At 41.9% G+C, this 144179-nt stretch overlaps 4 protein-coding genes across 4 annotated transcripts; 1 reads left to right on the forward strand and 3 right to left on the reverse strand.

Moving 5' to 3' along the window:
* Positions 1–10968: 10968 nt before the first annotated feature.
* Positions 10969–86367, forward strand: LOC124128414 (perlucin-like). Its single transcript, XM_048390185.1, has 5 exons — positions 10969–11073; positions 47682–47788; positions 51761–51846; positions 52548–52635; positions 86122–86367. The coding sequence occupies exons 2-5, from the start codon at positions 47725–47727 to the stop codon at positions 86343–86345; spliced, it is 462 nt and encodes a 153-aa protein (XP_048246142.1). The 5' UTR covers positions 10969–11073; positions 47682–47724; the 3' UTR covers positions 86346–86367.
* Positions 86368–113124: 26757 nt separating this feature from the next.
* Positions 113125–118231, reverse strand: LOC124123924 (beta-porphyranase A-like). The gene is made up of 3 exons (XM_046487128.2): positions 117992–118231; positions 115338–115482; positions 113125–114583 (listed from the first exon to the last, which is right to left on the reverse strand). Exons 1-3 carry the CDS (start codon positions 118229–118231, stop codon positions 113133–113135), a joined length of 1836 nt encoding a protein of 611 aa, XP_046343084.2. The 3' UTR covers positions 113125–113132.
* Positions 118232–122413: 4182 nt separating this feature from the next.
* On the reverse strand, positions 122414–125920 carry LOC124115217. Its single transcript, XM_046476129.2, has 3 exons — positions 125637–125920; positions 124142–124286; positions 122414–123892 (listed from the first exon to the last, which is right to left on the reverse strand). Exons 1-3 carry the CDS (start codon positions 125862–125864, stop codon positions 122433–122435), a joined length of 1833 nt encoding a protein of 610 aa, XP_046332085.1. The 5' UTR covers positions 125865–125920; the 3' UTR covers positions 122414–122432.
* Positions 125921–133513: 7593 nt separating this feature from the next.
* On the reverse strand, positions 133514–139069 carry LOC125377274. The gene is made up of 3 exons (XM_048390181.1): positions 138786–139069; positions 137108–137252; positions 133514–135004 (listed from the first exon to the last, which is right to left on the reverse strand). Exons 1-3 carry the CDS (start codon positions 139017–139019, stop codon positions 133545–133547), a joined length of 1839 nt encoding a protein of 612 aa, XP_048246138.1. The 5' UTR covers positions 139020–139069; the 3' UTR covers positions 133514–133544.
* Positions 139070–144179: the final 5110 nt, after the last annotated feature.

Here is a 144179-nt window from a genome sequence, read left to right on the forward strand (position 1 = left end):
AAATGTGTACTGTAATTTTAAATCAATGGTACAATCAAAAAATGCAGAATAGGAATATTTCTCTTGTCAATCGGGTGTCAGACAGGGCGAAAATCTATTGCCACTCCTGTTTTCAATATTTTTAAATGATCTTGAACCGTATGTAACAAAACAAAGGTGCGAATGGATTATATTTGATTGTATATCAGGGAATGACACCACAGTGTGGCTTCAAGTTTAAGTATTACTCTAAGCAGTCGACACAGTCCCTTTTGAGCGATGCCCCATCTGGATTGGATTGCACAAATCATGAGATTCCCTAATCGAGATTGCTTAAAATGGAAGCTAAATGTAAAATATCTGAAAAACAAACAAAAAAATCTTTCGAGGGGGGCCCAGCCAAATCAAACAAATCAATATTTTAGTTTGAAGGAAAGACACTGGAAATTGTTGATAATTATACATATTTATGTATAAATCTTCACAGAAATAGAAAATTTGTGTTTTTTATGAAATCACTGACAGCAAACGCGACAAAAGGAATGTACTGCCTAATGAAAAGAGCACGAAATGATTACCTACCATAAGATTGTTTATTGAAGGCGTTTGCCGTGATGGTAGTGCCAATCCTTGTTTACTCTTCCGATATATGGAGTTTTGAAAATGAGAGCATGCAATTGAAATTTAAAAAAAATAGTAACTGGTCTGAGGAATTACCAAAATTCTGAACTTTTCTTTTACTTCCCAACACTATCTACTTGCCAATTTCACAATTACTTACATCGAATCATCAATTGCCCATTTGAAAACGGCCGATGGCGGGGGTTACTGAGAGAAGACCGTGTCTGTACACTGAAATTCATCGGCTGTTGGAGACGAGTTTCGCAATCTTTTTGGGTGTAAAGCCCTTCTCCAACAACGACTTCTTTATATTCCAAAGAATTGTTATACCTGGCCAACTATGTGTAAACTGCGCAAGACGTTATCACCTAAACTATATCCTTTTTGAAACAGCTGTCCAGAATAATTGTACATTTGAACACATTATTACGTTAAAGTGTCTAAATAAATTATAAAGGCATGTTACCATCTTGATCTGAATTGAATATTATACGTTGTGTGTGTGTGTATATATATATATATATATATATATATATATATATATATATATATATATATACTCTTGTACCACCGTTGGTGTTTTTTCAGAGAAATAAAACTGATACTTACACTATATACCGCTTTAGAGGGAGGTGCAAGGATCGTCTGTAATGCTTAAATTTAAAAACTGGTCCGTAATAAGTATAAACAGACTCATTTATTGAAGAATATACCTACGGTCATTCTCACGCTAGTATTAAGTGAAGGTTATAGGCTCGGCACTTGCTGCCAGTTATAGTTTGATTTGAATTAAACATATTTTATTGCGAATAAATCAAATGGATTAGGCACAAGTATTACACACATGTACATACATGCACACATATTTGAAAATTAAATTATTTTATTCGTCGAAAATAGTATTGTTACCACTTAGAACGGTTTCTAATTTGGTGCTGAGCCCCTTTGTTCATAATACCTTCAAATTAACCTGAATAAATCATTATTCAGATTGCTACATCTATATCTACGTCTACTGTGAATAATATTAATTTCACGCTTTCCATAACTGAAATAATATTAAGATATAATAACATTTTGAAACATTTTTGTTTTAAGTTCAGCTATAGAAGTACTACTTTTAACATTTAATTTTGTGAATTCCACTTTTTCAATGAGTCGCTAATATAAGAAAGATTACAATAAAGGTTGCAAGATTCAAGGCCTCAGTAAGCTTTCAAACAGTTTTTTGGGTTGACATGTGGAAGTCATTTAAAAATTTGACGCATGAGTGACAAAAATGATGTCCAATGCAATTCCCTAATTTGACTGTACCATATGTTGCCGTGGTTTTTTTTCAGGTGAACAATCGACTTGTCTTTGCATGTGTTTGTGACGGGTTCACCGGTTGGGCAGGATAGACTCACCTTATTGCGAACACCTGTTATGATCACTATTTGATTCACAAACGCATGCTTATGATATAGTAGGAATCGTACGGTCAGTTTAGTGTATCCCAGGGAAAGCAGAATACAGAATGACATATCATCGGACGTCGTTTTTCTTTGTGAGGCTACGTTTGCGCGATCCGGACCAATATTGTATGTTTCGCATCAACATCATCCTACCGTTCTGTTGGTTCTCTGTTTTTTTACATTACGAACGCCCTGCAGAGGTTTGGTTGGTTGGTTGTTTTACGCCGCACTCAGCAATGTTCCAGCTTTATGACGGCGGTCTGAAAATAACCTGAGTCTGGACCAGACAATCCAGTGATTAATATCATGAGCATCGATCTACGCAATTGGGATCGATGACATGTATCAACCAAGTCAGCGAGCCTGACCACCCGATCCCGTCAGTTGCCTCTCACGACAAGCATAGTCGCCTTTTACGGCAAGCATGGGTTGCTGAAGACCTATTCTACCCCGGATCTTCTCGGGTCCCCCGCAGAGGGAACCAAATTATTAACGCTACATGTTTCTCAAGGAAAACGGAAAATTTGCAAAGTCGCATAAGTTACTGTAATTTGCTACGCTTAATTGTTTCTGTTTAGTATGCTAGAAACCTCTGATCGTTGGTTCGAATCATCCCAGATCCCCTATGATTCTATTTCTAGGTTTATCAGCACCATACCTGCATTCGTTGGATTCAACGAAGTGGTAAACCTCAAAGACATTTATCATTTAGGTCCTTCTTATAAAATCGAAATGAAAAAAAAGCATACATTTCCTTCAGAAGATATTAAGTTAAAACACACAGCTACAGGTTTTGCTTTCATACATTTTAGAAGTGTGGGGAAGGGATAAGGTGTTCACATACATGCCGAGGTAAGAGTCTGAAATGTTCTTACTAATAATAATGATCCGAGTCCATACAGTTTGCCAAATGTGTGTCATGCATAACCCGAAGGAATTGAAATTGGAACATAATTTGGGTACATTTCCATACCTTGTTACTGAAGAATAAATTATCTTTCATTAATATCAATGAACTTGGTAACAAGGTTTCTAGAGACTTCTTGGCGCGTTTATAAATGCAACTGACTTGTTACATATCCCACAACGCCCTTGTAGCAAATCTAGCAGCACATCGCAGGGCGGATCACAGAGATATAAGAGTAAGGCATGTCCCACAGCCAGAAATACAACTACTACAGTTAAAGATCGATAGTATCCTAAATGAAGCTGAGGGTATTATGTGCATCGGGGGAGCAAGGCCATGTGATTAATCATTAACATTTATAAAAGGTTGAGCAAATTTTATTCTTCAAAACATCGAACGTATTTTGGATAATTTCTTAGTGTCCACCAATTAATCAATTTTCATTAATTTTCATTCTTTTTCTCTCCAATGCGAATGTACAGACAAAAAAATGACAGTTCCGTGTTTGCAGTGTCAGAGTCTTTTTGGACGTTAACTTTGTACCTAGCATTGCTTCCAAATTCTTTCTCAGAGGGACAGCTGCATCCTAATTACCTAAGGACTTTATTATCTTTTGAGTTTGCAGCATTCAACACTTAAATGTCCTTAGTCACCAGAGTATTTTCACTCTTGTTTTATGCTCTCGAAAACCATCTGCTCTCGAAAAAGTGAAACAAATTACCTTGTTTTGACATCTTCAATAATTTAGCATTTCCTTGTTGCGTCGACATTCTACCTTTCCCCTGTAAGTGTTCTTGTAGGTCTGCAAAGAAAATTCGAGTACCGATTTAAAACAATATTGCGGAGTACACATCTAGTTTTATCATTTTAACATTAATCATCAGTGTTAGGTAATTTTTTTATTACAGAGGGGGGCACGGTAGGCCCAGTCGTCTAAGCCGCCGCGATTCGCTGTGCAGAGTTCCGTCCCTTGGGCACGCCAGAAACCTATGATTGTGGGTTCGAATCCCGCTTACGCCCCGATGATGTTTCTAGGTTTGTTAGCACCATACCCATGCTCGTGGGTTTCACCGAAATGGTAAACGTCTGAGACCTGCATCACTTCGGGCTTTACCCCCACATTAAGCTGACACGCCGTGATATAACTGGAATACTGTTAAAAGCGGTGTTAAACCCCAACTCACTCACTCACTCACTATTTGATACAGACAGCTTACAGGTAAGGAACACGGAGGCAGGTTTCATGTTCATCGCTACATTCTGCAATGTTCCGCTCCATGACAACGGCCTAGAAATAATCGAGTAACGATCAGGCAATCCAGTGATTGATCTTGGGAACAACGACCCAAATGTCTCTTTCAACCCACATAGCAACTATGATTTAACCAGGAATCCCGAAAATGGCTGCAAATAATATGGCGGAATATGATAAATAGGCGGTTCACACAAACCGTTTATTGATAGCGGTTTCTAAAGTAACTGCATTGAGTAATAAACTATCATAAACATCGATTATTTCAAGAATAATGGGAATAATGGGAATGTTACCCTCGTTTGTATCAGCACAGTAAATACCGTATGTTAGGAAAACATAACATGAAATTATGCTCGCCAAAAGCTTGTATAATACATTGATTATTCCTAAAATATTATTTACTACTCAATAGAAGTTTAAGAACACCCGATTCTTTCATATTACTATAGTTAATCTGTATTGGCATGTGAGATTAACTATAGTAATATGAAAGAATTGGGTGTTCTTTAACTTCTTTTGAGTTGTATATTTCTGACGCGGAAACACACCAAGTCATTTTAAGTCAAGACATCGAATTATCGATACCATATTTAATTGTGATATATCTTCTGATGGTGTACCCTGTCAGGAAATATTCAGGTATGTTAAAGTATACCTTTTGTAAAACAATAACACGAAACATATGTAGACGACCGTTATGTGCAGATAAAATCATATTATGCACTCACCATAATGGACACACTTTGATTCACCACTTCGAGACTTTACACATGTGCTTCCTGGCTGACACTCGGAAAAAGGAGCCTGTGACATGAAAGAATAATATGTTTCAATGGATAACCCTGACTTGTTATTTACTTGGATTGACCATTGTATTGGATGTAACAACCATACTCCGCTTGTAGCAACATAGATATTAAATCCAGTGTCAGATACATGTGGGGGCAGTGCTGAAAGAAGCCCAAGCAGGGGCCGCCTCCTACATTTGTGACATTAATACAAAACTTCAACGCTAAAATAAACCCAACTTTCTTGACTATTCGACGAAACAGCTTCATTTGGGTTCTAAAGACAAACTGTCTGTCTGTAAATAATCGAGTCTGGACCAGACAATCCAGCGATTAATATCATGAGCATCGATCCACGAAATTGTGATTGATGACATGCATCAACCAAGTCAACGATCCTGACCACCCGATCCCGTTAGTCGCCTCTTACGACAAGCATAGTCGCCTTTCACAGCAAGCATGGGTTCTGAAGACCTATTCTACCCCGGATCTACACGGGTGTTGTATGACTTGAGGTTGCCACCAGTAGGAAGAGCGTGATTAAACTCAATCCAAGGACAAAAACCCATGAGCATGGCTGTGGATCTGACAAACCCTGGAAACCCCGAAGGCCTTGTCTAAAGCTTATTTTCGGGGTCTACCATCGTAACATTGCTTTTACTAAAACCGAAGTAACACTCAATCCAAAGACATAGACCTACGAGCATGGCTGAGGTGCTGACAAACCCTGGAAACCCTGGAAACCCTGGAGGCCTTGTCTAAAGCTTATTTATGGGGTCTACCATCGTAACATTGCTTTTACTAAAACCGAAGTAACACTCAATCCAAAGACAAAGACCCACGAACATGGCTGTGATGCTGACAAACCCTGGAAACCCTGGAGGCCTTGTCTAAAGCTTATTTCTGGGGTCTACCATCGTAAAATTGCTTTTACTAAAACCGAAGTAACACTCAATCCAAGGACATAAACCCACGAGCAGGGTTGCGGTGCTGACAAACTCTGGAAACCCTGAAGGCCTTGTTGAAAGCTTATTTCCGGGGTCTACCATCGTAACATTGCTTTTACTAAAACCGAAGTAACACTCAATCCAAGGACATAGACCCACGAGCATGGCTGTGATGCTGACAAACCCCGGAAACATAATCAGGGGGTTCTAAGCAGCGGTCATAGGTTTTGAGGCACGGCTACTACCAGGTTGGCCAGATGCCCTCCAGTTTGGGGTTCAGATAATAATATCTAAAACATCCAGTTTGTCTAAGTTTAAAAGTGACAAATGTTTGGACTTACTAATGTTACTTTCTTCCGACACATCCAGTCTTCATCACTCTCTGACGTCTTTGGTTTACCAGCTGGCACATTACTTGATGCCATGCAGATCCTGCAAACCAGCGTCTTGGAATTGAATCCTACATGACTACAACTAGCAAGCTGCAAACATTTAGCGAAGCACAGTGAACTACCGTATGGCGCCAGTTCAGCAAGGGGGGCGTCACATAGCTCTTCCTGTGCACATTTCCTGAATACAGTCATATCCTTGAGCGCATCTGCCCTGTACATGACGACCCACGGCAAGGTAAGACAAGTACAAAACACGTGCCATATCATTCTTAACAGCTTGGATTTTTTTATACCAACACTGCTACTAGTACAATGTAAAATGTTTTGCTTCCTTAACCTTCTCGAAAATACACGTCTGTGTATTGGATGTACAATTCAGGAATGTTATTACGGGCTTTTACGAACCATACTGCTAAACAACGTTAAGAAAAAACACTCTTCTCGACTGTCCCCGATCAATGGAAAGGGGTTTTGCCTTTGCCAAAGGAACGCAGACAGTCAGTATTCAAGTTTTTTGAGCAGCCAAGCATCTTTATTGCATGAGATAGATTTTCTTATATTGAAGTGAAGCTCACATTTAATTCATATAAAAACACATCAATGTGCATATTAACTATATTATGGTGTTATCTTCTGACAATGAAAGTAGTCGTCGTGAGTATTATCAGTTCTGTTCCAGACTCTATCACATCACTGAAAGAGCAAGTAGATCATTAGTGTTCAGTCAATACAACGATAAAGCAAAAACATCGCTAAAATAGAGCATTAAAGTAAAGTACTTGAAATTGTATATTCCTTAAATGAATTAACAGTAGTTTTGAGCAGAAAGATCTCATTTTTGTAAATATAATCGCTGTGAAATATCAATTCTATTTGTGTGTCCTGCGTCATTAAATATGTTTAATCACAATTATAATGGATAAATCATGAGGTAAAATCATGCAAAAAATGTATCTCCTTTGAAAAAAGTAATGTATACAAGTAAGCTGGAAAGAGTGAGTGAGTGAGTGAGTTGGGTTTAACGCCACTTTTAACAGTATTCCAGTTATATAGCGGCGTGTCAGCTTAATGTGGGAGGAAAGCCCGAAGTGATGCAGGTCTCAGACGTTTACCACTTCGGTGAAACCCACGAACACAGGTATGGTGCTGACAAACCTAGAAACATAATCGGGGCGAAAAGCTGGAAAGAAACTTCAAAACCATATGCACAACAAACTTCCGCGTCAGTATTTCATGTTGCGTTGGTTGGTTGGTTGGTTGGTTTGTTGTTTAACGCCGCACTCAGCAATATTACAGCTATATGACGGCGGTCTGTATATAATCAAGTCTGGACCAGACAGTCCAGTGATTGACATTATGAGCATCGAATAACGCAATTGGGATCGATGACATGCTTCAGCCCAGTCAGCAGGCATGACCACCCGATCCCGTTAGTCGCCTTTTACGACAAGCATAGGTCATTTTGCGGAAAGTACAACATAAATAAATTTCGGAATTGACTTCTCCGACTCCATAATGGACACGCTAAGGGTTTTCTGATTGGACGGCTGTTTTTAGGGTCGTTCATGAGGGATCCTGAATATCCTAACCTATCATATACAACATAATGCTGTACCTAAAAGCCCTGAACTCCGCAAGAAAACAAGTCTGACTGTGCTGGTCCAAACCAAACCCACATTGAAAGAAACTACGTCTGTAAAAATGACCCAAAGATAGTCTGCAAGTTATGTATTTACCGTATTCGCTGTAATTAGCGCCCCGCTCTAATAAGCGCCCACAGCGATATTTGCTAATATATTGGCCAGTAAACAATCCTTATAGGCAGCCCTTCCGATTGATAAATGCACACAAGATTTATTCATGCGCGTATAATACGCACTCGTGTGTTATATGCACCCTTTATTATGGGCATTTAAATTCTGGCAAAAGGTGTATCTGTCGTATATAAACATTTCAAGCTGTCAGCGTAAACCACGAAATTTACAATCTTTCAACCGTTTTTTTTCACCAAACTAATGTTTTATATATCTGATTTTGAGAGCGCCAAAGGGCGCTTATTAGGTCAAAAACGGTAATAATAAATTATGTGATACATTGAAGGATTTAGCTTTCATAGGCCATATCACCGAATTCCGGAGTAATGTTATGCTTGTCGTAAGAGGCGTCTAACGGGATCGGGTGGTCAGGCTCGCTGACTTGGTTGATGCATGTCATCGATCCTAATTGCGCGGATCGATGCTCATGATATTAATCGCTGGATTGTCTTGTCCAGACTCGATTATTTACAAACCGCCGTCATATAGTTTGAATATTGCTGAGTGCGGCGTAAAACAACAAACCAACAAACCGGAGTGATGTACATGGTACGTCTATCTTCGCTTCTTTTCAAGCTTTTGTCAAAGGGTTTCGCACTGAAGGCTGCTCTCCTGAAGTGAGACATCTCTCACATATCGGCCTTACAATAGCAGACATTGTTACACATCAAATGTCAACAGAAGCCAAAGGGGGCTTTTAAAGATTTATAGACATAACAATAAAATAAATTTCAAACAATTTCCTGAATATTCCACTCTCATGTTTTCGCAACTCCTACTCTGCCCACACAACTCGCTCAAACACTCGTCATATATCTCACACTGCTTCAAACCTACTCCCACTTCCAACTGATAATCTATTAACTATTTGATCATAAGCATACACATAGTTTGGCTATATTCAAGCACAATGCAGACATGTTAAGGCACTAAGGAACTGAACAAGCTCCCTTGTGGCGAATACCTTAACACATGTACAGTTCAGGTATGTATACACAGGTTCACTTCTATTCAAAACCAAGTGTCACTTGTCTCGAACCAAAGTTCACCTCCAGATATAGGTCCCGTCAATCTCGCGAAGCGCTACATCCGTTACCAGCATTTCAGGTGACGTGCCTGTACTCTTGAACTAGTTCTGCTTTTCGAAATGCGCGACTGCCAAAGCTAACTTTGCTAGACAGGACCAAGTATTCTACCATGCTTGATTGTCTCCTCTATTGACAGTCGTGAAAGATGGCTTAATCCTGAATAATAATGATCGGTTATTTGTCATTCCTGCAAAGTTCCTGACTGACAAATGACAATCATGGAACCGTTCGTAAAGGAATGTGTTCTTTTCTTCACCGTTAAAATAACTTTGATTAGCAGTTGGGTAACTATCGTTCAGAAGTGTACTTATGTTCGCAGTGGACAGTTATTTTATCATAACGTAGGATGTGCTACTTGTTTCTGAGATATAGGACTATTCATGAAGATGCAACAACCAATAGTGAGTGAGTGAGTTGGGTTTAACGCCGCTTTTAACAGTATTCCATTTATATCAGCCAGCTTAATGTGGTAGGAAAGCCCGAAATGATGCAGGTCTCAGACGTTTACAACTTCGGTGAAACCCACGAGCACGGGTATGGTGCTGACAAACCTGGAAACAAAATCGGGGCGAACCGGGATTCGAACCCACAATCATAGGTTTCTGGCGTGCCCAAGGGACGCAACTCTGCACAGCGAATCGCGACGCCTGAGACGACTTGGCCACCCGTGCCCCCTCAACAACTAACAGGTAGGCCAAACGACCATAGTGTTCTGGTATCTGACAGCATGAACATGAGCTTGCCTTTTGACAGTTTGACTAGGCATTGGTTGGTTGGTTGGTTTGTTGTTTTACACCGCACTCAGCAATATTACAGCTATGTGACGGCGGCCTGTAAATAATCAAGTCCGGACCAGACAAGCCAGTGAGTGATATCATGAGCATCGATCCACTTCTTACGACAAGCATAGTCGCCTTTTACTGCAAGTCTGGGTTGCTGAAGACCTATTCAACCCCGGCATCTTCAGGATCGACTTTGAATTAGGGAAGATTTGGAGGATGAAATTAAGAAAATCCATGCTATGAATTTGTAAACGAGAAATGTGTTTAAGTCAATTGTATATATACATTTTTTAGTAATTATACTGCATAATAAGCAAGTCATGTGTTTGGAACTTAAAAATAAATATGCATTATATATAGTTAAGTAAGTAGTTTTAAAAAAACTTAAAAAAATAGTTACAATGAGTAAGTTATTTCTTTAAGATCTTTTTTATGACGGAAACAATAGTTTTATGCAATGTAGAAAGCATGTGCATAAATTGTATAATTTGAGAAGTTAGTTTGAATATTGGTGAGTGAGTGTGGTTTTACGCAGCCTTAAGCAATACTCGAGTAATATCACGGTGAGGGAGACCAATAATGGACTTCACACATTGTACCCACATAGGGAATCGAACCCTGGCCTTCGGCTTGACGAGCTAACGCATAAACCAGTAGGCTACCCGACCGCCCCAGTTTGAATATTAAATGAGAATAGACATAATAATGCAAATGTATTATTATTGTGCATTTTGGTAGGCTTTCACTGAGATTGTTTACAGACCGCCAAAATATAGTTTGAATATTGATGAGTGCGGCGTAAAACAACAAACCAACCAACCGGAGTGATGCAACTCCTACTCTGCCCACACAACTCGCTCAAACACTCGTCATATCTCTCACACTGCTTCAAACCTACTCCCACTTCCAACTGATAATCTATTAACTATTTGATCATAAGCATACACATAGTTTGGCTATATTCAAGCGCAATGCAGACATGTTAATGCACTAAGGAACTGAACAAGCTCCCTTCTGGCGAATACCTTAACACATGTACAGTTCAGGTATGTATACACAGGTTCACTTCTATTCAAAACCAAGTGTCACTTGTCTTGAACATGGTCCTAAGAGGCGACTGACGGGATCGGGTGGTCAGACTCGCTGACTTGGTTGATGCATGTCATCGTTTTCCATTTGCGTCGATCGATGTTCATGATGTCAGTCACTGGATTGTCTGGATTCAGCAATATTCCAGCTGCATGATAGAACGATGTCGTCCAATGTTAACCATTATTTCAGACAATCCGAGACGAAATCTTGAATATGTTATGCGCAGAGATTTGCATGTAATAACATTTAAATACAATTCAAGTTCAATCAACGATTCAAAAGATCTATATATGACATATCTTGAAGTGTTTTCACGTGTCGATCTCCAATCATGCTGAAACATATCTAGTCACTTTCTATGAAATAATCTTGATACAACCTTGATACAACCACACATAACCGAAACCGTGATAAAATAGCATATAATGAATATTTGATGCCCATGTTGTGTACCCATGATTGTCCAGATTAAGTAGCATTTTGTATGCTTTTCTAGGCAGGCGGTCTTCGTGCATTCTAAAATTTTAAACCAGTATTTTAAACAACGAATATATGCATTAATGTACATCGGATATCTTCCACATTCGCCATAAACCATACAGTTTGGAGTGTTTATTCCTGTCTTTAAAAACTTTTTACATGCATATAAATGTATTTTCGCTATGGTCCATAATTTTTAAAACCCTGAGTTCTGAGCCGTATAAAAGGATAGACTGTATTTGGCCATCAAATAGCTTAAAATAAAGTCTAAGTGGAACAGGTTCTAATTTAGATACAGTGGTAACCATGACCATTGCTTTCTTGGCCCTTACAGCTGAATTGTGGACATTTTTTTCTAAATTCAAAGTCTTAATAATAATAATAAAGTCCATTTCTTCAGCGCCATGTCCGTCTACGTAGTCGCTCATAGCGCCTCACACAGGGTCATAGACACATAGTCTTTAGTTTTGTCTTGAAAGTGTCCAGAGTTGGAGATTGCCTAATTTCCACTGGAAGGGAATTCCAGAGCACAAATGCAGTGTGAGCAAAAGTTCTGTTGCCGAATGCTTTGAGTGAGACCATAGGGACACTAAACTGGAGTTTATGTGCTGATCTGAGATCTCGTGCTGGCTGGTGTAGGGTAAGACGTTCACTCAGATAGGAAGGAGCTGTACTATAGTAGCACTGGTATGCAATGCACACGACTATGTGTTCAATCCTAGATCTTATTGGAAGCCAGTGTAATGATTTTAATAAAGGAGTGACATGTGCACGCTTATTTCGTCTACATATCAATCTGGCAGCAGCATTCTGCACACGTTGCAATTTGCTACACAGATCCTGTTTGATATTAATAAGCAGACTGTTAGCATAGTCCAACCTGGATAGGATAAGTGATCTCACGAGCTGATGTGCCGCATCGTATGTCAACATGGGTCTTATCTGACTGATATTTCGAATGTGGAAGTAGCAACTTTTGCAGATATTGTTTACTTGATGGTATTGGTCAGTGATGACTCCGAGGTCTTTAACAGTCAAAGAAAAGGGGATATCAACTCCATTAACAGTCAAGAATGATTCGGATATTGATGCAACAGATCGGCTACTCCCAGTGAGTATGACCTCGGTCTTATCAGGGTTGAGCTTCAGACGATTCTGTGTCATCCATGTCTGGATCGCAGATGTGCACATTCGCAATTCTGCTATCACCTGTGCTGAGTCACCATGTGTAAAGACTTTCATGAGCTGATTATCATCAGCATAACCATGACGACTAGTGTCAAAAGTGTCTGTAACTTTGCCTAACTGAGAAATATAAATCACAAACAACAGAGGTCCCAATACAGAACCCTGCATTGAATCTTCAGATGACAAGCCATCAATCGAAACAGCCTGCTTTCTTTTACACAAGTATGATGTAAACCAAGCAAGTGCAACATCTGTTATACCAAGATTAGACTCAAGACGACGTAGTAGCCTGCTATGGTCTATGGTGTCAAATGCCGCTGATAAGTCAAGGACAAGAAGTCCTACCTTGCCCTTATCAGCAGCTGCCATGACTCTCAGAAGACAAGTTTCTGTTGAGTGTGCTGGCCTGTAAGCCGATTGGAACTTATCATATAAGCCATACAGTTCCATATAATCTGTAAGCCTGACTTTCACAGCTTTTTCCAGGATTTTGGACATGAACGATAAATTACTCACAGGTCTATAGTTCAAGAGAAGGTTAGGGTCCAAAGTCTTCTTCTTCAAGAGTGGGCGAACTAGGGCCCTTCTATGTCGTTCGGGTACCTCTCCAGACTCCAGACTCCAGACTGAGGTTCACAATCCTAGTTATTATGGGAAGCAAGATATGCATGTAATCCAAAACGAATTTGGTAGGGACAGGATCAACTCCTCGACAGTATATTGGCTTTGAAGATTGGTTGATCTTTAATACCTCAGCTTCACAGTATCCTTCCTTAGTAAATAAAATACCCAGGTATTTATATTCATCTATATTATATATCATTATATTCAAGACTAACTGGGGTGTTTTTGTAAAACAAGTTTTCGGACTTGACCATCTCTCCAAAACACAAGTACATTTGTTTTATCTAGGTTTACTGTAAGTTTCCATTCGTCTGTTAACGTTTCTAAGATATTCAGCTGGTTTTCAAGCCCTACCACAGTATCTGATACAATTATAACATTATCAGCAAACAATAGCATGAATAACTCTCAAATATCTGGGTACAGCTGAACACCGTGTTTGACAATATCGTATGTCTGAAAATATGGTATGTTCACTTGTTAATGAAAAATGAGAACAGCATAGGACTTCATAAGCAACCTTGTTTCAAACCAAGAGGACAATCGAAAAAGACCCTTAACTGACCATCAAACCGTACACATGCTCTCACATTTGTGTACATACTTTTTAACATATGTAGCATTTTACCATTCATGCCTGTATTTTTCAAACAAAGCCATAATTTATGTCGATTAACAGGAGGATTGGAAATGAACGTAGACTGCCATGTTGTCTGACTGCAGATAGTGTTTGCTATGTAAACAATCACTGGGTGTGACCCTGTGGAGAGGTTCTCATTAGGGGGTTGTGATTTTCACAATTGCCCAAATTATCCTGCTGAGTATTGGTGCTAGGTGATCCCAAAGGTAATATTATATTATTGGAGGAAATTAGTTGTGAATTATTAATACCATGTATATAGGACCTCCTGGCTTATTAGCTCTTTCCATCTCTGTGGGTAATTCTGAATAATACAAGTCACTCAACCAGTTCATGTATTCTATGTAAACGAAGATAAGACTTGGTTAGAATCCGTATTTATCTGTGACAACTTCCAACTCGTGACATTTTAGTGAATTTGGCAAGTGGCCATGAATTTTAATATTCATATTATTCTAATCTCTGTCAAATTGTACATAAAATTGGGTTTTAAATCATAAATATTCAAAGGGACTACTCCCTACACCAATCAATATCTTAATGAATGGAGATCAATCTATTGTATGAATTACATATAAATCTCACTAAGTATATGTGTTACATTTCGCGTGCGTGAAAGATGGGATTAAGGGAAATATTTTCATAACAGTTTCTCATAACTGGTTAAGGAAATCGGAAATAGCTGAACCTGTAAAAAGAATCAAATCCGTAACGGATGTGACAGATCTCACAGGGTAACATTCAACAGGCTCATTACTTCATTAACGTCTTTCTTAACAGTCCCGAAGAACAGCCGAAATTTGAAGTGAACTACATTGGAAAATGAGAGAAGAAATTAATAGTCAATGTATTTTATTATAAAAATTTGTGTTCAGTACAACAGTTTATTTTAGTACTTGTCAAGATGAATCAATCCCTAACCTTTCCGTACTCTGTTATGACATATCTTATGTCAAAGTGGAAAAAAAACCGTAAACCAAAGATTTCCCACGGACTTGTTACATTTACTTATTGTTGATATACATGTGTTCAGATTATTTAGAATCTAATTTATCTAATTTTACCCCGCATGTCTTGGTGTTACACAGCCAGTGTCCCAACTCTCGTGTATCTACTTGAATGTTTCGCCCTCTCGATCTAACGTTCTAACATTTCAGGGCATAGCCATCCTCTTACATACAACAGATTCGCTCTTAACATATTGTCTTTCAGTTCCATAGCCTGTGCTGGCTTAACCTTGACTGTATTAGTCTTCGAATGTTACGTCTTGTACACACAAACAGGACCGTTTAGCCTATATAAGGAATGTAGCAGTCAGTGGATCTTCCAGTCAGCTGACCTATTGGTGGTAAAATCCGTTTTCCTTTAGCAAATAGGAGGATAGTTAGTAACAAAAGATATACGATATATAACGAATGTCTTTTCATAACTATCACAGTGGACTTGACACAGTTATTTGCGCACCGATTATATAACTCCTACCGACAAGGTGGGGTGGTTGTTCCAAGCGAAACTGACGACCCCGTCTGTTGTCTAATAAATGCTGTGCGGCGCCTTTGATCTTGCCTCCAACCATACACCTAATAGTAGTAAACGACGATCAGGATGACCTTGAAATAAACTCAATTCGGTCTTGTTGACAAGGAACCAAATCACCGGTCAAGCATCAGCCCTAAACATACAGAATCGACTTTCGTCAGTGAAGACAACCCTCTGCCAGTCACGTCGTTGCCAACGTGTATATCTTGTTAAAATATTTCGGCAGTATTATTTCCTTAGAACATTTAAGCATTTCAACAAGAAGATTATCTAGTCCAGGGGACTTTCCATTCTTCAGAGAATACATTGCAATATCAGTATAATGCTCATAATAACATTTATCTGTGTCTGTATCAGAACTGGTTAAGTTCTTCAACACATCAGCAGTTTGGAAGACATCTTTGAAATGAGTTAACCATTCGGTGGGATTAATTCTGCAAATGGTATATGTCTTTGAGTTAATATTTCGAATCTCTTTCTAAAATTTTGTTGGGTTACCGAGAGATTTGCATGATGTATCTTCTTTATGTTGTCGAACTTGAAATTTATACCTCCGACATGTTTGCTTATATTTATTCCAAACAGCATAATATTATTTTCTGGAATGTTCATTTCCATGTCGTCTGCACATTTAGCATTATATACATTCACCATTTAATATTATTCTATTGGGTGAATTGTGGATATTTGACACACATCTGTTCATTCAATCTGCTGATACTACCATTATTTTTACAAAGTCGTTTAAAGCTTTACCTTCATTTTCATTAACATCTAACAACAGACGATCTAATAACTTAGTGGATCGTAACTTATCTAAAAACCGAACACTGAAGTTATCATTCCAAATGTACTTTTCATAATATACATTACTGATTCCCCGCTGCTGGTCTTCTACGTCATCGCCATACTTACAACTGAGTTCCAGAAGGAAAATGATCAGAGTCTAATCTTTCACCAACATTCAACATAGATATGTCTCAAAATACATCATAGAGCAGATGAAGTAATCGTTAACTCTGCACAGCGAATCGCGGCGCCTGAGACGACTGAGCCACCCGTGCCCCCACGACACAATATGACAATCTGATACATCGGGTAATAAATCAGATAAAAACAGCTCCAGCTTGTCTATAGCACACGTTGATGACTTCTTATCATAATAAGTAGATCCTTGTGGAGGAATATATACACAAACTAGAACAATGTCAAAATCAATTTTAAGAATATTTTTGATAGCCTGAGACAAACAACATTATCTAAGTTGGTTTGCATAGCGGTGCAAAAACCATCGAGAGCTTGCTTAATACAGACACAAACACCACCGCAACATCGACCGTATTTAGTTATTTTTCATGGCAGGGGGGATAAAAACTTACATATCCAGGTAACCAACTATTTGGTACTTTGTTAGACAAAAACGTTTCAAATAGAAATACAATGCCAAATGCTTGTAAATGATTTAAAAAGTCAAGATCTGAAAGTTTGAAAGTCCATTTATGTTATAAGTTAATAGACGATGAAATGTGGATTCTTTTACGGTGTTGTGATTTTCACGACATGAGCTTGTGTTGTCAATTTCACCGGTGTCGCCTAGACATAGCTCCTGTGGAAAAAAGGCCTTGGACACTGTCCCTGCTGGTTGAGGTGCGGTCGGTTCGCCGTCCATCAATTCGACGACTCACACGTACGAACGGACGCCTTGAGGTCAATGATCGCGTCTCCGATGTGCTGGGTGCCTGCTCCGTCTCATGTTGGTTTCGTACTGTTTTCGGTTTTCCTTGCTTGAAATACCCTTTCAATCCTCTCCTCTCGAGTTCCTTCAGACGGTCACGTTGGCGAAAGGTGAGATCGTTGGAGACGCCATAACCGCCCTCCTTCAATACAGGCCTTGCTTTTAAAGTCTCGACTTTATCATCCGATGTTTCACTATTAAGGGTCGTGGTTTGCTCGGATTGTCACGCTGGATGCCTAGGCGGTGAGCACGGATAACGTCAGATTTCTCCCACGTTTTAGTCTTTACGCTGTCATTGAGAAGTGCTATTATCTTTTCTTTACATAATAAGGGTGTCTCCTCTGGCGATTCTGGCACACCGTAGAAAATAACGTTGTCATCTACGGCTGAACGCCTCCAGCCTATCCAGCTCAACGGCGACATTTGACATCTTGTTCTGTATCCTGTCCACCTTTTTTCAGTCAGCGCATGTATGTCGTCATACTTGATACTGTTTGTCTGTTGGGGAGTGTTCAAGTCCAACTGAGTAGTGGCTAGTAGACTTTCAATCCGTCCACACTTGGCTGATAGTGTCAAGCGTCCGACTTGACTGAACTTATTTGATTACTCAGGTCCGTTTTGACAGTACGAAGCTCAGATGTGACGGCGCGAATCTCTTCGAGGATAGTGTTTTAAACGTCTTCGAGAGTAGGTGGGCCGGGGTTAGCCTCTATATCGCCAGAGCAAAGTAGCAAATCTGATACAACACTGGCTGGCACAGGGTGTCCCACGAGCCAACATAAAACTGGTGCACGGGAAAAGTGGCCCGTCGTTGACACAAAGGACTTGTCAATACTGATGACGTCACGTACAGCAACAACTTGAAAATTATTTTCTGCCGCTATCAAATTGGTGAAATCTAGTTCATTTTCTAGAATATTGATAATGCCAAATGAGCACAGCACCTGGATCGTCAGTAGAAAAGAGCACATCAAACATCTGAGTGGTATAGCCGATCCTGATGTGTACGGTGAGTAAGTGACATTGTTGAGCTTGATTTGCCGGGTGCCCCTCGGGTGGGAGAACGACCCGATCCTGGCCCTGTACACCTCGATCGATACCATGCTTCGTTACTTCAGAATATGTACGTCACCAGGTTTCAAAATGAGTAGTTTCAGACTCAAATTCGCATATAATTTACACAAATACGAGGTATTATTGAGCTGTTCGAAAACTCACGTCCATGTTGATCAAGGGCACGTCACTCTTCCCCGGGTACCCACAGTACTACCCGGATCCGTGGTTAGTCACGTAATACATTGACTGATGATAAAAAAATATCTTAAACTCTATGGTGACACTACAAGTCACTAATGTTCTCATTTCTTTCTGACTATGCACCCATTCCTTCTGACTTTTATATATTTGAATTAAGATAAAACGTGATGCAGTAAACTTCAGTGTATGCATGACCAGATCGCGTTACACGTGTAAAAAATAAAAAAATAAAAAACTGTCCAGGAAGAGAAACAGATGTTTGCAAACATATTGATATGGACAAGAATTTAGACCAAGAATAGTATAGAAAAAATGACACTGGCTTCCAGTATGAAGTTGCTAACAAAAATATTTTTTAACGTGCGAGGTTGAAGACGTGTTTAGGTATGACCAGATAGCACGTCTCACCGCTAGTTGGGAAGCATAGTGACTTCCTCCTGGTAATAGAGGACTGCCCCATGTGTAAGAAAGTTCCTGCTGCATTTTCTGAGAGGCCAGCTCATGACTTCCGTCTGAACTAAACAAATCCTTTTGAAAGAAGACTCAAGACAAAACAAAATGTTTGATACAAATATATTTCTTATGTCTTATAAATTTCTGTTTGCGTAGAAATCCCCTCTTTCAGGATAGGACGTTCCTTGTCAGAGGTGTTTGCACCATACAATGGAAGGACATCCATTCATCAGACTCGTGGAAAGGTGTGGGGTCTCGGAGGAAATGAATCTCATCAAATAGCATGCACCACACTTCTGTATCTTCATGCATTAACCTTAAACAAAATGAAACCCCGAGTTTAAGATGAAGGTTAAATGGGGTTTAACGTCGCGTCCAAGATTATTGCACTTATATAGCGACGTTCATGCACGTGTGTGTGTGTGGCTGCTTGTACTAGTCCGGACTGATGCCGATTTATAGTGCTAGCCCACTCCGAGCCGACCAGTCCTTGTTTTAGCCCCTAAATGCCAGCGCCAGACAGAGTTACAACAAGGGTAACAACAAGTACCATCTTTTAACGTCTTTTGGTATGACCGGCTGGGATCGAAACCCGGACCTTCTGCTGTCCGGGCGGACGGTCTACCACTAGACCACGGAGGCAGTACCCCGAGTTTAAAGCGTTAAAGCGTCGTTGTTCAAAGTGATTCTCTGTAGTTGTCAACAGTTTATATATTGTGCATATATGTTTCAATAGTGACAGAAGTCAAAGTTAAATCTTACACTGAAACTCAGACTCTGACATGAGACTGATGTCTGTGACACAGTGGTTAGTGTACGTTTTACTTGATTACATGTACTCAGAAAAAGGTGTCATCATGTTTGATAAGATGTTGTGACCAAGTGCGTGTACCAGAGACAAAAACAGCTAATAATATACTGATATTGAACGAATACAATGGTAATGGGTTATCGACAGCCATTGTTATGTTCCTGGATGCAAAGACAATAGATGGATAGATGTTTTTTTGGGAAGAAATATGTAAATTTTGAAGGTTAGAGTGAAATTAGATAACTGATTTTGATAAATGAGATTAATGCATTCTTTGGTGTCATGGAACAAAATGCCATTCATTTCAAATAGTTTACAAATAGTGAAGAATGTGACAGGAAAAACATTATCGCTTAAGTAAAAGTCCTGCTGTCACTTTGTTCGTCAATTTCGTCGGTTCCTAAACTCAGTTCGATTGATACCATTCTACACATATTATTTATGCATGTTCCAAGAACGTAAGTTATAGTATGAGGGCTGAAGCTGATATTGAATCAAACCAGATATAAATAAATCACAAGGCACAAATAGCTGTTCAAACATACAAAACAAACAATCAGTATACACACTTACACCATTCAATCCATGTCACACATTACTTGTTTTCGTCTTCAGCAACCCATGCTTGCCGTAGAGGGCGACTATATTTGTCGTAATAGGCGCCTAACGGGCTCGGGAGGTCGGGCTCGTTGACTTGGTTGATGCATGTCATCGTATCCCAATCGATGGATCGTTGCTCATGATGTCAATCACTGGATTGTCTGGTCCAGACTCGATTATTTACAGACCGGCGTCATATAGCTGGTATATTGCTGAGTGCGGCGTTAAACAACAAACAAACATCCCTTGTTTTCAAACTGTGGTAGGTTATGCTGTGTAGGCTAGGGTCGACGTCGAAAAGTTATGTGTGATTGTCATCAGTCTGAAAAGCCATGGCATCTTGGTAATCCGATGGTGGTATCCTGACTGATATTTAAAGTAATTCGAGATAAACGTTTATCATGGGCTTAGCGGGTCTAAAAGCCTCCCTTATTGACGCAAACGCTTAGAGGTTAATCATGCATAGGTATTCGTAGCACAACCGCAATGTCTTCGTCTATTTCGATTGGACGTGTTATCATGTGTATTATATCTCCATTGCACACAATAATCTGAACATGATCCTAACATTATAGCTCTGTTTTGTGCATGTTCCATTGTCGCTGGTTATACAGACGTTTTACTTGATAATTGCCACCTTTGTGTTGTGTTTGTATGTTTCTAAACTGTCCTGCCAATTGTTTGTCAGTTTCGTTCCTTTTCTATGAAGCAGCCAAAAAGCCGTTTGAAAATGGTGGTTGTTCTAACTAAATAATTGTCGTACATTGCCATTAAATTTCATATGCATTACGTACCATTCCAGCCCATGAGGAATATGATTGTCTTTAGTGTGATTGTGTCAAATATTCTTTACAACCGTTCTATATTTCCTAGACCCTTGAAGTTCCGGGGTAGAACAGGTCTTCAGCAACCCATGCATGCTGTAAAAGGCGACTATGCTTGTAGTAAGAGGCTCACGAAGCTGGAATATTGAGTTCGGCGTTTAACAACAAACCAACCAACTGTTAGTCTGTCGCATCTAATATCTCCAATCTATCTCTTACCCTGATAGAAGTCTTGAATTTTTAAATAAAGGTTGTCAAATATACTGTCCATCTGCGCCAATAGTGAAATATAAATTACAAACCGATTGATAACAGAGCTAATCAATGTATTTGACACCCACCATTGCATATATCTCTGTACCTGTCCTTTCAAGTGTTCTATCACGAAGTGTAATCACACACACCACTGAGTGACTGAATTCTTGTTCACTCTGCAATTCAGTAGTAATTAAGAAAGTATTTTTTTATCTTTAAAACTAGTTGGTAATATATAGTTGTCAAGACATGTCTCTCTTTTGTGTACCATTTAAATGCATACTGGACATGAGTGTGTAAATATGGGCTGTCTCTTTTTGTAATGTAACGTGTGCTTATGCTTCATAATGGAGGAATTGTCGATGCCAGACTAATTATATAAACTGCCGGTAAAAAAGAATGTATAAACCTGAAATTATGATTTGACCAACAAATCACTATTTTATCAAAACGTTACTGGGCTAAAAGAGTCGCCGAATCACTGCAAACGTCTTGTCCAAAACACAACTATTATACCCGTTTCAAATCACCATAAAATAGACATTTCATATGTCAAAACATAAGCAAATAGGAAACACTGCGCCACACCAATGGTCCATCAAGCATTTAAACCTGAAAGATAAAGCTTGCAGCAGTTAACCTCTAGATTATAAAACGTACAGTCGTGAGAATAGCGTATAACGAAAGCTCATTTCAGTGTATATGAACAAGAAGATGAATTATAGACGTGGGAAAGTATGAGAGCCGCCAACCCATAAATAATTTCTTATTTAATGTAGATTTTCAACCATCATTATTTTGAAAGAAATCAAGTAAATTATGAACACTGTGGATTTACAAAAAGCAAAATGAAACATAAGTCATAAGTCATGTGTGTTGTGCTCCCGCAACATTTAGTGAAGCTTTCGAATAGTGTATGGTCGGACACAGAGGACATTTCTAAACACATCAGGGATAAGGGGCGGTCGGGTAGCCTAGTGGTTTGAGCGTTTGCTCGTTACGCCGAAGACCCGGGCTCGATTCCCGACATGGGTACAATGTGTGAAGCCAATTTCTGGTGTCCCCTGCCGTGATATTGCTGGGATATTGCTAAAAGCGGCGTTGAACCATGCTCACTCATTTACGGTTCAATTGTAATTGTACTGCTATTACGTTTTGTACTTACACTCTGGTGTGTACTACCACGGTAATTGCTCTGCATTAGTTTGTGTTGATTTGTAAACCTAGCTCATAATATGATGATACAATTGTTAATTGTATACTATTTCTTTGCTGTCTATTGGCTTGACACTCATTTTAGTTACGTTTTGATTTCTGGTTTAACTTATTGTTTCAATTTGCAAAGCGACACCTATAGGAAGTTTGGGGATAGAAATTTAACATAACACAAAATTGTATGTCAAAATATTTGGATTGTCATTTTATTGTTTTAGATTGTGTGAAGCCAACAATCACAATTGAGCAAAGTGTGGATGATTTTTACAAATATTACAAACTTGACATGTGCTCGGGTATACAGGTCTGTCGGTACAAAACGTGTCAAAATCAGGAATGTCAGCCTTCGCTCTACTGTGTGAGACACATGCAAACAATAGGACCGGATCCATTTATGTCGAGCAATATTTCTGCAGCTGCAGCTTTTGGTGTCTACATTTCACAACTTTTGAGATGATCCAGCATGTTCTTTCTACCAAGACTTCAAAGCGTGGTATATATTGTTTGATCAAGGTTACACGGCACAAGACCCCAGTAAAGCTATCAGAAAGTTTTATTGGAGACATGTGGAAGGCATTTGAAAATGAGACGCATCAGTGATAAGACTGATGTCCGATGTAATTTATTATTTTGACTAACACCATATGGTCCCGTATTGTTTTGTCAAGTGAACAGGAGGCACCGGTGGCGTCTAAGGCGCCGCGATTCGCTGTGCAGAGTTGCGTCCCTTGGGCACGCCAGAAACCCATGATTGTGGGTTCGAATCCCGGTTCGCCCCGATTATGTTTCTAGGTTTGTCAGCGCCATACCCGCGCTCGTGGGTTTCACCGAAGTGGTAAACGTCTGAGATCTGCATCACTTCGTGTTTTCCTCCAAAATTAAGCTGACACGCCGCGATGTAACCCGCCATGTGTGAAGTGAGTAAGCATGCCCTGTCCACCCTTAGTACCCGCCATGTGTGAAGTGAGTAAGCATGTCCTGTCCACCCTTAGTACCCGCCATACGTGAAGTTAGTAAGCATGCCCTGTCCACACTTAGTACCCGCCATGTGTGAAGTGAGTAAGGATGTCCTGTCCTCCCTTAGTACTCGTCATGTGTGAAGTGAGTGAGCATGTCCTCTACTCCCTTTGTACCCGCCATGTATGAATTGAGTGAGCATGTCCTCTACTTCCTTAGTACCCGTCATGTGTGAAGTGAGTGAGCATGTCCTCTACTCCCTTAGTACCCGTCATATGTGAAGTGAGTAAGCATGTCATGTCCAACACTTAGTACCCGCCATGTGTGAAGTGAGTAAGCATGTCCTGTTAGCCCTTAGTACCCGTCATGTGTGAAGTGAGTAAGCATGTCCTGTCCACCCTTAGTACCCGCCATGTTCGAAGTGAGTAAACATGTCCTGTCCACCCTTAGTACCCGTCATGTGTGAGTGAGTAAGTATGTCCTGTCCTCCCTTAGTACCCGCCATTTGTGAAGTGAGTAAGCATGTCCTGTCCACCTTAGTACCCGCCATGTGTGTGGTGAGAAAGCATGTCCTGTCTTCCCTTAGTGCTTGTCATGTGTGAAGAATGTAAGCATGCCCTCTCCAACCCTTAGTACCGTCATGTTTGAAGTGAGTAAGCATATGCTTGTCCTGTCCTCCCTTTGTACCCGCCATGTGTGAAGTGAGTGAGCATGTCCTGTCCACCCTTAGTACCCGTCATGTGTGAGGTGAGTAAGCATGTCCTGTCCAACCCTTAGTACCCGTCATATGTGAAGTGAGTAAGCATGTACTGTCTAACCCTTAGAACCCGCCATGTGTGAAGTGAGTAAGGATGTCCTGTCCACCCTTAGTACCCATCATGTGTGAAGTGAGTAAGCATGTCCTGTCCAACTCTTGGTACCCGTCATATGTGAAGCGAGTGAGCATGTCCTGTCCACCCTTAGTACCCGTCATATGTGAAGTAAGTAAGCATGTCCTGTCCACCCTTAGTACCCGCCATGTGTGAAGTGAGTAAGCATGCCCTGTCCACCTTAGTACCAGCCATGTGTGTGGTGAATAAGCATGTTCTGTCCTCCCTTAGTACCCGCCATGTGTGAAGTGAGTGCACATGTCCTGTCCACCCTTAGTACCCGCCATACGTGAAGTGAGTAAGCATGCCTTGTCCAACCCTTGGTACCCGTCATATGTGAAGTGAGTAAGCATGCCCTGTCCACACTTAGTACCCGTCATGTGTGAAGTGAGTAAGCATGTCCTGTCCTCCCTTAGTACCCGCCATGTGTGAAGTGATTGAGCCTGTCCTCTACTCCCTTAGTACCCGTCATGTGTAAAGTGAGTGAGCATGTCCTCTACTCCCTTAGTACCCGTCATGTGTGAAGTGAGTGAGCATGTCCTCTACTCCCTTAGTACCCGCCATGTGTGAAGTGAGTGAGCATGTCCTCTACTTCCTTAGTACCCGTCATGTGTGAAGTGAGTGAGCATGTCCTCTACTCCCTTAGTACCCGTCATATGTGAAGTGAGTAAGCATGTCATGTCCAACACTTAGTACCCGCCATGTGTGAAGTGAGTAAGCATGTCCTGTCAGCCCTTAGTACCCGTCATGTGTGAAGTGAGTAAGCATGTCCTGTCCACCCTTAGTACCGTCATGTTTGAAGTGAGTAAGCATATGCTTGTCCTGTCCTCCCTTTGTACCCGCCATGTGTGAAGTGAGTGAGCATGTCCTGTCCACCCTTAGTACCCGTCATGTGTGAGGTGAGTAAGCATGTCCTGTCCAACCCTTAGTACCCGTCATATGTGAAGTGAGTAAGCATGTACTGTCTAACCCTTAGAACCCGCCATGTGTGAAGTGAGTAAGGATGTCCTGTCCACCCTTAGTACCCATCATGTGTGAAGTGAGTAAGCATGTCCTGTCCAACTCTTGGTACCCGTCATATGTGAAGCGAGTGAGCATGTCCTGTCCACCCTTAGTACCCGTCATATGTGAAGTAAGTAAGCATGTCCTGTCCACCCTTAGTACCCGCCATGTGTGAAGTGAGTAAGCATGCCCTGTCCACCTTAGTACCAGCCATGTGTGTGGTGAATAAGCATGTTCTGTCCTCCCTTAGTACCCGCCATGTGTGAAGTGAGTGCACATGTCCTGTCCACCCTTAGTACCCGCCATACGTGAAGTGAGTAAGCATGCCTTGTCCAACCCTTGGTACCCGTCATATGTGAAGTGAGTAAGCATGCCCTGTCCACACTTAGTACCCGTCATGTGTGAAGTGAGTAAGCATGTCCTGTCCTCCCTTAGTACCCGCCATGTGTGAAGTGATTGAGCCTGTCCTCTACTCCCTTAGTACCCGTCATGTGTAAAGTGAGTGAGCATGTCCTCTACTCCCTTAGTACCCGTCATGTGTGAAGTGAGTGAGCATGTCCTCTACTCCCTTAGTACCCGCCATGTGTGAAGTGAGTGAGCATGTCCTCTACTTCCTTAGTACCCGTCATGTGTGAAGTGAGTGAGCATGTCCTCTACTCCCTTAGTACCCGTCATATGTGAAGTGAGTAAGCATGTCATGTCCAACACTTAGTACCCGCCATGTGTGAAGTGAGTAAGCATGTCCTGTCAGCCCTTAGTACCCGTCATGTGTGAAGTGAGTAAGCATGTCCTGTCCACCCTTAGTACCCGCCATGTTCGAAGTGAGTAAACATGTCCTGTCCACCCTTAGTACCCGTCATGTGTGAAGTGAGTAAGTATGTCCTGTCCTCCCTTAGTACCCGCCATGTGTGAAGTGAGTAAGCATGTCCTGTCCACCTTAGTACCCGCCATGTGTGTGGTGAGAAAGCATGTCCTGTCTTCCCTTAGTGCTTGTCATGTGTGAAGAATGTAAGCATGCCCTCTCCAACCCTTAGTACCCGTCATGTTTGAAGTGAGTAAGCATATGCTTGTCCTGTCCTCCCTTTGTACCCGCCATGTGTGAAGTGAGTGAGCATGTCCTGTCCACCCTTAGTACCCGTCATGTGTGAAGTAAGTAAATATGTCCTGTCCACCCTTAGTATCCGTCATATGTGAAGTGAGTAAGCATGTCCTGTCCACCCATAGAACCCGCCATGTGTGAAGTGAGTAAGCATGTCCTGTCCACCTTAGTACCCGCCATGTGTGTGGTGAGTAAGCATGTCCTGTCCTCCCTTAGTACTTGTCATGTGTGAAGTCAGTAAGTATGTCCTGTCAATCCTTAGTACTCCTCAGTTGTGTAGTGAGTAAGCATGCCCTGTCCAACCCTTAGTACCCGTCATGTGTGAAGTGAGTAACCATGTCCTGTCTAACCCTTGGTACCCCCCATACGTAAAGTGAGTAAGCATGTCCTGTCTTCCCTTAGTGCTTGTCATGTGTGAAGAATGTAAGCATGCCCTCTCCAACCCTTAGTACTCGTCATGTTTGAAGTGAGTAAGCATATGCTTGTCCTGTCCTCCCTTTGTACCCGCCATGTGTGAAGTCAGTAAGCATGTCCTGTCCACCCTCACTACCCGCCATGTGTGAAGTCAGTAACCATGTCCTGTCTAACCCTTGGTACCCCCCATACGTAAAGTGAGTAAGCATGTCCTGTCCTCCCTTAGTACTTGTCATGTGTGAAGTCAGTAAGTATGTCCTGTCAACCCTTAGTACCCGCCATGTGTGTAGTGTGTAAGCATGCCCTGTCCAACCCTTAGTACCCGTCATGTGTGAAGTGAGTAAGCATGTCCTGTCCACACTTAGTACCCGTCATGTGTGAAGTGAGTAAGCATGTCCTGTCCAACTCTTGGTACCCGTCATATGTGAAGTGAGTGAGCATGTCCTCTACTCCCTTAGTACCCGTCATATGTGAAGTGAGAAAGCATGTACTGTCTAACCCTTAGAACCCGCCATGTGTGAAGTGAGTAAGCATGTCCTGTCCACCCTTAGTACCCATCATGTGTGAAGTGAGTAAGCATGTCCTGTCCAACTCTTGGTACCCGTCATATGTGAAGTGAGTGAGCATGTCCTCTACTCCCTTAGTACCCGTCATGTGTGAAGTGAGTAAGCATGTCCTGTCCAACCCTTAGTACTCGTCATGTTTGAAGTGAATGAGGATGTCCTGTCCACCCTTAGTACCCGCCATGTGTGAAGTGAGTAAGCATGCCCTGTCCACCCTTAGTACCCATCATGTGTGAAGTGAGTAAGCATGTCCTGTCCAACTCTTGGTACCCGTCATATGTGAAGTGAGTGAGCATGTCCTCTACTCCCTTAGTACCCGTCATGTGTGAAGTGAGTAAGCATGTCCTGTCCAACCCTTAGTACTCGTCATGTTTGAAGTGAATGAGGATGTCCTGTCCACCCTTAGTACCCGCCATGTGTGAAGTGAGTAAGCATGTCCTGTCCACCCTTAGTACCCGTCATATGTGAAGTGAGTAAATATGTCCTGTCCACCCTTAGTACCCGTCATGAGTAAAGTGAGTGCACATGTCCTGTCCACCCTTAGTACCCGCCATACGTGAAGTGAGTAAGATTGCCCTGTCCAACCCTTGGTACCCGTCATATGTGAAGTGAGTAAGCATGCCCTGTCCACACTTAGTACCCGTCATGTGTGAAGTGAGTAAGCATGTCCTGTCCTCCCTTAGTACCCGCCATGTGTGAAGTGAGTAAGCATGTCCTGTCAGCCCTTAGTACCCGTCATGTGTGAAGTGAGTAAGCATGTCCTGTCCACCCTTAGTACCCGCCATGTTCGAAGTGAGTAAACATGTCCTGTCCACCCTTAGTACCCGTCATGTGTGAGTGAGTAAGTATGTCCTGTCCTCCCTTAGTACCCGCCATGTGTGAAGTGAGTAAGCATGTCCTGTCCACCTTAGTACCCGCCATGTGTGTGGTGAGAAAGCATGTCCTGTCTTCCCTTAGTGCTTGTCATGTGTGAAGAATGTAAGCATGCCCTCTCCAACCCTTAGTACCCGTCATGTTTGAAGTGAGTAAGCATATGCCTGTCCTGTCCTCCCTTTGTACCCGCCATGTGTGAAGTGAGTGAGCATATCCTGTCCACCCTTAGTACCCGTCATGTGTGAGGTGAGTAAGCATGTCCTGTCCAACCCTTAGTACCCGTCATATGTGAAGTGAGTAAGCATGTACTGTCTAACCCTTAGAACCCGCCATGTGTGAAGTGAGTAAGTATGTCCTGTCAACCCTTAGTACCCGCCATGTGTGTAGTGTGTAAGCATGCCCTGTCCAACCCTTAGTACCCGTCATGTGTGAAGTGAGTAAGCATGTCTTGTCCACACTTAGTACCCGTCATGTGTGAAGTGAGTAAGCATGTCCTGTCCACCCTCAGTACCCGTCATGTGTGAAGTGAGTAAGTATGTCCTTTCCATCCTTAGTACCCGTCATGTGTGAAGTGAGTAAGCATGTCCTGTCCAACCCTTAGTACCCGTCATGTGTGAAGTTAGTAAGCATGTCCTGTCCACCTTAGTACCCGCCATGTGTGTGGTGAGTAAGCATGTCCTGTCCTCCCTTAGTACTTGTCATGTGTGAAGTCAGTAAGTATGTCCTGTCAACCCTTAGTACCCGTCATGTGTGTAGTGTGTAAGCATGCCCTGTCCAACCCTTAGTACCCGTCATGTGTGAAGTGAGTAAGTAACTCCTGTCCACCCTTAGTACCCGTCATGTGTGAAGTGAGTAAGCATGTCTTGTCCATCCCTTAGTACCCGTCATGTGTGAGGTGAGTAAGCATGTCCTGTCCAACCCTTAGTACCCGTCATGTGTGAATTGAGTAAGCATGTACTGTATAACCCTTAGAACCCGCCATGTGTGAAGTGAGTAAGCATGTCCTGTCCACCCTTAGTACCCGTCATGTGTGAAGTCAGTAAGCATGTCCTGTCCACCCTCACTACCCGCCATATGTGAAGTAAGTAAGAATGTACTGTCCACCCTTAGTACCCGCCATGTGTGAAGTGAGTAAGCATGTCCTGTCCACCTTAGTACCCGCCATGTGTGTGGTGAATAAGCATGTTCTGTCCAACCCTTAGTACCCGTCATATGTGAAGTGAGAAAGCATGTACTGTCTAACCCTTAGAACCCGCCATGTGTGAAGTGAGTAAGCATGTCCTGTCCACCCTTAGTACCCATCATGTGTGAAGTGAGTAAGCATGTCCTGTCCAACTCTTGGTACCCGTCATATGTGAAGTGAGTGAGCATGTCCTCTACTCCCTTAGTACCGTGATGTGTGAAGTGAGTAAGCATGTCCTTTCCAACCCTTAGTACTCGTCATGTTTGAAGTGAATGAGGATGTCCTGTCCACCCTTAGTACCCGCCATGTGTGAAGTGAGTAAGCATGTCCTGTCCACCCTCAGTACCCGCCATGTGTGTAGTGTGTAAGCATGCCCTGTCCAACCCTTAGTACCCGTCATGTGTGAAGTGAGTAAGCATGTCCTGTCCACACTTAGTACCCGTCATGTGTGAAGTGAGTAAGCATGTCCTGTCCAACTCTTGGTACCCGTCATATGTGAAGTGAGTGAGCATGTCCTCTACTCCCTTAGTACCCGTCATATGTGAAGTGAGAAAGCATGTACTGTCTAACCCTTAGAACCCGCCATGTGTGAAGTGAGTAAGCATGTCCTGTCCACCCTTAGTACCCATCATGTGTGAAATGAGTAAGCATGTCCTGTCCAACTCTTGGTACCCGTCATATGTGAAGTGAGTGAGCATGTCCTCTACTCCCTTAGTACCGTGATGTGTGAAGTGAGTAAGCATGTCCTGTCCAACCCTTAGTACTCGTCATGTGTGAAGTGAATGAGGATGTCCTGTCCACCCTTAGTACCCGCCATGTGTGAAGTGAGTAAGCATGTCCTGTCCACCCTCAGTACCCGTCATGTGTGAAGTGAGTAAGTATGTCCTGTCCATCCTTAGTACCCGTCATGTGTGAAGTGAGTAAGCATGCCCTGTCCAACCCTTAGTACCCGTCATGTGTGAAGTTAGTAAGCATGTCCTGTCCACCTTAGTACCCGCCATGTGTGTGGTGAGTAAGCATGTCCTGTCCTCCCTTAGTACTTGTCATGTGTGAAGTCAGTAAGTATGTCCTGTCAACCCTTAGTACCCGTCATGTGTGTAGTGTGTAAGCATGCCCTGTCCAACCCTTAGTACCCGTCATGTGTGAAGTGAGTAAGCATGTCCTGTCCACCCTCAGTACCCGTCATGTGTGAAGTGAGTAAGCCTCTCCTCTCACACCCTTAGTACCGGTCATGTGTGAAGTGAGTAAGCATGCCCTGTCCAACTCTTGGTACCCGCCATGTGTGAAGTGAGTAAGCATGCCCTGTCCAACCCTCAGTACATGTCATATGTGAAGTGAGTAAGCATGTCCTGTCCACCCTTAGAACCCGCCATGTGTGAAGTGAATAAGCCTGTCCTCTCACACCCTTAGTACCCGTCATGTGCGAAGTGAGTAAGCATGTCCTGTCCACCCTCAGTACCTGTCATGTGTGAAGTGAGTAAGCATGTCCTGTCCAACCCTTAGTACCCGTCATGTGTGAAGTGAGTAAGTATGTCCTGTCCACCCTTAGTACCCGTCATGTGTGAAGTGAGTAAGCATGTCTTGTCCATCCCTTAGTACCCGTCATGTGTGAGGTGAGTAAGCATGTCCTGTCCACCTTAGTACCCATCATGTGTGAAGTGAGTAAGCATGTCCTGTCCATCCTTAGTACCCGTCATGTGTGAAGTGAGTAAGCATGTCCTGTCCATCCTTAGTACCCGTCATCTGTGAAGTGAGTAAGCATGTCCTGTCCACCCATAGAACCCGCCATGTGTGAAGTTAGTAAGCATGTCCTGTCCACCTTAGTACCCGCCATGTGTGTGGTGAGTAAGCATGTCCTGTCCTCCCTTAGTACTTGTCATGTGTGAAGTCAGTAAGTATGTCCTGTCAACCCTTAGTACCCGTCATGTGTGTAGTGTGTAAGCATGCCCTGTCCAACCCTTAGTACCCGTCATGTGTGAAGTGAGTAAGTATGTCCTGTCCATCCTTAGTACCCGTCATATGTGAAGTGAGTAAGCATGTCCTGTCCAACCCTTAGTACCCGTCATATGTGAATTGAGTAAGCATGTACTGTCTAACCCTTAGAACCCGCCATGTGTGAAGTGAGTAAGCATGTCCTGTCCACCCTTAGTACCCATCATGTGTGAAGTGAGTAAGCATGTCCTGTCCAACTCTTGGTACCCGTCATATGTGAAGCGAGTAAGCATGTCCTGTCCACCCTTAGTACCCGTCATGTGTGAAGTCAGTAAGCATGTCCTGTCCACCCTCACTACCCGCCATATGTGAAGTAAGTAAGCATGTCCTGTCCACCCTTAGTACCCGCCATGTGTGAAGTGAGTAAGCATGTCCTGTCCACCTTAGTACCCGCCATGTGTGTGGTGAATAAGCATGTTCTGTCCAACCCTTAGTACCCGTCATATGTGAAGTGAGAAAGCATGTACTGTCTAACCCTTAGAACCCGCCATGTGTGAAGTGAGTAAGCATGTCCTGTCCACCCTTAGTACCCATCATGTGTGAAGTGAGTAAGCATGTCCTGTCCAACTCTTGGTACCCGTCATATGTGAAGTGAGTGAGCATGTCCTCTACTCCCTTAGTACCCGTCATGTGTGAAGTGAGTAAGCATGTCCTGTCCAACCCTTAGTACTCGTCATGTTTGAAGTGAATGAGGATGTCCTGTCCACCCTTAGTACCCGCCATGTGTGAAGTGAGTAAGCATGTCCTGTCCACCCTCAGTACCCGTCATGTGTGAAGTGAGTAAGTATGTCCTGTCCATCCTTAGTACCCGTCATGTGTGAAGTGAGTAAGCATGCCCTGTCCAACCCTTAGTACCCGTCATGTGTGAAGTTAGTAAGCATGTCCTGTCCACCTTAGTACCCACCATGTGTGTGGTGAGTAAGCATGTCCTGTCCTCCCTTAGTACTTGTCATGTGTGAAGTCAGTAAGTATGTCCTGTCAACCCTTAGTACCCGTCATGTGTGTAGTGTGTAAGCATGCCCTGTCCAACCCTTAGTACCCGTCATGTGTGAAGTGAGTAAGCATGTCCTGTCCACCCTCAGTACCCGTCATGTTTGAAGTGAGTAAGCATGCCCTATCCAACTGTTGGTACCCGTCATGTGTGAAGTGAGTAAGTATGTGCTGTCCATCCTTAGTACCCGTCATGTGTGAAGTGAGTAAGCATGCCCTGTCCAACCCTTAGTACTTGTCATGTGTGAAGTGAGTAAGCATGTCCTGTCCATCTTTAGTACCCGCCATGTGTGAAGTGAATAAGCCTCTCCTCTCACACCCTTAGTACCGGTCATGTGTGAAGTGAGTAAGCATGCCCTGTCCAACTCTTGGTACCCGCCATGTGTGAAGTGAGTAAGCATGCCCTGTCCAACACTCAGTACTTGTCATGTGTGAAGTGAGTAAGCATGTCCTGTCCACCCTTAGAACCCGCCATGTGTGAAGTGAATAAGCCTGTCCTCTCACACCCTTAGTACCCGTCATGTGTGAAGTGAGTAAGCATGTCCTGTCCACCCTCAGTACCTGTCATGTGTGAAGTGAGTAAGCATGTCCTGTCCAACCCTTAGTACCCGTCATGTGTGAAGTGAGTAAGTATGTCCTGTCCACCCTTAGTACCCGTCATGTGTGAAGTGAGTCAGCATGTCTTGTCCATTCCTTTGTACCCGTCATGTGTGAGGTGAGGAAGCATGTCCTGTCCAACCCTTAGTACCCGTCATATGTGAATTGAGTAAGCATGTACTGTCTAACCCTTAGAACCCGCCATGTGTGAAGTGAGTAAGCATGTCCTGTCCACCCTTAGTACCCATCATGTGTGAAGTGAGTAAGCATGTCCTGTCCAACTCTTGGTACCCGTCATATGTGAAGCGAGTGAGCATGTCCTGTCCACCCTTAGTACCCGTCATGTGTGAAGTCAGTAAGCATGTCCTGTCCACCCTCACTACCCGCCATATGTGAAGTAAGTAAGCATGTCCTGTCCACCCTTAGTACCCGCCATGTGTGAAGTGAGTAAGCATGTCCTGTCCACCTTAGTACCCGCCATGTGTGTGGTGAATAAGCATGTTCTGTCCAACCCTTAGTACCCGTCATATGTGAAGTGAGAAAGCATGTACTGTCTAACCCTTAGAACCCGCCATGTGTGAAGTGAGTAAGCATGTCCTGTCCACCCTTAGTACCCATCATGTGTGAAGTGAGTAAGCATGTCCTGTCCAACTCTTGGTACCCGTCATATGTGAAGTGAACGAGGATGTCCTGTCCACCCTTAGTACTCGTCATGTGTGAAGTGAGTAAATATGTCCTGTCCACCCTTAGTACCCGTCATGAGTAAAGTGAGTGCACATGTCCTGTCCACCCTTAGTACCCGCCATACGTGAAGTGAGTAAGCATGCCCTGTCCAACCCTTGGTACCCGTCATATGTGAAGTGAGTAAGCATGCCCTGTCCAAACTTAGTACCCGTCATGTGTGAAGTGAGTAAGCATGTCCTGTCCTCCCTTAGTAACCGCCATGTGTGAAGTGAGTAAGCATGTCATGTCCAACACTTAGTACTCGTCATGTTTGAAGTGAGTGAGGATGTCCTGTCCACCCTTAGTACCCGTCATGTGTGAGTGAGTAAGTATGTCCTGTCCTCCCTTAGTACCCGCCATGTGTGAAGTGAGTAAGCATGTCCTGTCCACCTTAATACCCGCCATGTGTGTGGTGAGAAAGCATGTCCTGTCTTCCCTTAGTGCTTGTCATGTGTGAAGAATGTAAGCATGCCCTCTCCAACCCTTAGTACCCGTCATGTTTGAAGTGAGTAAGCATATGCTTGTCCTGTCCTCCCTTTGTACCCGCCATGTGTGAAGTGAGTGAGCATGTCCTGTCCACCCTTAGTACCCGTCATGTGTGAGGTGAGTAAGCATGTCCTGTCCAACCCTTAGTACCCGTCATATGTGAAGTGAGTAAGCATGTACTGTCTAACCCTTAGAACCCGCCATGTGTGAAGTGAGTAAGGATGTCCTGTCCACCCTTAGTACCCATCATGTGTGAAGTGAGTAAGCATGTCCTGTCCAACTCTTGGTACCCGTCATATGTGAAGCGAGTGAGCATGTCCTGTCCACCCTTAGTACCCGTCATGTGTGAAGTGAGTAAGCATGTCCTGTCCACCCTCACTACCCGCCATATGTGAAGTAAGTAAGCATGTCCTGTCCACCCTGAGTACCCGCCATGTGTGAAGTGAGTAAGCATGTCCTGTCCACCTTAGTACCCGCCATGTGTGTGGTGAATAAGCATGTTCTGTCCTCCCTTAGTACCCGCCATGTGTGAAGTGAGTGAGTATGTCCTCTACTCCCTTTGTACCCGTCATGTGTGAAGTGAGTAAGCATGTCCTGTCCAACCCTTAGTACTCGTCATGTTTGAAGTGAGTGAGGATGTCCTGTCCACCCTTAGTACCCGTCATATGTGAAGTGAGTAAGCATGCCCTGTCCACCCTTAGTACCCGCCATACGTGAAGTGAGTAAGCATGCCCTGTCCAACCCTTGGTACCCGTCATATGTGAAGTGAGTAAGCATGCCCTGTCCACACTTAGTACCCGTCATGTGTGAAGTGAGTAAGCATGTCCTGTCCTCCCTTAGTACCCGCCATGTGTGAAGTGATTGAGCCTGTCCTCTACTCCCTTAGTACCCGTCATGTGTAAAGTGAGTGAGCATGTCCTCTACTCCCTTAGTACCCGTCATGTGTGAAGTGAGTGAGCATGTCCTCTACTCCCTTAGTACCCGCCATGTGTGAAGTGAGTGAGCATGTCCTCTACTTCCTTAGTACCCGTCATGTGTGAAGTGAGTGAGCATGTCCTCTACTCCCTTAGTACCTGTCATATGTGAAGTGAGTAAGCATGTCATGTCCAACACTTAGTACCCGCCATGTGTGAAGTGAGTAAGCATGTCCTGTCCACCTTAATACCCGCCATGTGTGTGGTGAGAAAGCATGTCCTGTCTTCCCTTAGTGCTTGTCATGTGTGAAGAATGTAAGCATGCCCTCTCCAACCCTTAGTACCCGTCATGTTTGAAGTGAGTAAGCATATGCTTGTCCTGTCCTCCCTTTGTACCCGCCATGTGTGAAGTGAGTGAGCATGTCCTCTCCACCCTTAGTACCCGTCATGTGTGAGGTGAGTAAGCATGTCCTGTCCAACCCTTAGTACCCGTCATATGTGAAGTGAGTAAGCATGTACTGTCTAACCCTTAGAACCCGCCATGTGTGAAGTGAGTAAGGATGTCCTGTCCACCCTTAGTACCCATCATGTGTGAAGTGAGTAAGCATGTCCTGTCCAACTCTTGGTACCCGTCATATGTGAAGCGAGTAAGCATGTCCTGTCCACCTTAGTACCCACCATGTGTGTGGTGAGTAAGCATGTTCTGTCCTCCCTTAGTACTTGTCACGTGTGAAGTATGTAAGCATGCCCTGTGCAACCCTTAGTACCCGTCATGTTTGAAGTGAGTGAAGATGTCCTGTCCACCCTTAGTACTTGTCATGTGTGAAATCAGTTAGCATGTCCTGTCAATCCTTAGTACTCCTCAGCTGTGTAGTGAGTAAGCATGCCCTGTCCAACCCTTAGTACCCGTCACGTGTAAAGTGAGTAAGCATGTCCTGTCTAACTCTTGGTACCCCCCCTACGTGAAGTGAGTAAGCATGTCCTGTCCACCCTTAGTACCCGTCATGTGTGAAGTCAGTAAGCATGTCCTGTCCACCCTTAGTATCCGTCATATGTGAAGTGAGTAAGCATGTCCTGTCCACCCTTAGTACCCGCCATATGTGAAGTAAGTAAATATGTCCTGTCCACCCTTAGTATCCGTCATATGTGAAGTGAGTAAGCATGTCCTGTCCACCCATAGAACCCGCCATGTGTGAAGTGAGTAAGCATGTCCTGTCCACCCTCAGTACCCGCCATATGTGAAGTGAGTAAGCATTCCCTGTCCATCCTTAGTACCCGCCATGTGTGAAGTGAGTAAGCATGTCCTGTCCACCCATAGAACCCGCCATGTGTGAAGTGAGTAAGCATGTCCTGTCCACCCTCAGTACCCGCCATATGTGAAGTGAGTAAGCATTCCCTGTCCATCCTTAGTACCCGCCATGTGTGAAGTGAGTAAGCATGTCCTGTCCACCCATAGAACCCGCCATGTGTGAAGTGAGTAAGCATGTCCTGTCCACCTTAGTACCCACCATGTGTGTGGTGAGTAAGCATGTCCTGTCCTCCCTTAGTACTTGTCATGTGTGAAGTCAGTAAGTATGTCCTGTCAATCCTTAGTACTCCTCAGTTATGTAGTGAGTAAGCATGCCCTGTCCAACCCTTAGTACCCGTCATGTGTGAAGTGAGTAACCATGTCCTCTACTCCCTTAGTACCCGCCATGTGTGAAGTGAGTAAGCATGCCCTGTCCACCCTTAGTACCCGTCATGAGTAAAGTGAGTGCACATGTCCTGTCCTCCCTTAGTACCCGCCATACGTGAAGTGAGTAAGCATGCCCTGTCCAACCCTTGGTACCCGTCATATGTGAAGTGAGTAAGCATGCCCTGTCCACACTTAGTACCCGTCATGTGTGAAGTGAGTAAGCATGTCCTGTCCTCCCTTAGTACCCGCCATGTGTGAAGTGATTGAGCCTGTCCTCTACTCCCTTAGTACCCGTCATGTGTAAAGTGAGTGAGCATGTCCTCTACTCCCTTAGTACCCGTCATGTGTGAAGTGAGTGAGCATGTCCTCTACTCCCTTAGTACCCGCCATGTGTGAAGTGAGTAAGCATGTCCTCTACTTCCTTAGTACCCGTCATGTGTGAAGTGAGTGAGCATGTCCTCTACTCCCTTAGTACCTGTCATATGTGAAGTGAGTAAGCATGTCATGTCCAACACTTAGTACCCGCCATGTGTGAAGTGAGTAAGCATGTCCTGTGAGCCCTTAGTACCCGTCATGTGTGAAGTGAGTAAGCATGTCCTGTCCACCCTTAGTACCCGCTATGTTCGAAGTGAGTAAATATGTGCTGTCCACCCTTAGTACCCGTCATGTGTGAAGTCAGTAAGCATGTCCTGTCTTCCCTTAGTGCTTGTCATGTGTGAAGAATGTAAGCATGCCCTCTCCAACCCTTAGTACCCACCATGTTTGAAGTGAGTAAGCATATGCTTGTCCTGTCCTCCCTTTGTACCCGCCATGTGTGAAGTGAGTGAGCATGTCCTGTCCACCCTTAGTACCCGTCATATGTGAAGTGAGTAAGCATGTCCTGTCCAACCCTTAGTACCCGTCACGTGTAAAGTGAGTAAGCATGTCCTGTCTAACTCTTGGTACCCCCCCTACGTGAAGTGAGTAAGCATGTCCTGTCCACCCTTAGTACCCGTCATGTGTGAAGTCAGTAAGCATGTCCTGTCCACCCTCACTACCCGCCATATGTGAAGTAAGTAAATATGCCCTGTCCATCCTTAGTACCCGCCATGGGTGAAGTGAGTAAGCATGTCCTGTCCACCCATAGAACCCGCCATGTGTGAAGTGAGTAAGCATGTCCTGTCCACCTTAGTACCCGCCATGTGTGTGGTGAGTAAGCATGTCCTGTCCTCCCTTAGTACTTGTCATGTGTGAAGTCAGTAAGTATGTCCTGTCAATCCTTAGTACTCCTCAGTTATGTAGTGAGTAAGCATGCCCTGTCCAACCCTTAGTACCCGTCATGTGTGAAGTGAGTAACCATGTCCTCTACTCCCTTAGTACCCGTCATGTGTGAAGTGAGTGAGCATGTCCTCTACTCCCTTAGTACCCTTCATGTGTGAAGTGAGTAAGCATGACCGCTACTCCCTTAGTACCCGCCATGTGTGAAGTGAGTGAGCATGTCATGTTCAACACTTAGTACCCGCCATGTGTGAAGTGAGTAAGCATGTCCTGTCCACCTTAGTACCCGCCATGTGTGAAGTGAGTAAGCATGTCCTGTCCAACTCTTGGTACCCGTCATATGTGAAGTGAGTAAGCATGTACTGTCTAACCCTTAGAACCCGCCATGTGTGAAGTGAGTAAGCATGTCCTGTCCACCCTTAGTACCCATCATGTGTGAAGTGAGTAAGCATGTCCTGTCCAACTCTTGGTACCCGTCATATGTGAAGTGAGTGAGCATGTCCTCTACTCCCTTAGTACCCGTCATGTGTGAAGTGAGTGCACATGTCCTGTCCACCCTTAGTACCCGCCATACGTGAAGTGAGTAAGCTTGCCCTGTCCAACCCTTGGTACCCGTCATATGTGAAGTGAGTAAGCATGCCCTGTCCACACTTAGTACCCGTCATGAGTAAAGTGAGTGCACATGTCCTGTCCACCCTTAGTACCCGCCATACGTGAAGTGAGTAAGCTTGCCCTGTCCAACCCTTGGTACCCGTCATATGTGAAGTGAGTAAGCATGCCCTGTCCACACTTAGTACCCGTCATGTGTGAAGTGAGTAAGCATGTCCTGTCCTCCCTTAGTACCCGCCATGTGTGAAGTGATTGAGCCTGTCCTCTACTCCCTTAGTACCCGTCATGTGGGAAGTGAGTGAGCATGTCCTCTACTCCCTTAGTACCCGCCATGTGTGAAGTGAGTGAGCAAGTCCTCTACTTCCTAAGTACCCGTCATGTGTGAAGTAAGTGAGCATGTCCTCTACTCCCTTAGTACCCGTCATATGTGAAGTGAGTAAGCATATCATGTCCAACACTTAGTACCCGCCATGTGTGAAGTGAGTAAGCATGTCCTGTGAGCCCTTAGTACCCGTCATGTGTGAAGTGAGAAAGCATGTCATGTCCACCCTTAGTACCCGCCATGTTCGAATGAGTAAACATGTCCTGTCCACCCTTAGTACCCGTCATGTGTGAAGTGAGTAAGTATGTCCTGTCCTCCCTTAGTACCCGCCATGTGTGAAGTGAGTAAGCATGTCCTGTCCACCTTAGTACCCGCCATGTGTGTGGTGAGAAAGCATGTCCTGTCCTCCCTTAGTGCTTGCCATGTGTGAAGAATGTAAGCATGCCCTCTCCAACCCTTAGTACCGTCATGTTTGAAGTGAGCAAGCATATGTTTGTCCTGTCCTCCCTTTGTACCCGCCATGTGTGAAGTGAGTGAGCATGTCCTGTCCACCCTTAGTACCCGCCATCTGTGAAGTGAGTAAGCATGTCCTGTCCAACCCTTGGTACCCATCATATGTGAAGTGAGTAAGTATGTCCTGTCCACCCTTAGTACCCGTCATGTGTGAAGTGAGTGAGCATGTCCTGTCCACCTTAGTACCCGCCATGTGTGTGGTGAGAAAGCATGTCCTGTCCTCCCTTAGTACTTGTCATGTGTGGAGTATGTAAGCATGCCCTGTCCAACCCTTGGTACCCGTCATGAGTAAAGTGAGTGCACATGTCCTGTCCACCCTTAGTACCCGCCATACGTGAAGTGAGTAAGCATGTCCTGTCCTCCCTTAGTTCCCGTCATACGTGAAGTGAGTAAGCATGTCCTGTCCACCCTTAGTACCCGCCATACGTGATGTGAGTAAGCATGTCCTGTCCACCCTTAGTACCCGCCATACGTGAAGTGAGTAAGCATGCCCTGTCCAACCCTTGGTACCCATCATATGTGAAGTGAGTAAGTATGTCCTGTCCACCCTTAGTACCCGTCATGTGTGAAGTGAGTAAACATGTCCTGTCCAACCCTTGGTACCCATCATATGTGAAGTGAGTTAGCATGTCCTGTTCACCTTAGTACCCGCCATGTGTGTGGTGAGAAAGCATGTCCTGTCCTCCCTTAGTACTTGTCATGTGTGGAGTATGTAAGCATGCCCTGTCCAACCCTTAGTACCCGTCATGTTTGAAGTGAGTAAGCATGTCCTGTCCACCCTTAGTACCCGCCATGTGTGAAGTGAGTAAGCATGCCCTGTCCAACCCTTGGTACCCATCATATGTGAAGTGAGTAAGCATGCCCTGTCCACACTTAGTACCCGTCATGTGTGTAGTGAGTAAGCATGTCCTGTCCTCCCTTAGTACCCGCCATGTGTGAAGTGAGTGAGCATGTCCTCTACTCCCTTAGTACCCGTCATGTGTGAAGTGAGTAAGCATGTCGTGTCCAACCCTTAGTACCCGCCATGTGTGAAGTGAGTAAGCATGTCATGTCCAACACTTAGTACCCGCCATGTGTGAAGTGAGTAAGTATGTCCTGTCCTCCCTTAATACCCTTCGTATGTGAAGTGAGTGATACACCCATGATTACTAGTAATGTTACAAGATGGCATGATTATTTCTGGATATGAGTCCAAACTACAAAGTAATCTTTTTTCCATTTTGCTTTTTTTCAATATGCCCCATTTCCGCGGCCAAAAATTCAGCATCGATCGTTCAAAGAAATAAATACACTGCACCGAAGTGGTCAGTTACCTGTATTGTTTGTCATGGTAAAGGAAAATTGGAAAGTTGGGTTATTGTATAATCTACCATCTTTAAGGGACTTAAATGTTCCACAAATAGTGGGAAACGAACTTGCAATGAATACACAGATGTCATTCACCGTGGGGTAACAGATATATCTAATAGTGAGTGAGGGACTTAATGGGAAACGAACTTGAAATGAATACACAGATGTCATTCACCGTGGGGTAACAGATATATCTAATAGTGAGTGAGGGACTTAATGGGAAACGAACTTGAAATGAATACACATTCACCGTGGGGTTATAGATCCAAGTATATTTAATAACTTGTACGTGAGACATAACATGTTTAAAAACCCAATAAAAGTACAATAAGTTTACACTTAACATTTGAAGATGGCATTAACATGAAGCTATACCATACCTGACAATATGAACAACGAACAAAACATGTCGATTAGTGATGTTGGCTTCATTGTGTATCATTCAGTCACGCAATAGTTGTTCACTTCACTATGATCACCCGTTACACAAACACATCCCGACAGATAAGAACCATATGTTACAAAACACTTCGCACGTGGATGGAACTAGATGGAATATCAAGTGACATTTTGTAATTACTGTTGACACTGGCCTCTGTGACCAGCTTGCCGATAAGCGGATGTTTGCTGTCCTTACTGACAGTGTCGATTGTAAATTAGTTCGTTTCCTTGTTTCGACATCAGGATATACACTGAAATGAGCTAAGTTTAAATTTCTTCAAATTATTTAGAGAATATCCCTTAAAACTAGGGAATATTAAATAATTATAACATTAGAATTATGCTCAATGTAACTTTAATGCCTTCGATGTTAAAAAGGGGAGGTTGGGTAGCCTTCTGGTTATAGCCCTCGCTTGACAAGCCGAAAGTCCGGGTTCGATTCCCGACATGGATACAATGTGTGAAGCCCATTTCCAGTGTCCCCATCTTGATATTGCATGACTTTTGTTCAAAAAAGCTGCGTAAAACGATACTTTCTCACTCAAGATGTTGAATACTGTATCCTCTTCGTTGTGATAAAGGGCCATGGACCTAGTTTCGATTTCTCATATGGTACACTGTGTAAATTTAGAACATCAACGCCGTAGAGTAATCAGCTCGATCATCAACGGAAACAGACTCAAGTGGGCGCAAACGGCAAAAGAAGCGTCGAATACCACATGAACGGGCCATGGAAAACCAGTGATGGGCATCAGGTGATGGCACCAGGTGATGGCACCAGTGATGGCACCAAGTGCTCGAGAAAAGGGAAGCATTTTCAGGCCCACCCTGAGCCCAGTAATGGTGTTCTCGGGATCATATTGCGAAATTTCCCTACTCATTCATTTAGTACTCACAATGGCTATTTTAGAAGAACATGTATAGACATACGACAAAACCTCCCTATAAGAAATCTCTGCTGAAAGAGGTTATCAGTCTGTTCAGCCATGATGAGAACTCCTAATCTCCATACGTTCTGTTGCCATGAAATCATACTTTGGAAAATTCCCCAGTCGAGTTGGGTGAGGTGAGATGAAATGGAGTTTAACGTCACGTCCAAGATTATTGCACTTATATAGCGACGTGCATGTACGTGTGTGTGTGTCTGCTTGTACTAGACCGGACTGATGCCGATTTATAGTGCTAGCTCACTGAGATACCATGCCGCAGTTTAACATGAATACCCCACTCAGACACAGTATACTGACTCCGAGACCAGTCCTTGTTTTAGCCCCTTAATGCCGAGTGCCAGACAGGCTAACAACAAGTACCATCTTTTACCGTATTTTGGCATGACGCGGTATGGGATCGAACCCCGGACCTTCCGCTCTCCGGGCGGACGCTCAACCATTAGACCACGGAGGCGGTCTATTTTGACTCGAATATGTGTCTGTATATTTCATGTATAATTATTAACATTTAATGATGACAACCACTCAATCAATACCCGAATAGTCATGCGCAAATGACACAGATAGTTCTGCAAGTCACAATTTGGTACTGCATATGTCAGATATATTGACAACTTTGTATGCTTTTTCTGGCTGCTCTTTACCAACGGAACAGCTTGTGTTCATTTACATAGAAATGTATTTACCAGTGCGACCACTGTCAGTTGATTTTAAAACGCTTTGGGGTGAAAAATTCATTTTGCATGTGTTTGTGATGGTCGTCACGGGTGGGGCAAGATACGCTCACCTTTTCTTGGCTATTAACTGGTATTATCACTATTTAATAGTGAATCATGAACACGTGCTCATGATAATGAGTCCAGTCCCGGTAATCCGGTCTAAATAACACTGATTTAATCGGTTCCCATCATTTGCATCGGATAAAGCCGATTGTCGGATAAACGAGTGTCGGATTAACGAGACTTGACTGTAGTCGAATACAATAGACCCTGGTGAATTCGGAAAGGGTTTTGTCACTTTAATTTACAACATGTCACAATTTGAAACAATCGTGACCAACTTTTATCTTGAAGTTGATCAAGTATCACACATGTTCCGTTACATACGTGTGAAGAACTTAGGCGCCGTCCCAACTTGTTATCATACAGGTCTGCAATAACACCGAGGTGCGGACCACAGCTGTGCTGCCACTCATGATCCTAGCATTTCTGTCACCTGAAATATTACATGCAAAAAATCTTTATATGCACAACTATAGGTGACATATCCTTGATCAATCTATGTTCATGTCAAACAAAGATCCGGTATAGAATAGGTCTTCAGCAACCCATGCTTGCCGTAGAGGCGACTATGCTTGTCAAAGAGGCGACAAACGAGATCGTGTGGTCAGAGTTGCTGACTCGGTTGATGCATGCCATCGATCCCAATTGCGTGAATCGATGCTCATGATATTAATCACTGGATTGTCTGGTCCAGACTCGATTATTAGCTGTAGCTGCAATTTTGCTGAGTGCCGCTATAAACAACCAACCAACCAACCAATCATATCAAACACCAGGCTATTTAACAACAGCTTGCACCATGGCTCATTAAAATATGTGTATTTAAGTTGGTAGCTGACTGTGTTGCAATATATAGACCTAGAAATTAGTTAAGCTCCCCTTGGTTTTGCGACCATGCTGTTCAACAACAAGGTGTCATTCGCGTCAAGCCTGAGCTATGGTTGAGAATTTAATGGCTTGTCTTGAAGATGTGTCTCTTGACCAATGAAAACACAGAGAATGCTGCAAATGTTCAAATGTTCTAACTGCAGTAATAACAAAGTTAAGCAAAACTGATAACCACGAAAACTATGGATGTGGGAAATTCCATGATCACGTAATCTGTCCAAGTTTTTCCTTGATGTGGGCATTCTGGAGTTTGTCCCTCCTCTACCTTGCCTCATTTCAGACGAATAATGTTGCATTTGTCGAGTCCAAAGGACATGCCGATATCATTAGACAAGGACTCGACAAGGAGAATCGTTTATTATTATTATTATTATTTACAGATTAAAATATAAAATGCAGCAAAGAGGGTTTGGGTGATCCTGGCATATTCAGGCTGGTTAGGTTCATCATCAGCTCAGGGCCTTTGCCCCTCCACACGCAGCCCAGACGGCGATTGTGACATCTCCGAGGAAGCGCTGTCTAGTCAAACGCACCCAGAACTTTTCGAAGAATGTGAAGACTCACCAACACTGCAGCCTTCTGCATTACCCAGATTGTCAAAAGGGCTGTATTCCTCGTAGCAAACTCAGGTACTCTCCCAATGTCAGTCAACAGATTGGAAGGTACCAAACCTTAGTCACCGAGAACAATGGGGAGTCGGACAACTTGGTACTTGGGGTGCAAGCGTGACATTTCGAAACAGTCTTGTCATTCATATTAGTTTCAAAGGGGACAGAAAACTCAATGATATGAATGATTTCATTGGATTTATCAAAAAGGACAAGATCAGGTTTGTTTGCCTGGATACGTCTAAGGCTGTAAATGGGCCTATTCCAAAGAATTTTGTATTTATCATTTTCCATGACGCCCTCTACATATGTCGGGTCGTACCATGGGTGGATGTCTGTGTCAAAACCACAAGCATGTCGAAGACGGTAACACAATGATCAAGCCACCTCATTATGTCGTTTAAGATAATGTGTTTGTGCCAAAGCACATCCACTCACAATGTGTTGAACAGTCTCATTAAATTCATTACATAATCTACATTTCATATTTACATTTTGATGCAAAATCACGCATTGACGGTTTCGAGTGGGAAGTGACCTATCCTGAGCAGCAAACAGAAAGCCTTCTGTTTTACTTTTCAGGCCAGACGACTTCATCCAAGCGAGGGACTCTGCAGGATTGCTGAACTTCTCAACACACTGCACATAAACTCGATGCAGTGGTCGTTCAGATAGCCTTTTCTTGAAAATGGAAAGGCTATCTGAATGGTCCGACTTGATATGGCACTTCACTTGGTTGACACTTATTTCTGTACCGTCGAGCAGTACAGAACCATCAACAAAATCAACACGGTCATTGATATTATGTACCACATCCTTTGCTCGTTTTCGAAAACTGTGGAATGCCTTGTTTTCATCATGAATCTTGACATGCTTCACAAGAGGATCATCAGACGAATAAATGTGTGCAAAAGTGCACAAGACAATTCTATCATGAAGAGCCTCCACATTAATCAAACCACGCCCTCCCATCATGATTGGTAAATATAAGCGATTGAGAGAAGAGCGAGGATGGTGGAATGTATTGTCTGACATGATTCTTCGTGTGAGGGTGTCAATACCCTGAATTTCTTCTTTCGTCCAATCAACAACACCAAAAGAATACGAAAGGACGGGCACAGCATAAGTATTTGTGGCTTTGACTTTATTGCGAGCGTTCAGCTCCGAACTCCAGATTTTCTTAAGTCAACATTTGTACTCTGCCCGAAGTTTGCCCTTGATATGGGCATTCTGGAGTTTGTCCCTAATCTGCATCCCTAAGTACGTATAGGCCTGACCTTCCACAATATGGTCAATAACTCCTCCTCCAAGTAAACGGACGGATCCTCCCTCTACCTTGACACGTTTCAAATGACGAATGTTGCATTTGTCGAGTCGAAAGGACATGCCGATATCATTAGAAAAGAACTCGACAAGCAGAATCTGTTTTTTGAGTGTAGATCCTCCATTGGCTATAAGTTCAAGGTCATCCATGTAAAGGAGGTGAGTAAGGGCTGTTGGGGATCTGTGCTTAGAGGTCCCGGGTGATAACTGTCCTATTTGCTGAGCAAAAAGCTTAAAGGTTTTAGTAACAAACAGAAAAGCAAAGGGCTAAAAGAATCGCCCTGAAATATGCCTCTGCTGATAGAAATGGGTTCCGAAGTCACCACCTGCCCCATATCAAGTTGAGTTAACCAGCAATTCATTAATGACTTGAGTAAAACAAGTAATCGCTTGGGGAAGTCAATACATTATTATTATTATTATCAAAATGTAAAAAAATGCAGCAAATGAGGGTTGGCGTGATCCTGGCACAGTCAGGCTCGTTAGGCTCATCAGCAGCTCAGGGGCGTTCCCCCTGACACTCTCCCAATGTCAGCCAACAGACCTAAGGCACCGAAAACATTGGGGAGTCGGGCAACAATACATGTACATTTTCAGTACATATATACAGCTCAATAGCTTAATTTGTTACAAAATTATTTGCAAGGTTAATTTTTTAAAGAAACTACAGTATATCCCAATTAATTATTGCTCCTCAATGGCTGTTTTTTCGATTTCCCTTCTCCGTTTACCCCATCTTGTTCCTTTTGGGAGTAAAATTATTTATATATATATATTCCTCAGATATGGATTACTACTTATCGGGCCTTTCGTCGCCAAAATGTGGAGAAGGTCTCAGGCCTGTTTAATATATACTGCGCACTAGACTTGTAAATTTTCCTCTGAAGCCCCTCGTTCAACATGACTTATTCATGTATGTACCGTATTCGACGTAATAAGCGCCCACGGCGATATTTGCTATTATATTGGCAAGTAAACAATCCCAATTAGCACCCCTTCCGATTGATCAATGTACACAAGACTTACTCGTGTGCTATATGCACCCTTAATTATGGGCAATTAAATTCTGGAAAAATATATCTGTAGTATATAAACATTTCAGGCTGTCAGCATAAACCACGAAATTTATCTTTCAATTCTGTTTTTTTCCACCAAAATAATATTCAAATAATGGCCCCCTATTTCTATTTTTGAGAGCGCCCTGGGCGCTTATTACGTCGAATACAGTAAGTGTATTTGAGATACATATTTTATGAACCTACGTTAGTAAATATTAATTTAATCGACAAACATGACATTTGTATCTTGACGACTTAATTCAAATAATTTATTAATACTCGGATATAAAAACATATAAATGTATTCAGTTTCACAAAAGTAGAAATCGTGAAAGGTATATTGTTTTTTGTTTATAATATTGTTTAGCCCTATGTCCCTCTAAATACGCATCATTAGTTCCCAGCAGCTTGTGTCCCGATAGCATAATCAATGCTCATCTTTACACAGCTGCTCCAAACCACGAAAACGCTTTATATTATATATGCATCCGTTTACTCGCCAGTGCATCCTATGACACGCTAACCGCCAGCATCTCAACTGCAACAATGAATGTGTTCTCTGGTGTTGCGCTTCTACTGTTGGTCTCTTCCATGCTCCTGTACGCAGAGGGTAAGTCACTCATTTCCCCAAAACGTTTAACATGTCCTAATGGCATAAATAGTAAATAATGTTTTCCTGACATTTCTTGATACTCTCAGGGAACAGAAAGAAATACCACTTTATACCACTCATTTATATGTCTTTATATGTCTTTATGCTGATTTAGCGTCACATAATGGACCATTGAAGTATTGGTTTAAACTGTTTTTTGCCTATGACTCTCATGGCGGAATGCCATATATTTTCAAGGAAACGTGGGACATATAAATACATTCGTGAATCTGATGCCAAGTTGTGAGTGCCATATACACCGGACATAATTGTCCATACATTAAAATAAACAATATCTCGCCAACAAACGCATTTAATTAAGTGAAGGTCATATAGCAGCAGAATTGCAACCTTCCTCAAATTGACAATACTTCACATATCTATACTCAACAACAAAAGTTCCTGTGACACCAATATTTTAGTGTATTTTACAAACAAGTAAAGTTTGTTTTCAATATTGTAGTACATGTATGGAATCAAGTCACGAAAATCGCAACTCCTACAGAAAAGCATGCATTCCATGCAAAAGTTTTATGCATGCCCCATGCATTTCACTACCCAAGAATGGGTATAAAAAAACGTGCGTTGAACATATGGATTGTTTAGCATCGTGGTGACAACAACCACTCAGAAAAACAACACAATTACGCAATTATTCAACATTACGAAATGCCACCCCTGTCCGAAAATGAGCGTCTGCGAGCCATTGGTATGCTTGAAGCAGGATCGAGTCAACGTGATGTTGCAAGACAATTTAACATCCACAGAATCACCATTTGGTGTTGATGGCAACGTTGGCAACAGACGAATGCAGTCAGAGACCATCTTCGGAGTGGCAGGCTACGGGTAACCAATAATCGACAAAACAACTGGATTCGAACAACACACCTAAGAAATCGATTTCAGCCAGCAACAGTTACTGAAAGAAGCATCCCTGGCCTTCGACGAATATCTTCCCAAGACGTACGTCGTCGCCTCAGATGTGCAGGGATTGTCGCCAAAAGACCCTCAGACGTCCCATTTTGACAGAAAACCACCGTCAAGCACGTCTACAGTGGTGCAGACAGCGTCTACAATATTTGACGACATGCGATGTTGCACTTCGTTTCATCTCGGACCTAATCCAATTCAGGACTCAATTATAGCTCTATAGGAGGTATCAAATCCCGTATCGTTGCCACTGCATGCAATTTTCAGGGTAGAACAGAGTTGCAAAAAAATACTACTTTTGATCGTTTTGATGAACTTCATTATGCATTGTGAAAATGACAGATGGCGAGCCTTTGGTATGCTTCAGTGTGATGTCATACGTCAATTTAACGTCCAGGCCATATGACACTTATGAAGACGCGACGAGGGCTGGTCAAAAAGTTCTAAGCCTAACAAACAAAACCAGCAGTTGGGAAAGTGTTTTTAATTTTATTTTTCAACATAATCTCGCTGCTTGTCAATACACTTCTCATATTGATAGTGAAGCTTTTCGATTCCAGTCTGGAAGAAGTTTTCTGAAGCCACCCTGCAAAACCCGTTCACGGAAGCTTTAAGGTCATCGTTGTCGTCATTGCGCTTTCCACAAAGGTGATCTTTCAGTTTAGGAAACAAGCGGAAATCACTTGGTGCCAGGTCGGGCGAATATGGGGGGGTGAGGAAGCTCTTGGAACCCACGTTGTCACACAGCAACCTTTGCAAGTCGAGCGATGTGAGAATGCGCGTTGTCATGAAGTAGTAGAACTCCAGAAGTCAGAATTCCTCGCTACCTTTTTTTGATAGAATCTTTCATGTGATGAAGCAAATCAGCATAGTAGGCACTAGCAATTGTCTTTGGACTTTCAAAGGATCACACTCTTTGAAACCAAGAATACAGTGGCCATGAATTTCTGTACTGATCTTGAAGACTTTAATTGTTTTGGTCCTGGAGAAGTGAAATGGTGTCATTCCAAGGACTGACTATTTGACTCGGGATCACAGTGGTGGACCCATTTTTCATCACCTCTTACTAATCTCTTTTTGAATTTGACAAACTCCTCCTCAAATTAGCTCGAAATGTTCTCTAGCAACGTCAGTTCTTTTTTCATTAAGATTATAATTTAGAAACTTTGGCACAAAACGAGCAGATATCTTATCCACCTGCAAATGTTTATGAACAGTGTAAATGGATCCATTCCTTAGACCTGTGTCTTCTTCAAGTTCAGCAATGGTAATATCTGACAGTATAGGTTTTTCTATCTCCTTGATTGAATCTTCATTGAAGGGAGTTGAGGAACGTCCAGACCTAGGGTTATCATCAAGGCTTGTTCTCACAACCTTGAACATGGATCAACAAAGTTTAACAGTGGAATAACTAGGGCACTTACTCTTGTGCCATTAATTTCATGGGGAGTACATTTCTTTAAAGTCATAAACTTGACGACTGCTCGATACTCGCTCTTTTCCATTTCTGTATCCATTAGACCCCTATCATAATCATAACAGACCAATTCAACAGACAAAATAAACTTGAAATGAACGACTAAAAAATGTACTACATTGACTAGTTCACTTGGTAATGACCCATATTTGAAAGTTAGTCAGGCTTAGAACATTTACTCCAGCCCCCGTAATAACAACCACGTCAAAGACGGTCCCCGTAGTGTCCGCCAACCCGTGACAACCCCTTGCCAAGACATCGTCCACAGGTTACAGACAGCATGGCTCACAGCCCGTGTAGAAGCGCCGTATCTGCGAGGGTGGTCCGCAGACACTGACATACCTACGGCATCCGTGAGAGACGCCCAGCTAAAAGGCTAATACTAATCAAGGTCGACGTCTCCAGTGATTCAGATATGTGGTCTTTGTCACTGATGTGTCACGTTTACTTGTTCACCGATTCGATGGCAGAACATCTGTCTTCAGGCTTCCAGGAGAACGTTATGGCACGCCGTGCGTTCTTGAAAGCGATCGTTTGAAGGTGATGGCTTTATGATCTGAGTTGAATCAACGGGTACACGGTACAGTCAAAGTGTTGTGATTGATGGGAATTTAAATGTTGCGAAATACCAGAATGCTTGCAAGATCCCCACATCATTCAAACATGCTGGGATGAAATGGAATGATGTTTCGATGTCATTCTCATCCTCAAATGATGTTGCAGGAACTCAGGTTTATCCCTCCTCAGATATGGACTACCATTCATCAGGCGTTTCTTTGCCTCAATGAGGAGAAGGTGTCAGGCCTGCATTATTGCCCACTGCCACTGACTTGTAAACTTGTCTCTGAACCGTCTCCTCCTCACATGGACTGGGGCTCGCTACCGTACCTTTGTAACACTTCCATCCATTTCAAAATAATCAAACTATTGCGGTTTTACAATACAGCAAAATACGCTTATAATGAACACGCTTGTAACGAACTGGCGGATATTATGAACTTAATTTTTGGTCCCGGCCATTTGCTGTTAAGATGGTTTATGAATGCTTACAACGAACTATGGTTATAACGAACTAAACTTAGTGGTCCATACAACCGTAGTTTACTGTACTATGATATATTGTTGAAAGTGAAGGTTTAGTGTTTCCATAATCGGAAAGTTGCCTGAACCCTCCTGAAATTCCTTTGCAAGAGGCATACGTTAACTGAGTGTCATATCATTTGAAAGTACACGTACATAGCTCAGGCATAAATCTGTATCTTCTGGATATCGGTATATTGTACTTTTTATACCGGACATGAATAGATAGGGAATATTAACATGAACTTCTTTTTCCCTGTTTTGAACTGCTGGAGGATCTACGGTGCAACATCGCCAGGATCCACTGGTGTTTCTTCATTTGCCAACACCCAATTCCAAATTAGTCTTTAATCCAGTCTTTATCCTATTTTTCTGTTACATGGTGCATCAGAAACTAACTGATTCCAATTACATATATCAATATGTTTGTTTAAATGTTGAAGGTTCAAGGTGTGTACAAGGGTTTCATTCCCATGGACGTTCCTGCTACTGGTTCTCTGACATGACAGGAACGTTTGCTGAAGCAAGGGTAATTAAAGAGTGCTGAGTCTTCAGTTCAAATATGATTGATATGAAATAGTTAAATATCAAAAACATGAAAACGTATTATGAAAACAACTGTTTTATTGATGTATCGATGTTTCGGATCTCACTTCTTACCCCTTTAACGGGTGAATAGTTGAATATAAAAATGTCCCTCAAACAACATTATCTATACGTGAAGTCGTGAGAGCACAGAGTGTTTGTGGCGGACAGGGTTACCACAGGTGCCAATGCAGAAGCAACTGCTTGACAAACAGGTTCTCCTGATTGAAATCGGGGTTGAGATGCAATAGTGCATGCCATAGCCAAAAGTCCTGTGCAAACCGTGACTGAACTGAGCGGTGTACTGAACTGTATTGCTCATTGCACGTATTGGGCATGCTGTGAATAAACGCGATAAGATTAATGTACAGGGCTATTAACAGTATTAACAGAACTGACAAGGAGGGAGGAAACAAAGACATTCGGAGTGGTAGTGCTTTAGATCGGTTGGTGTATCATGGTATTATATAGGTTGACAATTCAATCAATCAACCGTTTATTCCATCAAATCCGATCACAGCAACAACACGACAAAAAAAATCATTATCGAGAACGGAAATCCAGTGGATTGACATCTTAAAATCTCAGAACCTCAATAGACGGTTGATGTATTACTGTTCATCCAGAAAACCATTCCTTTTGCAGTCAGTCTGTCAGTTTTTCGGAGCTCGGCTCGTCATCATCAACAGTCGAACGGAGGATGACTTCATCAGGGGATATGCAAGAGGAAAAGGTTTGTAAAGGCATAGTTGCACTGGAAAAGCCTAAGAGTTTTGGATAGGTAAGGCAGTTTGGACTCTTTACAAAGACAGGTGACACTTTTTGAAAAACTATTATTGAAAGACTTTTTTTTTCAAACAATCGATCAATTTGTTGAGGCTATGTTTCAATTCTAAACTTCGCCGTTTGCATTTAAGCTCCCATTTACTTCATTGGAGGGAGTGACCTGGCTCGCGAGGGCAGGTTCGTCTGGGAAGGAGGCAGACCTTTTGCTGGTGAATACCAGAACTGGGGATCGGGTGAACCAAACAACAACGGGGGGGCTGAGGATTGTGTCATCATTTGGGTCGCATTAGGGTATGGGTGGAATGACGCCCCCTGCAGCCAAAAGTACAACTTCATATGTGAGATTTAAAAGTGAAGTGATGCATTAAATTGTGTGGCAAATGCCTGACATCCCGTTTTCTTTTGCTTCTATCCAGAACCAGTATGTATCACACTGTACATTCATGATGCGTATCCATGTACATTCACTAACGTCGGTACACCTTCTTACTTACTTCAGGTTAGACCTGCAATATACACTGATTTCAGACTTGAATAGTTTCACATTTGGTCTTCTGATCCGCAATATTCTGAACACAGTATGCCTCAAATATTACATTTTCTTCAAATACAATCTGAACAACTTACGGGAAACCTATCTTGAAACAAGTTATACATGAAACTTGGACCCAACATGCTTGGATAGATTACCATTCTAAGAATTGCCATTGTAGAATGTGTGACAGTAGAGGTGAATGTCATATGAAGCGACTGAGTGGATAAAGGTGACCTGGTTGACTGCCTGTCATAGTACCGGCGACGTGAGACGTTGGTCATAATATCAAAACACGGCATGTCGTGAATACCTTTCTGTGGTGAAGAAGCTGTCGTAAAATCTCTTTATTCAGTAAAAGTTCATCACCTACCTGTTTCCCAGTGACAGAAATTGTCTGTATGTGACGATTGATTACCTTAACCACTGAAATAGTGTGTCTTTTATGTATATAACGTTATGGCTTGGAGCCTAAACAATGGATCACAAGATTTCTTTCAAATAATATATAATGTTTTTGTACAAAATCGTGATTCAATTTCACTTTAATCGGCATTTAAAAGCTCTGTTTCTTCGAAAATAGATATATGAGACCATTGTTTAAGTTTTAAGCACCTACGTAAGAAAGAGACGTATCGACGTGCACCTTGAGAATTCATCAATTAAGTATGCCACACAATTTGCTTCAGAGCAAGCTGGTGTAGCAGCCCTAATATTTCCAATCCCCATAATGGGATTCAGACCACGGACCGTCCAATCCAAGGTCGAGGTCGGACATGAACAAAGAGGTTTAGACTATCGGCACTTCCCCATCAACAGAAGACACGCCTTGGGCCGCGTTATGCTGATATTTAATAAACTTACGGGCAAAAGAAACTATACCAAAGTATTTTTTATTAAAAAAATATCACATCAGCACTGAAATGGATTTTTCATTGTCAAACAAAATCGCATGAACGCAGCTTCATCATTACTGAGTTTAAAAAAACCTGCTTCTTCCCGAATATGGACTTTATCAAACTTTTTTCATTCAAAATGGGATGCACGTGCATCACGACAAAATGGCTCGGAACGGTATAAAATCCGCCAATCTGTATGTTTTACACCACAATCGTACCGACCACAACAGCTGACATGCCGAGACTGACCGCACAAGAGCGAGAGAGAGGTGACCTGGTTGAGTGCCTGTCATAGTACCGGATACGTTGGACGTTGCTCATAATATCAAAACACGGCATGTCGTGAATACCTTTCTGTGGTGAAGAAGCTGTCGTAAAATCTCTTTAGTCAGTAAAAGTTCATCACACACCTGTTTCACAGTGACAGAAAATGTCTGTATGTGACGATTGATTACCTTGACCACTGAAATAGTGTGTTTCTATATCTACAACTATTATGTCTTTTATGTATATAACGTTATGGCTTGGAGCCTAAACAATGGATCACAAGATTTCTTTCAAATTATATATAATGTTTTTGTACAAAATCGTGACTATCTGGACAGTCAAATAAGGGAAAGAAATCCCCCTCCGTCAAGTCGTCAAACGTTGATTCAGGCACTGGAAGAATTGCGAGCCATCCCCAATGACGTCATCAGGCATCTTGTAAACTCCGTGCGGCGACGTGTCCAAACCTGTATTCATAGCAATGGAGGCCATACACGATACTGACAGTAATGCATTTGTGAAAAAAATGCGTTTTCTGTTTTCGTTCAGATGATTTGTTTATTTTGCAAATTGACATTTTACCCCCTGTGTCATTCCTTACCTGATATTGAAGTTCCTGTAAATGCCACCTTTGTGGAATTTGAATCAGAACATTGTCAGATAAATTTTCTTTCCAACTCGCAACACTTTATTTTTGTGATAAATTTGATAATGTTGTCAACATCAAATCAATGTTGGTATAGTTTATTTTGCCCGTCAGTTTATGAACGTCCTCAGCCCCTACGTTAGGAGCTAATGAAGCGGTCATACAATATCCGCTTTCAGGGATGGGATTCGAACCATGACCTTCTGATCCAAGGTTGGGAATGCTGACACGGGATGGATGTCGTCAGCGGGATGAATCCACCCTACTGTACATGCTTTCCTGTTGAATATTTCAAGATTCCATCCTAAATTCCTTATGAGATTTATAGATATACAAGACGCCCTTACATTTGAGCCAGTTATGCCGGCAGAAAATATTGGTGCTGTGTCGCTTGTAGAAAGTGTAGTGCTTTGTGGCAGATTTATGCAGAGTTGTGTACATAAGGCGTGTCAGAAACATTTCTTCGGGCTTTCCTCCTACATGAAGGCGTCAAATGCATGGATCGATGCTCCTGATGTCAATCACTGTAGTGTCTGGTCCAGACTCGATTACTTACAGACCGCCGTCGTATAGCTGGAATATTGCCGAGTGTGGCGTTAAAGAACTAACATACAAACAAACAAACAAAACATCAAGTTGACACGCAGTGGTATAACTAATGTACTTTTCAGCGTTACCAAACTCACTGACTCACAATTTACTAGGGCCTCAACTTGAGTGAGTTTGGTTCAACTCACTCTTTTCACGCATAACAAAGGCTATCGGGGAAATACAAGATATCAAATACTAGTATAATGATAGTAATAATAACGACGAGAGACATAATCTCAATGTCAATGTTGATATTGTTGATGGTTTTCTACTGCTGGACGCTGCTTGCTGCTCGCCAGGAGATTGTGTTTTGAAATAAAAATATATTTATTTCGAAAGGTATCCATTTGTCGCGATAACATTCGTTCCTTCTCGGAAAATTGTAACTTCGAACAAACTACTACTACTACTACTACTACTACTACTACTACTACTACTGTAATAATAATAATTGTATTGTGCACATTTGGACACATGTATTTGTATAATGATCCTCTTGTGAAGCATGTCAGGACCCCTGATGAAAACAAGGTATTTCTTAAATGAGCCAAGGATGTAGGACATGAAATGTATGTACAGAAATAAGTGTCAACCAAGTGAAGTGCCATATCAATTCGGCCCAGATTCAGTTTATTAAGGAGAGGCTGAATGACCACTGTGCAGTGTCCCATGTACCAAGTTGTCCGTCTCCCCGATGTTCTCGGTGCCTTAGGTTTGGTGCCTCCCAATCTGTTGACTGACATTGGGGGAGTACCCGGGTTTGCTACCAGGAATGCAGCCCTTCTGACAATCTGGGTAATGCAGAAGGCTGCAGTGTTGGTGAGTCTTCACATTCTCCAAAACGTTCTGGGTGGGTTCGACTGGGCAGCGCTTCCTTGGAGAAGTCCCATTCGCCGTCTGGGCTGGGTGTAGAGGGAGCAAGATCCCTTTATTACGTTAATGAAACATATATATTTTGAATACTGATTACTGCCCATTTACCCTTTGATGTATAAATAGATGAAAATAGATGTCTTTTAGCAGTATTACATTTGTGATACTTTTGATAGGTTGAAGATTTGTTTGTTTGTTGTTAAACGCCGCACTCAGCGATATTCCAGCTTATGACGGCGGCCTGTGTAAAAACAATCGAGTCTGGACCAGACAATCCAGTGATTGATATCATGAGCATCGATCCACGCAATCAAACCAAATCAGCGAGCCTGACCATCCGATCCCGTTAGTCGCCCCTTACGACAAGCATAGTCGCCTTTTACAGCAAGCATGGGTTGCTGAAGACCTATTCTACCCCGGATCTTCACGGGTCTGATAGGTTGAAGAAAAAATTTTACGACTGCTTTAAGAAGGGAACTCTTCACAGCAGACATGTCCAGGTAAGAATAGAAACTGCCCTCCCCCACCCCAACCCCACCAACACCCCCACCCTCCACCTATGCTGACCGCCTCCATGGTCTAGTGGTAGAGCGTCCGCCGGGAGCGAAAGGTCCGGGGATCGATCCCCGGCCGCGTCATACCAAAAGACGTTAAAAGATGGTACTTGTTGCTACCATGCCTGGATCTCGGCATTAAGGGGATTAAACAAGGACTGGTCGGCTCGGAGTCAGTATACTGTGTCTAAGTGGGGTATCTATGTTAAACTGCGTATCTCAGTGTGCTAGCACTATAAGATCGGCATGAGTCCGGACTAGTACAAGCAGCCACAGACACACACGGACATGCACGTTGCGAAGTAAGTGCAACAATCTCCACCATTTCACCTCAGCACCACCTCTATGTCAATCTCTATACTCTCAGTTCAACTTTGTTCATAGCGAAAAGACGTATCCTTTATTCATTATTTGGCTATATGTGTATTACAATGACATTGCTTGGTTAAAAATAACAAGTAACAAGGACTGGTCGGCTCGGAGTCAGTATACTGTGTCTAAGTTGGGTATTTATGTTAAACTGCGTATCTCAGTGAGCTAGCACTATAAAACTGGCATCAGTCCGGACTAGTATAAGCAGCCACACACGTGCATGCACGTTGCGAAGTGAGTGCATCAATCTTCACCATTTCACCTCAGCACCACCTCTATTTCAACCTATATACTCTCAGTTCAACTTTGTTCATGGCAAATAGACGTATCCTATATTCTTATTTGGCTGTATTTTTTTTACAATGACATTGCTTGGTTAAAAATATATATGAAAAAATAAAATCGACTAAACTGACCATGTCGGAGAAGCGTACGTATTATACCATATTAACGCAGGGTTGCCTTTTTTCCAAAGCAATGTTCGGTTAATATTCCATAGTACTACGTACCTTAATGTCATTGCTTTATTTCATGACTGCCAAGACGACACTTTCAGACGTATTTTTCGCCTCCTTGTTCTTGCATATGGATAAGGTGCGTTCACATTTTTACATTTCCAAACTCTCATGTCACGTGATCGCCGTTTGTTTGTCTCTTTGTTTGTTTGTTTGCCTTTTTACGCCGCACTCAGCAATAGTCCAACCATATGACGGCGTTTTGTAAATAATCGATTCTGGACCAGACAAACCAATGATTGAAATGTTGATGTTCATCTTTTTTTCCAAATATTGTAGTCTATTTTCCCATTCCACATTACAGCCTATACAGTGTGAGAGAATGTAATGTACAATAGACAATATAGGTGTAATATACACAAGCCACAATCTCATTGCTTTTTAAAGATAGGTGAGTGAGCGAGGATGGTTTTACGCCGCTTTTAGCAATATTCCAGCAATATCCCAAATGGTGATGGCGGCTACATATTTTTACAAATTGATACTCATCTTCTACTTTACCCTGGTTACAAACCAAACATAACCGTTGATGTTTTACCTCTTTTCTGTATCACGAAGCTAGGAACAACATCTCAATCGAGCAAACTTGTTTTAAATCTTAAACTGAATTTTGAATGCATCATAAAGGGTTAATTTTGATAGGGCTGCGCACCAACCTTGGTCATAAGAAGATTTTTCACTTTATTTTAGACATGAAGCTGGCAATGTTATTTTTAGACTGCTGCCCCCATTCGAACCCAAGGCATTTGATGCCCAGGTGGCCATACCATTATTACAGTCTAACATGAATACATAATAACAGTTCGTTTCAAAACGTGATCCTCTTACGTTGATTATTTTAACAAATACTTAGCGACACGTTTACATGCAAATATGTACATCTGCAGAATACTTCCTTATTCTCTTCCAACAACATCATTTGAGGACGACTGCTTCACACATAAAAACTGCTTACATGCGAACATTTGTACAACTTCTTTTTCCGGGGATTTATCTACAACCAATACTTCAGAACCATACAGTAAAATTTGCCAGATTTGGAGTCAAATGTTTAAAACAATCGACAGCAACTTTATAGTTTCAAAGAGAACTGAAAGGAGGCCTTATTAACCTGATTAGACCATGACAGTGATGTAGAAAATAATACTCCAGGGTATTTATTAAATACACACTCAAGTTCATGCTCATCAAATTACCACCCCTCGAATCTTGATAAATTGTCACCAATTTTGAAAACAAGAATTTTGTCTTATCTAGATTAGCTGAGAAATGGTAGTTGTCACAAAAAGATTTTCAGACATCAATATTTTTTTGAGCCCATAGATAGTATCAGCAAAACGGACAATATCCTATGTGATATCAATGTATAGCTGTACACCTGGAGCAGAAGGTGAATCCATTTGTCAAGCAAGTTAATTGATAAACATGAAGAATAGGAAAGGAATCATCACACAGCCTTGTCTAAGACCTAGAGGACAATCAAAACATTCAGAAAAAATATAACTTGTCTTAGCACATCCTTTGACACAACCATAAATAGACTCCTGTGCAACTAACATCTTTGGTGAAACACCATATAGTTTAGAATAAACCATAATTAATATTCATGATCATTAAATTAAAATCAATATTAGAATGTCCAGTCTGTTCAGTGGAGTTGCCATCGCATTCTTCGAAAAAAATCTTAAAATGAAAAAAACATTCCGAAATATTTATGTTATCCTTTTGTGGCTTCTTTGTTGTATATTTTCTTAGTACAGCCTGAAACGCTTTTGATTTGTTATTTTGTCTAACAGAGCATCTCTTACAAAAGCACTATACTGTCTCTGTTTAATCCTGATTAGGTCAATCTTCCCGAGGCAAGTGAGTTAACTGACCTTAAAAGACCAGTTTCCACCCTTGCCGAACTAGGCTGGTATTATGGAGTTATATTTCGGCTGGACTAACGAGTCTATGCATAGTCCAATAAAAATCGTGTAACGAAGTCGAAATCCGGTTCGTTAACTGTCCAGCAGATTCTGGTTGATTGCAGGATTTGCAAAACATGTGCCCCGCCAACTCGGCGTCAACAGATATTTTCTAAATCTTTTCATGTCTTTAGTCAAGGTGCTCACGTGATTTTTTGCTCTTTGCGATGTAAGACCCGTTTTATGACAATATAGATATTGATTATTGATCAGATCGCCTTGACTTTGCGCCGCCATTTTGTTTGAAGCAAATGCAAGTGATACAAGAGGCGGAATCTGATTGGTCCATAGGAGAGGCAGAAAAGGGACACAACTCATAATAACCACTGGTGGCGCTACGATTGGACCCAGAAATTCCAGCCAAGTTCGGCAAGGGTGGAAACAGCACATTTATAGCTAGTTAACTCCCTTGCCTCGGAAAGATGAATTAGGTCATTATATCTATTGCATTGAGAAATGAAGCACTGAAGTGATACATTTTGTTTATCTAGTAAATGAATTCAATAACTTTCGAGTTAAGAATCTGTCATAGGAAGTAATACACAAGATAATATTTATATGGTTTGAAGTACATGTTTTATTGAAAAATTCTACTGATAACTTGATCCAACAAATGCAAGTTAACATAAGTGTCATATCATAAAGTATAACGAGAGATGGTTTAAACAAGAGAGGGGGGATGTGACCCGGTGGGGCAATTGGCAGGGTTGAAATAGGCCGTGTGATGAGGTGAGGTAGTTGTGTCCAAGATTATGTGTGTGGTGTGTGTGGCTTCTTGTACTAGTCCAGACTGATGCAGACTTTATAGTGCTAGCCCACTGAGATATCATGCCGCGGTTAAACATGAATACCCCTATCAGACACAGTATACCGACCAGTCCTTGTTTTAGCCCCTTAATGCCCAGCGCCAGAGGGGGTAACAACACGTAACATCTTTTAACGTCTTTTGGTATGACGCGGACGCTCTACCACTAGACCCTGGCGGCAGTCTATAGACTGGGGGGCCTTGGCATAGGTGAGAATAGGCCTGATGCAAATAAACCCATCTACGCCCAATGCCCTACTGAGTGAATAAATTATGCGCCAAACAATAGACCGTTCCACAAACCGGTGAGCCCGAACATTGAGACAGACTCCATCTTCCTCTTTGGGACCATGACGACCTATCAACATGCTACCCACATTCTGCCTTCCCAATTCCCACCTGCACAACCTCCCCATGTGTCATACACTCCCTGAGATCCCGTCTCCCAGGTACCCAAGTCATCTCCCACCCTATCCCAGACATGCTTCCCACATTCCGCTATGAAGCTGAAAGATACTACCTTGGGGGCACCGACCTCGGTCTGGAGGGACGCTGGATATTGACGGGGAACAAGCCCTTTACTTACACCAAGTGGGCCCCAGGGCAACCAACTAACTTAGGATATAATGAACACTGCCTCGAGGTTTGGAAAGCTTATGGATGCAGTTGGAATGATGCTCATTGTGACATGAAAGCAAATTTCATTTGTCAGATGTTGCCGCTGAGAGGATAAATAAAACTGGTTGTTGCAGTCTGTCTCTGACAGCAACAGTTTCACATGTGTGATTAAAAAATAAACGTACCCGTTATACATACATTACAGTTAACCAGATAAACAAATACAGGTTACAGGGAACCCACTCAGCTCACTCTAGCACACTCAGATACCACGCCGCAGTTAAGGCAGTAATATGCAGTATTCTGAGCCGGCCAGTCCTATTTCTAGCCCATTATTGCCGAGCGCCAGATAGGGTAACAAGTACCATCTTTTAACGTCTTTTAGTATGATGCGACCGGGTACCACACGAGGGACCTTTCGCTCTCCGGGCGGACGTTCTACCACTAGACCAAGGAGGCGGAAGACAGGGTAACAAGAACCATCTTTTAACGTCTTTTAGTATGATGCGACCGGGCACCACACGAGGGACCTTTCGCTCTCCGGGCGGACGCGCTATCAAGAGACCACGAAGGCGGTCCCTCGGTAAAGCCACATTTCCAAATTAAATTGGACGCATCAGTGACAAAAATCATACCCCATGCAATTCCCTAATTCAGCTTGTATCATATGTTGCCATATTTGTTCAGGGGAACAATTGGTTTGTCCTTGCATATGCTTGTGATGGGCGCCGCCGCTGGGTGAAAAAACAGTAAGGTGAAGTAATAATCATAGAAAATAAGTTCTGTATCTTTGGGCATTTTAGATGTGGAACCGTTTTCAGAAAGTAGCTTTTAGGGATCACATTTTATGTTGGTTGGTTGGTCGGTTGGTTGGTTTGTTGTTTTACGCCGCACTCAGCAATATTCCAGCTATATGACGGCGGTCTGTAAATAATCGAGTCTGGACCAGACAATCCATTGATTGATATCATGAGCATCGACCCACGCAATTGGGATCGATGACATGCATCAACCAAGTCATCGAGCCTGACCACCTGATCCCGTTAGTCGCCTCATAAAACAAAGATAGTCGTCTTTTACGGCAAGCATGGGTTGCTGAAGACCTATTCTACCCCGGATCTTCACGAGTCACATTTTATGTAAGGTAATTAGACATATCTGCAAACAAAATCATGCGGATTAGTGTTCATTATGCAGAAGGTGCATCGCACGCACAATAGCGTTCATGAAACAGACGGTGCAACAACACATGCGTATGAATGTTAATGAAACAGAAGGTGCAACAACACATACGGATTGGTCTTCATGAAACAGAAGGTGCAACAACACAGGCGTATGAATGTTTATGAAACAGAAGGTGCAACAACACATACGGATTGGTCTTCATGAAACAGAAGGTGCAACAACACATACGGATTGGTCTTCATGAAACAGAAGGTGCAACAACATATACGTATGAATGTTAATGAAACACTAGGTGCAACAACACATACGGATTGGTCTTCGGGAAACAGAAGGTGCAACAACATATACGTATGACTGTTTATGAAACAGAAGGTGCAACAACACATACGGATTGGTCTTCATGAAACAGAAGGTGCAACAACATATACGCATTAGTTTTCATGAAACAGAAGGTGCAACAACACATGCGTATGAATGTTTATGAAACAGAAGGAGCAACAACACATATGGATTGGTCTTCATTAGACAGAAGGTGCAACAACACATGCGTATGAGTGTTTATGAAACAGAAGGTGCAACAACACATGCGTATGGGTGTTTATGAAACAGAAGGTGCAACAACACATATGGATTGGTCTTCATTAGACAGAAGGTGCAACAACACATACGTATGACAGTTTATAAAACAGAAGGTGCAACAACACATATGGATTGGTCTTCATTAGACAGAAGGTGCAACAACACATGCGTATGAATGTTTATGAAACAGAAGGAGCAACAACACATATGGATTGGTCTTCATTAGACAGAAGGTGCAACAACACATGCGTATGAGTGTTATGAAACAGAAGGAGCAACAACACATACGGATTGGTCTTCATTAGACAGAAGGTGCAACAACACATGCGTATGAGTGTTTATGAAACAGGAGGTGCAACAACACATATGGATTGGTCTTCATTAGACAGAAGGTGCAACAACACATGCGTATGAATGTTTATGAAACAGAAGGTGCAACAACACATATGGATTGGTCTTCATTAGACAGAAGGTGCAACAACACATGCGTATGAATGTTTATGAAACAGAAGGAGCAACAACACATATGGATTGGTCTTCATTAGACAGAAGGTGCAACAACACATGCGTATGAGTGTTTATGAAACAGAAGGTGCAACAACACATATGGATTGGTCTTCATTAGACAGAAGGTGCAACAACACATGCGTATGACAGTTTATGAAACAGAAGGTGCAACAACACATACGGATTGGTCTTCATGAAACAGAAGGTGCAACAACACATGCGTATGAATGTTTATGAAACAGAAGGTGCAACAACACATACGGATTGGTCTTCATGAAACAGAAGGTGCAACAACACATGCGTATGACTGTTTATGAGACAGAAGGTGCAACAACACATACGGATTGGTCTTCATGAAACAGAAGGTGCAACAACACATGCGTATGACTGTTTATGAAACAGAAGGAGCAACAACACATACGGATTAGTGTTCATGAAACAGAAGTTGCAACAACACATGCGTATGACTGTTTATGAAACAGAAGGTGCAACAACACATGCGTATGACTGTTCATGAAACAGAAGGTGCAACAACACATACGGATTAGTCTTCATGAAACAGAGCGTGCAACAACACATGCGTACATGCGTATGAATGTTTATGAAACAGAAGGTGCAACAACACATACGGATTGGTCTTCATTAGACAGAAGGTGCAACAACACATGCGTATGAGTGTTATGAAACAGAAGGAGCAACAACACATACGGATTGGTCTTCATTAGACAGAAGGTGCAACAACACATGGGTATGAGTGTTTATGAAACAGGAGGTGCAACAACACATATGAATTGGTCTTCATTAGACAGAAGGTGCAACAACACATGCGTATGAATGTTTATGAAACAGAAGGTGCAACAACACATATGGATTGGTCTTCATTAGACAGAAGGTGCAACAACACATGCGTATGAATGTTTATGAAACAGAAGGAGCAACAACACATATGGAATGGTCTTCATTAGACAGAAGGTGCAACAACACATGCGTATGAGTGTTTATGAAACAGAAGGTGCAACAACACATATGGATTGGTCTTCATTAGACAGAAGGTGCAACAACACATGCGTATGACAGTTTATGAAACAGAAGGTGCAACAACACATACGGATTGGTCTTCATGAAACAGAAGGTGCAACAACACATGCGTATGAATGTTTATGAAACAGAAGGTGCAACAACACATACGGATTGGTCTTCATGAAACAGAAGGTGCAACAACACATGCGTATGACTGTTTATGAGACAGAAGGTGCAACAACACATACGGATTGGTCTTCATGAAACAGAAGGTGCAACAACACATGCGTATGACTGTTTATGAAACAGAAGGAGCAACAACACATACGGATTAGTGTTCATGAAACAGAAGGTGAAACAACACATGCGTATGACTGTTTATGAAACAGAAGGTGCAACAACACATGCGTATGACTGTTCATGAAACAGAAGGTGCAACAACACATACGGATTAGTCTTCATGAAACAGAGCGTGCAACAACACATGCGTACATGCGTATGAATGTTTATGAAACAGAAGGTGCAACAACACATATGGATTGGTCTTCATTAGACAGAAGGTGCAACAACACATGTGTATGAGTGTTTATGAAACAGAAGGAGCAACAACACATATGGATTGGTCTTCATTAGACAGAAGGTGCAACAACACATGCGTATGAGTGTTTATGAAACCGAAGGTGCAACAACACATATGGATTGGTCTTCATGAAACAGAAGGTGCAACAACACAGGCGTATGACTGTTTATGAAACAGAAGGTGCAACAACACATACGGATTGGTCTTCATGAAACAGAAGGTGCAACAACACAGGCGTATGAATATTTATGAAACAGAAGGTGCAACAACACATACGGATTGGTCTTCATGAAACAGAAGGTGCAACAACACATGCGGATGAATGTTTATGAAACAGAAAGTGCAACAACACATATGGATTGGTCTTCATTAGACAGAAGGTGCAACAACACATGCGTATGACAGTTTATGAAACAGAAGGTGCAACAACACATACGGATTGGTCTTCATGAAACAGAAGGTGCAACAACACATGCGTATGAATGTTTATGAAACAGAAGGTGCAACAACACATACGGATTGGTCTTCATGAAACAGAAGGTGCATCAACACATGCGTACATGCGTATGAATGTTTATGAAACAGAAGGTGCAACAACACATACGAATTGGTCTTCATGAAACAGAAGGTGCAACAACACATGCGGATGAATGTTTATGAAACAGAGGGTGCAACAACACATACGGATTGGTCTTCATGAAACAGAAGGTGCAACAACACATGCGTATGAATGTTTATGAAACAGAAGGTGCAACAACACATGCGTATGAGTGTTTATGAAACAGGAGGTGCAACAACACATATGGATAGGTCTTCATTAGACAGAAGGTGCAACAACACATGCGTATGAATGTTTATGAAACAGAAGGTGCAACAACACATATGGATTGGTCTTCATTAGACAGAAGGTGCAACAACACATGCGTATGAATGTTTATGAAACAGAAGGAGCAACAACACATATGGATTGGTCTTCATTAGACAGAAGGTGCAACAACACATGCGTATGAATGTTTATGAAACAGAAGGAGCAACAACACATATGGATTGGTCTTCATGAAACAGAAGGTGCAACAACACATGCGTATGAGTGTTTATGAAACAGAAGGAGCAACAACACATATGGATTGGTCTTCATTAGACAGAAGGTGCAACAACACATGCGTATGAGTGTTATGAAACAGAAGGAGCAACAACACATATGGATTGGTCTTCATTAGACAGAAGGTGCAACAACACATGCGTATGAGTGTTTATGAAACAGGAGGTGCAACAACACATATGGATAGGTCTTCATTAGACAGAAGGTGCAACAACACATGCGTATGAATGTTTATGAAACAGAAGGTGCAACAACACATATGGATTGGTCTTCATTAGACAGAAGGTGCAACAACACATGCGTATGAATGTTTATGAAACAGAAGGAGCAACAACACATATGGATTGGTCTTCATTAGACAGAAGGTGCAACAACACATGCGTATGAGTGTTTATGAAACAGAAAGTGCAACAACACATATGGATTGGTCTTCATTAGACAGAAGGTGCAACAACACATGCGTATGACAGTTTATGAAACAGAAGGTGCAACAACACATACGGATTGGTCTTCATGAAACAGAAGGTGCAACAACACATGCGTATGAATGTTTATGAAACAGAAGGTGCAACAACACATACGGATTGGTCTTCATGAAACAGAAGGTGCAACAACACATGCGTATGACTGTTTATGAGACAGAAGGTGCAACAACACATACGGATTGGTCTTCATGAAACAGAAGGTGCAACAACACATGCGTATGACTGTTTATGAAACAGAAGGAGCAACAACACATACGGATTAGTGTTCATGAAACAGAAGTTGCAACAACACATGCGTATGACTGTTTATGAAACAGAAGGTGCAACAACACATGCGTATGACTGTTCATGAAACAGAAGGTGCAACAACACATACGGATTAGTCTTCATGAAACAGAGCGTGCAACAACACATGCGTACATGCGTATGAATGTTTATGAAACAGAAGGTGCAACAACACATACGGATTGGTCTTCATTAGACAGAAGGTGCAACAACACATGTGTATGAGTGTTATGAAACAGAAGGAGCAACAACACATACGGATTGGTCTTCATTAGACAGAAGGTGCAACAACACATGGGTATGAGTGTTTATGAAACAGGAGGTGCAACAACACATATGAATTGGTCTTCATTAGACAGAAGGTGCAACAACACATGCGTATGAATGTTTATGAAACAGAAGGTGCAATAACACATATGGATTGGTCTTCATTAGACAGAAGGTGCAACAACACATGCGTATGAATGTTTATGAAACAGAAGGAGCAACAACACATATGGAATGGTCTTCATTAGACAGAAGGTGCAACAACACATGCGTATGAGTGTTTATGAAACAGAAGGTGCAACAACACATATGGATTGGTCTTCATTAGACAGAAGGTGCAACAACACATGCGTATGACAGTTTATGAAACAGAAGGTGCAACAACACATACGGATTGGTCTTCATGAAACAGAAGGTGCAACAACACATGCGTATGAATGTTTATGAAACAGAAGGTGCAACAACACATACGGATTGGTCTTCATGAAACAGAAGGTGCAACAACACATGCGTATGACTGTTTATGAGACAGAAGGTGCAACAACACATACGGATTGGTCTTCATGAAACAGAAGGTGCAACAACACATGCGTATGACTGTTTATGAAACAGAAGGAGCAACAACACATACGGATTAGTCTTCATGAAACAGAAGTTGCAACAACACATGCGTATGACTGTTTATGAAACAGAAGGTGCAACAACACATGCGTATGACTGTTCATGAAACAGAAGGTGCAACAACACATACGGATTAGTCTTCATGAAACAGAGGGTGCAACAACACATGCGTACATGCGTATGAATGTTTATGAAACAGAAGGTGCAACAACACATATGGATTGGTCTTCATTAGACAGAAGGTGCAACAACACATGTGTATGAGTGTTTATGAAACAGAAGGAGCAACAACACATATGGATTGGTCTTCATTAGACAGAAGGTGCAACAACACATGCGTATGAGTGTTTATGAAACCGAAGGTGCAACAACACATATGGATTGGTCTTCATGAAACAGAAGGTGCAACAACACAGGCGTATGACTGTTTATGAAACAGAAGGTGCAACAACACATACGGATTGGTCTTCATCAAACAGAAGGTGCAACAACACAGGCGTATGAATATTTATGAAACAGAAGGTGCAACAACACATACGGATTGGTCTTCATGAAACAGAAGGTGCAACAACACATGCGGATGAATGTTTATGAAACAGAAAGTGCAACAACACATATGGATTGGTCTTCATTAGACAGAAGGTGCAACAACACATGCGTATGACAGTTTATGAAACAGAAGGTGCAACAACACATACGGATTGGTCTTCATGAAACAGAAGGTGCAACAACACATGCGTATGAATGTTTATGAAACAGAAGGTGCAACAACACATACGGATTGGTCTTCATGAAACAGAAGGTGCATCAACACATGCGTACATGCGTATGAATGTTTATGAAACAGAAGGTGCAACAACACATACGAATTGGTCTTCATGAAACAGAAGGTGCAACAACACATGCGGATGAATGTTTATGAAACAGAGGGTGCAACAACACATACGGATTGGTCTTCATGAAACAGAAGGTGCAACAACACATGCGTATGAATGTTTATGAAACAGAAGGTGCAACAACACATGCGTATGAGTGTTTATGAAACAGGAGGTGCAACAACACATATGGATAGGTCTTCATTAGACAGAAGGTGCAACAACACATGCGTATGAATGTTTATGAAACAGAAGGTGCAACAACACATATGGATTGGTCTTCATTAGACAGAAGGTGCAACAACACATGCGTATGAATGTTTATGAAACAGAAGGAGCAACAACACATATGGATTGGTCTTCATTAGACAGAAGGTGCAACAACACATGCGTATGAATGTTTATGAAACAGAAGGAGCAACAACACATATGGATTGGTCTTCATGAAACAGAAGGTGCAACAACACATGCGTATGAGTGTTTATGAAACAGAAGGAGCAACAACACATATGGATTGGTCTTCATTAGACAGAAGGTGCAACAACACATGCGTATGAGTGTTATGAAACAGAAGGAGCAACAACACATATGGATTGGTCTTCATTAGACAGAAGGTGCAACAACACATGCGTATGAGTGTTTATGAAACAGGAGGTGCAACAACACATATGGATAGGTCTTCATTAGACAGAAGGTGCAACAACACATGCGTATGAATGTTTATGAAACAGAAGGTGCAACAACACATATGGATTGGTCTTCATTAGACAGAAGGTGCAACAACACATGCGTATGAGTGTTTATGAAACAGAAGGAGCAACAACACATATGGATTGGTCTTCATTAGACAGAAGGTGCAACAACACATGCGTATGAATGTTTATGAAACAGAAGGAGCAACAACACATATGGATTGGTCTTCATTAGACAGAAGGTGCAACAACACATGCGTATGAGTGTTTATGAAACAGAAAGTGCAACAACACATATGGATTGGTCTTCATTAGACAGAAGGTGCAACAACACATGCGTATGACAGTTTATGAAACAGAAGGTGCAACAACACATACGGATTGGTCTTCATGAAACAGAAGGTGCAACAACACATGCGTATGAATGTTTATGAAACAGAAGGTGCAACAACACATACGGATTGGTCTTCATGAAACAGAAGGTGCAACAACACATGCGTATGACTGTTTATGAGACAGAAGGTGCAACAACACATACGGATTGGTCTTCATGAAACAGAAGGTGCAACAACACATGCGTATGACTGTTTATGAAACAGAAGGAGCAACAACACATACGGGTTAGTGTTCATGAAACAGAAGGTGAAACAACACATGCGTATGACTGTTTATGAAACAGAAGGTGCAACAACACATGCGTATGACTGTTCATGAAACAGAAGGTGCAACAACACATACGGATTAGTCTTCATGAAACAGAGGGTGCAACAACACATGCGTATGAATGTTTATGAAACAGAAGGTGCAACAACACATATGGATTGGTCTTCATTAGACAGAAGGTGCAACAACACATGTGTATGAGTGTTTATGAAACAGAAGGAGCAACAACACATATGGATTGGTCTTCATTAGACAGAAGGTGCAACAACACATGCAAATGAGTGTTTATGAAACAGAAGGTGCAACAACACATATGGATTGGTATTCATGAAACAGAAGGTGCAACAACACAGGCGTATGACTGTTTATGAAACAGAAGGTGCAACAACACATACGGATTGGTCTTCATGAAACAGAAGGTGCAACAACACATGCGTATGACAGTTTATGAAACAGAAGGTGCAACAACACATATGGATTGGTCTTCATTAGACAGAAGGTGGAACAACACATGCGTATGAATGTTTATGAAACAGAAGGAGCAACAACACATATGAATTGGTCTTCATTAGACACAAGGTGCAACAACACATGCGTATGAATGTTTATGAAACAGAAGGAGCAACAACAAATATGAATTGGTCTTCATTAGACAGAAGGTGCAACAACACATGCGTATGAATGTTAATGAAATAGAGGGTGCAACAACACATACGGATTGGTCTTCATGAAACAGAAGGTGCAACAGCATATACGCATTAGTGTTCATGAAACAGAAGGTGCAACAACACATGCGTACATGCGTATGAGTGTTTATGAAACAGAAGGAGCAACAACACATATGGATTGGTCTTCATTAGACAGAAGGTGCAACAACACATGCGTATGAGTGTTATGAAACAGAAGGAGCAACAACACATATGGATTGGTCTTCATTAGACAGAAGGTGCAACAACACATGCGTATGAGTGTTTATGAAACAGGAGGTGCAACAACACATATGGATTGGTCTTCATTAGACAAAAGGTGCAACAACACATGCGTATGAATGTTTATGAAACAGAAGGTGCAACAACACATATGGATTGGTCTTCATTAGACAGAAGGTGCAACAACACATGCGTATGAATGTTTATGAAACAGAAGGAGCAACAACACATATGGATTGGTCTTCATTAGACAGAAGGTGCAACAACACATGCGTATGAATGTTTATGAAACAGAAGGTGCAACAACACATATGGATTGGTCTTCATGAAACAGAAGGTGCAACAACACATGCGTATGAATTTTTATGAAACAGAAGGTGCAACAACACATACGGATTGGTCTTCATGAAACAGAAGGTGCAACAACACATGCGTATGACTGTTTATGAGACAGAAGGTGCAACAATACATACGGATTGGTCTTCATGAAACAGAACGTGCAACAACACATGCGTATGACTGTTTATGAAACAGAAGGAGCAACAACACATACGGATTAGTGTTCATGAAACAGAAGGTGCAACAACACATGCGTATGACTGTTTATGAAACAGAAGGTGCAACAACACATGCGTATGACTGTTCATGAAACAGAAGGTGCAACAACACATACGGATTAGTGTTCATGAAACAGAGGGTGCAACAACACATGCGTACATGCGTATGAATGTTTATGAAACAGAAGGTGCAACAACACATATGGATTGGTCTTCATTAGACAGAAGGTGCAACAACACATGTGTATGAGTGTTTATGAAACAGAAGGAGCAACAACACATATGGATTGGTCTTCATTAGACAGAAGGTGCAACAACACATGCGTATGAGTGTTTATGAAACAGAAGGTGCAACAACACATATGGATTGGTCTTCATGAAACAGAAGGTGCAACAACACAGGCGGATGACTGTTTATGAAACAGAAGGTGCAACAACACATACGGATTGGTCTTCATGAAACAGAAGGTGCAACAACACAGGCGTATGAATGTTTATGAAACAGAAGGTGCAACAACACATACGGATTGGTCTTCATGAAACAGAAGGTGCAACAACACAGGCGTATGAATGTTTATGAAACAGAAGGTGCAACAACACATATGGATTGGTCTTCATGAAACAGAAGGTGCAACAACACATGCGGATGAATGTTTATGAAACAGAGGGTGCAACAACACATATGGATTGGTCTTCATTAGACAGAAGGTGCAACAACACATGCGTATGTGTGTTTATGAAACAGAAGGTGCAACAACACATATGGATTGGTCTTCATTAGACAGAAGGTGCAACAACACATGCGTATGACAGTTTATGAAACAGAAGGTGCAACAACACATACGGATTGGTCTTCATGAAACAGAAGGTGCAACAACACATGCGTATGAATGTTTATGAAACAGAAGGAGCAACAACACATACGGATTAGTGTTCATGAAACAGAAGGTGCAACAACACATGCGTATGACTGTTTATGAAACAGAAGGTGCAACAACACATGCGTATGACTGTTCATGAAACAGAAGGTGCAACAACACATACGGATTAGTCTTCATGAAACAGAGGGTGCATCAACACATGCGTACATGCGTATGAATGTTTATGAAACAGAAGGTGCAACAACACATACGAATTGGTCTTCATTAGACAGAAGGTGCAACAACACATGCGTATGACAGTTTATGAAACAGAAGGTGCAACAACACATATGGATTGGTCTTCATGAAACAGAAGGTGCAACAACACATGCGTATGATAGTTTATGAAACAGAAGGTGCAACAACACATATGGATTGGTCTTCATTAGACAGAAGGTGCAACAACACATGCGTATGAGTGTTTTTGAAACAGAAGGAGCAACAACACATATGGATTGGTCTTCATTAGACAGAAGGTGCAACAACACATGCGTATGAATGTTTATGAAACAGAAGGAGCAACAACACATATGAATTGGTCTTCATTAGACAGAAGGTGCAACAACACATGCGTATGAATGTTAATGAAACAGAGGGTGCAACAACACATACGGATTGGTCTTCATGAAACAGAAGGTGCAACAGCATATACGCATTAGTGTTCATGAAACAGAAGGTGCAACAACACATGCGTACATGCGTATGAATGTTTATGAAACAGAAGGTGCAACAACACATGCGTATGAATGTTTATGAAACAGAAGGTGCAACAACACATACGGATTAGTGTTCATGAAACAGAAGGTGCAACAGCATATACGCATTAGTGTTCATGAAACAGAAGGTGCAACAACACATGCGTACATGCGTATGAATGTTTATGAAACAGAAGGTGCAACAACACATGCTTATAAATGTTAATGAAACAGAAGGTGCAACAACACATATGGATTGGTCTTCATGAAACAGAAGGTGCAAGAACACATGCGTATGAGTGTTCATGAAACAGAAGGTGCAACAACACATACGGATTGGTGTTCATTAAACAGGAGCTGCAACGAAATATACGTATGGATCTTCATTTAACACCGTCAAAAATAAAATTATTTATGTCAATGATTTTATACATGCTGTCGACAACACACAAACAGATAATGTAGTTGCTAATATCAGGGATGAATTCCACGCCTCTATGATAAATAGCTACATATTTTTGGTTCTAATGTGGGATTCTACATGAGACAATTAAGTCTTGACAGGTTGTGATATGATGGTCGTGAAATCCAACAAACGTTTGCCATAATGATTTCGAGATATGTAAACAGAAAGTAATGAACAGTTTACATACACTCTGTAGGTAATGTAATATAAAGTGTAGGGTGTGAAAATTAGAATACATGTGAATGTCCACATAAATACAAAGACTGGTTGAGCATAATAATAGAGCGGTTTCAATAAAGCGACAAAACCCTTTCTAAAGCCAATAGAAATCTCTGCATAAAGCAAAGTCGCCACCGATCCCAACTACTTGTCATAAGCATGTGTTTATGAATCACTATAAAATAGTGATGATACCAGGTGTTCGGGAAAAGGTGAGAGTATCCTGCCCCACCGAAAAGTAAGTATTGGTAGGGCAGAATAATAGAAACGTTTATATAAACATTGATTGTTTGTGCACTATGGTTACTTCCGTTGCCATGCCAATAATCAATAGTTGTATTATGAAAACGCATTCACCGTAACCCTTTCCCGTTACGCTTGTGAACATGTGTGGCTGGTTCTCTAGCAACCGCCTTGTGTTACATTAGTGTTCGTGTTTTGTTAAGGTCACAGCAATTTCGAAATAGTTTCTTGGTTGTGACGGAATAGCATATAATTATACACAATATGACACTAGTGCTAGTGTTGAAAGCTTAAGAAACGTTTTTGATTTTGTTTAGCAACGCGTCTAATGATGCTCTAAGATTGGCCATGCCATTTGTGAGTGAGCTGGGTTTAACGCAGCTTTTAACATTATTCCAATTTTATCACGGCGTGTCAGCTCAATGTGGGAGGAAAGCCCGGAGTGATGCAGGTCTCAGACGTTTACCACTTTCATCTCCAATCCTATTCCAGACATGCCGCCCACATTCTGCCTTCCCAATTCCCACCTGCACGACCTCCCCATGTGTCATACATTCCCTGAGATCCCGTCTCCCAGGTACCCAAGTCATCTCCCATCCTCTCCCAGACATGCTACACACATTCTGTGAAACTTCGGTGAAATTCACGAGCACGGGTACGGTGCTGACAAACCCAGAAACATAATCAGGGCGAACCAGGAATCGAACCACCAATCATAGGTTTCTGGTGTGACCAAGGGACGCAACTCTACAAAGCGAATCGCGGCGCCTTAGACGACTGGGCCGCCCGTGCCCATTCATGCCATTTGTAAAATTATGAGCCACATTTGCGTCACTGCTCATCAGTCGTTACGAATGTACAACCTTACCCTGTTTTCGAGTTGTATCCAGATAGCATCTGTTAGACCGCCTCTTTGGTCTTGTGGTAGAGAGTCCGCCCGGAAAGCGGAAGGTCCGGAGTTCGATTGCTGGCCGCGTCATAACAAAAGATGGTACTTGTTGTTACCCTGTCTGGCGCTTGGCATTAAGGGGCTAAAACAAGGACTGGTCGGCTTGGAGTCAGTACACTGTGTCTGAGTGGGGTATTCATGTTAAACTGCGGCATGGTATGTTAGTGAGCTAGCACTATAAATCGGCATCAGACCGGACTAGTACAAGCACGCACACACACACACACACACACACACACACACACACACACACACACACACACACGTGCATTCACGTCGTAATATAAGTGCAATAATCTTGGACGAGACGTTAAGCCAAATTTCACCTCACCTCACCAGCATCTGTTAACATTGTAAAACAAGTGTCCCAGTTGAAACTCTGAAATTTAACAACGCCATTTTGACATACTTTTTTCCCGAACATTGTTAGACTTTGTTTTTAGAACAACTTGAATTGGATCGTCACGCTCGGAACACGCCTGTTCCAATTACGAAATCAGTTCCAGATTGATGCTGACATATCTGCGTTCAAGGCACCAATGACGTCAGCGACACCCAGCTTTATGAACATAACATATATGATGGTTCTTAAAAAATACTGAAGTGTACTGAACAATGTTTATTAAGCTAAAGATTATAAATAATAACACGTGTCTGAGTATCAGTGCTTTGTTAATGTCTCAAACCATATTTCTTCAACGGCATCATCGAAAAACAGTTTTCCCGATAGAATAATGACTAAGAGCGGAAATCTATTTTGACTCGAGCTGAGGTGAAATGGGGTTTAACGTCGCGTCCAAAATTATTGCACTTACATAGCGACGTGCATGCACGTGTACGTATGTGAGTGGCTGCTTGTACTAGTCCGGACTGACGCAGAGTTATGGTGCTAGCTAACTGAGATACAATGCCGCAGTTTAACATGAATACCCCACTCAGACACACTATTACTGACTCCGAGCCAGGGTAACAACAAATACCATCTTTTAACGTTTTTTGGTATGACGCGGTCGGGGATCGAACCCCGGACCTTCCGCTCTCCGGGCGGACGCTCCACCATTAGACCACGTAGGCGGTCTATTTTGACTCGAAATAGGTATCTATATATTTCATGTATTATTATTAACATTTGATGATGGCAACCACTCAATCAATACCCGGATAATAATGCGCAAATGACACAGTCATCGCATCACAGACAGTTTGCAAGTCACAATTTGGTACTGCATATCAGATAAAATCAGATATATTGACAACTGTGTAGGCTTTTTCGGAACAGCTTGTGTTCATTCGAATAGAAATGTATTTACCAGTGCGACCACTGTCAGTTGATTTTAAAACGTTTTGGTGTGTGTTTGTGATGAGTGTCACAGGTGGGGCAAGAAACGCTCACCTTTTCTTCGTTATCAGTGAATACAGGTGTGCAATAACACCGAGGTGCGGACCACAGCTGTGCTGCCACTCATGATCCTAGCATTTCTATCACCTGAAATATTACATTCAAAAAATCTTTATATGCACAACTATACGTGACATATGCTTGATCAATCTATGTTCATGTCAAACAAAGATCCGGTATAGAATAGGTCTTCAGCAACCCATGCTTGCCATAGAGACGACTATGCTTGTCAGAGAGGCGACAAACGAGATCGTGTGGTCAGAGTCGCTGACTTTGTTGATGCATGCCGTCGATTCCAATTGCGTGGATCGATGCTCATGATATTAATCACTGGATTGTCTGGTCCAGACTCGATTATTTACAAACAGCTGTAGCTGCAATGTTGCTGAGTGCCGCTATAAACAACAGACTAACCAACCAATCATATCAAACACCAGGCTATTTAACAACAGCTTGCACAATGGCTCATTAAAATACGTGTATTTAAGTTGATAGCTGACTGTGTTGCAATATATAGACCTAGAAATTAGTTGAGCTCCCCTTGGTTTTGCGACCATGTCTGTCCAACAACAAGGTGTCATTCGCGTCAAGCCTGAGCTATGGTTGAGAATTTGATGGCTTGTCTTGAAGATGTGTATCTTGACCAATGAAAACACAGAGAATGCTGCAAATGTTCAAATATTCTAATTGCAGTAATATCACAGTTAAGCAAAACTGATAACCACGAAAACTATGGATGTGGGAAATTCCATGATCACGTAATCTGTCCAAGTTTTTCCTTGATGTGGGCATTCTGGAGTTTGTCCCTCCTCTATCTCGCCGCATTTCAGACGAATAATGTTGCATTTGTCGAGTCCAAAGGACATGCCCATATCATTAGACAAGGACTCGACAAGGAGAATCGTTTATTATTATTATTATTATTTACAGATTCAAATAAAAAATGCAGCAAAGAGGGGTCGGGTGATCCTGGCATAGTCAGGCTGGTTAGGTTCATCATCAGCTCAGGGCCCTTTCACCCTCTACACGCAGCCCAGACAGCGAATCGGACTTCTCCCAGGAAGCTCTGTCTAGTCAAACCCACCCAGAACTTGTGAAGACGCACCAACACTGCAGCCTTCTGCATTACCCAGATTGTCAAAAGGGCTGTATTCCTCGTAGCAAGCCCAGGTACTCTCCCAATGTCAGTCAACAGATTGGCAGGTACCAAACCTAAGTCACCGAGATCAATGGGGAGTCGGAAAACTTGGTACTTGGGGTGCAAAGCGTGACATTTCGAAAGAGAGGTCCGCATATTTGCCATGTTTTTCCTCAATCTTGTCAATCATATTAGTGTCAAAGGGGACAGAAAACTCAATGATATGAATGATTTCATTGGATTTATCAAAAAAGGACAAGATCAGGTTTTTTAGCCTGGATACGTCTAAGGCTGTAAATGGGCCTATTCAAAAGAATTTTCTATTTATCATTTTCCATGACGCCCTCTAAATATTCCGGGTCGTACCATGGGTGGATCTCTGTGTCAAAACCACAAGCATGGCGAAGACGGTAACACGATGATCAAGCCACCTCATTATGTCGTTTAAGATACTGTGTTTGTGCCAAAGCTGGGCATCCACTCACAATGTGTTGGACAGTCTCATTAAATTCATTACATAATCTACATTTCATATTTACATTTTGATGCAAAATCACACATTGACTGTTTCGAGTGGGAAGTGGCCTATCCTGAGCAGCAAACAGAAAGCCTTCTGTTTTACTTTTCAGGCCAGACGACTTCATCCAAGGACTCTGCAGGATTGCTGATCTTCTCGCACTGCACATAAACTCGATGCAGTAGCGTTCAGATTGCCTTTCCTTGAAAATGGAAAGGCTATCTGAATGGTCCGACTTGATATGGCACTTCGCTTGGTTGACACTTATTTCTGTACCGTCCAGCAGTACAGAACCATCAACAAAATCAACACAGTCATTGAGATTATGTACCACATCCTTTGCTCGTTTTCGAAAACTGCCTTGTTTTCATCATGAATCTTGACATGCTTCACAAGAGGATCATCAGACGAATAAATGTGTGCAAAAGTGCACAAGACAATTCTATCATGAAGAGCCTCCACATTAATCAAACCACGCCCTCCCATCATGATTGGTAAATATAAGCGATTGAGGGAAGAGCGAGGATGGTGGGATGTATTGTCTGACATGATTCTTTGTGTGAGTGTGTCAATACCCTGAATTTCTTGTTTCGTCCAATCAACAACACCAAAAGAATACGAAAAGACGTGCACAGCGTAAGTATTTGTGGCTTTGACTTTATTGCGAGCGTTCAGCTCTGAACTCCAGATTTTCTTAAGTCAACATTTGTACTCTGCCCGAAGTTTGCCCTTGATATGGGCATTCTGGAGTTTGTCCCTAATCTGCATCCCTAAGTACATATAGGCCTGACATTCCCCAATTCAAGATGGTCAATAACTCCTCCTCTAAGTAAAGGGACGGATCCTTCCTCTTCTACCTTGCCACGTTTCAAATGACGAATGTTGCATTTGTCGAGACCAAAGGACATGCCGATATCATTAGAAAAGTACTCCACAAGCAGAATCTGTTTTTTGAGTGTAGATCCTCCATTGGCTATAAGTTCAAGGTCATCCATGTAAAGGAGGTGAGTAAGGGCTGTTGGGGTTCTGTGCTTAGAGGTCCCGGGTGATAACTGTCCTCTTTGCTGAGCAAAAAGCTTAAAGGTTTTAGTAACAAACAGAAAAGCAAAGGGCTAAAAGAATCGCCCTGAAATATTCCTCTGCTGATAGAAATGGGTTCCGAAGTCACCACCTGCCCCATATCAAGTTGAGTTGACCAGCAATTCATTAATGACTTGAGTAAAACAAGTCAATACATTATTATTATTATTATTATTATTGTTGTTGTTGTTGTTCTTGTTGTTGTTCTTGTTGTTATTATTATTATTAAAATATAAAAAAATGCAGCACATGAGTGTTGGCGTGATTCTGGCACAGTCAGTCTCGTTAGGCTCATCAGCAGCTCAGGGGCGTTCCCCCTGACACTCTCCCAATCTCAGCCAACAGACCTAAGGCACCGAGAACAATGGGGAGTTGGGCAACAATACATGTACATTTTCAGTACATATATACAGCTCAATAGTTTAATTTGTTACAAAATTATTTGCAAGGTTAATTTGTTAAAGAAACTACAATATATCCCAATTAATTATTGCTCCTCAATGGCTGTTTTTTTCGAATTCCCTTCTCCGTTTACCCATCTTGTTCCTTTTGGGAGTAAAATTATTTATATATATATATTCCTCAGATATGGATTACTACTTATCGGGCCTTTTGTCGCCAAACTGTGGAGAAGGTCTCAGGCCTGTATTAATATATACTGCGCACTAGCCACTGACTTGTAAATTTTCCTCTGAAGCCCCTCGTTCAACATGTCTTATTCATGTATGTACCGTATTCGACGTAATAAGCGCCCACGGCGATATTTGCTAATATATTGGTAAGTAAACAATCCCAATTAGCACCCCTTCCGATTGATCAATGTACACAAGACTTACTCGTGTGCTATATGCACCCTTAATTATTGGCAATTAAATTCTGGAAAAATATATCTGAAGTATATAAACATTTCAGGCTGTCAGCATAAACCACGAAATTTATCTTTCAATTCTGTTTTTTTCCACCAAAATAATATTCAAATAAGGGCCCCCTATTTCTAATTTTGAGAGCGCCCTGGGCGCTTATTACGTCGAATACGGTAAGTGTATTTGAGATACATATTTTATGAACCTACGTTAGTAAATATTAATTAAATCGACAAACATGACATTTGTATCTTGACGACTTAATTCAAATAATTTATTAATACTCGGATATCAAAACATATAAATGGATTCAGTTTCACAAAAGTAGAAATCGTGAAAGGTATATTGTTTTTTGCTTATAATATTGTTTAGCCCTATGTCCCTCCAAATACGCATCATTAGTTCCCAGCTGCTTGTGTCCCGATAGCTTAATCAATGCTTATCTTTTCACAGCTGCTCCAAACCATGAAAATGCTTTATATCATATATGCATCCGTTTACTCGCCAGTGCATCCTATGACACGCTAACCGCCAGCATCTCAACTGCAACAATGAATGTGTTCTCTGGGGTTGCGCTTCTACTGTTGGGCTCTTCCATGCTCCTGTACGCAGAGGGTAAGTCACTCATTTCCCCAAAACGCTTAACATGTCCTAATGGCATAAATAGTAAAAAATGTTTTCCTGATACTCTGTGCGAACAGAAAGAAAACACAATAGTGTTTTTTTTTAGCTTACCGTTATCCTTAAAGAAATGTGTTTATACCACTCAATTACATGTCTTTGAAAGCAAACAGTCATAAACTAGTTTATACTGCAGGAAATTGCCTTCAATAAAATGCACGTAAGAATCCGTAGACCCATAATGTTGCATGTGTTACCATATGGGACTAATAGCATTCTACAATAAGCTTCCATGTGTCCATCATGTTTTCCATCAGCTATAATAAAGGTTTTGTTTTTCACACCGCACGTTTGGAATGCTTTAGCATTGAAAGGGAAATTGTCTCGTAACGTTTTCAAGTTACAGTCACCAGTGAAAATGGTGTACAAAATGCAGAAGGAAGCTATTTCACAGCAATATTATGCTGATTTAGCGTCACATAATGGACCATTGAAGTATTGGTTTAAACTGTTTTGTACCTATGACTCTCATGGCGGAATGCCATTTATTTCAAGGAAACGTGTTTCATCTAAATACCTTCGTGAATCTGATGCCAGGTTGTGTGTGCCATCTACACCTGACATGATTGTCCATACATTAAAATATACAATATCTCCCCAATAAATGCTTTTAATTAAGTGAAGGTTATATTACAGCAGAATTGCGACCTTCCTCAAATTGGCAATACTTCACATATCTATACTCAACAACAAAAGTTCCCGTGACACCAATATTTTAGTGTATTTTCAAACAAGTAAAGTTTGGTTTTCAATATTGTAGTACATGTATGAAATCAAGTCACAAAAAAACGCAACTGCTACAGAAAAGCATGCATTCCATGCAAAGGTTAGCTTTTATGCAAGCCCCATGCATTTCACTACCCAAGAATGGGTATAAAACATGTGCGTTAACGAGATTCCATATGCATTGTTTAGCATCGTGCTGACAACAACCACTCAGAAAAACAACAAAATTACGCAATTATTCAACATTACGAAATGCCACCCCAGTCCAAAAATGAGCGTCTGCGAGCCATTGGTATGCTTGAAGCAGGATCGAGTCAACGTGATGTTGCAAGACAATTTAACGTCCACAGAAACACCATTTGGTGTTTATGGCAACGTTGGCAACAGACGAATGCAGTCAGAGACCATCCTCTGAGTGGCAGGCCACGCGTAACCAACAATCGACAAGACAACTGGATTCGAACTACACACCTAAGAAATCGATTTCAGCCAGCAACAGTGACTGAAAGAAGCATCCCTGGCCTTCGACGAATATCTTCACAAACGTACGTCGTCGCTTCAGATGTGCAGGGATTGTCGCCAGAAAACACAGACGTCCCATTTTGACAGGAAACCACCGTCAAGCACAGCTACAGTGGTGCAGACAGCGTCTACAATATTTGACGACATGCGATGTTGCGCTTCGTTTTATCTCGGACCTAATCCAATTCAGGACTCAATTATAGCTCTATAGGAGGTATCAAATCCCGTATCGTTGCCACTGCATGCAATTTTCAGGGTAGTTGAGAGTTGCAAAAAAATACTACTTTTGATCGTTTTGATGCTACTTCATTATGCAATGTGAAAATGACAGATGGCGAGCCTCTGGTATGCTTCAGTGTGACGTCACACGCCAATTTAACGTCCAGGCCATATGACACTTATGGTGACGCGACGAGGGCTGGTCAAAAAGTTCTAAGCCTAACAAACAAAACCAACAGTTGGGAAAGTGTTTTTAATTTTATTTTTCAACATAACATCGCTGCTTTTCAATACACATCTCATATCGATAGTGAAGGTTTTCGATTCCAGTGAGGAAGAAGTTTTCTGAAGCCACCCTGCAAAACCCGTTCACGGAAGCTTTAAGGTCATCGTTGTCGTCATTGCGCTTTCCACAAAGGTGATCTTTCAGTTTAGGAAACAAGCGGAAATCACTTGGTGGCAGGTCGGGCGAGTATGGAGGGTTAGGAGGCTCTTGGAACCCACATTGTCGCACAGCAACCTTGCAAGTCGAGAGATGTGAGAATAGGCGTTGTCATGAAGTAGTAGAACTCCAGAAGTCAGAATTCCTCGCCACCTTTCTTTGATAGAATTTCTCATGCGATGAAGCAAATCAGCATAGTAGGCACTAGTTATCGTCTTTGGACTTTCAAAGGATCACACTCTTTGAAACCCAGAAAACAGTGGCCATGAATTTCTGTACTGATCTTGAAGACTTTTTGTGCTGAAAAGTGAAATGGTGTCATTCCATTGATTGACTATTTGACTTGGGATCATAGTGGTGGACCCATTTTTCATCACCCGTTACTAATCTCTTTTTGAATTTGACAAAATCCTTCTCAATTTAGCGCGAAATTTTCTCTAGCAATGTCAGTTCTTTTTTCATTAAGATTATAATTAAGAAACTTTGGCACTAAACGAGCAGATATTTTATCCACCTGTAAATGTTTAAAAACAGTGTAAATGGATCCATTCCTTAGACCTGTGTCCTCTTCAAGTTCAGCAATGGTAATATCTGACAGTATAGGTTTTTCTATCTCCTTGATTGAATCTTCATTGGTGGGAGTTGAGGAACGACCAGACCTAGGGTTATCATCAAGGCTTGTTCTCACAACCTTGAACATGGATCAACAAAGTTTAACAGTGGAATTACTAGGGCACTTACTCTTGTGCCATGAATTTCATGGGGAGTACATTTCTCTAAAGTCATAAACTTGATGACTCCTTGGTACTTGCTCTTTTCCATTTCTGTATCCATTAGACCCCTATCACAATCCACTGGCTGTCACTAATATACAAACGGACTCAACAGACCAAACAAACTTGAAATGAACTACTACAAAATGTACTACATTGACTAGTTCACTTTGTAATGGCCCATAGTTGAAAGTTAGTCAGGCTTAGAACATTTTCTGCAGCCCCCGTATTAACAACCACGCCAGAGACGGTCCCCGTAGTGTCCGCCCACCCGCGACAACCCCTTGCCAAGATATCGTCGACACAGGTTACAGACAGCATGGCTCACAGCCCGTGTAGAAGCGCCGTTTCTGCGAGGGTGGTCCGCAGACACTGACACACCTACGGCATCCGTGAGAGACGCCCAGCCAAAAGGCTAATACTAATCAAGGTCGACGTCTCCAGTGATTCAGATATGTGGCCTTTGTCACTGATGTGTCACGTTTACTTGTTCACCGATTCGATAGCAGAACACCTGTCTTCAGGCATCCAGGGGGAACGTTATGGCACGCCGTGCCTTCTTGAAAGCGATGGTTTGAATGTGGTGGCTTTATGATCTGAGGTGAATCAACGGGTACACGGTACAGTCAAAGTGTTGTGATTGATGGGAATTTGAATGTTGCGAAATACCAGAATGCTTGCAAGATCACCTCATCATTCAAACATGCTGGGATGAAATGGAATGATGTTCCGATGTCATTCTCATCCTCAAATGATGTTGCAGGAAATCAGGTTTATCCCTCCTCAGATATGGACTACCATTCATCGGGCGTTTCTTTGCCTCAGTGAGGAGAAGTTGTCAGGCCTGCCCTGCCACTGACTTGTAAACTTGTCTCTGAACCGTCTCGTTCAACATGACTCATTGGCATATGTCAGGAGCACTCTTCACATGGACTGATGCTCGCTACAATACCTTCGTAACATTTGCATCCGTTTCAAAATAATCAAATCATTGCAGGATTACAATACAGTAAAATACGCTTATCACGAACACGCTTATAACGAACTGATGGATATTACGAACTTAACTTTTGGTCCCCGCCATTTGCTGTACAGATGGTTTATGTATGCTTATAAACGAACAAAACTGAGTAGTCCATTTGAGTTCGTTATAACCGTAGTTTACTGTACTATGATTTATTGTTGAAAGTGAAGGTTTAGTGTTTTCATATTAGGAACGTTGATTGGAACCCCCTGAAATTCCTTTGCAAGAGGCATACGTTAACTGAGTGTCATATCATTTGAAAGTACACGTACATAGCCCAGGCATAAATCTGTACCTTCTGGATATCGGTATATTGTACTTTTGATACCGAACATGAGTAGATTAGGAATATTGACATGAACTACTTTTTTCCCTGTTTTGAACTGCTAGAAGATCTACGGTGCAACATCGCCACTGTGTTGCACTGGTGATTCTTTATTTGCCAACACCCAATTCCAAATTAGTCCTTAATCCGGTCTTTATCCTATATTTCCGTTACATGGTGCATCAAAAACTAACTGATTCCAATGACATATATCAATATGTTTGTTTAAATGTTGAAGGTTCAAGGTGTGTACCAGGGTTTCATTCCCATGGACGTTCCTGCTACTGGTTCTCTGACATGACAGGAACTTTTGCTGAAGCAAGGGTAAGTAACCAGTGCTGAGTCTTCAGCTCAAATATGATTAATATGAAATAGTTAAATATCAAAAGCATTAAGCGTATTATGAAAACAACCGTTTTATTGTTTGTATCGATGTTTCGGATCTCCCTTCTCACCCCTTTATCAGGTGAATGGTTGAATATAAAAATGTCCCTCAAACAACATTATCTATACGTGAAGTCGTGCAGAATGCAGAAGCAACTGCTTGACAAACAGGTTCTCCTGATTGAAATCGGGCTTTAGATGCAATAGTGCATGCCATAGCCACAAGACCTTTGCAAATTGCGACTGAACTGAGCGGTGTACAGAACTGTATTGCTCATTGCACGTATTGGGCATGCTGTGAATAAACGCGATAAGATAAATGTACAGGGCTATTAACAGTATTAACAGAACTGACAAGGAGGGAGCAAACAAAGACATTCGGAGTGGTAGTGCTTGAGATCGGTTGGTGTATCATGGTGCTAATCAATCAATCAACCGTTTATTCCATCAAATCCGATCACAGCAACAACACGAATAATAAAAAAAACATTATCGAGAACGGAAATCCAGTGGATTGACATCTTAAAATCTCAGCACGTCAATAGACGGTTGATGTTCTACTGTTCATCCCGATACCATTCGTTTTGCAGTCAGTCTGTCAGTTTTTCGGAGCTCGGCTCGTCATCATCAACAGTCGAGCGGAGGATGACTTCATCAGGGGATATGCAAGGGGAAAAGGTTTGTAAAGGCATAAGTGCACTGAAAGCCTAAGAGTTTTGGATAGGTAGGTAAGGCAGTTTGGACTCTTTACATAGAGAGGTGACACTTTTTGAAAAACAATAATTGAAAGACTTTTTTGACAAACAATCGATCAATTTTTGAGGCTATGTTTCACTTCTAAACTTTGCCTTTTGCATTTAAACTTCCGCTTACTTCATTGGAGGGAGTGACCTGGCTCGCGAGGGCAGGTTCGTCTGGGAAGGAGGCAGACCTTTTGCTGGTGGATACCAGAACTGGGGATCGGGTCAACCAGATAACTACAAGGGGGGTGAGGATTGTCTCGTCATTTGGGACGCAGTCGGGTATCGCTGGAATGACGCCACCTGCAGCCATAAGCACAACTTCATTTGTGAGATTTCAAAGTGAAGTAATTAAATTGTGTAACTAATGCCTGGCATCCTGTTTTCTTTTGCTTCTATCCAGAACCAGTATGTATCAAACTGTACAGTCATGATGCGTATCCATGTACATTCACTAACGTCGTTATACCTTCTTACTAACTTCAGGTTAGACCTGCGATATACACTGATTTCAGACTTGAATAGTTTCACATTTGGTGTTCTGATCCGCAGTATTCTGAACACAGTATTTCTCATATATTACATTTTCTTCAAATACAATCTGAACAACTTACGGGAAACCTATCTTGAAACAAGTTATACATGAAACTGGACTCAACATGCTTGGAAAGATTACCATTCTAAGTATTGCCATTGTAGAATGTGTCAAAGTGGAGGTGAATGTGGTATGAAGCGACGGAGTGGATGAGGTGGTAAAGTTCGGTGACCATTCCAAGTATTGCCGTTGTAGAATGTGTGAAATTAGAGGTGAAGGTTGTGTGAAGCGACTGAGTGGACAAAGGTGACCTGGTTGAGTGCCTGTCATAGTACCGGAAACGTGGGACGTTGGTAATAATATTAAACACGGCACGTCGTGAATACCTTTCTGTGGTGAAGAAGCTGTCGTAAAATCTCAGTTAAAGTTCATCACCTACCTGTTTCCCAGTGACAGAAATTGTCTGTGTGTGACGATTAATAAACTTGACCACTGAAATAGTGTGTCTCTATATCTACAACTATTATGTCTTTTATGTATATAACGTTATGGCTTGGAGCCTAAACAATGGATCACAAGATGTCTTTTAAATTATATATAATGTCTTGTACAAAATCGTGAATCATTTTCACTTTAATCCGCATTTAAAAGCCTTGTTTCTTCCAATATAAATATATGAGACCATTGTTTAAGTTTTAAGCTCCTACGTAAGAATGAGACATATCCACTTGCACCTTGTCAAATCATCACAATTTGCTTCTGGGCAGCTATAAAATTTCCAATCCCCATAATGGGATTCAGACCACGGACCGTCTGATCCGAGGTCCACATGAACAGAGGTTAAGCTTGCCAGCCCTTCGTAACAGAAGACACGTTTGGGCCGCGATTTGCTGATATTTAATGTGAACGTCCTCAGCCCCTACGTTAGGCGCTAATGTAGCGGTCATACAATATCCGATTTCTGGGATGGGATTCGAACCACGACCTTCTGATCCAAGGTTGGGAATGCTGACACGGGATGGGTGTCGTCTGCGGGATGAATCCACCCTACTATACATGCCTTCCTGTTCAATATTTCAAGATTCCATCCTGATTCCTTAGAGATTTAGAGATATACGAGACGTCCTTACATACACCGGGTTTGAGCCAGTTATGCTGACAGTAAATATTGGTCTTGTGTCGCTTGCAGAAAGTGTTATGGAGGGTTGTGTATCACTTCGGGCTTTCCTCCTACATCAAGCTGACACTCAGTGATATAGTAGTTTATTTGTTGTTCAACGCCGCACTCAGCAATATTCCAGCTATATGATGGCGGTCTGTAAGTAATCGAGTAATCGAGTCTGGACCAGAAAATCCAGTGATTGACATCATTAACATCGATCCACGCAATTGGGAAACGATGACATGCATCAACCACGTCAGCGAGCCTGACCACCCGATCCAGTTCGTCGCCTCTTACGACAAGCATAGTCGGCTTTTACAGCAAGCATGGGTTGCTGAAGACCTATAGTACCCCGGATCTTCACGGCTCCTCAGTGATATAACTGATGTTCTTTTCAGCGTAACCAAACTCACTCACTCACAATTTACTAGGGCCTCAACTCGAGTGAGTTTGGTTCAACTCACTCTTTTCACGCATAACAAAGGCTATCGGGGAAATACAAGATAATCAATTAGTAGTACAATGATAGTAATAATAATGACGAGAGACATAATCTCAATGTTAATATTGTTGATGGTTCTCTACTGCTAGACGGTGCTTGCTGCTCGCGAGGCGCTTGTGTTTTGAAATGAAAATATGATTAATTCAAAGCTATCCATTTGTCGTGATCACGTTAGTTCTATCGGAAAATTGTAACTTCGAACAAACTACTACTACTACACCTATTACTAACTACTACTACTACTACTGCTATTACTACTACTACTACTACTTCTTATGAAGCATGTCAAGACTGATGGTGAAAAGGAGGTAATCATGATGGGAGGGCGTGGTTCCGTGATAGAATTGTACTGTGCACATTTGCACACATAACTTCGAACAAACTACTATTACTACTACTACTACTACTATTTCTACTACTACTACTAGTAGTAGTAGTAGTAGTAATTGTATTGTGCACTTTTGCACACATTTATTTGTATGATGATCCTCTTGTGAAGCATGTCAGGACCCATGATGAAAACAAGGCATTCCACAGTTTTCTTAAATGAGCCAAGGATGTAGGACATGAAATGTAGGTACAGAAATGAGTGTCAACAAAGGGAAGTGCCATATCAATTCGGCCCAGATTCAGTTTATCAAAGTGAGGTTGAATGACCACAGTACAGTGTATTCAGAGGGACAGAAACAGACTCAACCATAGCATGTACAAACAGAGAGCTGAGAATCAAATGCTGAGAATTTAAGTGACCATTTTTTTGTGAAAGTTATTTTTGTCATGATTAGGCAATGAATTTAATAAGACTGTCCAACACATTGCCAGTGGATGCCCAGCTTTGGCACAAACACAGTATCTTTAGCGACATGATGCTGTGGTACTATCATTTTATTACCGTCTTCGCCTTGCTACACCCAGAATATGTGCGTCATGGAAAATGATAAACACAAAATTCTTTGGAATTGGCCTTAGGCCTATCCAGGCCCTCAAAACCTGATCTTGTCCTTTTTCATAAATCCAATGAAATCATCTGTCTCTTTTGACACTAAAGTGATTGACAAGCTTCAGGACAAACATGGCAAATATGTGGACCTCGATTTCTAAATGTTACACTTGCATCCCAAGTACCAAGTTGTCCGACTCCCCATCTTCTCGGTTCCTTAGGTTTGGTACCTCCCAATCTGTTGACTGACATTGGGAGGGTACCCGGGTTTGCTACCAGCCCTTCTGACAATCTGGGTAATGTCGAAGGCTGCAGAGTTGGGGAGTCTTCACATTCTCTGAAAGGTTCTTGGTGGGTTCGACTGGGCAGCGCTTCCTGGGAGAAGTCCCATTCGCTGTCTGGGCTGCGTGAAGAGAGAGCTAGGTCCCTGAGCTGATGATGAGCCTTACCAGCCTGACTGCCAGGATACACAAACCCTCTTTGCTGAATTTGTTTTCTTTTAATGAACCTCCTCTGTCCTATTTACATTCAACGTGGACTAGTGGTGGACTATTTAACTATTAAATTTTAAAAAATATAATAAAGTCTTTTTTATTTTTTCTTACATATATGGACAGAACGGTGATAACAACAATAAAATCGACAAACCATGAGAAGTTTCAGCTACACCCCTTTATTACGTTAATGATACATATATCTTTTGATTATTGATTACTGACCATTTACCCTTTTATGTATAAATAGATAGAAATGTCTTTTAGCGGTATTACATTTGTGATACTTTCGATTGGTTGACGATTTGTTTGTTTGTTTGTTGTTTAACGCCACACTCAGCAATATTCCAGCTGTATGACGGCGGCCTGTGTAAAAACAATCGAGTCAGGACCAGACAATCCAGTGATTGATATCATGAGCATCGATCCACGCAATCACACCAGGTCAGCGCGCCTAAACACCACCCGATCCCGTTAGTCGCCCCTTACGACAAGCATAGTCGCCTTTTACAGCAAGCATGTGTTGCTGAAGACCTATTCTACCCCGGGTCTGGTAGGTTGGATAAAGAATGTTACGACTGCTTTAAGAAGGGAACTCTTCACAACAGACATGTCCCGGTAAGAATAGAACCATCCCCCTCCCCCACCAACACCCCTACCCTCCAGCTATGCTGACCGCCTCCATGGTCTAGTGGTAGAGCGTCCGCCGGGAACAAAGGTCCAGGGATCGATCCCCGGCCGCGTCATACCAAAAGACGTTAAAAGATGGTACTTGTTGTTACCATGCCTGGATGTCAGCATTAAGGGGATTAAACAAGGACTGGTCAGTATACTGTGTCTAAGTTGGGCATGGTATCTCAGTGAGCTAGCACTATAAAATCGGCATCAGTCCGGACTAGTATAAGCAGCCACACACGTGCATGCACGTTGCGAAGTAAGTGCATCAATCTCCACCATTTCACCTCAGCACCACCTCTATTTCAACCTATTTACTCTCAGTTCAACTTTGTTCATGGCAAATAGACGTATCCTTTATTCATTATTTGGCTGTATGTGTATTACAATGACATTGCTTGGTTAAAAATATATATGAAAAAATATAATCGACTAAACTGACCATGTCGGAATAGCGTACGTATTATACCATATTAACGCAGGGTTACCTTTTTTCCAAATCAATGTTCGGTTAATATTCAATAATATTACGTACCTTAATGTCATTGCTTTATTTCATGACTGCCAAGACGACACTTTCAGACGTATTTTTCGCCTCCTTTGTTCTTGTATATGCATAAGGTGCGTTCAGATTTTTACATTTCCAAACTCTCATGTCACGTGATCGCAGTTTGTTTGTCTCTTTGTTTGTTTGTTTGTTTGTTTGTTTGCCTTTTAACGCCGCACTCAGCAATATTCCAACTATATGACGGCGGTGTTTAATAATCGATCCTGGACCAGACAAACCAGTGATTGAAATGTTGATCTTCATCTTTTTTCCCATTCCACATTACAGCCTATACGGTGTGAGAGAATGTAGTGTACAAAAGACAATATAGATGTAATTTACACAAGCCACAATCGTATTGCTTTGTATAGATAGGTGAATGAGTGAGGATGGTTTTCCAGCAATATCACGGCGGGGGACACCAGAAATGGGCTTCACGCATTGTACCCATGTCGGGAATCGAACCAGTTTCTTCGGAGTGACGAGTATAGACAGTGGGTTCATCAGATGAAGACATCAACATATTTAGCTTATATCATTTGTGGCACAAGTAGAATGTAATTGGTATATATTTACATCCCAAATGGTGATGGCTACAAATTGATACTCATCATCTACTTTACCCTGGTTACAAACCAAACATAACCGTTGAAGTTTTAGCTCTTTTCTGTATCACGAAGCTAGGAACAACATCTCAATCGAGCAACTTGTTTTAAATTTTAAATTTAATTTTGAATGCATCATAAAGGGTTAATGTTGATAGGGCTGCGCACAAACCTTGGTCATAAGAAGATTTTTCACTTTATTTTAGACATGAAGCTGGCAATGATATTTATAGATTGCTGTCCCCATTCGTACCCAAAGCATCTGATGCCCAGGTGGCCATACCATAATTACAGTCTAACATGAATACATAATAACAGTTCGTTTCAAAACGTGACCCTCTTATGTTGATTATTTTAACAAATACTTACATGCAAATATGTACATCTGCAGAATACTTCCTTATTCTCTTCCAACAACATCATTTGAGGACAACTGCTTCACACATAAAAATTGCTTACACGCGAACATTTGTACAACTTCTTTTTCCGGGGATTTATCTACAACCCATACTTCAGAACAAAACAGTAAAATTTGCCAGATTTGGAGTCAAATATTTAAAACAACCGACGGTAAAGGCTGCAGCGTCGACAGCAACTTTATAGTTTCAAAGAGAACTGAAAGGAGGCCTTATTGACCTGATTTGACCATGACAGTGATCTAGAAAATAATACTCCAGGGTATTTATTAAATACACACTCAAGTTCATGCTCGTCAAATGACCACCCCTCGAATCTTGATAAATTGTCACCCATTTTGAAAACAAGAATTTTGTCTTATCTAGATTAACTGAGAAATGGTAGTTGTCACAAAAAGATATTCAGACATCAATTTTTTGGGGAGCCCATAGATAGTATCAGCAAAACGGACAATATCATCTTCAAATAGCATCAAAAATTCCTATATGATATCAATGTGTAGCTGTACACTGGGAACAGAAGGTGAATCTATTTGTCAAGCAAGTTAATTGATGAACATGAAGAATAGGAAAGGGCTCATCACACAGCCTTGTCTAAGACCTAGAGGACAATCAAAACATTCAGAAAAATTATTACTTGTCTTAGCACATCTCTTGACACAACTATAAATAGACTCCTGTGCAACTAACATCTTTGGTGAAACATCATATAGTTTAGAAAAAAACATAATTAATATTCATTATCATTAAATTAAAATTAATATCAGAAAATCCAGTATATTCTGTGTAGTTGCCATCGCATTCTTCGAAAAAAATCGTAAAATGCAAAAACCATTCCGAAATGTTTATGTTATCCTTTTGTGGCTTCTTTGTTGTATATTTTCTTAGTACAGCCTGAAACTCTTTTGATTTGTTATTTTGTCTAACAAAGCATCTCTTACAGAAGCACTATACTGTCTCTTTTTAATTCTGATTAGGTCAATCTTCCCGAGACAAGTGAGTTAACTGACCCTAAGATCCCGTCGCGTGTGAAAGGAGTGAGCATATCCTCTCCACCTTAGTACCCCTCATGTGTCAAGTGAGTAAGGATCTCCTGTCCTCCTTAGTACCCGTCATGTGTGAAGTGAGTAAGCATGTCCAGTCCTCCCATAATACCCGTCATGTGTGAAGTGAGTAATCATGTCCTTTCCTCCCTTAATACTTGTCACGTGTGAAGTGAGTAAGCATGTCCTGTCCTTCCTTAGTACCCGTCATGTGTGAAGTGAGTAAGCATGTCCTGTCCTCCCTTAATACGCGTGATGTGTGAGGTGAATAAGCATGTCCAGTCCTCCCTTAAAACTCGTCATGTATGAAGTGAGTTATAATGTCCAGTCCTCACATAATACCCGTCATGTGTGAAGTGAGTAATCATGTCCTTTCCTCCCTTAATACTCGTCACGTGTGAAGTGAGTAAGCATGTCCTGTCCTTCCTTTGTACCCGTCATGTGTGAAGTGAGTAAGAATGTCCTGTCCTCCCTTAATACTCGTGATGTGTGAGGTGAATAAGCATGTCCAGTCCTCCCTTAATACCCGTCATGTTTGAAGTGAGTAAGCATGTCCTGTCCTCCCTTAATACCCGTCATGTTTGAAGTGAGTAAGCATGTCCTGTCCTCCCTTAATACCCGTCACATGTGAAGTGAGTAAGCATGTCCTGTCTAACCCTTAATACCCGTCACATGTGAAGTGAGTAAGCATGTCCTGTCTAACCCCTATACCCATCATGTGTGAAGTGAGTAAGCATGTCCTGTCTAACCCTTAGTACCCTTCATGTGTCAAGTGAGTAAGCATGTCCTGTCCACCGTTAGTACCCGTCACGTGTGAAGTGAGTAAGTATGTCCTGTTCTCCCTTAATACCCGTTATGTGTGAAGTGAGTAAGCATGTCCTGTCCTCCCTTAATACCAATCATGTGTGAAGTGAGTAAACATGTCATGTCCTCACTAAGTACCCGTCATGTGTGAAGTGAGTAAGCATGTCATGTCGACCCTTAGTACCCGTCGTGTGTAAAATGAATAAGCATGTCATGTCCTCACTCAGTAACCGTCATGTGTGAAGTGAGGGAGCATGTCCTGTCCTCCCTAAGTACCCGTCATTTGTCAAGTGAGTAAGCATGTCCCGTCCTCCCTAAGTACCCGTCATTTGTGAAGTGAGTAAGCATGTCCTCTCCTCCCTTAATACCCGTCATGTTTAAAGTAAAAAAGAATGCCCTGTCCTTCCTTCATACCCGTCATGTGTGAAGTGAGTGAGCATGTCATGTCGACCCTTAGTACTCGTCGTGTGTAAAGTGAGTAAGCATGTCATGTCCTCACTAAGTACCCGTCATGTGTGAAGTGAGTGAGCATGTCCTGTCCTCCCCTTGTACCCGTCCTGTGTGAAGTGAGTAAGCATGTCCTGTCCTCCCTTAGTAACAGTCATGTGTGATGATAGTAAGCATGTCCTGTCCTCCCTTAGTATCCGTCGGGCGGTCGGGTAGCCTAGTGGTTAAAGCGTTCGCTCGTCACGCCGAAGACCCTGGTTCGATTCCCGACATGGGTACAATGTGTGAAGCCCATGTCTGGTGTCCCCCGCCGTGATATTGCTGGAATATTGCTAAAAGCGGCGTAAAACCATATTCACTCACTCACTCACTTAGTATCCGTCATGTGTAAAGTGAGTGAGAATGTCCTGTCCTCCCTTAATACCCGTCATGTGTGAAGTGAGTAAGGATCTCCTGTCCTCCTTAGTACCCGTCATGTGTGAAGTGAGTAAGCATGTCCAGTCCTCCCATAATACCCGTCATGTGTGAAGTGAGTAATCATGTCCTTTCCTCCCTTAATACTCGTCACGTGTGAAGTGAGTAAGCATGTCCTGTCCTTCCTTAGTACCCGTCATGTGTGAAGTGAGTAAGCATGTCCTGTCCTCCCTTAATACGCGTGATGTGTGAGGTGAATAAGCATGTCCAGTCCTCCCTTAAAACTCGTCATGTATGAAGTGAGTTATAATGTCCAGTCCTCACATAATACCCGTCATGTGTGAAGTGAGTAATCATGTCCTTTCCTCCCTTAATACTCGTCACGTGTGAAGTGAGTAAGCATGTCCTGTCCTTCCTTTGTACCCGTCATGTGTGAAGTGAGTAAGAATGTCCTGTCCTCCCTTAATACTCGTGATGTGTGAGGTGAGTAAGCATGTCATGTCCTCCCTTAATACCCGTCATGTTTGAAGTGAGTAAGCATGTCCTGTCCTCCCTTAATACCCGTCATGTTTGAAGTGAGTAAGCATGTCCTGTCCTCCCTTAATACCCGTCACATGTGAAGTGAGTAAGCATGTCCTGTCTAACCCTTAATACCCGTCACATGTGAAGTGAGTAAGCATGTCCTGTCTAACCCCTATACCCATCATGTGTGAAGTGAGTAAGCATGTCCTGTCTAACCCTTAGTACCCTTCATGTGTCAAGTGAGTAAGCATGTCCTGTCCACCGTTAGTACCCGTCACGTGTGAAGTGAGTAAGTATGTCCTGTTCTCCCTTAATACCCGTTATGTGTGAAGTGAGTAAGCATGTCCTGTCCTCCCTTAATACCCGTCATGTTTAAAGTAAAAAAGAATGCCCTGTCCTTCCTTCATACCCGTCATGTGTGAAGTGAGTGAGCATGTCATGTCGACCCTTAGTACTCGTCGTGTGTAAAGTGAGTAAGCATGTCATGTCCTCACTAAGTACCCGTCATGTGTGAAGTGAGTGAGCATGTCCTGTCCTCCCCTTGTACCCGTCCTGTGTGAAGTGAGTAAGCATGTCCTGTCCTCCCTTAGTAACAGTCATGTGTGATGATAGTAAGCATGTCCTGTCCTCCCTTAGTATCCGTCGGGCGGTCGGGTAGCCTAGTGGTTAAAGCGTTCGCTCGTCACGCCGAAGACCCTGGTTCGATTCCCGACATGGGTACAATGTGTGAAGCCCATGTCTGGTGTCCCCCGCCGTGATATTGCTGGAATATTGCTAAAAGCGGCGTAAAACCATATTCACTCACTCACTCACTTAGTATCCGTCATGTGTAAAGTGAGTGAGAATGTCCTGTCCTCCCTTAATACCCGTCATGTGTGAAGTGAGTAAGCATGTCCCGCCCTCCCTTAATACTCGTCACGTGTGAGATGAGTAAGCATGTCCTGTCCTCCCTTAGTACCCCTCAGGTGTGAAGTGAGTAAGCATGTCCTGTCTAACCCTTAGTACCCTTCATGTGTCAAGTGAGTAAGCATGTTAAGCCCGCTCTTAATACTCGTCACGTGTGAGATGAGTAAGCATGTCCTGTCCAACCCGTAGTACCCGTCATGTGTGAAGTGAGTAAGCATGTCCTCTCCTCCCTTAATACTCCTCATGTGTGAAGTGAGTAAGCATGTCCTGTCCTCCCTTAATACCCGTCATGTGTGAAGTGAGTAAGCATGTCCTGTCTAACCTTTAGTACCCTTCATGTGTCAAGTGAGTAAGCATGTCCTGTCCACCGTTAGTACCCGTCACGTGTGAAGTGAGTAAGTATGTCCTGTTCTCCCTTAATACCCGTTATGTCTGAAGTGAGTAAGCTTGTCCTGTCCTCCCTTAGTACCCGTCAGGTGTGAAGTGAGTAAGCATGTCCTGTCCAACCCTTAGTACACGTCACGTGAGAAGTGAGTAAGCATGTCCTGTCCTCCCTTAATACTCGTCGTGTGTGAAGTGAGCAAGCATATCCTGTCCTTCCTTAATACCCGTCATGTGTGTAGTGAGCAAGCATATCCTGTCCTTCCTTCATACCCGTTATGTGTGAAGTAGGTAAGCATGTCATGACCTCCCTTAATACCCGTCATTTGTGAAGTGAGTAAGCATGTCATCAACTCACTACGTACCGGTCATATGTGAAGTGAGTAAGCATGTCCTGTCCACCGTTAGTACCCGTCACATGTGAAGTGAGTAAGCATGTCCTGTTCTCCCTTAATACCCGTGATGGGTGAAGTGAGTAAGCATGTCCTGCCCTCCCTTAATACTCGTCACGTGTGAGATGAGTAAGAATGTCCTGTCCTCTCTTAATACCAATCATGTGTGACGTGAGTAAACATGTCATGTCCTCACTAAGTACCCGTCATGTGTGAAGTGAGTAAGCATGGCATATCGACCCTTAGTACCCGTCGTGTGTAAAATGAGTAAGCATGTCATGTCTTCACGAAGTACCCGTCATGTGTGAAGTAAGTAAGCATATCCTGTCCTCCCTAAGTAACCGTCATGTGTGAAGATAGTATGTTCTGTCCTCCCTTAGTACCCGTCATGAGTGAAGTGAGTAAGCATGTCCTGTCCTCCCTAAGTACCGGTCATGTGTCAAGTGAGTAAGCATGTCCTGTCCTCCCTAAGTAACCGTCATGTGTGAAGATAGTAAGCATGTCCTGTCTAACCCTTAGTACCCTTCATGTGTCAAGTGAGTAAGCATGTTAAGCCCGCTCTTAATACTCGTCACGTGTGAGATGAGTAAGCATGTCCTGTCCAACCCATAGTACCCGTCATTTGTGAAGTGAGTAAGCATGTTCTCTCCTCCCTTAACACCCGTCATGTTTACAGTCAAAAGGAATGACCTCTCCTTCCTTCATAGACGTCATGTGTGAAGTGAGTAGGCATGTCTTGTTCTCCCTATGTACCCGTCATGTGTCAAGTGAGTGAACATGTCCTGTTGAAACCATTAGTACCCGTCACGTGTGAAGTGAGTAAGCATATCGTTTCCTCCCTTAATACCCGTCATGTGTGAAGTGAGTAAGCACGTCATGTCCTCACAAAGTACCCGTCATGTGTGAAGTGAGTAAGCATGTCATGTCCACCCTTAGTTCCCGTCATGTGTAAAGAGAGTAAGCATGTCATGTCCTCACTAATTAACCGTCATGTGTGAGGTGAGTGAACATGTTCTGTCCACCCTGAGTGCCCGTCATGTGTGACATGAGTAAGCATGTCCTGTCCTCCCAAAGTAACCGTAATGTGTGAAGATAGTAAGCATGCTCTGTCCACCCTTAGTACCCGTCATGTGTGAAGTGAGCAAGCATGTCCCGCCCTCCCTTAATACTCGTCACGTGTGAGATGAGTAAGCATGTCCTCTCCAACCCTTAGTACCCGTCATGTGTGAAGTGAGTGACCATGTTCTGCCCTCCCTTAATACTCGTCACGTGTGAGATAAGAAAGCATGTCCTCTCCAACCCTTAATACCCGTCATGTGGGAAGTTAGTCAGCATGTCCTGTCCTCCCTTAATACTCGTCGTGTGTGAAGTGAGTAAGCATGTCCTGTCCTCCCTTAATACGCGTGATGTGTGAGGTGAATAGGCATGTCCAGTCCTCCCTTAAAACTCGTCATGTATGAAGTGAGTTATAATGTCCAGTCCTCACATAATACCCGTCATGTGTGAAGTGAGTAATCATGTCCTTTCCTCCCTTAATACTCGTCACGTGTGAAGTGAGTAAGCATGTCCTGTCCTTCCTTTGTACCCGTCATGTGTGAAGTGAGTAAGAATGTCCTGTCCTCCCTTAATACTCGTGATGTGTGAGGTGAGTAAGCATGTCCAGTCCTCCCTTAATACCCGTCATGTTTGAAGTGAGTAAGCATGTCCTGTCCTCCCTTAATACCCGTCATGTTTGAAGTGAGTAAGCATGTCCTGTCCTCCCTTAATACCCGTCACATGTGAAGTGAGTAAGCATGTCCTGTCTAACCCTTAATACCCGTCACATGTGAAGTGAGTAAGCATGTCCTGTCTAACCCCTATACCCATCATGTGTGAAGTGAGTAAGCATGTCCTGTCTAACCCTTAGTACCCTTCATGTGTCAAGTGAGTAAGCATGTCCTGTCCACCGTTAGTACCCGTCACGTGTGAAGTGAGTAAGTATGTCCTGTTCTCCCTTAATACCCGTTATGTGTGAAGTGAGTAAGCATGTCCTGTCCTCCCTTAATACCAATCATGTGTGAAGTGAGTAAACATGTCATGTCCTCACTAAGTACCCGTCATGTGTGAAGTGAGTAAGCATGTCATGTCGACCCTTAGTACCCGTCGTGTGTAAAATGAATAAGCATGTCATGTCCTCACTAAGTAACCGTCATGTGTGAAGTGAGCGAGCATGTCCTGTCCTCCCTAAGTACCCGTCATTTGTCAAGTGAGTAAGCATGTCCCGTCCTCCCTAAGTACCCGTCATTTGTGAAGTGAGTAAGCATGTCCTCTCCTCCCTTAATACCCATCATGTTTAAAGTAAAAAAGAATGCCCTGTCCTTCCTTCATACCCGTCATGTGTGAAGTGAGTGAGCATGTCATGTCGACCCTTAGTACTCGTCGTGTGTAAAGTGAGTAAGCATGTCATGTCCTCACTAAGTACCCGTCATGTGTGAAGTGAGTGAGCATGTCCTGTCCTCCCCTTGTACCCGTCCTGTGTGAAGTGAGTAAGCATGTCCTGTCCTCCCTTAGTAACAGTCATGTGTGATGATAGTAAGCATGTCCTGTCCTCCCTTAGTATCCGTCGGGCGGTCGGGTAGCCTAGTGGTTAAAGCGTTCGCTCGTCACGCCGAAGACCCTGGTTCGATTCCCGACATGGATACAATGTGTGAAGCCCATGTCTGGTGTCCCCCGCCGTGATATTGCTGGAATATTGCTAAAAGCGGCGTAAAACCATATTCACTCACTCACTCACTTAGTATCCGTCATGTGTAAAGTGAGTGAGAATGTCCTGTCCTCCCTTAATACCCGTCATGTGTGAAGTGAGTAAGCATGTCCCGCCCTCCCTTAATACTCGTCACGTGTAAGATGAGTAAGCATGTCCTGTCCTCCCTTAGTACCCCTCAGGTGTGAAGTGAGTAAGCATGTCCTGTCTAACCCTTAGTACCCTTCATGTGTCAAGTGAGTAAGCATGTTAAGCCCGCTCTTAATACTCGTCACGTGTGAGATGAGTAAGCATGTCCTGTCCAACCCGTAGTACCCGTCATGTGTGAAGTGAGTAAGCATGTCCTCTCCTCCCTTAATACTCCTCATGTGTGAAGTGAGTAAGCATGTCCTGTCCTCCCTTAATACCCGTCATGTGTGAAGTGAGTAAGCATGTCCTGTCTAACCTTTAGTACCCTTCATGTGTCAAGTGAGTAAGCATGTCCTGTCCACCGTTAGTACCCGTCACGTGTGAAGTGAGTAAGTATGTCCTGTTCTCCCTTAATACCCGTTATGTCTGAAGCGAGTAAGCTTGTCCTGTCCTCCCTTAGTACCCGTCAGGTGTGAAGTGAGTAAGCATGTCCTGTCCAACCCTTAGTACACGTCACGTGAGAAGTGAGTAAGCATGTCCTGTCCTTCCTTAATACCCGTCATGTGTGTAGTGAGCAAGCATATCCTGTCCTTCCTTCATACCCGTTATGTGTGAAGTAAGTAAGCATGTCATGACCTCCCTTAATACCCGTCATTTGTGAAGTGAGTAAACATGTCATCTCCTCACTACGTACCGGTCATATGTGAAGTGAGTAAGCATGTCCTGTCCACCGTTAGTACCCGTCACATGTGAAGTGAGTAAGCATGTCCTGTTCTCCCTTAATACCCGTGATGGGTGAAGTGAGTAAGCATGTCCTGCCCTCCCTTAATACTCGTCACGTGTGAGATGAGTAAGAATGTCCTGTCCTCTCTTAATACCAATCATGTGTGACGTGAGTAAACATGTCATGTCCTCACTAAGTACCCGTCATGTGTGAAGTGAGTAAGCATGGCATATCGACCCTTAGTACCCGTCGTGTGTAAAATGAGTAAGCATGTCATGTCTTCACGAAGTACCCGTCATGTGTGAAGTAAGTAAGCATATCCTGTCCTCCCTAAGTAACCGTCATGTGTGAAGATAGTATGTTCTGTCCTCCCTTAGTACCCGTCATGAGTGAAGTGAGTAAGCATGTCCTGTCCTCCCTAAGTACCGGTCATGTGTCAAGTGAGTAAGCATGTCCTGTCCTCCCTAAGTAACCGTCATGTGTGAAGATAGTAAGCATGTCCTGTCTAACCCTTAGTACCCTTCATGTGTCCAGTGAGTAAGCATGTTAAGCCCGCTCTTATTACTCGTCACGTGTGAGATGAGTAAGCATGTCCTGTCCAACCCATAGTACCCGTCATTTGTGAAGTGAGTAAGCATGTTCTCTCCTCCCTTAACACCCGTCATGTTTACAGTCAAAAGGAATGACCTCTCCTTCCTTCATAGACGTCATGTGTGAAGTGAGTAAGCACGTCATGTCCTCACAAAGTACCCGTCATGTGTGAAGTGAGTAAGCATGTCATGTCCACCCTTAGTTCCCGTCATGTGTAAAGAGAGTAAGCATGTCATGTCCTCACTAATTAACCGTCATGTGTGAGGTGAGTGAACATGTTCTGTCCACCCTGAGTGCCCGTCATGTGTGACATGAGTAAGCATGTCCTGTCCTCCCAAAGTAACCGTAATGTGTGAAGATAGTAAGCATGCTCTGTCCACCCTTAGTACCCGTCATGTGTGAAGTGAGCAAGCATGTCCCGCCCTCCCTTAATACTCGTCACGTGTGAGATGAGTAAGCATGTCCTCTCCAACCCTTAGTACCCGTCATGTGTGAAGTGAGTGACCATGTTCTGCCCTCCCTTAATACTCGTCACGTGTGAGATAAGAAAGCATGTCCTCTCCAACCCTTAATACCCGTCATGTGGGAAGTTAGTCAGCATGTCCTGTCCTCCCTTAATACTCGTCGTGTGTGAAGTGAGTAAGCATGTCCTGTCCTTCCTTAATACCCGTCATGTGTGAAGTGAGTAAGCCTTTCCTGTCCTCCCTTGATACCCGTTATGTGTGAAGTAAGTAAACATATCATGACCTCCCTTAATACTCGTCATGTGTGAAGTGAGTAAGCATGCCCTGTTCTCCCTTAATACCAGTCATGTGTGAACTTAGAAGGCATGTCATGTCCTCACTACGTACCCGTCATATCTGAAGTGAGTAAGCATGTCCTGTTCTCCCTTAATACCCGTAATGTGTGTAGTGAGTAAGCATGTCCTGTCCTCACTTTATTCTCGTCATGTGTGAAGTGAGATAGGATGTCCTGTCCTCCCTTAATTGCCGTGATGTGTAAAGTGAGTAAGTATGTTCTGCCCTCTCTTAATACTCGTCACGTGTGAGATAAGTAAGCATGTCCTCTACAACCCTTAGTACCCGTCATGTGTGAAGTGAGTAAGCATGTTCTGCTCTCCCTTAATACTCGTCACGTGTGAGATGAGTAAGCATGTCCTGTCCTCCCTTAATACCCGTCATGTGTGAAGTGAGTAAGCATGTCCTGTCTAACCCTTAATACCCTTCACGTGTCAAGTGAGTAAGCATGTCTTGTCTAACCCTTAATACCCGTCATGTGTTATGGAGTAAGCATGTCCTGTCCTCCCTTAATACTCGTCGTGTGTGAAGTGAGTAAGCATGTCCTGTCCTTCCTTAATACCCGTCATGTGTGAAGTAAGTAAGCCTGTCCTGCCCTCCCTTGATACCCGTTATGTGTGAAGTAAGTAAACATATCATGACCTCCCTTAATACTCGTCATGTGTGAAGTGAGTAAGCATGCCCTGTTCTCCCTTAATACCAGTCATGTGTGAACTTAGAAGGCATGTCATGTCCTCACTACGTACCCGTCATATCTGAAGTGAGTAAGCATGTCCTGTCCACCGTTACTACCCGTAATGTGTGAAGTGAGTAAGCATGTCCTGTTCTCCCTTAATACCCGTTATTTGTGTAGTGAGTAAGCATGTCCTGTCCTCACTTAATTCTCGTCATGTGTGAAGTGAGAAAGGATGTCCTGTCCTCCCTTAATTGCCGTGATGTGTGAAGTGAGTAATCATATCCTGCCCTCCCTTAATACTCGTCACGTGTGAGATGAGTAAGGATGTCCTGTCCTCCCTTAATACCAATCATGTGTGAAGTGAGTAAACATGTCATGTCCTCACTAAGTACCCGTCATGTGTGAAGTGAGTAAGCATGGCATGTCGACCCTTAGTACCCGTCGTGTTTAAAATGAGTAAGCATGTCATGTCTTCACGAAGTACCCGTCATGTGTGAAGTGAGTTAGCATGTCCTGTCCTCCCTAAGTAACCGTCATGTGTGAAGATAGTATGTTCTGTCCACCCTTAGTACTCGTCATGAGTGAAGTGAGTAAGCATCTCCTGTCCTCCCTAAGTACACGTCATATGTCAAGTGAGTAAGCATGTTCTGTCCTCCCTAAGTACCCGTCATGTGTGAATTGAGTAAGCATGTCATGTCGACCCTTAATACCCGTCGTGTGTAAAATGAGTAAGCATGTCATGTCCTCACTAAGTAACCGTCATGTGTGAAGTGAGTGAGCATGTCCTGTCCTCCCTAAGTAACCGTCATGTGTGAAGTGAGTAAGCATGTTCTGTCATCCCTAAGTAACCGTCATGTGTCAAGTGAGTAAGCATGTCCTGTCCCCCCTAAGTACCCGTCATTCGTGAAGTGAGTAATCATGTCCTCTCCTCCCTTAATACCCGTCATGTTTAAAGTCAAAAAGAATGTCCTGTCCTTCCTTCATACCCGTCATGTATTAAGTGAGTAAGCATGTCATGTCGACCCTTAGTACCCGTCGTGTGTAAAGTGAGTAAGCATGTCTGTCCACACTAAGTACCCGTCACGTGAGAATTGAGTGAGCAGGTCCTGTCCTCTCCTTGTACCCGTCATGTGTGAAGTGAGTAAGCATGTCCTGTCCTCCCTTAGTAACACTCATGTTTGAAGATAGTAAGCATGTCCTGTCCTCCCTTAATTCTCGTCATGTGTGAAGTGAGTAAGCATGTCCCGCCCTCCCTTAATACTCGTCACGTGTGAGATGAGTAAGAATGTCCTCTCCAACCCTTAATACCCGTCATGTGTGAAGTGAGTAAGCATGTTCTGCCCTCCCTTAATACTCGTCACGTGTGAGATGAGTAAGCATGTCCTGTCCTCCATTAATACCCGTCATGTGTGAAGTGAGTAAGCATGTCCTGTCCTCCATTAATACTCGTCACGTGTGAGATGAGTAAGCATGTCCTGTTTAAACCATAAGTACGCGTCAAGTGTAAAGTGAGTAATCATGTCCTCTCCCCCCTTAGAACCCGTCATGTGTAAAGTGAGTAGGCATATCGTTTCCTCCCTTAATACCCGTCATGTGTGAAGTGAGTAAGCATGTCATGTCCACCCTTAGTTCGCGTCATGTGTAAAGAGAGTAAGCATGTCATGTCCTGAAAAATTGACCGTCATGTGTGAGGTGAGTAAGCATGTTCTGTCCACCCTGAGTGCCCGTCATGTGTGACATGAGTAAGCATGTCCTGTCCTCCCAAAGTAACCGTCATGTGTGAAGATAGTAAGCATGTTCTGTTCACCCTTAGTACCCGTCATGTGTGAAGTGAGTAAGCATGTTGTGTCCACCCTTAGTGCCCGTCATGTGTGAAGTCAGTAAGCATGTCCTGTCCTCCCTTAATACCCGTCATGTGTGAAATGAGTAAGCATGTCCTGTCCTCCCTTAATACCCGTCATGGGTCAAGTGAGTAAACATGTCCTGTTCTCCCTTATACCAACATTGATTTCAGTAAGTCTTAGACGACGTGTGCTAAGGCATACATATAAGTGTGAGTGAGTGAGTGAGTGAGTTGGGTTTAACGCGCTTTTAAAAGTATTCCAGTGATATCCCGGCGTGTCAGCTTAATGTGGGAGGAAAGCCCGAAGTGATGCAGGTCTCAGACGTTTACCACTTCGGTGAAACCCACGAGCACGGGTATGGTGCTGACAAACCTAGAAACATAATCGGGGCGAACCGGGATTCGAACCCACAATCATAGGTTTCTGGCGTGCCCAAGGGACGCAACTCTGCACAGCGAATCGCGGCTCCTTAGACTACTGGGCCATCCGTGCCCCCTATAATAAAGAAACAATGTATAACTTTATTTTTACTTCGAAAACATTATATATTACCTGAACATTTACATGCAGAGCACATGTTTTGATGAATGGACAGCAACACGATACAATTTTGTCTCTACGCCGAACTGAAAGTTACAGCACATCTCGTGTACGTAAAGTGTGGTAAACACGATAACTGGAACCATATCTAAGTCAAGAACCAATACTTTTACACAACCTGAAATACACATCGAAGAAGGATTATTTATGTGACATTTGTTTGTAACCGACCCTACATGATGAAGAAGGAATACTTCTGTAACAATTTTGTGTAGCTGAATCTACAAGATATATTGACGAAGGGCCATTTCTGTGACAACTGTATGTAGCCGAATCTTCAAGTTATGTTGAAGAGGGATTTTTTCTGTGACAATTGTCTGTAGCCGAACCTACAACATATGTGGACGAAGAACTATATCTGTAACAATTATGTGTAGCTGAACCTACATACCGACGAAGGTTAGGGGGGCACGTGATCAGCAATCTGCTTGTTGTACGAGGTGATTTAGTGGTGGTCAGACTCGTTGCCATAGTGCCCCACGGTGTATATCGTTGCTCATAATATCAATCGCTGGTATGGCTGGTCCAGATTCGACTCGTTCCAGTGTCTCACATCGAGCTTGGATTGTATACTCCCCAGGAAGCTGAGAATGAAAATCGAGTACTTCATTGAACTTCCAGTCCGTTTCTATTCCTACGATGCATTTCCTACAATGCGGGGGGTACTTAATTTTGTAATAGTTAAACAGGGTTTGGACTAATGAGTTAGAAGGAATTTGAGCAACCCGTTGAAAGTGAAAGTCTGCTCCTTTGCTGCATACTCTTAAGCAAAGGAGGGGATACTCGGAAATAACTTTTCGTTTCAACAATTGTAAGATTTAGAAGTAAACATGCATTAGTATCTGGTAATAGTTGCATGATAACAATGAACGAATTTGGAACACGTTACAACCGATAGTGAAGCATGACTCAAGATGTCAAGACCATCAATGATGTTGATGTCTAGATATCCTTCCTTGCACTCTATGGAGTGGGGTTCAGACACCTCCATAGTGACACACGCACGCACGCACGCCTGCACGCCTGCACGCACGCACGCACGCTAGCATGCACGCACGCACGCACTCACACACACACGCACGCACGCACGCACTCACACACGTACGCACGCACGCACGCACTCACGCACGCACACACACGCAAGCATGCACGCACGCATGCACACACACACACACACGCACACACGCTCACTCACACACACACACACGCACGCACGCACGCACGCACACACTCACACACACACCATAACCGATCCACTGCCAAATCCACTGTCATGAGGTCTCAGGTTGACATTAGCTTGACGTTTATTTTGATGTCGTCAGACACGACCATGCCTATCAAGGAAGTGCAAGGTAAATCGGGACTGATCGATAACATGACACGTAACAAGCGACGATTACCTCAGCTTCGACGTTGTGCACACCTTTGACGTTTGTTGGCATTATTGCGATTGTAAGGTGCGACACTACACGTTGCCGTTGAGCATGGAGATGAGCTGCATGTAGACGATTTCTAATCGTCCGACCCGTAACTCGTACTCCAGTAGCCCAAAGAACGTTTGCAGCAATTGGATTTGCAGATTGAGCTCGATTTCGTAGAACCTGGTTTTGGATCAATCATCCTGCACTCTTGTCGTTGGGACTTGGGACGCCCTGAAAGGGGTCAAACGTCACCATTTTGGGTTTATTGGTACCTGTTCCACTGTTTGCTAATCACAGACTGTTTATTCACATAAAATGAATGGAATCAAGTTAATCTCAACAGTATGATGAGCAGAATCAATAAAATTGACATAAATGGTCCACAGAGAACTTCTTTGAAGGTGTCAAAATCAGGAATGACACCCTAAGCAGGTGTGTGGCGATATTGCTTGGGAATGTGTTTTGGTGTTATGTTTTACAGACATAAACGTTCTTGTATAGGATGTTTGTCGTCAACACTTATATTTGTTCTTATACTTGGTATTTACATATATATGCCATGATCTCTACTTTTATTAAAGGGACAGGTTTCGTAAAGCTTCGAGAACCAGAACATCCCTTTCTACTGTAAGACATGCATTGTGTGTACTCCGAGAGTGAAAATGTGCTTTTGTGTCGTAAACGAATTAGAAGTCCATGCACGTGTAATAATGCTCCACACATGTGTAATGATACTCCATGCACGTGTAATAATTCTTCATGCACGAACACCACGTTAATCATGTGTACTTTGCATACGGGCCACCACCTTTTGGATGACGTTGAGTTCATTGAGTGAATATTTTACCAAAATTAAACATCGAATATGTGATTCACACATTGCCAAAAGACAAAAGACATAATATGATTTGCATTATTTTTCTATTGTAGTTGTTGCCATTCAGCATGGAAACTATCATCTTGTAGGTAAAGTTGCTGTTGTGGCAGGTGTTATGATGGTCCATGTCGTGACACGCATTGAGATGTCACTTTCATATGTGCCACTTTCGTATCCATCACTTTCATATGTGCCATTTTCGTATGCATCACTATCATATGTGCCACTTTCGAATCCATCACTTTCATATGTGCCATTTTCGTATGCATTACTTTTATATGTGCCACTTTTGTATGCATCACTTTCATATGTGCCACTTTCGTATGTATCACTTTCATATCCACCTCTTTCGTACGCATCACTTTCATATGTGCCACTTTCGTATGCATCACTTTCATATATGCCACTTTCGTATGTGTCACTTTCGTATGCATCACTTTCATATCTACCACTTTCGTATGCATCACTTTCATATGTGCCACTTTCGTATGCATCACTTTCATATATGCTACTTTCGTAAGTGTCACTTTCGTATGTGTCACTTTCATATGTGCCACTTTCGTATGTGTCACTTTCATATGTGCCACTTTCGTATGCATCACTTTCATATATGCCACTTTCGTATGCATCACTTTCATTTCTACCACTTTCGTATGCATCACTTTCATATGTGCCACTTTCGTATGCATCACTTTCATATCAACCTCTTTCGTAAGCATCACTTTCATATATGCCACTTTCGTATGTGTCACTTTTGTATGCATCACTTTGGTATGTGTCACTTTCGAATGTCTCATTTTTTATTCGATTTCGGCTAAGCTCTCACAACTTAGAAATTGAACGTGGGCGACGTTTTAATATTCCTCGTGAATGTAGAATTTGAAGAAGATTGTAACCTAAGCCATATAGAAAATGGATATCTTAAAACGAACCTTAGGTGACCGAGAATGGATACATATCATACATGCCTTACATAGCGTGTTTTAAGTCATATATGTAGAAGCGCGACTGTTACATGTCAACATAATGTTTTCGCTAAAATATCGCAAGGGCGCGTGAAATCTCAACGGTGACCTGTCAAACTGTTCGGTACGTATGGTTGTTATCATTTGAATAACAGTAAAAGCTACAACTACAATATCACAAAATCCGAACATTATTCAAGATGAAGGATAGTTTCAGATACAATTTCTTACGATCACACATCAAAAACCCTTTATCTTATATCAGTGGGTATGTTTTAACTGAATCCCCGGTGGATCATAGAGAAAATGTGAGTACATTTGACTGTTATTTCAGGCTTTGTTTAGGACAAACTACAAGCGGTAATCTTCAGCTCCGCGTGTAAAACAATGCCTAGGAGAACTGGAAATACAATTTAAATGACAAATGGTAGTTTGACTTTAATCTAGATTACAGCCACTGTACATACCACAAACTGGAGGTCACAAAAGTATAATCTAGATTACAGCCACTGTACATACCACAAACTGGAGGTCACAAAAGTATAATCTAGATTACAGCCACTGTACATACCACAAACTGGAGGTCACAAAAGTATAATCTAGATAACAGCCACTGTACATACCACAAAGTGGAGGTCACGAAAGTATAATCTAGATTACAGCCACTGTACATACCACAAACTGGAGGTCACGAAAGTATAATGGCAACACCCAAGAAGCAGATCATTGACAGAAACAAAATACACTTTTATCACGTGACCTCAATTATATGGTGAGTGAGTGAGTGAGTGAGTGACTATGGTTTTACGCCGCTTTTAGCAATATTCCAGCAATATCACGGCGGGGGACACCAGAAATGGGCTTCACACATTGTACCCATGTCGGGAATCGAACCCGGGTCTTTGGCGTGACGAGCGAACGCTTTAACCACTAGGCTACCCGACCGCCCCTCAATTATATGGACAACAACTGGACACGTGACGTGATTTCAAGCTGCTGGCCAATCACTGTTTTGAGTTGTGAGTACCATTTAGCTGAGATCTATTTAAAACAATTAGGAATTCCAAATTTCCATTCATTTTCGTCTGTAAACTCTGATGTGTTTCTTATATTTGTGTGATGTAATGATATTAGCAGACAAAAGGCACTGCGCGCAAAACACGCATACAAATGTCTTGTGCGTGTTTTGTCGATTTATGCGTGAAACACGCACGTTTCTGCGTTAAAGCGAACCCTGACTCGTGATTTTGATCCCTACATTGTGTCAAACTATATACTGGTCAGAGGCTGTCTGTCTGTCTGTCTGTCTATATATTCAGCCACTGAAAAGTATATCTCGCGAGTACCTTGAATTCAGTATAACATTTTCGTCCCATCACCTTTGCAGCCGTGCCATCTGCTTCGCTCAGTGGCGCACTCTTGAGTAGAGAGCACAGCTTCAGCACCGTTCCAGCATTTTACGACGCTTCAACAAGTGAACATTTGCCAAAGAAATGGCGGCATGTATGTCATCAAATATGCTATGCAAAATAAGTAGGGGGTATTTTGTATAGAGGTGAAACTATAGGAAAATACACCAAGGTCTGGCAATGAAAGCACGGCCATAGTTAACCTTTTTAATATTAAATAAGATTATTCCTTTTTTATTCAAGTTAACTTTCATTCAAGTTAAGTTACGGCACTGCAAGTGATTTATGTGGGAAAAACATTTCCGAAGAAATCAAGGTCCCAAACACAAGGGAACGTCAGCACTGGGATAATCGACGTTGGGCTTGCGTCATGTTTTCTGACGATTCGAGGTTCACTCTCGACTTCCATGACCGAAGTAATGAGTGTTTTGTCCACGTGTACAGCATGATCGTTCTGGGGTTTGGGGGTTGGTCCATAACTGTGAGTGAGTGAGTGAGTGAGTATGGTTTTACGCCGCTTTTAGCAATATTCCAGCAATATCACGGCGGGGGACACCAGAAATGGGCTTCACACATTGTATCCATGTCGGGAATCGAACCCGGGTCTTTGGCGTGACGAGCGAACGCTTTAACCACTAGGCTACCCGACCGGCCCCATAACGGTATGTAATGGTATCACAATGACTGGCCAAACTGCACTCCAAATTGTCCATGGCAGAGTCACAGGTCAGAACTATTGGTACAACACCATTGCATCACTCGCGTTGCCACTTGCACAACGTGTTGGGCATTTTTCATATTTCAAGATGATAATGCACATGCTCATCGTGCAGGGATTGTATGTTCACGATGAACTTGCTGTTGCTACCCGTGAAGATTACGGTGTAGAATAGGTCTTCAGCAACCCATGCTTGCCGTAAAAGGCGACTATGCTTGTCGTAAAAGGCGACTAACGGGATCGGTTGGTCAGACTCGCCGACTTTGTTGATGCAGGTCATCGATCCCAATTACGTGGATCGATGCTTATGATATTAATCACTGGATTGTCTGGTCCAGATTCGATTATTTACAGACCGCCGTCATATACCTGTAATATTGCTGAGTGCGGCGTTAAACAGCAAACCAACCAACCAACCAACCAACCAACTCTCACTGATCAGTGGAACAAGAGTCCAGCTGACATTGGTCGACCCATCACAAGAATGCCTTGTGCATGTCTGGCCAACAGAAGTGGTATTACCCGGTAATAGTGATGTTTCTTATTTGAATCCAAGACCTCTTTAACGACCTAGAGCGCCACCATCTCATCACACCAACCATTAGAACACATACGATCTGATCGCCTACTCCACAGCAGATATGATGACATCATTTCAATTTGCCAAACCATGTACAACTAGTTGATAAAAACATGTCTTGATGATTCCCACTACCTGCTACATGTATGGAACATCGTAGTGAATATACATAAATCAAATTCATAAATCTTTCTGGGATATCTTTTTGACATTATTGGTAATAATGCGTCAAGAAAAATGATACATTGATGCTATTTTGCACCAAATCATGTTCAACCTTAAACGTTTTTGCGAACACCTTGTGTCATCACAAAGATTCAGTGATAGTTTTCAACACTCTTTTGCCTTTTACGCCAAATGAAATCTGTTTCGGCACATGAGTGCCACTGATTGTACTTTTGCAATGACGTTTTATTAATGTTGTTCTAATCAATTTAAATTTAATTAGAGTCAGGATAATAATATGCGTTCACTTTTATTATCCAGTGTCTATTGTACAGATGCTAGCTGGCGACGACAACTCCGGGTCAGACCATCCATGTGATTTTGTGTGTTTCTAATTTTCATGCCCAACTCAAGATGAAGTCGGCTTGCGGAAGCAAATTTATCCGACTGTGCACAAACCGTTCTCAAGTTGATCGATACGGTGATATTATCACGTATGACGATTCGTGTATCGCTGCAGGGTGTTTAAAGCCGTCACAGTGCAGGCGTTGTACGACAAGAAAAGACACCAAACAATAGGCAAGATCACTCCTCTTCTTTGAACATTCAATAAACTACAATGCCGTGTTTTATGAAAAGTAAAATTCTTTTTTTTCTTCAGGGTGAGATGACATTTAAGCAAGCATTCGATTGGTTGAATATGACACTTATCTTTCTGAAACGACATCATATGTTGGCCATATAAATCATCAGATCGTGTTTAATGTATGCAGTGTTTTGAATGTAAATATTGAGATGTATTTTTTCCATAACGACTTTTCCGATTTTATCCAAATTGGGTGCAATTCCGTATATTCAATAGAGGTTGTCAAATAACTTTGGATCTTACATGTGTGTCAAAAGCCCAGTGGTTTGGCAGCCATATCGTTGGTTGGTTGATGGTTGTTTAACGCCGCACTCAGCAATATTCCAGCTAAATGACGGCGGTCTGTAAATAATTGAGCCTGGACCAGACAATCCAGTGATTAATATCATGAAGATCTAACCGCGCAATTGGGATCGATGACATGCATCAAGCAAGTCAGCGAGTCTGACCATCCTATCCCGTTAGTCGCCTCCTACGACAAGCATAGTTGCCTCTACGGCACGCATGGGTTGCTGAAAACATATTCTACCCTGGATCTTCACGGGTCTGCAGCCATATCGAATAGAAGGCTTGCATTTGGTATGCAATCAAAGTGTACTTGGCCGAGAAAGTCTTATAAAAATGGACAAAACACAAAGCAAAAGGCATTATTCTTACCTTTCAGGAATATTCTATAAACTGTCGCGCCGATTTTGTATGATTTTGCATTTTAATTTTTTTTTTAATACCGTCGGGAGATGAGAAACACTATATCATTTAGATGGCCTGACACTAATCTCCACTAATCATAGGCAAAGTCTAAATAAACTTATATATAACATTAAGGCGATAGAAGAAGAGAATTTGAATCAGATGTCTTATGCGCAGCATCTAGAAGGATGGATGGAGGAGGGTTTGTTTTGTAAATATTCACTTTATTTTTTCAAGGAACCTCGATATGTTTGCCCTCATGGGTCATAAATACTTGTTATACCCCAACTCGATCAGATAGAATCTGACCGGATGAGGCATAATTTAAGTAGTTTCCAAAAAATCCCTAACGTTGCCGAGCAAAATTATCACTGATCCCCGCTTCAGTTGGTGGTATAAGTATTCCATCTTACCCTGCCTGGCGATTAGATAGAATCGGCACAAAGATCTAAAACAAGGACTGGTCGGCTCGGAGTCAGTACGCTGTGTCTGAGTGTTCAAGTTCAAGAGGTTTTAGTGGGGTATTCATGTTAACTGCAGCATGTTTTTTTTAGTGGGCTTGCACGAAATAGACGACATTAGTCCGAGCTAGTGCAAGTTGCCCCCCCCCCCCCCCCCCCCCCCCCCCCCGCACTGCCACTTCACCCACATTACACACACACACTTGCATGCACGGTAGATAAGTGTAATAATCTTGAACGCGACGTAAAGTCCCATGTCATCTCACCTCACCTCTGTCACATTACACAAGACACTTGGTAATGTCAACTGGTTTATTGAAGTTTGCCTGCAACCAACGCCACGGACGTCACGTGCCCTCCATTACCTGCAAATGTCATGGCAACGGTGTTTGATGACCGGACATGACCTTCCGGTACCCAGAATTCCCACATCTGCCATTGTGTCTTAGCTTCGTCTTTATCAGCGTCATACAGCATGAATGTGGATGGCAGCTTGTACCCGTTGAACATGATGCTGAGGGGTTTGCCATTGGTGTTCTTGGTCCGACTCACTCCAACTCTCAACAACGCGGAATTGTAGCCAGAGCTTGGCACACTGATGGTAGTCTCTGCATGGCCGTTGCTGATGGGGATTATCATCTCCTTACCGTAGTAGGTGTTTTCATTGTTGGTACGCATGCTTCCAAAGTTGTAGCTTGTTTTAAACTTGTATAAGCAGGTAGACTCCCCAGGGAGACTAACCTTGCCGCTGGTGGAAAAGTGTACGTTAGAGTGCATTGCAGGGTTACCGTTCTCGTACTGAATACACGTCGATTCGCCAGAGGTAGGATTAATCCACCCGTTCTTAAAGTCCAGCTTGACATTCTGTGTTGAGGTGCCGTAGTTGTGGAGAAGAATCGACATCTCTTTGTTGTTTGGGTCCGCTAGAGCCAGAGAGGCAACTAACCTCTCCCATCCGGAGTATTCGCTGGTTACCCTAAGGAACTTCTGATTATTATACAAATATTTCCAGAACTTGAAGAATTTGGTCATTTGAGTCTCTTGACCATTCCCTGTAAACAAGGACCAGTTGAGGCTGGTGTGGCCGGGGTATTGTTCATTGGACAACATAAATACAATGGCCCTGTCTATAAACTCTCTGAGGTTAAGGTAGGTGAACATATGACCGTTGGGTTGGTATATAGTTGCAAAGTCTATCAAACCACTAGGGGACCATTGATCCATTCCCATAACTCGATCCCTTCCAAACTCACTGATGATGATAGGAACGTTTTTACCCTTCTTGATATGTGAATAATTTTCTATCATATCAATAGCAGCAACTAGTCGAGCTTCGTTGAACCCGGTGAAGCGGTGATTGCCACCCGAAACACGCAGATCATTGTAGGCATGGAAGGAAAAGAAGTCCAAATGATCCAAAGACATGTCTAGAAATCCGGCTGCTTTCTTCCACAAGCGGAAATTGTCCATATCGCCCATTTCCAGGCTGTATCCAGAATATGTGGGCCCACCAACCTTCATTCCAAAGCGTGACTTCAGCTTTTGGGCGACAATTCGATGGAAGTCAACAACAGTCTGGTCAGACAGGAACTGCCAGTGAGCGTTGGGTTCGTTGATGACTTCAAATATATTGGGGATGTGGCCACCTGTATAGTCCTTGGCACTCTGAACCATAAGCGACACAAACTCTGCTGCAGCGTCAAGGTTGTTGGGGAACTGCCCTTGGTGTTGAGACGTGTCCATCCATTTCGGCCAGTGCGTACCTTGTTGAAACATTAGTCCAACAACATTGTAAAGATATGCTATATTTGTTTCATTTGTCTTATATTAATACCCATCAGTTGGTTGGTTGGTTGGTGGGTTTGCTGTTTACGCCGCACTCGGCAATATTCCCGCTATATGACGGCGGTCTGTTAATAATCGAGTCTGGACCAGACAACCCAGTGATTAACATCATGAGCATCGATCCACGCAATTGGGATCGATGACATGCATCAACCAAGTCAGCGAACCTAACACCCGATCCCGTTAGTCGCCTTTTACGACAAGCATAGTCGCCTTTTACGGCAAACATGGGTTGCTGAAGACCTGTTCTACCCCGGAATCTTAACGGGTCCATACCTATCAGTAGTATCAGACTTTGTTATAGGGTTAGACAAATATAATGATTTTTTTCCAATGATTGAGATGGGTTGTGTTTTGTTTTAAATGGTAGACAAAACTTCTTTTTAGTTTGCTTGTGTGTGAAACAATCATTGATATATGCTTTTAGTTTGTCAACCACAAGAGTAAACATCTACGACCTGTGACATATTAAGGTATATCGATAATACTGAGAACAAATATTTTTTCGAAGCAGCCTTGGCTTCAAATACATTGGTACTTCACATATCAGGATGGCCAAAACCTGCAAGGAAGCAAGTTAATGTATGTCATCTACTTGCAGACAACCACGCCCCTAATATGATGGATACAAACAAAAACATGACTAATGTGCCGATTAAGTTTCCAACTTACCACTAATTTCCCAGACCAAGTTATCAATATCGCTGCCGTACCCATTCCGTTGTCCCATGTATGTTTTCCATATCTTCGATTGCAATGCATGGTCCTGGGCGTAGTTCGGATTTGGGTAGCCATGGTGACTTGGATTCTCGGACCACTAGTTAACGTGAAAGTAAATAAAGTTCTTAAAAGTCCTTAATTTACAATATTTAATATTTAACATTGATTTTGTCTTTCACACATCGCACGTGCAATTTCACAACTGATAAGCATTTTCTTTCTCGCAAGATACAATTTTAGACTCCAAATCTAATAAATCAAATCAAATAAATCCAAATTTATCGGCGAAGTCAGCATACGTTGTTCATTTTGAGAACCACTAAACATCGGAACAGCCCCTAAGATTGCTTCTGGAAGTGGGTCAGAACACTTGAAAGGGCTTTAAGATTGCACAGATAAGAGTCTACAGGACATTTGTTTTTACACATTCTTGCTGACAATGCATTGCTATTCATGTACATATGTCTATGTGAGTGAGTGAGTGAGTGAGTGAGTATGGTTTTACGCCGCTTTTAGCAATATTCCAGCAATATCACGGCGGGGGACACCAGAAATGGGCATTGTACCCATGTCGGGAATCGAACCCGGGTCTTCGGCGTGACGAGCGAACGCTTTAACCACTAGGCTACCCGACCGCCCTACATGTCTATGTGGTAAATGAGACCACTATGAACACCGCGATACGAACTTCATGGAGTTTTGGAATCCTACATAAAAGAAGAGTGAGTGAGTGAGTTAAAGTTTAATTTCACTTCGGCAATATAAAAACAGGCTATAGATCACCACGGTAGGGTCCATGGGGTACTTTTGCTTCCTGCATGGACCCACATCAAAGAAGAATAAATGTCTACATGTCTTCAGATTTATTAGATTCAACTAAAGTTGATAGTACCGACGCAGTTTGGGCACATGTCTCCCTCACAGTTGTCTTTACACTGGTCTTAACAAGTTCTGTTATCAACCCCCCCCCCCCCATTAATCTGTTCTGCTTATTTATAATGATTATGTAATTTTAGGCCTTGATAGTGGGAAAAGTAGGTCAGCCATGCATTGGATGACAGCTGTCTGGAACAGAATTGGTGAGTTCCAGTAATGTATATTCTGTTTCAGTGTGTGCATTCTACCAATGAAAACATGGCACACATACTTAACCTACACCCAAAGATATTAGGGGCGGTCGGGTAGCCAAGTGGTTAAAGCGTTCGCTCGTCACGCCGAAGATCCGGGTTCGACGTGATGTTGCTGGAATATTACTAAAAGCGGCGTAAAACCATACTCACTCACTCAAAGATATTAACCGGATCCTGTACTCTTTTTGCCCATTATTTAGTATACGATTCGACAGCATCCATAATAATTTTAAGGTTGTGTAGCTGGCCGATATTTGAATACCTGACGAAGGTCGATATTGTCAAAGATAGAGACATCACCTGCAACTTTATTATGCCTCAAAGCGAGATTGACTAGTCAGAGAGCAGCACTACTGACCCCCACATGAGCCCGTAAACCGTCAGTAAAAATCAAAAATCCAATCCACAATATCATTAATTGTGATGAGCAAAGACATTTTTTATTAAAGAAACCACGTTCGTGACTTTATTATTAAAAAAAAAAAAAGGTCACCGACTTACAAATAGCATCGTCATAGAATATACTGTATGATGACGTCACAAACAAGAAACGTGACGCCAATGACGTCACATAGCAATGGAATAGATAGCAGCCCGTCGTTTAGGGAAAGCGGACAGCTATCAAGTTTCAGTGGCCCGTAGATTTCTGTTAACATGCGGGCATTTGTATGATACTTCTATCCATTTTAGCTATAGTACTTCAACAATATCGAACAGGGCTCACGCCACGCCCAATATTTTCCTGCTAACCTAACATGACACCGTATACGGCATCTAAAGACACCACAACTAATAATATGACCAACACTAGTCATACCACACACACACACGCACACACACACTCACACGCACGCACACACACACACACACACACACACACACACTCACACACGCACGCACGCACACACACACTCACACACACGCGCACGCACGCACACACACTCACACACACACGCGCACGCACGCACACACACACACACGCGTGCACGCACGCACACATAGACGCGCACGCACGCACGCACACACACACACACGCACGCACGCACACACTCACACACGCACGCACACACACACACGCACGCACGCACACACACACTCACACGCACACACTCACTCACTCACACACGCTCACACACGCACGCACACACACACGCACACACACACGCACGCACGCACACACACTCACACGCACACACTCACACACACGTACTCACACACACACGCACGCACGCACACACACTCACACACTCACACACACGCACGCACACACACTCACACGCACACACGCACACACACACGCGCACACACTCACTCACACACGCACACACACACACACACACACACACACACCCCCCCACACACACACACACACCCCCCCCCCCCCCCCCCACACACACACACACACACACACACACACACTGGTAACACGTAGTAGTCTAATATAATTACTGAAGCTTGGCGGATGGATGCACTTACATTTTCAAAGAAATGGTCATTCAGATCTCTGTTCAGCCAACGTCCAGATGGAGTTCCAAGAGTCATACAATGGGAGATCAGATTGAATCGGTCCAGCCCATTATGCTTGTTCCATCTGTCAGATTCGTAATGAACTCGTCCGCCCTGGGAAAGCCATTGGTTGTAGATTGTGACAGTCGTGTCGGAAAGGACGGTGTGTCCCAGCAACAGGATGTGCACTGCCAGTCCCGGGGATAACATTGTCAGAATTCTAATAGTTCTATATCAGACCTATTTATATACTGCAATATTTATGTGAAAACGACCACATGTTAGCCTGTCCCAACACATGGTTAAATGTTATCACGGATTGCAAGTTGTTTTATGCCACTGAGATAACATGCAGCTTATTTGACCCATTATAATGAGTGAGTGAGTGAGATTGCACAGATAAGAGTCTACAGGACATTTGTTTTTACACATTCTTGCTGACAATGCATTGCTATTCATGTACATATGTCTATGTGAGTGAGTGAGTGAGTGAGTGAGTGAGTGAGTGAGTATGGTTTTACGCAGCTTTTAGCAATATTCCAGCAATATCACGGCGGGGGACACCAGAAATGGGCTTCACACATTGTACCCATGTCGGGAATCGAACCCGGGTCTTCCGCGTAACGAGCGAACGCTTTAACCACTAGGCTACCCGACCGCGACCCTTTTGTAATGACTCGGATTGGTGGAGAAAAGATATTGCTGTCAAAGTTAGATGACAAGATAAGCTTTATTTTGTTTACCATATTAGACATCCATATAGAGAGTGAGTGACTGTGAGTGAGTTGGGTTTAACGCCGCTTTTAACAGTATTCCAGTTATATCACGGCGTGTCAGCTTAATTTGGGAGGAAAACCCGATATGATGCAGGCCTCAGACGTTTACCACTTCGGTGAAACCCACGAGCACGGGTATAGTGCTGACAAACCTAGAAACAAAATCGGGGCGAACCGGGATTCGAACCCACAATCATAGGTTTCTGGCGTGCCCAAGGGACGCAACTCTGCACAGCGAATCGCGGCGCCTTGGACGACTGGGCCGCCCGTGCCCTATACAAACCTATGAACCTACATGTGTATCCTGCTCGAAAGGGGTGACTTAATGGACCGAGAGGTCAGGCCCGTTTATCACAAGGTTGATCGCGTGTCATCGTTCCCTGAGGGCGTGAATCGGTGCTCACAATATGTATCCAGACTATGTACAGACCGCCATGCGTCGTTACACAAACAAACAAACAAATAAACAAACACATGATTATGTTTCTTGAATTACTGATCTTAGAGGAAAATGCATATCCATGTGGTACCCCTTCATATGTTTAATAATGACTAGACACCTTCAGGTTATCTTTTCTGCTCATGAGAGATAGACCATCCTTGATTTTCAACCTATGTAATTGGATAACTTTGTTTGTTTGTTGTTTAACGCAGCACTCAGCAATATTTCAGCTATATGACGGCGGTCTGACATCATGAGCATTGATCTAAGCATAGTCGCCTTTTATGGCAAGCATGGGTTGTTGAAGACCAATTCTACCCCCTATCTTCACGGGTAACTAAAAACGTCCTTTGGATAGTAAGCAGGCTAGAATATGAAAATATGACTTCATAGTTTTTATCTATTTCGGTGAATAGTTAAATATTACTTCTCCCCATCAAGTTTGTCTCCAATCGATTACATAAACAGACAACACTATCGGATGGTGGCATAAGCAACGATTCAGGTCATTCTTGGCAGTTCTTGAGAAGTCGGCAGGTTAAGCAAAATTAGAAATTGCCGTCCATTTCGGATAGCACTTCTGGTTGGTTGGTTGGTTTGTTGTTTAACGCCGCACTCAGCAATATAACAGCTATATGACGGTGGTCTGTAAATAATTGAGTCTGGACCAGACAATCCAGTGATTGATATAATGAGCATCGATCCACGCAATTCGGATCGATGACATGCATCAACCAAGTCAGCGAGTCTGACCACCCGATCCCGTTAGTCGCCTTTTACGACAAGCGTAGTTACCTTTTACGGCAAGCTGGGTTGCTGAAGACCTATTCTACCCCGGATCTTCACGGGTCTGGCACTTACGGCATGAAATATGCACTAACGAAAAGGCTCAAAGTCGGAGTCTATATCTGTATTTATGATGAAGCTGAGTTGAGTGGGGACCATGGACACGTGCCCTGCCGTGTGGTTTATTCGTATCTTCTTGATAAGGGCACACGAAGCTTATCTGTGAACCCTGAAAAGACTGACAAGTCGTGACAACAGCTACACCTTGTATGTCAATATGTGTAACTCTGCATGCAACTCACATGCTATCAAATATTCGGTACATGTAGAAGGGGGGGGGGGGGTGTGTGTGTGTGTGTGTGTGTGTGTGTGTGTGTGTGTGTGTGTGTGTGTGTGTGTGTGTGTGTGTAATAATACCGCCAATGGAAGTACTCCTTTTTGGAATTCAATATATAAATACTACTCAAGAGAAGTTAAACAACACCCTATTCGTCGACATTACTTTATTAAACATGTAAAAAGGCCCACAGTACATTACGTTCAATTTAAGACGGAAACAAGTCGTGACAACAGCTACACCTTGTATGTCAAAATGTGTAACTCACATGCTATCACGTATTCGGTACATGTAGAAGGTGGGTGTGTGTTTGTGTAATAATACCGATAATGGAAGTACTCAGTTTTGGAATTTAATACATAAATACTACTGAAAAGAAGTGAAACAACACCCTATTCGTTCCCATTACTTTAACAAATATGTAAAAAGGCCACAGTACATTACGTTCAAATTAAGACGAAAACGCTAAAATATGTGCACCCTAATATATATGTAGTACAGGTAATAAGCATAATATTAGTTCTTAAAGGAACTCTTACGAAATATACGATACAATTATAAAAATAGCTTAAATAGGAGGGGGTACGGTTGGCCCAGTCGCCTCAATTCGCTGTGCAGAGTTATGTCCCTTGGACCCTTGATGGTGGGTTTGAATCCCGGGTCACCCCGATTATTTTTCTAGGTTTGCAGTGCACAATACCCACCAAAGATGAAAACGTCTGAGACCTGCATCACTTCGGGCTCCCACATTAAACTGTGACGCCGTAATATAACTGGAATACTGTTAAAGGCGGCGTCTGCTATATTCGGAGCACATATATGCTTACTCCTTCGCCAGGTGAAGTTATTACGTAGCTATGATAACTGCAGTGTAGGCTTCCATTGTCTATTGCTAATCAACTATCAGCGCCAATCATCTGTTGGCTTCCTTTGTCAGCTGGTTCCCTTTGTTATTTTCCACCTTTTGTTATCGTATAAATTTTGTTGTCCTTCTCGTGGTTGCCGCAGGTCACGTGTCTCAAAGACAAACAACCACTTTTTGTGAGACCTCGTCGGACGCGAACTAGCGACATTTGCATCGTCAACCCGACAGGTAACAGACTGAGCTACGTCCTTCCACACTGTGAAACCGGACTCTGTACCCTTTGTTTTTTTTTTCACCCTTTGTTATATTATTAATTTTGTTGTCCTTACATGTACATAGATATGCTCTCTGCCTCATGGCATTCCTGATGAAGGAGTAAGCATATAGTCCGAAACGTTGTTTTCTTCAAAATAAAGAAGTATACATCCATATATTCTCTTCCTTATGTGCAACACTTCTAAATGCCATTCAAAAATTCAGAGTATATTACTTATCTATGATCACATTAGTGTTGGCTTCCACTGTCAGTTGCTAATCACCTATCAGGGCCAATCATCTGTTTCTTATCAGCTGAATATTCTCATATGTTTGGGAAGCAAATGTATTATGCGAGCGTGATGTATGTAATATGTATTCCTATTATATAATATTTACCATACGGAGAGACAAGAACGTAATCATTTCTTTATGTTAACATTAACGTGCCGAAAATGAATGAATGATATACATATCGATATTCACTTCAGTAACGTTGGAAAGCGCGTAGCAATATAAAAAAAACACACCTGTGTGGACCGCCTTATTTATGAAATAGTGTCAACTAAGTTGCTATATTTCGACCAAGTTTGTTGGCATAATCACTCCCACATCGGGAAACCGCTATCTAATGGCCAAGGGAATGCACTTTTGTAAGCTAGAAAACACCACATCGTTGTACAGAGCTTACTAAAAGGAGGACCTGCCAAGTGGCTTAATTGTCATGTCTATCTGATCGAAATACCAAGTTTATTGGATTTGTTTATCACAGCAATAACACTAACCATTTTATGATAAATCTATTCCTGATGGCTTCAGTATATTGTATCTTTCACCCCACTAACATACTTATTTGTTTCCTCTAACAACCTATCACCTGCTCCTCTCATATCATACCTCATATGTGATTTGAATCAAAACAAACAAAATATTTGTTAGGGGAATTTTATCTACTGAAGTTTTCCAGCAACAAGTGCGACGGATGTCACGTGGCCACCGTTCCCATCAAAGGTCATGCTGACGGTGTTTGTTGTTTTCATCTGTGATGCAGGGACCATGAACACCCACACGTTCCATTTTGTTTGCCCTTCCGTCTTCATAGCATCAAACAGCATGTAGCTTGTAGACAGCGCGTGGCCATTGAAAACAACACTACGAGGTTTTGCATTGGCATTCTTGTCTCGGCTAGCTCCCACTCTAAGATAAGATGTATGGTAGCCAGAGCTGGGAAGATGGATGGTGGTCTGCGCATGTCCGTTGCTGATGGGGATGAGCATGTCCTTGCCATAGTATGTGATCTCGTTGTACGTGCTTATTCCGTTAAAGTTGTAGTTGGTTTTAAACTTGTAGAAGCAGGTTGAGGATCCGGGGAGACCAACGGTGCCATGAAGCTTGGACCTGTCGAAATGGTAATCAGCATTCATAGTTGGTTTATCATTTGCGAACAGAACGCATGTTTCTACACCCGTAGAGGGGTTGATCCAACTGTTTGGAAAATCAAGTTTTACATTCTCAAATTTGCTGCCATAGTTGTGCAGAAGAACTACCATCTCTTTAGTGTGAGGGTTTGCAAGGGCAAGTGGTGCAACTATTCGCTCCTGTCCATTGTATTCACTTTGAACTCGGAGAAACCTTTGATCATAAACAAAGTTTTTCCAAAACAGGAAGAATTTGGTCGTTTCAAGGGGATGACCATCCATGGTAAATAAGGAATAACGAAGGGAAGTATGACCCGGGTATTGCTCGTTTGAGAGGAAAAAGATTGTAACTCGGTCGATAAACTCTCTCATGTTAAGGAACGAAAACATGAAGCCGTTTGGTTGATAAACGGTTTGAAAGTCTGTCAGTCCATTTTCAAAATCGGGGTCAACTCCGAACATGTTACCTAATCCAAATTCAGTGTTAACTAACTGAACATTTTTTCCTTTCTTTTGATGAGAGTAATTCTCCACCATGTCAATAGAAGCAAACAGACGAGCCTCGTTGATGCCAAAGTAACTGTGACTTCCACCCGATATACGCAGATAGTTGTAGGAGTGGAAAGAGAAAAAGTCCAAGTGATCAAGAGACATGTCCAGAAACTTAGCAGTTTTCTTCCAGAAGGCGAAGTTATTTTCATCTGCTCGTCGTAAGGCCATGCTAGTGTACGATGGTCCCGCAATTTTCATTCCAAATCTTGACTTCAGCTTGTCGGCGACGGCCCTGTGGAAATCTACATTCGTTTGTGGGTCAATTATCTTTTCAATCCAATCAGGTTCATTGATGACTTCAAACATGTAGGGAAGTCGCCCGCCTGAGTAGTCCTTGGCACTCTGAACCATCAGCGACACAAATTCTGATGCAGCGTCAACGTTGTTGGGGAATTTACCTTGATGATGAGACTTATCTATCCAGCTGGGCCAGTGCTGACCTGTAAAGGAGGAACATAAACAATAAGATAATAACTCAAACATACTCCTCCATGTTTGACTAGTATGTGTGTGGATAGATGAAGGTGTAGACATTTAACACTGTTTGGGGGAATAACAGATTGTAGGTATTTTGATGACAGGGTTATGAGGAGCGAAATCGGATTCGACATCTGTTTTGTCATCAGGTAACTTTAAAAAAGCTACAGTGCTCTTTTTACATCTTCTTGTAACTTATGACTTAATGATACCTTCTATGTTCCAGACCATGTTGTCAATGTTGTTCCCATATTCTTTCAATTGTTGCATATACCAATTCCATGTCTTTGACTGGAGTGCATGGTCCTGGAGATAGGTAGGGTCTGGGTAACCATGGTGACTCTGGCTTTGCGGCCACTGAATAAAACAAAATAAGATTGTATGGATGTGCAAGTTTTTTTAATGAGGAAGAAGAAATACTTGCATAACGTCTGTGTTAGGATTAAAGGAACATAATTTTTTCAACGACAGTATTGTCGCAACAAACATTTATTTAAAAAGGATATTCATTATGAGATTAACAAATAGAGTATCATTTTGTGATACATATAGGTAGCTGAACTGCAGTACTAACCTGCATATGTAATATTGAACAATACAAGTATACCACCTTGATGAAGATTCAAACATACCTTATTTGATACTTTTGATAGAACTCGTTTGTGCTATATGTGCTTTATGTAAGACTATCAGACTTTGCAGACACAGCTCAACACCAAATAGTTATTTATGTTTCTATTCTAAAAATACCTACATCGATTGTATGACTATGCAAGAACATGTTCCATCACCTAACCCATAGTCCTGTGATTCATCATTTGTGTTTAAGTGTATTCCTTGCATAACTTTTCTTTCAAATGAACATTGTGAAAAACACCCCATGCTCTACCCACTCACTTTATATGTCCTCTGGTGAGAAATATAGAGTTCTTTATTTCAAAACATTTATACTTTGAAATAGTCGTGCAGTGATACATGACAGATCTGACCTGTGAAGATCCAGGGTAGTATAGGTCTTCAGCAACCCATGCAGGCTGCAAAAGGCGACACTGCTTGTCGTAAGAGGCGACTAAAGGGATCGGGCGGTCAGTCTCACTGTCTTGGTTAATGCATGTCATTGATCCCGATTGCGTGGATCGATGCTCATGATAGTAATCACTGGATTGTCAGGTCCAGACTCGATTATTAACAGACCGCCGTCATATAGCTGTAATATTGCTGAGTGCGGCGTTAAACAACAAACAAAACCAAACCAAACCAAAACATGACTGACCTAATATGTTATTGCACCTGTTACCATGTTTCAATGAGCCCAGGTATAGGCTTTACGGATCAAGGGTGGTAGTTGATGTGGATTTTGGCCAAGTGGCCCCACAGAGCGAGTTTCCGTTTTTTAAATCTTTGTGCTACTAGGTAGCAATTGAATTCTACTGGTTCTATCTATATGAACATGGGACCTTGCAAATTTGCAGCAAAGGAACGCATTTAAAAACTGGCATCTAGACGAAAGTATGAGAAATGATATTCAGATAGATCAATCAACACACTCCAGATGTCTCATTCACTGTTTGTTGGAACACGACTCTTTACAATATACCCATCAAAGCATGGTTTCTGCAGGCATACTCAGATATTGAAATCATTGATGAATCATATCAATTCCTAAAATCTTTTCTTCATGAAAGAAGCGTTTTACTTCATACGTACATTTGGAAAGAGACTCAGGTCTCTGTTCACCCAACGACCGGGAGCCGCTCCAATAGATTTAATCTTTGGAATAAGGTTCAATTGCGTGAGGCCATTAATTTTGTTCCATCTTTGAACTTCATAATGGACACGTCCACCCTGGGCGAGCCACTCGTTGTAGATTGTGACGGTTGTGTCAGAGAACGCCGTTCCCAACAGCAGCAAGGTGCACAGAACCAGTGGTAACATCCTGCACTGGAATTATCATCCTTCTGTTAACCAACGTGGACTTTTAAATGTTTGAATCAAAGCTGTAATCTGCATGTGAAAGGAACATTTGGCAGCTGTCAGGTGACCGAGAAAACATATTTGATATATGAGTAAACAAAGTTAATGATAAGGAAATGTCTGTCAGACTCAAGAGAGTTCCTCTCTGCGTTTCTGAAGTACTCAAACGTCAAGCATTTGGCAATCTGAAAGTTAAATGCTTACTTTGTTCCCACTTGTAGAAGATGTGATGAATACATCATTACCATGATATAAAAATGTCATGTCATGAGGGTCATACTGTATTCCCGTGAATATCCGGGGTAGAATACGTCTTCAGCAACCCACGCTTGCCGTAAAAGGCGACTATGCTTGTCGTAAGAGGCGACAAACGGGATCGGGTGGTCAAGCTCGCTGACTTGGTTGATGTATGTCATCGATCCCAATTGCGTGGATCGATGTTCATAATCCAGACTCGATTATTTACAGACTGCCGTCATTTATCTGGAATATTGCTGAGTGCGGCGTTAAACAACAAACCATACAGTGCAATGCCATCGTTCTCATTCTCTCACTTATATGCTATACTTTTTGCCTGGGCCCAACTTGATTAAAGGCTGCTGTAAAGTTGGGATGTAATGATTTTTATTAAAAGATGATGTACTTACATATCCAATTTTTTTCTTGCAAAACAGAAGCACATGTACGACAGCAAAGCTACGTTTCACTGAATTTCGTACAGTTAAAAATGACAGACACATAAAAAGATATCAGTGTTCAGGTGTCATACAGCAGTAATGACATCAAAGGTGGATGGGATCGCAGAACTCTCAACCAGATATGTTTGACATGGAGAGAGTATGTGAATTATCACTTATCGTTAAGAAATAAACGACATGTTTATCGTACAATAAAACACTGCAGGAAGAATAAACCACGAGGGGCGCATTTATGAGATCTCAGCCTCATTAAAGATGATGGTATTTACCCGTATTTAAATAATGATGACTCCCTCAAAAGAATCCGACCTCGGCAAAGTCGGACAGGTCCATTTTATGCACAGTTGGGTATTTTTCACAATACGCACGTCAGTTACCTCTTCCATTTCTTCCAATACCGATTGTCCTATCTCTCCCGCTTTTGGATGCGATCGTTCGACCATCTCGTTTATCTGCGTCCCCAACCTTCTTCTACCCATCCAATATACGACATCACCAAGTTGCGAGCGCATGTTCGAATCTCCAGAAATGACGACATGGCGGAACATTTTTTGTGTCGTGAAATAACGCTTCTTTCTTCATTGTTCTTTTCGACTTATCACGAAGCTGTCTCACGCATTGTATAAATGTAAACATCGTAGTACTGAGGACCATATATAATCAGTAATAAACAAAACATGTCCAAGCATCATCATAACATTCATCACCAGAGTACTTGGTTCCATAGGCATGATTTTGAAGAGATATTTAAGTGAATGTAAATTTAGTGAGTGGGTGGGTGTGGATGTGAAAGCACGTTGAGTTAAATTGAAACTAACTTGCTTGAAGGGAACATGTGGAAATTCAATATTTTTCTACTTCCGTTTCTCATTAACGAACCAATCTAATAGAAGTAGGGAGAACTCATTGGGTCATATGAAACCATAAGTTACAAAGGTGACGAGATAGAATCCCGTCAGTATTTTCTCCACCACAATGCTTGTACACTATTCACCCTTGAAGGTGGCCTGTGGGAACTACAGTCATCAATATTATTCTCCTTCCGTTTCTCATTTACGAACAAATGTAATAGATGTAGGGGGACATTACTGATTCGAATGAAAATTAAGTTTTAAATGTTACAAGATCGAATCCCGTCAGTATTTTACCCTTCACCTGAAGACTTGAACACCCCTTTATTATATTAAGATAATATGATATGACCCAACAAATAATCTGATAACTTCTGCCATTCTAAAGGGACGACTCTGTGTAATAATATGTAGGTTTTAATATTTACACTTAAATGAAAGTGACAAAACCATTTTCATAATCCTACTGTAAAACGTCAATGCCAAAGAACAGTCTCGTTAATTCACCTGAATAAAAGGCAAAATGATGAAAATTATTTGAATATATATCATTGAAAATCAGCAGTCAGAGTTAATTGTACGATTCCAATCATATTATCAGAATGTGTTTATGAATCACTGTCAAACATGTTTTTAGAATAATGCTTTAACACAATTCAGTCGTTGAGGTAGGCGTACCTACAGAAACATGTATACGCTTTTCCGAAAACGAAGCTTATTTAACAGTACCCCAAAGTAATGATTTGTATGGCAATTCATAAAACAAAACAAACAAAGAAAGAGTAACTGTTGTAGGCTAACAAGATAAAGTTTTTGAAATGTCAGAATGTTATGCATATACCGTACCGCTCATGGCGTACATGGTCATGTCACAATGACGTCGAGTGAAGTACTGACACTAAATTACATTTAAATGTCTTATAAAACAGGCGTGATTTCCAATTGCAAAAGTTTCTTTCGTTGATATCTGAAAACTAAGCTTTCTGTTTCATGAGACTTGAAAACTTCCTGTATTGCAGATTGTGTAGAGTTTACCAAGTAAAGGTGATAATTTAATCGGTTTGAGCTATACCTTGATCCTAACAGACTAAAAGGATATAAATATAACCAGTCGAGATAGTTTTCCCTTATCTGAATATGTCAAGGACACTGTTATGATAGAGAAAGATTTTAATTTATTTAGAAGTTAAAACGTTTTGTAGATCTTATTAAGATATTATCTTAGTAACATATAAAACATATTTCATAGCAGTACGTTAATTTATAAACTAGCGATGGTACCAGGTATACGTGAAAGGTCACACACACATGCAAAGGCAAGTGACTGTTCACTTTAGGCAAAAGACGGAACGCATGATGCAACAACATTGCATCGGACATATTGTTGTATCACTGATGCATTACATGTGAAAATATCCTCCACATGTCTGCCATTGAACATTTTGGACGTTTTACAGAGGCCTTGAATGTTGTAACCTCAAACAACTTTTGAAATGTTCGTAGAGAGTGGATGTTCAAGTGTACCTCAACAGTTGTCGATGTAGACACCAAGGGCTGATGTTGTTGGACAATTCTAGTCGTAAAGGTAAAGGTGACAAAATGAAAGTTGCAGTCATCCCTGTTGTTAATTCGTATGCATAGAGCTAAATATGAAACAGATGTAGCTATTTCACCGGTCTCTTCTATTTCTAGTTCATGTAGGTAAATCAGCAAAAGGGATTTGGCTATCTGGCTATTATTGAACCACATTTGATCTTCGATATAACTGAAACTTAACTTGATTTTATTGGCCATATTCTCTTTTTTAGATTTTGCCAATCTTAGCAGAAATTCTGATTCACATAAAACAAGAAAAATGCCAGCAAGAAGAGGAACACAATGTGTGTCCATGGGGATGCCAACTTCCTGTCTAAATGTGTTATCCCAAAATTTCACAGATACCAATTTTTTCTTGAAGTCTAACATTTGAAATATTGTTTTTGCAATAAACTTGAGGACGACATTTGTTTTCTTTTTTGACAAATTGTTATAAACTTTATAAGACAGAGGCAACTATATCTATGGTCACCACGTTTAGTGACAAATGCCCCGTCGATCAAGGACTGAGGTTTTTCCTCACGTTTGCCGTGGAGGTAAGTGGTGTACAAAGTTGAGAGATTTAATTATGTGGCATGATTGAACTTAGTTCATTTCTGAGATTGCAAAAATACAAGGAAATCGTTTGAGTTGTTGAAAATATGCATGCTATTGATTCCACTGTCTGATTTAGAATAAGTAAATATATAGCAACTCGTGCTTTGATTTTCTTTAGAATTGTGGTTAATCCGTAGCACATGGATTTCGTAGGTACATTTGCTGGACTCATCAAAATGTCCTTGTTTGTACGGGTATTTATGGAGCTATGGACTCTGGTACGAAGAGGAATGGACATGTCCTCAGGTTTTAGAGTCAGATCAAAAGTTGATAGTAATGATGCATGGTTTTCACAGATTTCCTTCTCAATTAGCATACTGGCCTTATATGTGGAATTACTGCCAATGATAGTTCTCCCAAGCTTTTCTTATAAAAACAATATTAATGCAGTGATTCTGACATATTATGACTTTGTTATTTGAGACCTTTGCAGTAGAAACAACTACACACTTTTCACTTTTCATGTTGGGCAGCCAGATTTTTGATATATATATATCCTTTTCCTCAGTTTGTGCATTCTACCAATCACAACAAAACATAGGTTTCTTTGATATGGTACATTGCTTGTAGAGGTGTGATACGTATCTTAAAGGCGGGAAGAGCATAGCACAAAAGGAACATGGAAAGGTAAACTGTGATATCCCTTGAACTTTTCGATGTTATTGAAGTGTTTCGGATAAATGTAATCTTGGTAAGGAATTTCAGCAGGTTTACGACAATAGTCAAAGACCTAACTCGAGGGTAACGTGTGTTTTATCCAAAAAAGTTTAATGAGATGTGTGTTCAATAGCAAGCCACGAGTGTTGTAGGTTTCTTTTACATGATTCCATGTACATATATATATATATTCATCATACCATCTGTTAAAGTTTATCCTAAATACATAGTTAGCACACAAATTTGTGGTATCTCCAGATTATTTTTGTCTTTTTTTGAGGTTCAGATTGAAAACGAACCCTTTAAAGAGGGTTCAGATTGGTGTTCTAATGCGTGTCATACTCAAAATAAGCTTAGTAATCGAATATGAAATAGTGCTTTGCGTCAAATACGAGCTGACTGCTTGTTGTAAAATTAAACAAAACCAACAAGAGACAGGTTCCTGGCCACACAGTTTTACACTGGTGAGCTATTAACATATTTGTGGAGGTGTTGATTCCGGGTAAAGTCCCGAGCAGCTTATATAAGTAACATAGTAAGATACATATATCGGGTGGTCAGGCTCGGTGGCTTGTTTGATTCTCTTTCATCGAAAGTAAAATCAATTCTCATAAAATACTATTTTTTTTTTGGTGCAGACTTCTGTCCTTTATGAGGCGTTACGTAGATAACGATAAACCAGATCTTGTTGTCACAATCTGTTAGTGGATTTAGTAGCGATGGGGTAGCCTAGTGGGTAAAGCAGCTTCAAACTTACTGTATAATATACGCATGATCCAGTTCTTGGTGTCCCTACCTGGAAGTGGATGTAGTAGCGATGGGGTAGCCTAGTGGGTAAAGCAGCTTCAAACTTACTGTATAATATACGCATGATCCAGTTATTTGTGTCCCTACCTGGAAGTGGATGTAGTAGTGATGGGGTAGCCTAGTGGGTAAAGCAGCTTCAAACTTACTGTATAATATACGCATGATCCAGTTATTTGTGTCCCTACCTGGAAGTGGATGTAGTAGCGATGGGGTAGCCTAATGGGTAAAGCGTTCGCCAGTGAAGCCGAAGAATCTTAATCCATTCCCCAAATGGGCAAACCCATTTCTGGTGTCCAACGCGTGATATTGTTGAATAATGTTGAAAGCAGCGTAAGACAATACTCACTGATTTGTAGTGGATGCGATGTTGCAATAGCAGCTTCAAACTTACTGTATAACATACACATGATCCAGTTTTTGAACCAAATGTGACCTATTGACACGCTGTGTAAGAACTAAAGTATGTGTGATAATGTGGAACTCAACAGGTGTGAAGATTTTGAAGGTCATCAATTTTTTTACAAAAGACTATCAGAACGTTTCTAGGCTGTACAGAGTTACCGAAACAGTGCAACCGTAAGGTACAAACCACAACCATGACACCCGTATCAAAGACGTCACTATCGAATACTCCTTCATTGTTTGTTTCATTTCAGCCACTATCATACATGAATGTATACTTACTGCTGCCCGGCAGTTTAAGTGGATATGAGTTGGTCTATTAAACGCACTTCAAAGGAATGTTTTGCAAGCGTATGAAGTACAGAAAGGGAGTAACAATTATTCAGATAACAAACATTCTGGTAATATATGAAGATGATAGCAACTTTCAACACGGAGGCATCACCATGATTCAAAATCTTGATGAATATACATTTCGTCAGGTGTACATGGCAAAGCATGTAGGAAGAAATATATAGATATACGTTCTGTATAATTCCTACACAATCGTTTCCCATATGTAAACAAAAGTCGTCTTTAGAAGACCATATCGTATACACCTTTTCGTGTATGTCCCCTGGTAGAATTTAGTAATCTATCAACCATGTGATAACCTCTATATACGTTCTGTATAACTCCTACACAACCGTTTCCCATATGTAAACAAAAGTCGTCTTCAGAAGACCATATCGTATACACCTTTTCGTGTGTGTCCCCTGGTAGAATTTAGTAATCTATCAACCATGTGATAACCTCTATATACGATCTGTATAATTCCTACACAACCGTTTCCCATATGTAAACAAAAGTCGTCTTTAGCAGACCATATCGTATACACCTTTTCGTTTATGTTCCTGGGTAGAATTTATCAACTATGTCCAACGTGTATGCATTATTTTAATTCAAACAAATGTCGATGTTACGTCCCTAGCCATCAGTAGACGTTTACCACTTCGGTGAAACCCACGAGCACGGGTATGGTGCTGACAAACCTAGAAACATAATCGGGGCGAACCGGGATTCGAACCCACAATCATAGGTTTCTGGCGTGCCCAAGGGACGCAACTCTGCACAGCGAATCGCGGCGCCTTAGACGACTGGGACACCCTTGCCCCCTCTCGCAAATAGCATACCCCTAAATATTTTATCATAACTTTATTTTTGCCTGGATTGTGTTCCCTGATCGCGAAACAAACACACTAATAGCCAATTATGACCTATGCCTCACAGCTAGTCGCTAACAGAAGATGGCTTTACAAGCAATCCATACAAACTGCTATTGGACACAGCTCACAATTTTCGTTTGTTTTCAGTCAAATTAACAGCAGCGTGTGTGCCTGCTATCGTTATGACCGTTTCCACCTTCTGAAGGCTAATTAATCCAAATAGAGAGTTAGAGTTGTGTCCGTTTTACTCCGTGCACAGGTATATAAAATATAACGAGTTTGAACTTCGCAGGTTATGAACATTTCATAGCTGATAAACAGAATTGTTGTTCCAAACAATACTAAATGTAATTTGCAGACAGAAACACTACAGTTTCTTGTAGATTTAAAACCGACCTTGTACCTTTAAAGATACAAATCTAATGAAAACAATTCACGCCCACTATCCTTCCAGAATATTTTCTTCCACTAGCGATATTTTTGGCTGAGTGGAGCTTCGTATTGTAAATGTCATACATTTGGAGCACAGAAATATTTTATGCGAGCTTAATACAAACTTGTAATCGTATTGTAAGATATTTACGATAATGAAAGACACGAAGGTAATAATTGAAGTTTAAGACATATTGGAGGTCACGACAGTAACTTTAGAAACCAAGTAGGAATAACATGTCTGAGTGTACCACTTTGTTTATGATATGGTGCTAACTGATTTGGAGCCATGTACATCTTTCCGTCTGTATCGTACCTCAGGGCCTATCTGTTCGTATCCTCTAATAACATGTGAACGTCATGGATTTGAATCAAAATTCATAATGAAATTTTTATTTACTGAAGTTTTCCAACAACGAGTGCAACGGTTGTCACGACGCCACCGTCTCCATCAAAGGTCATGCTGACGGTGTTTGTTGTTTTGACCTGTGATTCTGGGACCATGAACTCCCACACGTTCCATTTTGTTTTCCCCCCATTCTTCATAGCATCGAACAACATGTAGCTTGAAGATAGCGTCTGGCCATTGAACGCAACTACATTGGGTTCTGCATTGGTCTTCTTGTCTCGGCTCACTCCCACTCTAAGACTAGATGTATTGTAGCCAGAGCTGGGTAGATTGATTGTGGTCTGTGCATGTCCGTTGCTGATAGGGATGATCATGTCCTTGCCATAGTATGTGTTCTGGTTGTCCGTGAGTATTCCGTCAAAGTTGTAGTTGGTTTTAAACTTGTAGAAGCAGGTTGAGGATCCAGGGAGACCGACGGTGCCATGAACCGTAGACATGTTGAAATGGGAATCAACATTCAGAATTGGTTGACCATTTGCGAAGAGAACGCATGTTTCTTCACCTTCAGAAGGGTTGATCCAACTGTAGGGAAAGTCAAGTGTTACATTCTCAAATTTACTGCCATAGTTGTGGAGAAGAACTACCATCTCTTTGGTGTGAGGGTTTGCAAGGGCAAGAGGTGCAACTATTCTCTCCTGTCCACTGTATTCACTTGACACCCGGAGAAACTTTTGGTCATTAGTAAAGTTTTGCCAAAACAGGAAGAATTTGGTTGGTTGAAGGACATGACCGTCGATGGTAAATAAGGAATTTCGAAGGGAAGTATGACCCGGGTATTGCTCGTTTGAGAGGAAAAACACTGTAACTCTGTCTATAAACTCTCTCATGTTAAGGAAAGTAAACATGAAGCCGTTTGGTTGATAAATGGTTTCGAACTCTATCATTCCATTTTCAACATTGGGGCCAACTCCGAACACGTTACCTCTTCCAAATTCAGTGTTAACTAACTGAACATCTTTTCCTTTCTTGAGATGAGAGTAATTCTCCACCATGTCAATTGAAGCAACCAGACGAGCTTCATTGATGCCAAAATAAGTGTAATTTCCACCCGATACACGCAGATAGTTGTAGGAATGGAAAGAGAAAAAGTCCAAGTGATCAAGAGACATGTCCAGAAACTTAGCAGTTTTCTTCCAGAAGGCGAAGTTATTTTCATCTGCTTGTCGTAAGACCATACTTGTGAACGTTGGTCCGGCAACTTTTATTCCAACTCTTGATTTCAGCTTGTCGGCGACGGCCTTATGGAAGTCTATATTCGTTTGTGGGTCAATAATCTTCTCCACCCAATCGGGTTCATTGATTACTTCAAATATGTGGGGAATGCGTCCGCCTGTGTAGTTCTTGGCATTCTGAACCATAAGTGACACAAACTCTGACGCAGCGTCAACGTTGTTGGGGAATTTACCCTGATGAAGAGATTTATTCATCCAGTTGGGCCAGCTCAAACCTGTAAAGAAGTTACATAAACAATAACAAACAAAAAACGTAAGTCAAACATGATCATCACGTGTTAAAATGCCTTATGTGTAAATGGGGGAGTGTGGATAGATGAAGTTACAAACATAAACAACTGTTAGTGATAGTGGGTATTCTGTCGACATAATTGCTAGGAGATTAGGAGATTAATGGAACAGTCAGTAGCCTAAAACACCAGGGTAGGGGTAGGGGGCACGGTTGGCCCAGTCGTCTAAGGCGCCGCAATTCGCTGTGCTGTGTTTTGTCCCTTGGGCACGCCAGAAACCTATGATTCTTGGTTCGAATCCCGGTTCGCCCGATTATATTTCTGGGTTTGTCAACACCATATCCGTACTCGTGGGTTTCACCGAAGAGGTAAACGTCTGAGACCTGCAACACTTCGGGCTTTCCTCCAACATTAAGCTGATACGGCGTGATATAACTGGAATACTGTTAAAAGCGGCGTTAAACACAACTCATTCACTGAAACACAGGGACACCATGCGCTCTGTCTTCAGTTATCTTTTAGAATGTATTCCTCTTTTTACATACTTCTTGAAACGATTTAATGCCTGAAGTGAGTGAGTGCTTGACTGTGATTCTTTCATCACAAGGGATACAGAATGGAGGAACCTCACCTTTCAATATATATTCATGAGTATATCTTGAATGGCAAATACCAAATCGTCGCATAATGACCTCTTCAATTCTGGACTAATAACCCAAGTAGATGTAACCGATATTTTGTTTAATTTTATTTAACTTATTTATACCTACTTGGGTGTCCCACTTCCTTTGCATTAGATCGCGGATGTAAGATCTACTCAAGGGTTTATAATCAATGTATGGGATGAGAAGTGGTGTCATGCTGCTTTTGCAGCTGCATCGGCCATAGTGTTACAAATGATACCAACATGGCTTGGTAACCAACAAAAGACGATGTCGCATTGGCCAGAAGCAAGATCATTAAATAATTCAAGAATTTGGATTAAAAGTGGATGTTTAATTTTATTTTAATCACCTGAAGGCACGAGAGCGAATCTGAAAAATAATGAACTGTTTTTGATATATTTTAATGCTGTTAAAATGGCGTTTGCCTCTACCGTGAAAATGGAACTGTTATCTGGCAATCGTGAAGATATTATTCTGGGTCAAATGACAGTGGCCCTAGCAACAGCGCCACCACCCTTGGATCAATCTGTAAAGATGGATTTATAAGTGTCAAAAGTGTTTCTTAACTGATTGTATTCTTGTTGGTAAATTAGTTTATTGGTATCCGATTTCTTTAATTTGGATAATTTTAGGTCTACCTCTGGCTTAAGCATTTGCCAAGGAGTCGATGAAAACAGTTGAGAGGGATCTATATCTTGCAGTTTAATGTTAGAAGCAGATAGGGCAGACTGGATTCTGATTACGTGTGGTTGAACAGGAGATGTTTTTTTATTGTAAGTATCTTCGTAAAGAGGATTAAAGACGAAAATCAAGCTGGATTGGACTAATTCGAATATAATTTGGTGATGTATTGCAAGGATAAGTCAGACAGCGTTGTTTTAGGGAGAATTCATCAGCCTCGACAACCGGGGACTTTCGAAAAGCACCAAGGCATAGTTTTAGTCCTTGATGGTTGAATCCATTTTTTACGAAATTACTCTTGCAAGCCCCAGCATTCACAATAGTTGGTTGGTTTTGTTGATTTGTATTCAAGCTATATGACGGCGGTCTGTAAATAATCGAGACCAGACAATCCAGTGATTAATATCATGAGCATCGATCCACGCAATTGGGATCGATGACATGCATCAACCAAGTCAGCCAGCCTGACCACCCGATATATTCAGACACAACTGTAATTGGCGTGCAATAACACGCATGTTTTTACCACGACATGAGATATTAAAATCTTCCACAAACAATGACCTATCGATTAAGTCATTTAATACTTGTGACAGACTATTTATTTTTATACTGAACAAGGTAACAAACAAAATACTGCCTTGTGGAACCCCCTGATCCTGATTATAATGATCAGACAGGATTCGTCCAACACGAACTTGACATTGTCTGTCAGTTATAATTATGCCAGAAGAAACCAGACCTTGTATGTTCCAGACCATGTTGTCGATGCCACTCCCATAGCCATCCAGTTGTAGCATATAGGACGCCCATGTCTTTGACTGGAATGTATGGTTCTGGAGATAGGTGGGGTCGGGGTAACCAGGGTGACTAGGGCTTTGGGGCCACTGAAGAAAAAAATAATATGCATGGATTTGCCAGTTTTTGTATGGAGGAATATATCTTCATATCTACATTACTTCCATTTTCGGATTAATTGAATATAAATGTTTGCAGGACAGCATTGTTTTGATAGAGTGATCATATATGAGAGTAAGAATTAGGTTATCATAGTGAGTGAGTGAGTTGGGTTTAACGCCGCTTTTAACATTATTCAAGTTATATCATGGCGTGTCAGCTTAATGTGGGAGGAAAGCCCGAAGTGATGCAGGTCTCAGACGTTTACCACTTCGGTGAAACCCACGAGCACGGGTATGGTGCTGACAAACCTAGAAACATAATTGGGGCGAACCGGGATTCGAACCCACAATCATAGGTTTCTGGCGTGCCCAAGGGACGCAACTCTGCACAGCGAATCGCGGCGCCTTAGACGACTGGGCCACCCGTGCCCCCAGGTTATCATAAGGTTATCATATAGTAATACATTTAGGAAGCTGAACGTCTTTTCTGAACCGCACATGTAATATTAAAAAATACTGGTATATAACCTTGATGAAGATTGCACGATACCTTTTTTGATACTTTTTGATACTTAAACGTTCAATATGTGCTACATATAAGGTAGCAATTTTTTTAGACACATAAAATAACAACTAGTTATTTAAGTCTTTTTAAAAAAAAAAATACATTGATGTATGAATATGTGTTAGAATATGTTTCAACACCTAGCCCATTGTCCCGTGTTTCATCATTGTTGTTTAAGTGTAATGCTTGCATCGCGTTTCTCTCAAATGGCCAGCGTGAAATATACCATATGTTTTACCTACACACTTTATAATTCGTCACGTGATAACTATAGAGTTTTATTCAAAGCAACTTTGAACATCTAGTTTAAGCATTTTCTCTTTGTACTCCCTCAAATAATTATTTAAACAGTTTACGTACCACACTTCGCCTTCATGGGTTTACTTTGAATCGATACAATGTATTCGTGCAGTGATACATGCCGTAATATACACAAGTATAGACTGTACAGATCAAGGGTCATGGTTGATGTCGATTTGGGCTAAAGGACGCGACTCTGGGATTTAAAACCACTTTGCTGGTAAGATTTTGCTTGTTGGTTTGTTGTTTTACGCCGCACTCAGCAATGTTCCAGCTATATGACGGCAGTCTGTAAATAATCAAGTCGGGACCAGACAATCCAGGGATTGACTGCTGCTAAGAGGCAGCGTGTAGTTTACTGAATACGAACACATGTCTATATGCACATTGGATCCAACAAACATTTGCACAAAATGGACACACTCAATAGTTTAATCTATACCAGACAAATCAATCGTTGAAATATTGGCAATGATCTGTATATGGATACACACTGTCTCACCCCCTTTGTAAAGTAGGTAGGAATACAGCTCCTTACAATATACCCATCAAAACATAGATTCAGAAGGTATACTGAGACTTTGAAATCATACATGAATCATATCATATCATTAAATCAGTTTTTGCACGGAAGGTGATTTTTACGTCATACTTACATTTGCAAAGAGAGCATCTCTCAGGTCTCTGTTCACCCAACGCCCGGGAGCCGTTCCGATAGATTTACATTTAGGAATTAGGTTCGTTTGAGTGAGCCCATTAATCTTGTTCCATCTCTCAGGTTCATAATTGACCCGTCCACCCTGGGAGAGCCATTCGTTGTAGATTGTGACGGTTGTGTCAGAGAAGGCCGCTCCCCAGAGCAACAAGGTGCACAGTACCAGTAGTAACATTCCGCAGTGTAATTAGAATACTTCTATTCACCAACATGGGCTTTTATGTTCTTTTCAAGGCTGTAATCTGCATGTGAAAGCAGCATGTGGCAGCAGTCAGGTAATCCGTTACACATACTTGTGATAAGGGTAGGACAAAGTAAACAAGAAAACCTTGATGCAGATCATCAAAGTTCCCCGTCATGTGTGATGCCTCACAAACGCATAATTATAACGTTACTGAAAGGGCATGAAGGAGAATTATTAAACTAACTACAAATAAGACAACGCTGTTGTGGAAATTTAAAAAAAATTATTTTGAGTATTGGGCAATACAGTTGATACATTTGCATAGAGTAGGTCAATTTAAAAAACAGTTTTCTTGTTTAACGCGAACTCTGCATTGTTCCTGCTATTTGACGGTGGACCGTAAATAATCGAGTCTGGACCAGACAATCCAGTGATTGACATCAAGAGCATCGAACTACGCAATTGGAATATGATGTCATGCATCAACCAAATCAGCTAGCCTGAGTACCCAATCCTGTTCGTCACCTTTACGGCAAGCATGGGTTGCTGAAGACCTATTCTAACCTGGGTCTTTATTAAAACAGTAGATGGAAGCAATTTCTGGCACAAATGTATACATGTGGAAATAGTATCAAAACTGCCGACAATATTTGCAGATGGACATTCTCAAATAATAAATCACATTCTTTTAACACTTGGCAAAATGAGGCATTTGGTTAAAATAATGTAAATGAAAATACGTAAGAACGTCATACTAGATGAGGTCTTTGATCAATCTGACCCAAACCATTCCGCATATAAGAGCCAAATAATGCATACGAATCAAAATCCGTAAGATTGCAATGGAGACAGCATTAAAAGTTACCAAAAGTGACTGGGATATCAATATTGCTTGTTGAAATGATTCGAGGATATCTGTTTCTCCTGCTTCAATATTTAGAGCATCAATGACGCGGCCATAAAACTGATCTGTTATGGAGACAATATCGCTTGAGACAGTGGCTGCTGGGAACTGATTATGACCTAAATACCCCTCATAGCCTTCTGTGTTAACCATGTGACCATAGAGAGCTGTGCCTTCATGCAGCAGATGATCGAGGTCAGTGGAACAAACGCAAATAGATTTGAGCCCTGGGACACAAAATGTATGATAGCGACCAGAGCTACAGTACATTTAATTCCTTTAAACGGTTGAACAATACTACTATTTTGCTTTGACTTTGCTGCCAAACGTTTCACATGTGGCTATGTCCGGTGCACTGATTAAAAGAACATGGGGGACTGGGTTAATTCAAAATACGAAATGTAACTTTTCCAAATATTTCTAGTGAACATGAGCATCCAAACAATCAAAAGTGTGGTATGTAGAATGTGGAATTCAGCCGTATTGCATATAATTTAAGATGTCGTCCTTGTTCATGAATAAGCATATTCAGAACATATTTGATATTATGCTGTTATTTACGATGTCCGGAGTACAATTCGTCTTTTGTATACACTGCGAAAATCAGAAAATTAGTCCTTGAGGAAAAATGGACATCGATTGAATAATGTCCGCTAATGACCAAAAACGGTCAGATGCATCAATTAACTTAATTTCCCTTATTTCTTGTCCGTTGTTTATATTGTAAAACATGTTTTGTTTCAAGTGTTCTTGAGGCCTGATACAAGATGTTGATAAACGTCCCGTGCATTTTATGGACAGCGTAAATACCATCTACTAACGTGAACTCAAACAGATGACAATCAGGATGACGTCATTTCCTTCTGAGGCAAAACTCGCCTCATCAGCAGAAATTGCAGTCAAGGTTTTCTGACGCATATCGATAAATCGGATTCTGGTCCACTCAAGGGAGTCTATTCGCTAGATATGTCCTTACTGAGAACAAAACAAAAGGACTGATACAGTGTGATGATGGAGTATTAAAACACTTTCTTTTATGTGCGTTTTATGACAGAGTGAGTGCTTGAATGAGTGAGTTTGGTTTAACGCCGCTTTTAACAGTATTCCAGTTACGTCACGGTGTGTCAGCTTAATGTGGGAGGAAAGCCCGAAGTGATGCAAGTCTCAGACGTTAACCACTTTGGTGAAACCCATGAGCACGGGTATGGTGCTGACAAACCTAGAAACGTTATCGGGGCGAACCGGGATTCGTACACACAATCATAGGTTTCTGGCGTACCCAAGGGACGCAACTCTGCACAGCGAATTGCGGCGCCATAGACGACTGGGCTACCCGTGCCCCCTATTATATGACAGAACTCGATTGAGTTGGGTTTAACACTATTTGTAACCGTATTTCAGTTACATCATTACGTGTCATCTTACTTTGTGAGGAAAGCTAAAAAAGATGCAGTTATGTGATAATGTGTACCTCTTTGTTGAAACACACAAGAACATGTCGGGAGTAGTAGTTGGCATTCTACAGGACACTTCGATAGCAACAACACAAGTCCGCATAAAGGTCCACAACATTTATTCGTCACAAGAAGACGTTCAGCTCTCAACATCTCAACTCCATCTGCCAACTCTGGCGGGCTTAAATGTATATGTATAAACACCCTAAGCTTCCTGAACAAATTCCTAATATGCTTATAAGACCAGACCACATAGTACCTCGTCCACAACTCCTTTGCATCTAGTGCAGTGGCCAGTCTTAACCTTCACCTTATAAGGCTACTGCATGACGTAATTTGCGACTCCAGCATCCCCCTAAAAGGCAACGGCCAAAAATCCAATCAGTGAATGATGAAGTGGAAACAGGGGAGGGTCATGCGAGCCTCTACCCAGGGTCGAAAACCCAGTCGCAAACCTCACGCGACATACTGTATACTTCATGTGATATACCACCCGGTCTTGACAACAGACGTGTCTTCTCGTCTTTAATAAATATTGAGAATGAAGTACAATGGACAATCAGAATAAGTGCATCAATAAATAAATTGTTTAGAAAACATTGTCTGATCGCAGAGAAATATTTTTTTTTATGAATGTGTGTTTAGAATTTGTGTGTTCCATACTAACTAAATGTGGACCTTTCTTTTTTCAGAAATCATTGTGCCCACTTACCCAAGATTATCACTGTGATTATTCATATGAATTAAGGTTTTGAATGAACTGGTGTAAAAATAAACATAAGCTGCCACTCTCCTGTCTCCTGCGATTCCTTATTAACACATACAATAACGGAACATCAACATTTCCCATGGAATTAACTATGAACACACATTCCACTCAGGATGGCTGGCCCTTCCACAACTACCTGAACTCGTAGGACAGAGGATGATATTGCATCCCCAACATGCCAATGTATCTATCCGTGATCAAGGGACAGATACAGGTGGAATCCATCATCCACCTCCAGGGAGCTCTGGACAGCCTGCTGGTTGTCCTGTACTTGTTCATATACAATTGACACCTGTCTTTCTCTCAATCACTGCACTGCTAGGTCTTCGACTGGCCTCTGACTGTAACGAGATGTTTCTTTTGTCTGTTGGTTGTCTTGAACTTGTTCATCTACAATTGACACCTGTCTTTTCCTCAATCACTGCACGGCTATGTCTTCGACTGGCCTCTGACTGTAACGAGATGGTTCTTTTGTCTGTTGGTTGTCTTGAACTTGTTCATCTACAATTGACACCTGTCTTTTCCTCAATCACTGCACGGCTAGGTCTTCGACTGGCCTCTGACAGTAACGAGATGGTTCTTTTTTCTGTTGGTTGTTCTGTACTTGTTCATCTACAATTGACTCCTGCCTTTCAGGCTTGCATATATTTGACGTATAACGGTGATGACCTATCTAAAAGTAATTTTTGTGTAGAAGATTCAATATCGTCTCAGATGGCATTCGGTAGATTTTTTTCCCGCATACATTATTGTAAATGTTTCATCATTTCGAAAATATATAACCTTCACATACAAACATATAAGTAATCACAAAATTAGGACTACTATACACATATGTTAACAGTGTTTCAAATACTATGCGATTTGTTTATATGAAGGTTAAGGTGTTTGGTTATAACGTCCTCGGATTGTATTTTGGCAATACACAATTAAGGTGACTTAGATCATACAACCGAAAATACCAAGAGACAAATCCTATAACAAGTATTAAGGATTAGTGTAAGCAGTCATCGGCTAGATTCACACAGCCTGAGTCAGTCCAACATGTCAATATAAATAATCAAGCAGCAATAAAGAACAATTCTCAGTTCTAATACACAGATACACCAGATCTAAATACAGAGGGTATTATATTCTACCGGGATATAAATCGAAAGACGCCAATCTATGTAGTTAAAACAGGCTTCAGAACAAACCAACTCTGGTCTTTGAAGTTTAAGTCGGGGCACCGACGGTCGGGTGTCTCTCAGAGTGTATGTTAGATTCCGCTCTTATACCCGAGTGAGTCTCTTACCTCTGCGGTTATCGAGCATATTTCTCAATACTCTTTAATTTGATAAAGCAGATTGGTATATTAATGAACGTAATTAATATGACCATCATGATAATGTGCAGCGTTGATCCTTTAAGAAGAAGTGTTACATGCACCCAAGGCCCGAGTGGTTTTATTGTTACGGCAGAAAATGTAACTCAAAATACAAGGGAAATTAAGATTTTTATACCAGAAGCATTAGAAATAAGGAATCACACAATAACTAGTGGTTACATATAACATGTTGTGCATGTTGCATCTAAAATATTACAAACACATTAGATATACATTTAGATTAAGCAAAAAGTGCCGCAGATCAATGTGGAACAGTGTCACAATCAGGAAAACATTATAAAGACAAAATGTGTAATTTGATAACAGCTAAATGTATCTCCTTTGTTCCCAAACTTCATTCTTCTAGCTTACATCCCCTCAATCTCCTCTTCTGATATACTTCAAACATATCTTATATCGGTATAGTTCAATCATAACTTCCATCGCCATCATAAATACAATACATATCTTTGCCATGCATTACATGCAATACCATTATAGAATGGCCTATAGTATTATAGTAAAAGAGCATGGCCATATCGATATCATGAATGTTTGACATGAAAACTTTACAAATCATACGGAATACATATCTTACATACATGTGAACATTCCTGTAACTTTCTTTCGTTCTCATTCACATAACTAATACACATAC

The sequence above is a fragment of the Haliotis rufescens genome, unplaced genomic scaffold (assembly GCF_023055435.1).
Source record: "Haliotis rufescens isolate VD_foot unplaced genomic scaffold, xgHalRufe1.0.p SCAF_86, whole genome shotgun sequence".
In the NCBI taxonomy this organism is placed as follows: domain Eukaryota; kingdom Metazoa; phylum Mollusca; class Gastropoda; order Lepetellida; family Haliotidae; genus Haliotis; species Haliotis rufescens.

Coding starts and splice junctions, on each gene's coding strand:
- LOC124128414 (XM_048390185.1), top strand. CDS start 47,725: ATGAATGTGTTCTCTGGTGTTGCGCTTCTACTGTTGGTCTCTTCCATG. Junction 51,847..52,547: donor GAACGTTTGCTGAAGCAAGG/GTAATTAAAGAG, acceptor TTCCTTTTGCAG/TCAGTCTGTCAGTTTTTCGG. Junction 52,636..86,121: donor GGGATATGCAAGAGGAAAAG/GTTTGTAAAGGC, acceptor TTTGCATTTAAA/CTTCCGCTTACTTCATTGGA.
- LOC124123924 (XM_046487128.2), bottom strand. CDS start 118,231: ATGTTATCCCCGGGACTGGCAGTGCACATCCTGTTGCTGGGACACACC. Junction 115,483..117,991: donor ATGACCATTTCTTTGAAAAT/GTAAGTGCATCC, acceptor CACGTTAACTAG/TGGTCCGAGAATCCAAGTCA. Junction 114,584..115,337: donor CTTGGTCTGGGAAATTAGTG/GTAAGTTGGAAA, acceptor TGTTTCAACAAG/GTACGCACTGGCCGAAATGG.
- LOC124115217 (XM_046476129.2), bottom strand. CDS start 125,864: ATGTTACCACTGGTTCTGTGCACCTTGCTGCTGTTGGGAACGGCGTTC. Junction 124,287..125,636: donor ACCTGAGTCTCTTTCCAAAT/GTACGTATGAAG, acceptor TGTTTTATTCAG/TGGCCGCAAAGCCAGAGTCA. Junction 123,893..124,141: donor CATGGTCTGGAACATAGAAG/GTATCATTAAGT, acceptor CCTCCTTTACAG/GTCAGCACTGGCCCAGCTGG.
- LOC125377274 (XM_048390181.1), bottom strand. CDS start 139,019: ATGTTACTACTGGTACTGTGCACCTTGTTGCTCTGGGGAGCGGCCTTC. Junction 137,253..138,785: donor GAGATGCTCTCTTTGCAAAT/GTAAGTATGACG, acceptor TTTTTTCTTCAG/TGGCCCCAAAGCCCTAGTCA. Junction 135,005..137,107: donor CATGGTCTGGAACATACAAG/GTCTGGTTTCTT, acceptor ACTTCTTTACAG/GTTTGAGCTGGCCCAACTGG.